Source organism: Peromyscus maniculatus, chromosome 6, assembly GCF_049852395.1.
Source record: "Peromyscus maniculatus bairdii isolate BWxNUB_F1_BW_parent chromosome 6, HU_Pman_BW_mat_3.1, whole genome shotgun sequence".
Classification (NCBI taxonomy): domain Eukaryota; kingdom Metazoa; phylum Chordata; class Mammalia; order Rodentia; family Cricetidae; genus Peromyscus; species Peromyscus maniculatus.
Window position 1 is genome coordinate 4,907,007 of NC_134857.1, and position 144,179 is coordinate 5,051,185.

At 42.0% G+C, this 144,179-nt stretch overlaps 1 long non-coding RNA gene and 1 pseudogene across 1 annotated transcript; one reads left to right on the forward strand and one right to left on the reverse strand.

The window, feature by feature from the left end:
* The first annotated feature begins 21,141 nt into the window (after positions 1–21,141).
* Positions 21,142–54,799, forward strand: LOC143273717 (uncharacterized). The gene is made up of 3 exons (XR_013051903.1): positions 21,142–21,261; positions 49,670–49,743; positions 53,095–54,799. It is a non-coding gene; the product is annotated as an uncharacterized LOC143273717 (long non-coding RNA).
* On the reverse strand, positions 51,689–52,880 carry LOC102910290 (RNA-binding motif protein, X chromosome-like; annotated as a pseudogene).
* Positions 54,800–144,179: the final 89,380 nt, after the last annotated feature.

Below are 144,179 nucleotides of genomic sequence, written 5' to 3' on the forward strand. Positions count from 1 at the left end.
CTGGTGGGCCACTGGGGGTCCCAGGTAGAAAGTGTTTGTAGGTATCAGTGGCTGATAAAAAGGAATGGAGGTAGGCTAGAAGGGCAGGCTGAAAGGGTCCATGGGAAGGAGCAAAGCTAGGTCTACACCAAGGTTGTGGTAGAGTCCCAGGGAACGGTTGGCTTGTTCTTTTTCTTCATTTTTAAGTTGCATTATTAAGTCATTTATTTGTGCTCTTTCTGAATTTTTTTCAATGTAGGCACTTACTTTTATCAATTTCCCTCTTAGGACTGCTCTTAATGTGTCTCAGAGGTTTTGTTGTGTGGTGTTTTTATTTTCATTTAGTTCAAAGAAATTTTAAACTTTTTTCTTGGTTTCTTCTTTGACCCTTCATCATTCAATAATGTGCTGTTTAATCTCAATGAGTTTTTGTTTTTGTTTTTTTTCCTGTTGATTTTAAGCATTATTGTGCTGTGGTTAGGTAGTGTATACAGAGTTATTTCAATTTTTCTGAATTCATTAGGATGTGTCTTAGGTCTTAGTATATTTTAGAGAAGCTCCCATATTTGCCGAGTAGATTGCATGTTCTTCGGTGGAATATTCTGTAGATGTGTATCAAGCCCCATCTGGTGTATAATGTCACTTAGTAGCAGTTTTTCTGTGTGTATTTTCTGTCCTGTTGACTGTCTGTTGGAGAAAGTGGGAAGCTGGAATCACCTACTGTTACTGAGTTGCACTTAATCTGTAAATGTTTTGTAGTGTGCTTTTTATGAACTCAGGCACATCAAGAGTTCGGGACATATATGTTTAGGATTGTGATGTCTTCTTGGTTAATTGTTTCCTCGATTAGAATCAAGTGTCCTTTGTCTCTTCTGATTGATTTTACTTTGAGTTCTATTTTGTCAGACATTAGGATGGTGATACCTGCTTGTTTCCTGGTTCCATTTACTTGGAACTCCTTCCTCCATCTTTTGCTGGAAGGTGGCATTTATCTTTGAAGCTATGATGAATTTCTTGTAGATAACAGAAAGATGGACTTTTTTCTTAATCCACTCATCTAACCAGTGTCTTCTGAGTGAGGAGTTGAAGCCATTAGTATTTAAGCTATTGTTGAAAGAATGTGTGTTGATGGTTATAATTTTTCCCGTTTGCATTCTTACTTTGTATAATAGTAATTCTAACTTTGTTTTCTTCCTGTAGTCTTGTGGCTCGGCTCTCTTCAGTCTGAACTATTGCTTCCATTCTTCTCTGTAGTCCTAGTTTTGTGGACACAAATTCTTTTAGACTGTTCTTATATGGAAGCCTTTTCTTTCTCTCTCAACTATGACAGGCAGTTTTGCTGGGCACACTAGTTGGCATCTGTGATCTTTTAGAACATTGTTCCAGGCTCTTCTGGCTTTTCAAGTTTTCATTGAGAAATCAGCTGTTATTGGGATGGGTTTTCCTTCACATGTGACTTTTGTATTTTTTTCTTGCAGCTATCAATATTCTCTCTTGGCTCCTTGTTAGTGTCTTAATTATAATATGCCATTGGAGATTTCTTTTCTGGTCCTGTCTGTTTGACATCTTGTGGGCTTCTTGTATTTCTTCCCTTATTTTGGGGGAGTTTTATTCCATGATCCTGTTGAAGATCCAATCTATGCCATCGAACTGGAATTCTCTTTCATCTAGGCCTATAATTAGAAGACTTAGTCTTTTCATTATGTCCCATAATTTCTGCATGTTTCTTTTGTGTATTCTTTTAATTCATATTTTTGTTTGAGTGTTACAAGTCTTCTATTTTATATTCAAATCATGATTTTCTATCTTCTACTCAAGCCTTGTAAAGATTTCCCCAGAGTTTTCCAATTAAGTCATTGAGCTTTTCAAATTCCTCTTCATTACAGCCTGAGTTCTCTTCAATGTGTCTGTCTCTCTAATAAATTCAGTTTTCTTCTCTCCCTGCCTCACCCAGTTTCTCAAGACAGGATTCTCTGTGTAGTCCTGGCTGTGCTGGAACTCGCTCTGTAGACCAGGCTGGCCTTGAACTCAGAGATCGGCGTGGTCTGCCTCCTGAGTGCTGGAACTGGGGTGTGTGCTGTCACTGCTGGGACTGAATTCAGTTTTAAATCCAGTTTGTCCTTGTCACTTCCTTCAGTGGTGCGCTTGACCCTCTGCCTGGCATCCAGGAGCTCGCTCTCTCTTCTTTAAGTTCACTGAGATTCTTCTCCTGTCTTAACGCCTTGAAATCTTGGCTCAAGTCAAGATTGTTCTTTTAAATTCTGTGTGCTGGGGTTCTTCTAAGTCAATTCTCATTGAAAAACATTTCTATAGGACTGTGGTGTTTGGAGGGGCACATCCTGTCTTAGAATTTCCTGTTGTCTGTGCTTTAGGATGTGACCTACCCATACAGACTTCTTTCCTTGGTTGTGTGTCTGATGTGGGGTTCTAGCCTCCCTCAGGTTGGGAGAGTACAGCCCAGAGCTGGACCTGGGAATGTGGGGTAGTGCTGGGTTTTCTCATTTCTTTGCCACACCAAAGGTTGCCTACTGGTTTTGAAGGTGGAATTAAGAGGATTTGTGTCATAATAAACCATAAATAATGTTTGGGGTATTTGGTTATAACAGCCACAGAAAAGCAATATGATACAGAGTTTTTTCTTTAGTTCCTGATTTTCTTTGGTCTTTTTGTTGTGTTTTGTTTTATGCACTGACCTTAAATCCTTCAACCATGCTAAATTTACTTGGAGCTTAGGTTCTGAAGTGCTGTGGGATGGTCTGTATGTCAAACCTGTTGCTCTGATTGGTCAATAAATAAAACACTGATTGGCCAGTGGCCAGGCAAGAAGTAGGTGGGATAAAGAGAGAGGATAATTCTGGGAATCAGAAGGCTGAGGCAGAGACACTGCCAGCCGCCGCCATGACAAGCAGCATGTGAAGACTCTGGTAAACCACAAGCCACGTGGCAAGGTATAGATTTATAGAAATGGATTAATTTAAGATATAAGAACAGTTAGCAAGAAGCCTGCCATGGCCATACAGTTTGTAAGCAATATAAGTCTCTGTGTTTACTTGGTTGGGTCTGAGCGGCTGTGGGACTGGCGGATGACAAAGATTTGTCCTGACTGTGGGCAAGGCAGGAAAACTCTAGCTACACTGAAGCCCATTGCAGTGAGGGTGCCCCTTTTTTCTGTTTCTTGCCTTGTGCCGTCATCTCTGGTTCAGAGTTGACTGGGGATAGTGATAGCAAGCATCTTTGTCTTGTTTCTGATCTTTAGGGGAAAATGTTCCACCTCTCACTATTACACAGGCTGGAAACTGTGTGTTCTAGATTGCTGTTGTCCTGGGGAGTAAGCCTTAAGCTTCACACAGGCCAAGCAAGGACTCTACCACTGAGCTGGATTCCCAGTTCATCCTTCTTGTAGATTCTTCTTACCAATTTGGAACTTTCTCTGTTATTTTCAGTTTTCTGAGAGGTTATTTTTCTATCAATAACAGATATTGAGCAGTTTTCAAATTACTTTTTTGGGAGGGCATTTATTGAGATCATCATATGGTCTTTTTTTCTTGTTTTTTTTTTTAAATATGATAAATTATATTAATTGACTTTGAGTGATTAACCAATCCCATATTCATAAACTAAACCCACAACACTTCGCCATGATATGTTATCTCTTCTGTTTACATTTTCCCAATGTGGAAAATGTATGAATAGTTAATTTATCATAATAAGGGGACATTGATCTGTCATTTTGTTATCTCACAACGATTTTGTCAGGTTTCAATAGCAAGCCAATACTAGCCCCTAGAGAATTAGTATGAAAGTATTAACTTCACTTCAATTTTCTAAAGGAGTTTGAATAGAATTGATGTTACTTTTTACTTAAATGACTGGTAGGGTTCACCAGTGTCATCTTATGTGCCTGGAGATGTCAATGTGACATGATTCTAAACAATACATTTAATTTCTTTAATAGAGTCGGACTACTCAGGTTGTCTGTTTCTTAATGAATGAATTTTGACTGTGTTCACTGGGGTATTTTTTCATTTCATGTAATTAATTGAATTCCTTGACATAAAGTTGTTTATAACATTCTATGCCTATCTTCTTATTGTCCATAATGCCACTCGTTGTATCATATTTCACGTAATTTTGAAACAGAACGTAACTATGTATCTCAGGTTGGTCTCAAACATGTGATCATTGACTCTGCCTTACCATGCTGGGATTACAAGTATGTCCAACACTAGTGGTGCTCACTCCTTGTATTGATCATTTGTATCTTGTTTTACTTCCTAATCAGTCTAAGTACAGTGTTCTTCATCTCAACTAGCTTTTAAAAACAGCCACATTTCTGTTTCTTTTATTTTTTCCTGTTTTTAAATGTTTTCAATTAATTTATTTCTGTTATCTTCTTTATTATTTCTCTTATTGGGTTTTTAAAACCTATTGTTTTAATTGTATAAATTTAATTATATAAATTTATGGAACAAAGAGGGATAATTTGATGAATGTGTTCAGCATATAATTATCAAATTATGGTAGGTTACCTGTCCACCACTTAAACATCTGCTTTCTTTAATTTGTTTCTTTTCCCCCTTGTTTTATACATGGTGGTCTCAGTTCGTCTTTGACACATTTCCATTTTTAATTTTAATTTCTGAGATTATAATTAATTACATTTCTCCTTCCCCTTCTTTCCTCCATAGACCTTCCTACTCTCTTTTAAATTCATGGCCTCATTTTTCATTAAATGTTATTGTATGCATATATGTATATACATATATATTCCCAAGGATAACCTGTTTGGCCTGTGTAATGTTACTCAGAAATATGTTTTCAGGGCTGACCATTTTGTAAAACCAATTGGTGTGCTCTTCCTGAGAGAAGATTGTCTGTCCTCCTCCAGCATTTCTTATTGTCTGTAGTTCTTTCTGTGAGATTGAGACCTCATGGGCATTTCCCAGTGCACTTTGGCATCTCTATTGGCACCATCCTTGTTCAGCTAATGTTTAAGCAGTCATGTTGACAGACTTCCTGGGTGTAGCTTCTGATATTACTAGGAGACACATGCTCACAGCAAACCCCCTCATCCTTAGGCTGGTACAGTCTTCCACTCCCTGTTTTGCAATGATCCCTGAGCTTAGGTGCAGAAGTGTTTGTAAATGTGTCCACTGGGACGAAGCTCTACAGCTCTGCATTTTGATCGGCTGTGGTTTTCTGTAGTAGTCTCTGTCTGTTGCAAAGAAATGTTTCCTTGATGGGGCTGAAGATGCACGTACCTGTGGGTACAAGGACAACTGTTTGGATTGTTAGGGATTATGCTGGTTTAGTAAAGTAGTGGTTGTTGCTGTGGGATGTCTTTCTGCATGCTGTGAATATGTGTTGCTCTCATTGGTTGGTAAATAAAGGTGTTTGGCCAATGGCAAGACAGAATAAGGTTAGGTGGTACATTCAAACTGAAGACAGAGATGAAGAAGGGCACAGTTAGAGTGGACACTGCAAAAAGCCCAAGAAGCAAGATGTGAAAGAAGCAGTAAGCCACAGGCCACATGGCAATACATAGATGAATAGAAATGGGTTAATTTAAATGTAACAGCTTGCTAGTAGTAAGCCTGAGCCATCTGCCAAACATTTATAATTAATATAAGCCACTGAGTAATTATTTGGAAACAGCTTCAGGATGGGGCGCGACAGAGAAAAGCCTCTGGTTACAGGTTGTAGGTTCTCCTCCAATAACCATGATGTCACAAGCATTACATAGTTAGCTGGGTTTCTAGAACTAGGCATAGTTTCCTTCCTCTCTAGCAGGTTTTAAGACTGATAGAGCACTTGTTGGTTACCACCAAGGTATTTGTACCTGTACCCTCAGAACTATTGTGCCTTGCTGGTCACATCAGCCTTGTGGTTCATAGGCTTCATAGTTGAGTAGGACTGCTGTTTGCCTCCCTCCTTTGGAAGCTTGTATGGCCCTTTCTGGTACCATGAAAACCAGTCCTCAGGGAGGGGGCTTTCAGTTCAGTTCCAGCTCAGGGGCCTCTGGGCCCTTTCAGGTGTGAAGCGCATGGCGTCTTCAGCAGTGAGAACTCACCTTCCACTACTGGGGAGAGTAGCAGTATGCTGTATGTCTGGGGAGTCTCTTCAACAGCCCTGACCAACAACTCAGAAGAAGGCTTCTCATGTCTGGTATTGGCGGTTTTGTTAGGTGATCTTTGGTTTTCAGAGTGGGCATTGTTAGCACAGATGAGAAAAATTTATTTAGAGTATATATGTATATTTATATAGAGAATTATATATATGATAGGATTTTTTAAAAAATAGTAATAAGATTGCTTATAACTTTTTCAGACACCTTTATTGTTGTTTTATCCTCTTTCTTCTGTATTTACCTTCCTCTCCTCTGCATAAAGAGCCCCTCTATTTCCATATCCCTGATGGGGTCATTTGTACCCTGCTATTCATTTTTACACATTTTCTTTTTAATATGGATGCTCAGCACTGAGAATTCTCCTCTCAGGTGTTCTAGAAACATCTCAGCACGTCTTGACAGCACAGATTTGTTTTCCGTCAGTGTAAAGTCCAGACTTTGCTTTTGATTTTTCTAGCACATGGATTGTTTACAACTGGCTTGTTCTTAGATATTTGTTTTTTTCCCCAGTCACTTTTATGTCGGTTTTTAATTTAGTGCTGTTTTAGTCTGAGAACAGATTCCTACTTGCATGATTTGAAAGTTTAAGGGGTCCTAAGACCTGGTTTATGCCTCAGAATATGGCTTGAAAATTGTTGTGTTTTACTCGAAAAAATACCTTCTGTTGTCATTGGTTGGAATGTTCTACAAATGTTATTTCGTTAAAAACCATTAAAAACTGTGTGGTGTGGTGTGGTGTGGTGTGTGTGTGTGTGTGTGTGTGTGTGTGTGTGTGTGTGTGTGTGTGTTTCTAGGTCAAAGGAGAACTTGTGGGGGTTGGTTCTTTTCTCCCACTACGAATGTCAGACTTAGGTCGTCAGGCTTGGTGGCAAGTACCTTTGCCCATTGAGTGGTCTCACCAACCCCTACAAATGTTATTTAAATCAAGTCAATCATTAGCTTTTATGAACTGAGAAAATCAGATCTGCAGCCTATCCATTTTCACACAATCTGTCTAAACTTGGGCAAGCTGCAGCTTTCTCTAGATCATTTAAGATAATTATTTCAATTTCAACTATACGTTGTGAATTTATTTAAAGAACTAAATTAGTTTTACAATTTATTTAGTTTTTATTTTTTCGTTCTTTCAGTTTTTCTTCATTTGGTTTTAAGGTGTATTAGTTGGATAAATATTTAAGATTTTTATGCCTACGTAGTACATGAACTTAATATTAATGTAATGATTTCTGGTTTCTTTCAATTTATATTAGCATATCATTTTATTTGTACCTTATATGTGTGTTTTATTTTAAATTAGTTTACAGTAGATAATATACTTGGGTTTTATTTTCCCCAAAATTTAATGGGTAGGAACCATTCATGGCTGTGTGTGACTTTGTAGACTTTTTCTTTGCAGTCATTTGGGGGAGTATGTCATTGCCTGAAGCTTTCCTGTGAATATGAGAGAATCAGTTCTTGGCTGAAAACTCAACGGGGACCCTGGAAAGCTGCACACATCCTTCTCTCTTTGGTCCTCTGTAAGACACAACCGCCTCAACCTCACAAACTGTCACGTCTAGGTCCTCAGCGTCTTTGGCTCCAGAAGACTGCAGGGCAGGGCTTCTGTTTTCCTCCATGGAACCTGGGGTTTTCTCTGGACAGTAAGCCACTGTTGGGTTTATCTTGTTTATTCCCTCTATCTTGTACAATATGATCCCTGTGTCTAACATGTATCTTAACTTAGTGCTTTTCATGTTGTTTTCCAGTTGTTTCTTGCAGAGGTTTATTGCAGTCCCTGCTGCTTCACCATTAGAAGGGGAAGTTTCAAGTGTATTTTAATATTCCTTATTTTTAATGACATTAGCATTTATAAAGACATATTTAGGGGCTGACAAGATGGCCCAGCTGGTAAGAGCACTTGCCACCAATGAAAACTTGAGTTTGAGCCCAGGACCTATATGAAGGAAGGAGAGAATAGACATCCTGCAAGTTGTCTTCTGGCCGCCACAGGAACACTGCTATGTGCACTGCCCCGCCCCTGTGCACATGCACACACACACACACACACACACACACACACACACACACACACACAAAATACACGCTACAAAAACATATATTCAGTTTTGTTTTTTTTTTTGTTTTTTTTTTTTTTGGTTTTTCGAGACAGGGTTTCTCTGTGTAGCTTTGCGCCTTTCCTGGAACTCACTTGGTAGCCCAGGCTGGCCTCGAACTCACAAAGATCCGCCTGCCTCTGCCTCCCGAGTGCTGGGATTAAAGGCGTGCGCCACCAACGCCCGGCTCATATATTCAGTTTTTAATATAAATTATCTTTTACTATCTTCCGGTTTTTATTTTAATGTTTTTATAATAGTTTGTAGGAGCACTCAGGAGGCAGGGGCAGACAGATCTCTGAGTTCCAAGACAGCCAGGGCTACAAAGAGAAACCCTGTCCTGAAAAACCAAAATGCAAACAAATAAACAAATGACAGAAAGCCCAGGGGCATGGTCATTAGGAACTGAGAATTAGTTCCCACAGCACATTCAGAAACACCGGGGGATCCATCCTGGGGAAAGGCCGTCAGTCATAATAAATATCACAGGTGGAGACATTGTGAGGTGTGTCACAGGGACTAATAATTTAGCATGTGGGGATAAAACTGCAACATAGAATGACTGTCTTCATAGTCAGTATTGATTTCCAAGGATGAATACATTATGTGATGGTTTGGGGTTTGTTTTTCCAGACTTTCCCACACTCCAGGATCTGATAGCTCTGAGGTCCAGGGCAAACGACAGACTAGAAACTTCCTCCATAGACTTGGTTAAGGAGAAGGATGAGTATGAGAACAAACAGACTATTTCACAGAGAGGAAGGAAATTCACGGAGCAGTGAGAGCGCAGCTGAAGAGCACGGAGGAGGTGAGTGACATGTGACAGGAAAGCCAAAGTGAAGTCCCCTGCGCCGTGAGGCTTCCCAGCAGAGGGGGGAGATGCAGAAGCCTCACCGGCAAGGTCAGCTAGGTGCTCTTGGTGAAGGCAGACCGACAGTCCTCCCCCCAAGACAAGCCCTCATCCTCAAATCCAGCTGCAAATATTGGCGAGACAGTAATTTCTCCCCAGAGCAGCCGCTGCTGGAAAGGAGTCCTGTTTTGTAACTGTGTACCTCAGAGAGCAGTGGCTGCTTATCATGTAGAGGATGATCTTACTCTTTAAACTCAACTATTCTGAGGGCCCAAGAACAGGGAAAGCTTACAATCCAAAGAGCCCAAATTTAACCAGCCATTGCCCCTGGATGAGAGATAGTCCTGGAAGACAACTGTGGAGATTAGGAAGGCTGCTGGCTGGAAGTGCAGGCCAGATGTGGCAGCCGAGTGCATAATCCCATCGCTGGAGGTAGCAGGCCAATCTCATCAACTGAGAATAACCCTGGAGTTTGATAACTCTATGCCTGATGTCAATGGATGGATCAATTGACAGAGCCATTTATGAACTGTGTGCTGCTGTAGAGCCTGAGAATCTGAAGTGCATCCCTCAGGCAGGTGATTAATTTAGAAGATGTGGAAACTATGGAGACAGTTCTTTGCCTGTGCTTATCTCAGTGTTGTGGCTGCTCCCCACACTCTGAACACTTTGAGGAGACAGCCTTCAATGAGAGTGTCAACCGCCCCAGGTGGTATCACCTAAGGAACCTCTGGAGGTGAGAGAACCTGCCCACTCCATACACCAAGAGGCTAAATGTTGCCAGCACAGGCCTCTGGTGTGGAAATAAGGAAAGCCACCAAAGTGAAGACATCTCTGATGGACATTAGACACATGTCCAGCATGTTCAACAGTAGCGTAAACCATAGGAGAGGCAGGAGTCCATAAGGTCAGCTGGCCCCACAAGTACATACAACTGGCAAGCACTAAGTTTCAAAGACCCAAAAAGAGGCAGGTCCGATATTTCAGCCTCCTCTTTCTCCTCCTCCTTCTTTTTCTTTTAAAAAATTATGCCTTATGCAGTATTTCCACTTTTTGTGTTTAAACTTTTTTGATATTGTTTTGTTTTATTTGTGGTTCTGAGGATTGAACCCAGGGCCTTGAGCATATAAGGCAAGACTCCCACCTAGCTATGTACTTGGCACCTATGCTTTAAAAAATGATGATATTAATTCTTCATGAATTTCATGCAATGTATTTTGATCATATTCACTTATGAATATGATCATGTTCACTTGTGAATAACCAGACACTATGCCCCCTCTACAAGCCAGGGCCCTATTATAATATGCCCTGGAAAAATCAATTTAGCTGAATCACAAGACAAGGACTTCAAAGTGCCAGTTATTAATATGTTCAAGGAACTTAAAGAAGAGATGACTAATGCCTCAGTGAAGACCAAGAATACAGAGAACAAACGATTGAATGGAATAATGAAAACAATACAAGATGCAAGAGTAGAATTTAATAAAGAAATAGAATCTCTAAAGAATACCCAAACTGAAGTAAAACTTGAAAAGAAAAAAAATTCAGGAAGTCAAACAGAAACCTCAGGGGTAAGCCTCACCAGTAGACTGAACAAAATAAAAGAGAGAGATTCAGGTCTTAAAGAAAAAGTAGAAGAAATGAATAATTCAGTCAAAGGAAACGTTAAAACAAAAAATCCAGACACAATGCATCCTGGGAAATTGAACACTACAAAAAGACCAAACCTGTGGATAAGGTAGAGAGGTAGGAAAAGAAATCCAGATCAAAGACACAGAAATATTTTTAACAAAATCATTGAAGAAGCTTCCTAATCTAAAGAAAGAGATACCCATTAAGGTGCAAGAGGAATACAGAACACCAATATTAAAGAAATTCTGCATGGCACATAGTAGTCAATTATACAGATGAATGAAGAATGGAAGTTAGAAACTGCAAAGGAAAATGACCAAGTTTCGTATAAAGGCAGCTCATCAGAGTACCACCAGACTTCAGTGAGACACCAATGGCCAGAGGGCCTGGGGAGATGTCTACAGACTGTGTAAGACCATGATGCAGGCCAAATGCTAATAACAACCCATGGAGAAAGACACAAGATTCATGATCAAAACAAATTTAAACAATTCCTGTCCATCAATCCAGTCTCCAGAAGATCCTACAAGGAAAACTTCATTATGAAGAGAACAACAACTCTCCCCAAGAAGATAGGAGAATAAATGTTTCCAGAACAATTAATTAGAAGAGGAAGAAAAATAACAATGAAGTATCAGGAATTAATAAATACTGTTCAATGATAGCTTTTTAGTAAAGACACAGACACAGACTCACAGATTGGATTTGAAGATGGGATCCCTCTTCCTGCCTCATCCAAGAAACACACCTGGACTCATGGGTACATACTCACACTCAAACTTAATAGACATACACATGATTTAAAGTAGTAAAAATAAATATGATGTAGCTTCCTCATTCTTTGGAAATAGCCACTTATGTATTACATATGGCTCAGAAAAATGGCATACATTTATGTGAAATATATGAAGAATAAAAATGAATATAACATTAAAAATTGGTAAATTGAGACAAATGAGAACTTTCACTTTTTTCAACATTGAAGTAAGTGGATTACATTAAAATTAAGTAAATTTAGAGCAAAAACCTAAAAGTGAGACCAAAATAATTAGGAGAAGGGATACAAACATTCAAGGCAGGGAATCAGTTAATAAAATTATAAACACATACACACACACACACACACACACACACACACACAAAAAAAAAAAAAAAAAAAAAAAAAAAAAACACTTGGTAACTTACGGGGACCGGGGATGAAGTGCAATGGCTGAGCACTTGCTTAGCACGAGCAAGGCACACAATACAGACCTTATAATTCAAGTTCTAGAAAATCAAAATACAGTAGTGAGCTGGTGGAGAATGGCCCCATTCTTCTATATCTCTCTATATATTATGAGTTTTTATTGCTTTGCGCATCAGTTTTGTCAATCTCCATGAACCCATGGTGAGTTGACCAGTGATGCTCATTAGATGCTATAGGTTATTCCCAAATAATTTCTATTTCTTTGAACTTTTCTTACTGTTTGGAATTATATATACATACTTATATGTATATATATTATTTAAAAGGCAGTGTATGCTCTAACATATAGGATGGCATTTACATTTTGATTCTCTAAATATAATAATATTAATTTTAATTTGAAGTATTAGCATGCTGAAGTCTCTTCCAGTTCCATAAACAAACTAAAAACCAGCATACAGTGTCTGCACTACACTTCAAGAGTAATGAGTTCAATCGTGTTAAGGTTATAATTTTGTTAGTCTGTTAATTTTTTCCCTCTCAATGCAACTAGAAATTAATTCTTTGTCAGTCTTAACAATTAGTGTTCTTATCTTTTTTTATGAAATAAAGATGACATTACATCAGAATCTTTTCATTTTCCTTCCTTCAAAAAAATTCACAGTAATAGCCTAGTCGTGACAAGCATTTGAAAATATCTGCTTAGAAAAACAGAATTCAGGATTTTGCAACTGTGCCTACCAACCACCTTGTTGGGCACGTGGCTAAGTTAAAAGTTCTCCCTCATGTCAATCCTCAAACTTCTTTTATTTCAATTCCTTGTGTACTTCCACGTGGTTCTTTTACTAATTGTTTTTTCAATCTTGATGAATATGAGATTCACATGAGGTCAGGTAACTTCAGACTATGTGTCCACCTGGGTTGGGTTTGTCTAGTGTGCGTTTATGGTTAGGGTCAGGGCTTTTTCTGGGTGGGGGAGGGGGCAAACAATCCCACGTAGTGTGTCTTCCTTGGTGGACGGAATTCACAGGCAGATGTCTGTTTGTTCAGCACTGGTGACCAGCTTTCCTCAGATGGTTGGTGGAGAGCCCACTAACACTTCCCCTCTCTAATTAGTTAAGTGTATTGACCCGAGCGAGGGATTCTGGGCTTAATATTCTGTGAGTCATCAAAATTTAGCATCCATTTTCTTTGTCTTCTTTCAGTCTTTACCAGTTGGCTTTTACTTCAAAGATATTCAGTCACTATTTGATTACTTATTTTTCCTTACAACATACACTTCCTGTGAAGCTCAGCTCAATTCGGAGCTAGCTTCTGGCTTGTCCTTTACATCATTCCTCTCTACTCTCAGTCTTCTTTGCTCTCCTCAGGTGAGACTGCATGCTGCTCTGCATATACTCCCTAGAGCCGACCGCTGAAGTAGGCAGACAGCCCTCCTTAGTGCGCAGAATATCTACTTCCTGAAGGCCAGAGACGGGCTGTCTCCTGAGACAGAATCACATGTTGCATTGTAGAAACCCTTGCCCATGGCTACTAGGTTAGTTATTACTCACATTTAGTAGAGGTCCCGGGTGTTAAATCAACTTTTGCCCGGAAGTGTTCTTCCTGGAGGGTTCTCAGGGTGGTTTATCTGCTTTAATCTTCTTTGCTTCCAGAATGCTATGCTATTCAATGTCTCCAAACTGTTCTTCCACCATGACCTCTTTTTCTATTTCTTGTTGTTATATGTATATATATATATATACATATATATATATATATCCCTCGGTATAACCTGCTCGGTCTGTAAAAGGTCACTTGTATGTGTGTTTTCAGGGCTGATCTTTGGTATTTGATAACCAACTGGTGTGCTCTTTTCTTGGGAAGACTATTTCTCCTACTCTCAACATTCTTTAGTTGTCTGTAGTCATTTGCATATGGTTGAGGCCTTGTGGGCTGTCCCCCATCCACTTTGGCATGTCTATTGCTATCCTCGTTCAACTCTTGATTAGGCCGTCATGTTGGGGAGACTTTATGGGTGTTGTTTCTGACATAACTGGACACAATTTCAGTGCAAACTCCCTGATCTCTGGCTCTCACAGTCATTTTGCTCCCTCTTCCACAATGCTTCCTGAGCCTTAGGTGCAGGGGTGGTTTGTAGATGTGTCCACTGGGTCTGAGCTTCACAACTCTCTTTGCTTCTGTCTGTTGCAAAGAGAAGTTTCCTTTATGAGGGATGAAGACTATACTTACCTGTGGGTAAAAGAACAACTGTTTATAGACTGTGGTTAGAAATTATACTGCTTTAGTTAATTGGTAGTTGTAGATTCTCCTCCAATAATCACTCATGAGTACTAAGTACTTAGGTTTCCAGTACCGGGCATGGTCTCCTTGTTGTGTGTGTCTTAAGTCCAATTAGAGACCTGTTATTTACCACCAAGGTGCCACTGCTGCACTGTACGGTTATGGTGTCATGCTGGTCATTGATTTAGTTCATAGGCATCACAGCTGGGTAGGGCTGCTGGTTGCCTCCCTCCTGCGGAAGTTTGCATGGTAACTTCTGGTACTATGAAGCTAGTCCTCAAGGAGGGCAGCTTTCCAGTCCATTCCAGTTCGTGAGTCTCTGGGCCCTGTGTCTGAAACTACGATGTCTTCAGTAACAGGGACTTATCTTCCACTTCTGGGCAGGGAGTGGGGAGTGGGAGGTGGGGGGTGACCGAGGGCAACAGTAATAGGCTATATAATTTTAGAATCTCTTGAACAACCCTGGCCAACAACTCAGAAGAGGGCTTCTCATGCCTGATATTAGGGGTTTTGTTAGATCATCTTTAGCTGTCGAGGGGAGCACTGTCAGCCCAGATAGGAAAGGTTCATGAAAACTATGTATATGTAATTATAAATTGAGTTATACAAGCAGTATACATTTTTGGTGAATAGTTAATAGTACAATTCCTTGTGGCTTTTTCAGACATCCTTATTGTCATTTTTATCTAGATCTCTCTTTCTGGTTTTTTAATGTAGGCAGTCAGAGCTATAGATTTCCTTCACCACACTTCTTTTGGTGTCCCAGAGATTTGGTTGTGTTGTGTTTTCATTTTGTTTAGTCCCAGGAAAATTTTATTTCTTTCTTGATTTCTTCTTTGACCATTCTTCATTCAGTAATGAATGAGCTGTTTGCTCTCCAGTAGTTTGTGTATTTACTAAATATTTATTTGCTGTCAATTTTAGATAGTATTTTATTGTGGTCAGATAGGATACAATGTGTGATTTTAAATTTTTGGATTTGTGAAGATTTGTTTTGTGTCCCAGGATGTATTCTATTTTTAAAAAGTTTCCTGCACTGCTGAGTAGAATGTATATTCTTTGGTGTTTAGGTAGAATATTCTGTAGATATTTGTTGTCTATTTGATGTATGATATCAATTAATTCTGATATTTCTATTTTTGTCTAGATGACCTGCCTATTGGAAAAAGTGGGTTACCGAAATAATCTATTATTAATGGATTGTTGTTCATCTATATTTTTAAATCAAATAGAAGGTTTTTTGTTTTGTTTTATGAAATTGGTCATCTTTTAGTTTGTATGGTTAAATGTAATGTTTTTCTTGTTAACTGTTCCCTTGATTAGAATGAAGTGTCCCTCCTTACATCTTTTCAGTAATTTTAGTTTGAAGTATGTTTTGTCAAATATTAAGACAATGATGCCTGTTTGCTGCCTGGTCTCATTTGATTGGAGTACTTTTGTCCATCCTTTTATTCAAAGGCAGTGTCTATATTTAAAACTAAGAAGCGTTTTTTTAGAGAACAGAGAGGTGGATTTTGTTTCTTGATTCATTCAGTTGGCCTTTTCAGTGATCTGTTCACACAGGTCTTTTGACTGGAAAATTGAATGTGTAATTGTGGTCATTGTGTTGTTGATTTTTGGTGTTGTGTTTTCAGTGTGTTTTAATAACTATGGCTTTGTATTTCTTGCCATAGTCTCTCTGCTATGCTGATTCTCTAAGTAATGCTTCCTCTATTTTCTTTGGGTTTGGTTTATTGGATACAATTTTTTAAGGTTATTTATGTTGTAGAAAGTTTTTCTTTCTATTTGAATTATGGCAGATAGTTTAGCTGGATATATTAGTCTAGGCTGGCTGTCATAGTCTTTTAGGGCTTGGAATTCATTATTCTAGGCTCTTCTGGCTATCAAAATCTCCATTGAGTAATCAGCTGTTATTCTGATGGGTTTCCCTTTATATATGACTTGTGTTTTTTCTCTTGGTAGTTTTCAATACACATTCTTTGTTATATACTTAGTGTTTTAACTATGACATGATATAATCTTTTATGGTCTTGTCTATTTGGTGATCTGTGTGCTTCTTGTATTTATATGTGTGTGTGTCTTTCCTTAGTTTGGCAAAATTTTCTTCTATGATATTGCTGAAGACCCAGTCTATACCATTGACTTAGGATTCTTCTCCTTCAACTGTGCCTCTAATTAGGTTTGTTTTTTTCATGAAGTCCCATATTTCTTCTGTGTTCATTTCTTGTGGTTTTAGTTTTTTTTTTATATTTCTTGCCTATTTGACCTAGATCCTTTCCTTTCTCTTTGAGTCCTGACAGTCTGTGTGAGGCTTCCCTTTGTGTTTTTCAGCTTAGTTATTGGGTTTCTCAGTTCCGTCTGCATCACAGCTTGAGTTCTCTTCAGTGTTTCTCTCTCTCCACTGAATTCTAGTCTCCAGTCCTGGGTTGTCTTCATCATTTCCATCATGTAGTTTGTGTTTTCTTGGTTGTCATTCAGGTATTTATTCTCCTTAAGCTCTTTTTCCTGAATTTCAATGAGCTATTTCTTTTTGTCTTCTTTAAAATCTTTGAATTCTTTGATGACGTTTATGGCCGATATGCTTTCTTGACATTGTTTCGGATAACAGAATCTCCTGGTGGGTTAGGAGTATAATATGATCTGGTGGGAATTTCTCTGTCTTTGGAATAAATAAAATTACCCAAAGTACAATAGTAAAAAGTCATGCAACACGACTCAGGATGTGACAAGTGCTTTGGGTGGGCCTGACTGCTCCCATTTCTGTAGCTGTGTTTGTCGTACCTTGACATGCAGGTTCTGAGCAGTGGGGTGACTGCTGATGGCCCAGTGGAAGAACAGATTCTGTAAATCGACTTTGACTATGTCTGGAGAGTAACAGGGAAACATTCAAATTATTTTCTTTCAAAATACTTTAATTGTATGTGTGTGCCCAAGTGTATGTGTGTGCACCATATGTCTGCAGGAGCCCTTGAAGGTTGGAAGAAGTTTTTGATCCATGAAACTGGAGTTATAGATGGGTGTGGGCTGCCATATATGGGTGCTGGGAACCAAACCAGGGCACTATGAGAGAGCAGTGTGCTCTTAGCCACTGAACAATCTCCCTGGCCCCCAGACTACTTTCTATCAGAGTCAAATTAAGAAGAATAAAAATGCTACCACTTGGCGATGGAAAACATTTTTTTTCATCCTCTACTTCATTTAATTAATTTTCAAAGTGTTGAAGAATTTGTATGCTTTGGTGGTAAGTCCCGAAGCTAAATGGACACATATTTTGAAAGCCACATAAATAAATCAAATCTAGCCAGTGGTATCCCACGAACCTCCAACAGTTACTATAATTCAGAAAATCCCCAAAGAAAATTTACTTTTGAATTATGCATAAAGAAAGAATTCACTGAGTAAATGAAGATGAACTGTTTAAAGCAATCAAGGAAACTCCTCCACGTGATTTATAGACATTAGGTTAGTGCAAACAAAAACAATGTTAGTCATACCATTTTTAGATTAATTAATTGATTGATTGATTTTTAATGTAAAGACAAACAAATTGCAGTTTCTGGACTTGGGACTCTCGAAGTAAGGAAAGAACGTCAGACCGAGCCTCCAAATGTGGTGTGGATGAGAGGTCGTGAGAACCCAGAAGAGAGCCTTACTGATCTTAATAGAAAACCAGCATTGATGGAATTCCTTGTAAGTGGCCAGTCATGGAGAGCCTAGCTCAAGAAGGATAGGTCCCAAGGCGGATGGGAAATGCCTTGCCTTAGGATGAGTTGTCCTGTTGACGTTGGCAGTGTGGCGTTAAGCCCTCAGCGGAGCAAGGAAACCCATTGAATTTTTATTCAGAGAGGGGATTTTGCCCTCCCAGCTTTGAAATGTGACAGAAAAAGGACAGAGTGGTGGAGACCTAGGAACAGTTTTTCATCTATATTCTCCAAGAATCAATGTAAAACTCTTTCATTTTTTGTCCTGGATGGGACTAGACTGTGGAGTGCCCGAATGCTCTCACTGGAGCAGCGTGGGGAAATTGGAAGCAAGCATGCCAACACGGACAAATGAGTGGCAGTTTCCTGCTCTGAGCCACCTATCCCGGGCACCAGGGAAAACCACAGAAGGTTAGCACCTAGGGAACTGCCGGGAGTGGAAGAGGACATCTGACTTAATGACAAACTGGACATCAATGCTGGGTGGCAGGACGGCTTGTGAATAGAGGAAAGAAAGCAATGGCTTCACTGTGTCACGCGAGAGATGGGAACTCTTGGTAGCTCAAGAGATAGAACCACACAGTGTCCTCTACACCACCTTGAATTTGCCTGTTTCTCCTTAGGTTTGGTTTGGTTTTTTATTTGGAGACAGGGTCACTATTTATTCCAGGTTGGCTTCAAACTCGAAATATTCCTGCCCCAGTCTCTTGAGTGCTGGAATTACAGGTGACCACCACCGTGCCTGGGTTCTCTTGATCTTAGGGGAAGAAAGATCAAAAGGAGACAGGCCAGCAAGTACATCCATAAACAGTCAAGAAAGTAACTGGGCTGCAAAGAAGCCTAGTGGATGGACCGTTGATGACATTACTGTGCAGTTTTAGGGTCCTGTCTCTCTAACTGTGCCTTATCCTAGTCCAGAGGATCTCAACTGTGGGTTATGACCCCTTTGGAGGTCACATATCAGATATCCTGCATATCAGATGTTTATATTATGATTCCCAATGGTAGCAAAATTGCAGTTATGAAGTAGCAATGAGATAATTTTGTGGTTATGATGAGGAACTGTATTAAAGGGTTGCAGCATTAGGAAGGCTGAGAACTAGTCAGAAACCAACACCAGCTTACTGAGGGTTCTGTGTCAGATACTATGCCCAGGGTTAGAATAATTCTTGCTTATATATGAAGATGCCACTCTAGATACTGTATAAGTAATCTTACTTATTTCTTCATTTTACACAGAGGGAAGGGAGGAGAAAGAACATAATTGTTTGACAGATTGGGCACACAGCTAAGCAAGTTGCCCTGCCCAGGCACAAACATTATTTTAATGCCTTTTCACCGCCTACATTTTTTTCATTAATGATTAGAACAGGAAATGAGTCAACAGGAAGAGAAAATGAACACGGAAGAGCACCTGACATGTACTTAATGACAGAATTAGTATCCAAAATCATTTCCATAGGCTGGAGCAAACGTAATCAGGGAACATTTAGCAGAGAGAATTGTGAAAGCATGTGCTTAGCTCCAAGCATCTGGCCCAGCAGCTTGGAGAGCAGCATATGATTTGACTCAACAGTGAGACACGGTGGTCTGCAAGAGGAGGGAACCAATGTCTCATTTTTAGAAGGCAACTAACTCTGAAGAAGTGGGGCTAGGTTGTTCTGGCGGGGTGCATCTAGAACCCGTGACGAGATCCAGCAGAATGCTCTGGGGGCCCATGCAGAGGAAAAGGAAGATACAAATCCCTATGGTGGAAGTTGGTGTCCTAAGCTCTAGAACATATCCAAGGGAGCTGCTGTGGTATAAGCAGCCAGTGATGCAAAGGAAAAGAAGGACCCAGAATGTTGAGGTCAATTTAAAAAAATGTTTGTTTGTTTGTTTGTTTGTTTGCTTGTTTGTCTTTGAGGACAGGGAGGCTAAGGTGAGCATGAGAACAGGAAATGGACACTGAACTCCGTACTGTGCACTCTTTAGCAGTTTTCCTTCCGTATCAGAACTGATATAAACAAAGAAACGAATAAATGGGAGCCTGAAGACACCTGGACCTTGAGAAGAGAGTCTTGGAGCTGTGGTTCTCAAGGTGATACCTGGTTCCTCTTCAAGACCTCCTAATGTCACCTCTATAGACCTGAGGTTCTGAAATCTGCATTCTTACCAGTAGGAGTTTCTTGACGGCTCTAACATCTAGAAACTATTGATTTAGGGATTTCTAGTTTCCATCAACTGTTTACTGAGCCGTTTTGCATCTCCTTGGGGAGACCAATGAGCAGAGACTTGGTGGATACAGGTTTCTGTGATGTTCTAGGTGAAGCAGCTCAATATTGGCCACCTGAAAATGGGGAGCTGGTTTTGAGGGAAGTAAGCTGTCTTTGGAGGAAACAGTTCCTGAATAACTCTCTTTAGGGGGAATTATTTGGAGGGAACTCAAACACTGTATGATAGGAGAAGTTTCGCAAGGCATGTCTAACCTCCAGAGCCCATCATGTGAAGGACAAGCAGCAAGCCTTTATCCATCTCTAATAGCGAGATGAACGCCGCTTCAGGAGGACTTTGCCCTATTTGTTTGGCTTTGAAAATACAAGAAAAAAAAAAGCTTCTGGTTTGCCAAGTCCCAGAGTTGGTTAGGGTCTCGAGTGACTATGAAATTACATCTATGAATTGAAGACAAAGAAGAGAATTGATGTTTCATTGAGCAATGACAAAAGAAAAGAACTCTTTTCTAATTAAGGGAAAGTGTTATTTCAAAGTCAGCCTGTTTCTACTGCAACGTATCAGGATATCCTGGAAGCTAATTTCCTGGTGGCTTTTAGGTATTATTTTATTATTATTATTAAATTAGGGTAAAAGTACCAAGTCAGAACAGATGCGCTGGAAAATGAGCTCTTCTCAATTATGTGGCACAGTTAGCATAGTGGACTTCATGGCTGGCTGTAACTTCACTACATGCTCAAGAGCTGGGCTGAGAACCTCCTCATTTGTTGAAACATATGCATCATTGTTGCCCTCACCACACAGCTGTGGGGGGAAATGTTTCTCGCCCTACGGTTATAACCCCCTTCTCTAAATTACTGTTTACTGATGCGGGAGAAAAGGACTCCAGGCATAGCCCAATAATTACTTTTGGCACTGCTCAATCATTAATGAAGTGTTCAAGAGACTCCACTAAAGTTTCTGCATCTGTGGCGGAGGGTGCGAAAGTAGAAGAAACTCGGTCATGTGGCCAAGTCCAACACACATCTGCCCTTCCATGTCCTGCCAGGAGCGGGCCCAGCAGGGGCCCAGCACAAGTGAGGGAGGGTGAAGACACAAAGGACACCAAACTCCCAAGCTGTTTCCAGGTTTTTGAGAAGAAGCCCAACGTGGTCAGTTGCTGTTTTCCAGGGCTCTCTCCCCTCTGTGATTTATAGGTAAGTTTTTTAATTTGTGAAAAGAAATGTATGTGCAGAAACTACACTTCTTATCTCTCTACTGGCTGTAACACAGTACTTGTAAAATCAGCAGTTTAAAGTCACTTTGTGACGAGAACAGAAGGACAAATAACTATTGCCACTAGTGTGTGCTCCCTGACGGCATCTCGCCCGGTTCATCAAATATCAAGATTGCTTTTAGAGATACAAAATTAACAAAAGAAGGAATAAATATTATTTTTCCCCCTCAAAAGACTGGTCTGGAAGAAGCCCAAGGATTAACTCTTTGTGACTCAGCCTGATTTCACAGTGTGTCACCTCTCACACTTGTCCTCATCAATCATTGACAGGGGATAGGCCTCAGACAGGCCCGGGGCTTTCCCAGGAACCCCTGCTGTTTGGCTGGAAGTTGCTTCAGGCCAAGGGTTTCTGAAGCTGATTTCAGCTTCAGGCGAGTCTCTCCAGCAAAGGGTGTCTGCTCATGAACAGAGAAAAACACAGGGAGGTTGGGTTGGTCTTGTCCATTCCTCCTTCTTCTCTACCCTCTCCCTACCCCACTGTTGAGGTTCTAGTGAATTTACACTTCCTTGTGGCCAGTTTTCTGTGTGACAGCTAACAGGAGTAGAGAGCAAGGAGGAAACCTTGAGGAATCAAGGCCAGGCTGCCCTATTTTTCCCTCCTTTTTAATATGAAAGTGGTTACAGGCACTTAAAAAAAAAAAAAAAAAAAAAAACAACCTCTCAGCAGGAATCGCAAAGTTTCCTTAGTCATCACCTAGCAACAAAACCCAGCAGAACATTTGCAAAGCAGTTTCTGCAGCAGGGCCCTCACTGAGTGGCAGGCCGGACCTGTGGAAGGCTGAATTTGCCATGGAGGGAATTGAATGCTTTCTTCTTTATTCAAGTAGAGTGCTGAGATGTGCAGTGTGGATCTTGCTGGAGCCAAATTAATGTATATTAAAGAATAAACTATAAGGCTCATTGTGAGGGGGAGGTCAGAAGGATTCCACAGGAGTTGGTGATGGGCCTGGTCTCATTGAAACTATTTAAATTGAACTTTCAAAGTGCTGGCTTTACATAAAGCCCTCTAAGAGTGATACAACTGTACTTTATCTTTCTACATTCGATAAAATGTTCTGGATCTTTGGACCCTAAAAGAAACCTATGTCTGTTGAGAAATAAACTTGAGAATTTGAAGATTACTCCTTCAAAAATAATATTGATAAGAATTCCCTTCAGAAAGAGAGTAAGTCTGATTTGTCTGGCTCTGGCCCCTCCTCTGTTAGCAGTCAGGAATAATGCCTGTCACCATGAAGAAGAAAAGCCAGGCTGGACCTTAGTTACAATGGCCATCTGCGAGTCCCTGCTAGGGTCTTTTCCTTAGGCAGATAAGACCCTTCAATGGGATCCTTTCTCTGCGCCACACACTTGGAAACAAAAGATGAGCTCCAGACACATCTTATTTCTTCTTTGTTTCTGTGGTAAATAGCCATGTGGGAAGATACGTACGTCCAGTCAACTGCCTGATACAAGGATCTTAACTTGTTCAGATAGGGCCTCTTGAGGCCACAGGCCTGTGTCAATAAGGAGAGTTTCCTTAGCTTGGAGCAGGAAGACAGCAAACGCATTTGTTAGGTGTGCAGCATGCCATTCTCCAATAAGATATGGGAGGTCCAACCTATGTCATGCCCGACCTCAGCTCCTGTCTGTCAAGGGACTAGAGCCTCTTGGTTAAAGTAGAGAGGATAAAGGCTTTCCCACGTGTCCCATAGGCTTGGTGTTGATTTGGATGCTGACTTTTGGTTCATAGTCCATATTGCTAATGACAAGATTTTTGCTCCAAACATTTGCCTACCTGTGCTTAAAATGTAGCTTTAAAAAAATTATCAACATATTTTCTCTGTTCAAAATGATGTGTTTCGTTACGACATTTTCACACAGATGTTCTTGGACCATGTGTATGCCCCCACGACTCCCCTTTGGCTGCCTCCCCTGCCCACTGTTGTCTCCCCTCCCAGACAGTCCCCCCTACTTTCGCATCATTTACGGTAGCCTGTAGAGCCCGAGCCCACCTCAGTTAGCTGTGTAGAGGGCTTTGTTTCCTCTCTGTGAGAGGCAGTGAGTGCTGTGTTTGTTAACGATACTGACAGGATGGCTCTGTCATCTTCCATCTCACTATAGTCTGCACCCTCTACCATAGCCAGCGTCTTTCTCAGCAATAGGAGCTATGGTCTAACCTGTGCCACTCCAGTGTGGGCTAGGGACCATCAGCCCCTCACGTCAGCAACCTCAGAAGTGCCACCCAAGGGATTTGTTTTTTCTTTTTAAGATTTATTTTTGTTTTTAATTGTATGCATGTATACATGTTTGTATGGCTTCTTAGCATGTGACTACAGATGCCTTCAGAGGTCTGAGAGATTAGATGCCCCTGGTGCTGGAGTTGCAGGTGGTGAGCCACGTGACCTAGGTGCTGTGAACTGAACTTGGGCCCTCTGGAGTAGTATGAACTCCTAGCCCCTGAGCCAGCCTCACACAGTGAAGTCTGGGGAGCAGAGGTGATTGGCTTCCTGATGGGAACACTTGCTAACAGTGATCGTCCTACTGACTTTGCCTGCAAAATGCCACTCTCTATTCTCCACAGCACTATGGTGACTTGGGACTTGAGTGGAAGAATTATGGAGACCAAAACCTGGTGTTCACAGATGGAATGACCCCATATTCCTCATGACCTGGTGGACTTGTGTTCCGTGTGTCTGGGGGACATTCCATCTTTTGCTGTGTCTTGTCTTATATTTATTTATTCTGCTCGAAGCATTCACATTGATCCCTTCAGATCTGTATCCCAGGACTCTTACCATTACAGGAGCTGGTGATGGCTGGGTTGAATTGGTAGAATTCACCAGTCGATACAATATGTTTAAAAGTCATAACATTGATCTTGGCTAAGATGAGGAGCCTGGCAAGTATATGACATAAAACACCCAGGGAAAGTGACTTGACTATACCATAGAATGTAGAATTTGATTCAGTTAACCCTGCCAGAGTGCAGCTACGAGGCAAGTGGGTCCTGAAGCCTATTATACACTCTTCTGGAGCATCCTTCTTGTTTTAGGAGTCCAAAAGTTAAATATACACCCAAAACAATCCCAAAGAAAGAAGGACCCCTGAAAGTGGAGAACACACAGTTTCAGTGGTTTTCATGAACCTGTGAATGTCTCTGTTGAGAGGAGAGAAACCAAAGTTACCCGGGGAGGAGGAGGGTGTGAGTCCTCTCTGTGGGGCAGGTGAGGTGATGGCCCTTGAGCAATGGATGGCGATTACCCAGTATGAAGACAGCGGAACTGTGGACTGGATAGAGCATCAAGATCCAGCATCCACGTGACTTCTCTCATTTTATGTTGAAGTACTGACATCTGAGATAGCCAATTTATATCCATATCGAGTTTTACAAAGTTTGAGGGCAAGGAGCACCAGAGTCCTCAGTCACACTGCCCCTCCCCCACCTCGCCCCTGCTCTCAGGAAGGTGACAGAAAGCAGGGTATTAGAAAGTTGTTCATATTGACCCGTAGAAACCCAGATCAGGAGAGGAGATGGAACAGGCAACTTAGTTTTACCTCACAGTGAAAAACAAAAGGTAAGGTGTCCTCTAAAGGCACGAATGAATTACCGCATTCATTCGTTAAAAAAATAGTCAATGGCCAGGGGGGATTTTTATCCTTGTTTAATAGAAGTACGAGTTTATTCACGGGAAGAGTTGTGGCTACAAAAGTGATATGGGGAGAAAGGAGTCAGTACTGTGCGAGTTTCAGAAGCATGAAATTTCACTTATAGCTGAAGGCAAATCTGCTGCTTAATTAGTAATTCTGACTCAGGTAAAGGGAGACAGCTGCTTTTCTAGGCGCTTTATGCCTCGCTGGGCCCCGGTGACCAGATGGCATTGTTGTTGCTGATGGATGAAGGAGAGGAGTGGGACTCTCCACCTTACCCACCTCCGCGAAACCACAACCCCAGGTAGGGCTCTCCAAAGGAGTGCGCCTTCTCGTGTATCACCAGACGAGGCTGAAGGGAGGACTGGGAAAGAGCAAATGCCTTTGTCTGCTCCCTGTCCTGGGCTCTTAGAGGAAGCCCTGACCTACGGCAGGAAGTGACCGGCTCTACACTTCAGCCATCTTTTGCTTAGCAAACTCTCAGTGATAGAGTCTTTCCATAACTACACATTTTCACAACTATAAAAAATGTAATTCTAGAGAATCTAGAGTTTTAAATGTCTGTTTTCATCCACCATTTTTCCTGAACACTCAGAATAACTCTGGAGTGGAACAGAATTGAAATTTATCACATTAGGATGATGAGGTCCAGAAAAAGTTGATTGAGTAGATGAGCATCGTCAAAGCTATTATAAGCATAAACCTGGTCCCTGATTTCCATAGTGTTTCCTTGGACACAAACGTAAACGACCAACTAGATGAAATGGTCAGTTTCATCTTCTGGTGGTAGACACGCTCTTAAAATTTCACAGTGTGGGGCTGCAGAGGAGGCACAGTGGTGAAGAACGCTGGCTGCTCCTTCACAGAGCCCAGTTTTGATTCCCAACACCCACATGGTGGCTCACAGCCATCTGTTAACTCAGTTCCAGTGAATCGGATGCTTCTTCTGGGCTCCTTGGCCACCAGGCACACACACAGTGTTCCTAATGGAGGAAGTGGAGGGTTTTGTCTGAATCAGCTTTATCTAAGCTAAGCATCTGGTTCCCTGACTCATGGCTGTATTTGCTCCTGCATGTGTTTATGTATGTGATTCACATGTGTGTGTATGTGTGTTTCATGATTCAGCTTGCACTCAACTGACTGAACCATCTCCCCAGCCCCCTTTTCAAGGGTTTCTTGCCTCTGGGCTACACTTCTGGGCATTGCCTGGCCATTGGAGCCATCCCTGTGCCTTGGCTGGATCTTGGCACGAAGTCTCCACAGACTTCACAGTGGAGTCTTTACATGGTGGTGGCAGCAATGGTGGTGGTGGTGTCCTTATGTGTCTCAGGATCACATGACTTTCTAGAATTCCTCCACCACAGATCTGTATCAACCCAGCTACATGATGTCACGTTGGTTTTTCTAAGCCTATGTTGGTTCTGTGATTTCAGAATGTTCTGGCAACAGCAGAGGTATGTGAAAGCTCATGGGAGGGCAGACCAACTCCCTGGCAGGAAGCTGACAGAAAGTGGGACTTCCTCCCAACCATTCCCTGCTAACTCTGACAACTGCCACCAACAGTCCCCCCACCCCACCTCCCACCGCCACACACACACCAGCCTCCTCTGGAAACCACTGGTGTCCTGTTGTTCAAATTTAAATTAAAGGCGCACGCCTTTAATCTCAGCACTCGGGAGGCAGAGGCAGGTGGATCTCTGTGAGTTCAAGGCCAGCCTGGTCTCCAAAGCGAGTTCCAGGAAAGGCGCAAAGCTACACAGAGAAACCCTGTCTTGAAAAACCAAAAAAAAACCAAACAAACAAACAAACAAAAAACCCTCTAGATTCTCTAGAATTACATTTTTTTATAGTTGTGAACAACTATAAAACAAATCTCTCAGAGCATTGTTTGATCTGAGTAAAGAAGCAGGTGCTCAATGAATTGAAGAGACTCATCCGTGTCCCACTGAGTCCTCAGTGGCGGCACAGTGGCCTTCGGGTACAGACACTCCAGGCCAGTCTGTCAGCCTTCTGACAGCTGCTCTTCTTCCAGGTAGCTCCAAGTAGCCATAGTTTCTCAACATTTTTTCAACAAAAGACAGGAAATGGCATCTCTTAAGACTTTTTAAAAAATGCTATTCTCCGTGTCTGAGTCTTGTGTCTGTTCTTGTGTCTGTGCAACATGTGTGTGCCTGATGACCTCAGACACTGGAGAGGGGCAAGGGACTCCATGGAACTAGCCTTACCGATGGTGTGAGCCACCAGGTATGTGCTGGGAATCAAACCTGGGTCTTTGGAGTGAGCAACAGGTGCTGTTAACTGCTGAGCCATCTCTCCAGCCCGACTCTGGAATCTCTATCCCCCTTGCTTCTTCCCACCATCACACCAGCTGTGATTTCCCTGAATCATCGTATTTGGGTCTTACATCACTCCTCACAGATACGGCACATTTCAGAGTGCTGAGCCAACACTGCTCTCGCCGGTGACTCTGTTCCCACCAGGACTTGATCCTTCCAAAGAGACCACATTATCTTCTATAGTGTTCACATTTTATCTTTTATAAATGTAAATATCAGCATAGGGTATTATTTTCCGTGCATCTCCCAGGCTCGTTGTACAATTCACTTATTAATTACTTTATTTCCAAGATCACCCAGGAAAGACTATAAAGCAAAGTTTAGTTTTCTAATGGTAATTTAATTCTTGAGACAAGGCATGGAAACCTGTAATCATTGTAACCTGTTATTTTGCAATATCTGGACAGCCCTCATTTGGTTCACACTGAGACATGATAATGAGCTAATGATGAACTGTAAAGTCGGGGTGTGGGATGCTTGTCGGTCATTGTTCCATTCCACTGTCCTAGCTTTGGCAAGTAGGACCAACAAGGCTTTAGCTCGACTAACCAAAAGTTACTAATTTTTATCCACATGGAATTATGGGTGACTCATAGACCTCACTGGTTCCTTAGGAGAGCAAATCACCCTTAAATGTCATAAAACTCAATTTGTTACCAATTAGAATAATTAAATCTCTCAGAGCATTGTTTGATCTGTATCATGTGACACCATTGATTGCTAATAGCTTGGCTAACACAGGTTAATCCCTTTAAAATGGGAACACTTAATAACATTAGCTGTACTATAAACATTTTAATGTCATCGTTATCATAGCCACTGCTGTGGTTTACCAAGTGCCATTTGCTTGTGTGAAAAAGACCAAGAATGTCACTGTGTTATGATGGACACAGGACCAGGAAATAGAGGTACAGGCCTTTTCTGCACTGACTCACCACTTGAGAACTCAGGTCCTAATGGAGGAAGTGGAGGGTTTTGTCTGAATCAGCTTTATCTAAGCTAAGCATCTGGTTCCCTGACACCTCAGAAAAGGAACAGTGGGAAACTGAGGACCACTTTTAACATTTTTAGCATTTTAAAAAGTCTAGCTGGGCGGTGGTGGTGCACGCCTTTAATCTCAGCACTCGGGAGGCAGACCCAGGTAGATCTCTGTGAGTTCGAGGCCAGCCTGGACAACCAAGTGAGTTCCAGGAAAGGCGCAAAGCTACACAGAGAAACCCTGTCTCAAAAAACAACAACAACAAAAAAAAGTCTAAACAAACTGTTATAGTTATCAAATGAGCCTCTATAAGTAAATAATGTACCAGCTGATGGTTAGCTATGGCCTTTTTATATCAAATATTATATATTAATAAGGGAAAGAAAAAACAATTACTTAGTAAATATCATAACTTAGTAGCTGAAAATTTTTGTACTTTTGTTTATAAGATATGTGTGTGTGTGTTGAATATATATGTGTGCCTGGGGCACACTCACCAATGTGTGTGTGAACATGGGACCAAGGCCAACTTCAGGTGCCCCTTCCTTTGTAGCTCTCCATCTTAGGGTAGCTTTAGAGCCTATCCTGGAACTCATTCTGTAGACCAGGCTGGCCTTGAACTCACAGAGATCTGCCTGCCTCTGCCTCCCAAGTGCTGGGATTAAAGGCATGTACCACCACCATCCAGCTTCCATCTTAGATTTTGAGACAAAATTTCACTGACCATGGTGTAGCTAGAGTTTTTCTCTCTGGTTCCCAACAAGCCACAGCAGTCTTGTAGCCTACTTATAAAATAAACATACAGATGATTATATTATTTAAACTGCTTGACCATTAGTTCAGGCCTACCATTGTCTAGCTCTTACTTTTATACTCGCCCATTTCTGTTAATCTATATGTTGCCATGTGTTCTGTGGCTTTACCTGCTGCCTTTACATGATGCTTCCTGGATGGCAGGCTGGCGTGTGGTGGTATTGTGTTCCCCAAAATATTGTGCACCCTAATAAACTTATCTTGGGTCAAAGAAAGAACAGCCACTAGATACAAAGCCTAGAAAATGGTGGCACTCACACCTTTAATCCTAGCAGTCCTGAGGTAGAAATCCCTCTGGATCTCTCTGAGTTCAAGGCCACATTGGAAACGGCCAGACATGGTGACACACACCTTTAACCCCAGGGAGTGGTACTAGAAAGCAGAAAGGTATATAAGGTATGAGGACCAGAAACTAGAAGCATTTGGCCTGGTTAAGCTTTCAGGCTTCTAGCAGCACTGTTCAGCTGAGACCCATTCTGGATGAGGACTCAGAGGCCTCCAGTCTGAGTAAACAAGACCAGGTGAGGATCCGGCAAGGTGAGGTAGCTGTGGCTTGTTCTGGTTCTCTGATCTTCCAGTTCACCCCAATACCTGGCTCAAGTTTGTTCTTTATTAATAAGAACTTTTAAGATTCATGCTACACTGGCATCTCCTCCTCTCTGTCTTCCTGTTCTCTCAATTCTCCTCTCTGCTAGTCCCGCCTATACTTCATGCCTGGCTACTGGCAAATCAGTGTTTTATTTATCAATCAATCATCTACAGCACTTCCCCTTTTTCATTCTTTTTTTTCAAGAAGGAAGGTTTTAACTTTAACACAGTAAAATTACATATAACAAAACAATTATCAAGCAAGAATTACAGTTACTATATTAAAGAAGATATCCTATCTATCTTATATTTGTGAGTCTAAGGTTTTATATCTAACTTATCTTTTATCATAACTGAGGAAATTATAACTCTAGTCTTCAACTACATCAAAGACTCCAGAAGAATATACTATTACCTGAGAAACGGGAGAAGGATGCAAGCAACTTTCAGGAGTCTTACAGGGTAGACAGAGACAGCTAGCAGCCTGGACAGTCACCTAATGTTCCTTTGTAAAGTTGGGGCATCTGTCTTCAGCCCACAGGCCTAGAGTCTCTCGGTCATTTTTCTCAGTGTCCTGTAGAATGTCTTGCAGTTTTCTCTGCGAAGCAGGAACCTGAAGGACCATTTCTCCAAGCAGAGTTCAGTGGTCACCTTCCTATGGGTCCTGCATGTCCAGTTGATCAAGCAGTCAAGGCAAGAACAGTTTCTTGCCCAAATGGCTATTTTTGACAAGGTGAAGATAAACTCCATATGGAGTGTCTTAGATGTCCATCCTCCTCTCTGAAGTAAATCAGTGTTGCCGGGAGCAGACATGTCTCATTGTCCAGAAAGTCTAAATTTTTAAAACATTTTAAATGCCATAATCTGTAGGTCTTTGAAGTATTTGAAGATTGCCTACCTAATTGAATTATATCTATGTATACCTAGAAAACAACATGACTATAAGTTTGACTATCATAGAAGACTAATTATTAATCTGTATTTCTTAATTATCAATTACAATTTAAATGAGTTGCATAAACATAATACCTCAACTGAGAATAGAAATATATATATTGTATAACAAAATTAAGTTTAAACTTGTATCAATAAACTAAAATTCATAGGAATGTAAAACATTTTAAACAAGTTGCTCTTTAAAAGTAGATTCAATAATCTACCCTTTCATCCTATCATATCTATATCATATCCCCTTTTCTCCTCTAGAAAGAGAGCACATTTATAATCAACCTGATTTAAATAAAAATATTGTTGTTTTTTTTTCTGTCCCACACCAGAGGGCTCTTCTGATATGGGACAAAAGAATCTCTCAACCTTTTTTTTTTTTTTTTTTTTTTTAAGCAATATGTTTGAGTTTAGAGAAGGAGTGAGCCAATTCCATCTCCAAAGCCAGATTGGTATATTTGGGAATATGGGTGTAGCTTCTCTTACTACTTCCTGCTGGAGGGGGCCACTGTATCTTATGGGGACATAAAGAAAATTTTAGGATTATGGAGTAGTCTGTGAGACTATATTGTCTGAGCCAGTTACCTTGAATCTGTTCTGGATGTTGGATCATGTGGGCCATGGTGTCATCAGAAACCTTTCAGGGGTCTTGGCTGGTCAAACCTGATGTATCTTAATCTGGAACAAATCCATAGCCTCTGGCTTTCTGTGAAAACAAAAGCAGAGCCTCCTTTCCAAAGAAACATATCTTTACATCCAAATTTTGAAGTCAAGATACCTTTAAAATATACATATTGGCTTAACTCAACAGCTTTTATGATCAAATATCTTTCTGCAGTTAAGAATCCCAAAGACAACACATTCCAGAGTCTCTGTGTAATATCCATCTTTATGAGGCTTATTTTTTATACTACCTTTACTGTCTCTTTAAAGACTTTATTTTTAAAAACTATTTCTTTGTATAACTGTATATATTACTTTTTCTCTCTCTTCCAAGCCTATGTGCATTTTTATACACATTTAAAGTTTTGTTCCATCTGAATCTGTCTTATTGTGAATCTATTGCTTTAAACTGCAACATTTGTAAGACTAAAAGGGAGCTGTGACTGCTGGCTCCGCCCACTTCAGCTTCTCAACACCGCGCGGTACCTTTATCACCAGCTCTGAGAGCCATCAACTCTTAGAAACAGTGGGTCTATTCTTTTATCAAAGCAGGGTGTAACCAGAAGCCTCTTTTTTTTTTTTAATTAGCAAAAACTATATCCAACACACAGGATAGTGTGCAGCTAGGAGACACCTCTGTGTAACATAGTGTAGGTCAAACCTGCACACTACTAACCTGCCATAGAGTAGCTCAAACCCGCAGGCTGCCGCTAACTTGAGAGAGACAACTAGGAAGCTGTTTTTAGCACCATTTTAGAATCTTTTCTCAGGTTTTAGATGGAAACTCTTGCCAACCCGTTGGGCACCATTTGTAGCTAGAGTTTTTCTCTCCGGGTCCCACCAAGCCCCAGCAGTCCCATAGCATACTTATAAAATAAACATACAGACGCTTACATTATTTAAACTGCTCGGCCATTAGCTCAGGCCTACCATTGTCTAGCTCTTACTCTTATACTCAGCCCATTTCTGTTAATCTATATGTTGCCACATCTTCTGTGGCTTTACCTGCTGCCTTTACATGATGCTCCCTGGACGGCAGGCTGGTGTCTCCTCCTCCCTGCCTTCCTGTTCTCTCCATTCTCCTCTCTGCTAGTCCCTCCTATACTTCCTGCCTGGCTATTGGCCAATCAGTGTTTTATTTATCAATCAATCATCTGTAGCACCATGGAGCTTGCTATCTTGGCTAGACTAGCAAGGCCTTGGCTATTCTCTACCCCCAGCACTGGACCTAGAGGAGTGTACTACCCCACCTGCCTTTTAAATGCACTCTGGGGACTTGAACATAGGTCCTTACTGACCCATTTCTCTAGCCCCCATATTTTATGTTTTGTGACCACTTTTTAAAACAAACCATATGAAAAATATAAAAAGTAGATCAAGAAAACTAAAAATGAATGGCAAAAGAAAGTATGACACACAATAATACTGTTTAGCCCACACATATGTGCAGTGACATGCACACACACACTTTACACACTTACTATTTAGCCTCTACATGTGTACAGTGGCATGCACACCTAAACCAACATAAATAATAGACAGACAGATAGATAGATCAGTGTAAATGTGTTAAAGAATAAACAAACATTAAACAACAACAAAAAACTACAGGGTGTCTTAGTTAGGGTTTCTATTGCTGTGAAGAGATACCATGATTAGAGCAACACACACACACACACACACACACACACACACACACACACACACACACACCCGGAACCCAGGGCCTTGAGCTTGCTAGTCAAGCACTCTACCACTGAGCTAAATTTCTAACCCTGACCACAGCAACTCTTAAAAAATAAACAGTTTAGAGGTTCAGTCCATTATCATCATGGTAGGACATGGTGACTTGCAGGCAGACATGGTTCTGGAAAAGAAGCTGAGACTTCTACATCTTGATCCCAAGGCAACAGGAAGTGGTCTGAGACACTGTGCATGGCTTGAGCATAAATGAGACTTCAAAGCCCACCCCCACAGTGACACACAAGGCCATACCTAGTCCAACAAAACCACATCTCCTAATAATGCCACTCGCTATGAGCTTATGGGGGCCAGTTATATTCAAACTACAACACAGGGAATATCTTACAGTAGGATCTTCCTAGAGAATCCCAGTATCAGTGTATTTCTACTGCCATGTAAGAATAAGCTGATTAACCAAAAATGCAGTAACACCAGAGAATTTTTAAATGTACCATATCCTCATTTATTAGACATTTCCTCTAATCCTTAGTAAAATATCCTTGCAAACCAATTTCCAAAACTGATACATTCTGAATTAAATCTTGGGACTGTTGCCATCTAATCCTTTCTAGAAGCATTGTGTGGTCTCTGTTCTTCCCTACTAGTATTTCTTGAAGGGTTAAAATTACTTTGCTACCTTGGCAAATGAATACATCCTGGAGGCTTTGGCCAGTGCCCTGGAGTCTTGGTTATAATGAAGTAGGATCATGGTGGTGTGGAATCAGTCAAATGGTATCAAGAATCAACATGGAGTCCTTAGATGTTGAGAGCCCCTGCAACTTCCTCCTTTGAGTTGATAACCTGATTTCTAGTTCACCACAAGTGAGAGATGTGGAATTAGAAACTGTATCTACAATTTCTAGAGGGACATTTCTGAACAAAGAGCCAAGGACGTACATGGAACCTTTCCAGAGGAGCTGGGATTGTGTACTTCAAGCACTTCTGAGTGGCTGGCCTCTGTCACTGCGGTATTAACAAAAGGCAGTGGGATGCCCACACTTGTTGCCATTCCTTTTCTGGGGAAGAAAATCTAAATGGAAAAGACTCAACAGAAGACTCGAAGATGGAAGGAGCCGGACATGAAGGAAACCTCTAGATTTCTTCTTTTGAAATGTTACCCTGGAGCTCAGAACCTATTTTCCCTGGACTTTCTTGGGTAGAGTGCTGCTAATAGCCCTAATTGCCAGGCAAGCCTCACATGCAAATGAGCCTTTTCTGATATTGTATAAATGAAGGGGAATATAAACTCCAATTGACAATGAAATATTATGTGATCTGGTAAAACAAATAAAGCACACATTTTTTGGCAATAGATATGCATGATGAAGGCAGAAATAAAATGAACAGGTCACCTAAGGAGCAAGAGATGAAAGAATATTTTAGAGTTCCTAAGAAGTTTTCCTTGCAAAAAAAGATCAAACAATAGTTGAAAGTGTATTTAAAAGCTTCATTGTGGTAGCTCTTCTATTCTCAAATTCTTCTTTAGCTATTCTATCTGAAAACGCCCGGTAGCTGCCAGGGTAGCATTAAATATGGAAATGTCAAAATGACCATGGTCTCGGTGATAAAAGGAAAAGCAGGAGCTTGTTGTAAAAACAAGTCTTTAACTATGCTTCTGCCTCAGGTTCACTGACCTTGAGGCTCCAGGTTTTTCTTTACAATCATCGTTGGCTCCACCCCCTGGGACAATGAACCCTGTTTGGTTAGGTGTGGGGAGAGTTCTCCTTTGAAGGTATTGTGCTTTATTGTGATGAGGTCTGGTTCTCAGATCTTCCTGGGCATCTTTTAAAAAATGGCTTTCCTGTAGACAACAGTGGTGGAAAAACAACCACAACCAAAACAAACATTCAGAAGAGCTCATTTGGAAGATTTTAGTAGCTACTTATTTTTGCCAAATCATTTAATTGCCTTTCCTTTGCTTCAGAAGCAAGGTGGGGCAATGAACCAACTCCTACTGATTTCAATGGACCAAAAGTTTGTTTCTCTCTGCCACTTCAGGTGGACTGAAAAGTACAAATCGAGAATCTGTATCCTAGGGGAACTACACTTGTATAAGTGACATTTGCTGGAAACTTCCAGGTTTGTAAGTAGCAATGTATTTGGGTTTGAAGTATTCTCTGGATCAGCTCTCAGCCCTCTGACCATGTGTTCAGCATATGATATATAAAAAGCTAACCTTGGCTTCCGTGTGGAACATCTATACATTGAATTAATAAAAGAATTAATGTAGTCTTTATAAGCCCCTTGGTAAGAAGGAATGTGTTTATCTATAACATACTTTGAGTGAGGTTTTAATGGAATGTAGATATTAATATCTTAATATTAAGATATTAATATTATCTTAGCTACACTGTCTAGCTCACGTCTCTCTCTGCCCACTAGTTTGTGTTCACTAACAAATGAAATGGGCTCATTTATCAGTGCTAACAATCCCATTTCTTCTAGCACCACTGTCTAGCTTTTAAAATAGGAAGTAAGAAGAAAAGCAAGGCAAACCGGGTCTGGAGAGGTGGCTTAGTGGACGAGAGGGAGAGGCTTAGGAATGAGACACACTCCTGGTAGGCACACAGACAGATAGGGACATGGGCCTTGGCTAGGTAATAAGATGGCCAGTTTCTTCCTCACCCTCCTGACCTGAGACAAAAGCCTGGCAGCTTAAAACAAAGGTCTTGTAGGCCTTTGTCTCCCACCAGCAGGCTCCTGCCTAAGGAACTGACTCAACCAGTTCTAGGCTGGATCAGGACATGTTACTCAACAGTTCTGGGCCCATCAGCCATCCTGTCTGTCTTTAAACTGACAAGCCCTAAATTAAGAGAAGAAAATTCTCCAGACATTTAAAAAAACAAAAACAAAAACAACCCAGCCCTTGAGAAGAGAGACTGGTATATTTCCGCTTCTGCAGTCGCTTTGTGAAGGGTCTTCCCTGCTTCCTTCCCCACCCCAGCAAACAGCTCACTTCAACTGTGGATTCTGTCTGCTGCGGTCCCAAGTGTTTGGGGTTTCTCTGCTGCTACGTGTGGGGCTCAACAGCTCTTTAATTCTTTAACTGGCAGAAAAAACAATCTGGTCAAGGTCATTTTTCGGGGCATTTGCTGTTCTTCCTGAAGACAGGGGTTCAGTTTCTAGTACCCACATGGCAGCTCACAACCATCTGTAATTCCAGTTTCAGGGCATCTGACGTTCTCTTCTAACCTCCTTGGATACCAAGCATGCTTGTGGTGCATGGACATGGACATAGGCAAAAAAAAAAAAAAAAAAAAAAAAAAAAAAAAAAAAAATTAAAGTTGAAAGAAAAAAAAAACCAGGACAAACAATAAGAAACCCCAACATTTTAAAGTAGTAGTAGTAATTTAATGATTATTTAGATTTGGGGCTTTTTTCTTCTAAAAAGTAAAACTCACCTCCCCACATATCCAGTTGGGACAGGCGGGCCTCCCCGTTCAGCTGTGTTTGCAGAGAGCCACACTGTGTCCACTGTCCCTGCTTCCCCTGACCAGTCCTACTACGCACTCCAAGAGTTCAGTGAGGAGTCAAGAGCTTCCTAGGAATGTGTCACTGCCTGTGAATGTGACAGATATTCTCGGCCATTTTCAAAGGGTGCTTAGTGAGAAGAAGAAAAAGAAATAAAGCGACTCAGAAATAAAAACAAGCACGTAGTGAGTGCTTCTTCTATGCCAGACATTTCATGGGCACATATTTTTATTTAACCTGACTGTGCTGTGTATATTCTCACCTTATTTCAATAGCTCAAGGATCAGAGAGGCACAGGGAGGCTGAGGAAGACCTGGGTGTACTTGACACTGGAGCCCAGGATGCTTCACTGAAACCCTGCTTGTGCGGACTCACGGGAATCAGCCCGCTTCCTATTGGACCTTGGGTTTACAAAACGAATCAGCAAGGAGAGAGTCAGTAATCTGGGTGGATCCACTCAATCATGGAAAGGAATCACTGTATTGGCACCTCAAAATAATCATGCCTACTTTTTTTTTTTAAAAAGACTATAACCATCTTAGGAATGCTCATATTGTCAGTGATTATCTCTGGCCCATAAAAAACAAACTTTCCATTAATTTTTGGATTAGTTGAGAAAATAAGATTGGTGGGCTCACAAATTCACCTTCTGGATTTTTTATTTTTGTTTTTGTTTTTGTTTTTAATTGTAAAACAGCAAGGGGAGAAGAAAGGTGAGCATTTCAGAAATTGCTTCTGAACCCTCCACACTCTCTTACAGTGCACATTGCATATCTTAGCAGGTGCGGAGCGTTAACAAGTTTGGTTTAGAAAGAAGAGTCAAGGGATTACATGAAACAGATGGGGAAGACCAGGCTGTGTAGGGAGAAATGAGGAGAAGTTTGCTGTTGCTATGTCCTTCATCCTGGATTTGGGTCTACCGCCTCTGTGGCTTTCTGGGGGCTTATGGAGTGATCTGATAGGGTACAGATGTTCAGGTAGCCAATCATACTGTATGGCCTCTTTGCTTGCTTCCTCCGTAAAACTTCAGTGACCTGCTCCATCTGAAATATTGTGTTAGACCCTGAAAGCAGAGCAGCCTCCACTTACTGGGTGTGACTTAAAACAGGGAACACATTCTGACTCTGCTTGTCAGCTCCGTCGGTTACTTTCTTTATCGCTATGATAAAATCTCTAACAGAGACAACCTATAGTCCATGAAGGTGGGAAAGACACTGCGTTAGGAGCTCGAGACTGTCAAGAAGCAGAGGGAAGAGCAAAGCTGTTCCCCGTTCCATCTCTCCTCGTCTGTGTTTATTCAGTCCAGATCCTAGCATGCGATGGTGCCACCCACACTCAGGATGCGTTTTCTTTTTTCATTTCAACCTCTCTGGAAACACTTAGACACATCCGGAGGTATGTGTTTTTGGTGGTTCCAAATCCAGTCAAGTTGAAGACAATTAGCCATCATACTATTGAAGGCTTTGTGGGGGACACAAAAAGGACCAAGTATGTTATGACGTTATAACGTTATCTGAACTTAGTAGTTATGAAAGTACAACTGTTAAACAATGGGAGATATGTATGTATCTAGTACCTACGTACGTATGAATTTATCTATCATCTATCTATCTTAGTCATCATCATCTGTCATCTCTCTATCTATTCTGATTAGAGAAAAAGAACCCTGCTTTTTCCTTCTAAAGATTCAGTTAAGAATTGTTGAATCTACTGAGGACTTGTACTCAACTACCTTTAATAGATATGTAAATGCATATCTATTCCTAATGTGCAAGGTGAATGCAAAAGTTTATAAAAAGCGGGCAATAAACTTAATAAGGTGTTATATAATATGCAGAATAAATATTAGTACAGTACACGAACCTAAATGACAGCAACAAATTATAAAGCTTAGCATGCAATTAAAATCACTAATGGAGCAGTGTACAGAGAAAACGGGCTCCTTCTTAGTCACAGAGCGGTGATGTGGTGTCAGAGCCCCACCTGAACTAATGGCACCTCTTCGCTTATTTTTAAACACTCTGCCTGTCATGCATGAGCTATACTTCATGGGTTCTAATGTGCATCTCACATGCTAATAAAATTTACCCTTGAGTCAGAATGATCCTCATAACCAGGAGACCATCTTCAAGTCTGCGCTTTGGAGAAAGTCTTCCGCCATGATACTTAGGAACACATGGCTCACGGTGGACCCGCCATGATCAACTTGCCAACACTGTGGGAGAGTTAAAGCTTAGGGACCAAATTGCTGGCTGCAAAGGTCAATGCTCAATTCTCCTGCTCTAAAAATTGTCATGCCCTAAGTTGGTTCGTGGGGTTTTTCCATTTGTTTTTTGTTTTTTTTTTTTGTTATATTTTTTCATTTAGTATTGAACAAGATTGGGTTTTCTTGGCTCCATGCTTTTGTGCCTAACATGATTTGGCCTGTCTGTATCATTCACTTCATCATCCATGGGTACAGACCTTACTCATATTTCAAGACCTAGGTTAAATGCTATCTGCTCCGTACAACACTCCTCTGATCCTCCTGTCTGGAAATAATCCCTGTTTTCTCTAAAATTTTGCAGCATTTTATTTGTACTTCATTACTGATTTTCACTATGGAAAGCATTACATAATTGCTGTCCATTTTGTATATTTTATAACTACATTCTATAAAGTACACAACGATTTTTAGATATACTTTATCCCTTTCCTTGGGTCAGTAGTGGGGTGAAACCTATCAGAATTCAGTATGGAAACAAAGATATGCCAGCTTTGATTTCAAAACCAGATATAAATATTTACTGAAAGCTTAGTGCTTAAGTGGAAGATATTCGAAAGATGATGGAATGGCTTTGTACTCTTCAATGGCATCGTACATAGAGATGTCCTTTCTATATGTAATTTTAAATGTCAACATCTGTCAACTTTACTGAAGAGAGAAACAGCCCTGTAAGTGGAAGGCTTTCAGTCCATCCCTACAATTGAATGGGAAGAAAGCAATGTCCTCTTCCATCCAAGAAGACAAAGCTCACAGAGTTCATTCAGAAAAAAAGTGGGAAATGTGATGGAAGGGAGTCTGGGTTACTCATCTTAGAAGCAGAAGTTGTTTGGGTTTCTGTGGCCCTTGAGGTGTGCTGCTGAGAGTGTTGTCAAGAGCACATGCTTGTGAGAGTAATTAACACACAGCATCCAGATCCTGCAACTTGGGGGTATCCTCAGCATTGGGTGTTTGCTCTTCTAGGACTGCTCTAAGATTTTTGATATGAAACTTATGAATGGACAATAATAAGAGTGTGCTTACCAGTGAGTGGCTTGGCCGAAATCTCTGAGATTTAAAACCTAGAAGCCAAAGAACTACTTGAAATGTGTGTGTGTATGTGTGGTGTGTGTGTGTGTGTGTGTGTGTGTGTGTGTGTGTGTGTGTGTGTGTGTGTATGAATATATATATATTCCTCTATAAGGCAGCTGGTGCAGAACCAGACCACTTCTGCCCAATACAGAACACTACTGGACATCCTTAGCTCTGGAGTGTTCCTGTCCTGGCTGAAACTTGGTTGAGCTGCCCAGCTGCCCACCCTTTAGTCTACAGCTCTCTCTTCTTGCTTCCCTTCCTTTCTGCTCTTCTTTCACAGTGTCAGAGCAGTTCTGTGATGTGGTCTTTCCATTATTGCTCTCTCTTTTTTTTCTCTTTATAAATATTTAAATTGCTTTGGAAATTTCATACATGAGTGTTATATTTACATAATTTCCCCTCCCCTCTTTTTCCCCTCCACCTCTTCTCGTGTCCTCCAACTCCATCTCAAATTCATGACCTATTTTCTTGAATTATTGCTACACATTTATATATATATATATATATAAATACATATATATATGTATATTTACCTATGTACACATTTATATGTGTACATTATACATACATAGGGGTATGTATAAATACAGCCTGTCTAGTCTTTGGTGTTGCTTCTATGTATATGTGTTTAGAGTTGATTTCTTAGGATTGGATAACCCATGGGGGGCCCAATCCCTGGAGAAGACTGAGTCTCCCTCTTTCAGCAGCCACTAAATGTAGATATGTAAATGTAAATGCATGTAGCTCTTTATCTAAAGAAATCTTATGAGATTTCCCTTATCCACATGAGCAAGTCAGCTGATGATGTCACTGTGCAAGCCTTGTTTATTAAGTACACATACTATTGAGATTTCATGGGCACAGCTCCCCTGCCATCCGTAGAAGAAACAACTCACAATAGACCTCCTGTTCCTCTGGCTCTTATGATCTTTCCACCCCCTCTTCCGTGACACTGTCTGAGACTTAGGAGTTAGAGCTGTGTTGTAGACATATCAGTTGGTTCTGAGCACCCCCCGCCCCCCCCCCGCCCATGGTCGGTTTTTCTCTGTACCTGTTGTGTTTTCGAAATGATCTCTATCTGTTACAAAAAATGAGGGGTGAGAACTATACTTCTCTGTGGGTATAGGGACACAATGCAGTTAGAAATTATACAGTTAGAAATTAGAAAAGGGGCAGTAGGTTCTCCTCTAGGGTCCACGACCTCACCAGCCATGTGTCATTAGCTAGGTCTACACTACCAAGAATTCTCTCTTAAATCCAATCAGATGGATCTTGGTTATGCCCACCATATAAATGTCATTGGTGTGCCCTTGGGGATATCTTGCTGTTCTGGTCATAGGTTTTACAGCTCTTGAGGACTGTTGCTTGCTTACCTCCCTAACTCCCACCTAACTCCTAATACTATGAGAAGTAGCCATCAGGAAGGAATCATCCAGGTCAGTCACAGCTAGATTTCCCCAAATTCTGTCTGAAGTATGTGGTATCTTCAGCAACAAGGTCTTACTTTCCAGTTCTGCAAGGCACCAACAACAATGGCAATATTATTTTGGGAGTTTCTTTGGCTTCCCCAACCAACAACTTAAGAGGTTTTGCATGCCTGGCACTAGGGTTTTTGTTAGATAGTCTATGGTTCTTGGGGTTCACCCCTAAATGATCATATATGAATTGTTCCAAAAGCGGGTTTCCGTGTGATATTTCCATACATGTATGCATGCACTTTGGTCAAAGCACTTCTCAAACCTCGCTTCCCTCTTCCTATTCTGATAGTTAACCCCTTCCCCCCAATGATGCTTCTCCGTCTCTGTCCTTTTATTCTTAATCTTTATTCTGTATATGAGAGCTGTCAGTTTCTCTGAGTCTAGCATATTTTGCTTGGATCTTATGTCTCATTCTGTCTCTGTATCCACCAGAGATAGAATAAGCATGCCAGGACCAGCAGAAGGTACAGCTGGCCATCACATTGACCAAGCATGATGGCAAAGTTATACCAAATGCCCACACCCAGGAGTTCACCCTTCCCATGATTTGTTTGATGACCAGTTTTGCTCACTTCTTTCTGTTCTGGATCGCACAGATATAGGATTAACCATAGCAGAAGAGATGATTGCTTAAACAGAAATTACCTTTGTGAGGATGCTGAATGATTGCTTTTTCATCTTGTGTTATATCCCTGAAGATTGTTCAAGTGAATGTTTCCAAACTCTTAGGAAACTGGCATCTCAAAAGATCTCTTTTAGGACCTTTTCCATTTTTTAAAAAGTTGATTCCTTTCTTCTATCAAGGTTAATTAATAAACATAAATTACAGATGGAAGTAATTCTGGGGGCTGGACCCTCTGAAGTGAACAGGCAAAGCATGTCTTGGACAGCATTATGGAATGCTGACTCATTGCAGCCATGGAATAGAGGGTTGGGAAGAAAGTCAGGGCTCCCGACCCACAGGCAGTGGCAGACAGGGTGCCTCAAAGACGTGGGCTTCCTTCATAATCCAGCAAATTCTGCAGGTGGGAGAAATACTTGATATTATATGTATTTTGGTTAAACTCTGACTTGTTCATCTCGGCATTTATTTTAAGCTGGTCTTTTAAATACAAAACAATTACCAGGTCTCTAGGGGTTGGAAAACTGTGGGCTAGGTCCAGCCACTGCTGAGTTAAGTAAATCCAGTCTTATTGGAGTTTAAGTGCCTACCGACAGGGGCATGTCTGTGTGTTCTTTCCTGCACACCCAAGAATCAAGTCATGATAGATGAGTCTGCTCTGTAAGTCTTAAGATCTTTACTATTAGACATTTTACAGAAAAAAAACAAATGTGTTGACTTGAAAACTAAATATTTTCACTCTGTTGACCTATTTAATGTGAAAAAAAACATGTAAAAATGTATCAAAATAAGCAGCCAGAAACATGTTTGCTACTTATCTAATCACACCTAATTTTTTACTGAACTTGCATACTTGATATATAGTATTCCTTTAACATTTTGAACATGCCCTCAAATAAACCACGCATGCAAAATAGCACAGTTGTCCCCAAATTGTATTTTTGTGATCACACAATTGTCCCACTGGAGTCTAGTGTGACAGACCAGACCTCTCTGCATGGCTTCTAGCACCAGAGCTTGTGCCTTCCCTCATCATCTCTATTTATAGCCTTTCCTTAATTTTCACTTTCCACCTTCCTCAAGATTGCCTTCCTGGTTCTGTAATTAAGAAGAAACTATTTCTGGGTTGTAAGAATCTTCCTAGTTGCAGAAGTATTACCAGACTTGGATGGGGTGGGGGGTGGCTACATAAGGCTGCCGGATCCAAACTTACTTTTTTTAAAAAAAAGCAGGGTCTCACTCTATAGCCTCAGTCCTCCTGCCTCAGTTTCCCACATCCTGAGATTAAATTATGCATACAAACTGGTTCTCGACAAGGAGACCAGAGTGGATTTCAGAACTCATGGGTGAAACCCAGGCTATAATTACAAGGGTGACACCATTTTTTAATGGTTGGGTTTTCAAATCCCAACTGTACCTTCTCAGGATCTGGAAACACCCACCCTCCACCCTGCCTCCAGTGGATATTGTTCTAATATTGTGATCTATTGCTCTTTTCAGCACCAGGCATACACCAAATGGGACATTACTTAGAGATTTGCTGCCCAGATAATTCGAGAGCAAGCTTGCTTGGCCAGTTCTCCTTTGGGGAAGTTTTGTTCTGATTTTTCTCTGTGTGACACTCTGTCAGCTACTCTTTTGAATTTGCTAGTGGGTATGACCTCCAAGGTTGACCAGCTGCTAGATTTGTGTGGCTGTTATTTCTGGGCACCAGTGGTAAGCACTCACTGTAGGTTCTATGACTACCTTTTTTGAGTTTGTACCCTTATTCCTTTGCTTCCTATGTTCACCCTTTTCCATAATCACAGAAAGAGGTGAAGATATATCTGGGCTTTCAAACCATGAATATGCTCATAGGAGTGAGAACAAATATCTATTTCTGGCAACTTCTCACTATCAAACAAACTCGAATGTTATTTTTGTACTGTGTATGTTTACATCAGCTCTCCTCTTTTTGGTGATATAGTGAATCCTTTCTTGCCTAGATTCAGCTATTGCGACCAGCTGTAATTATTATTACTTTTCTTTGCTTTGGATATTTGCATCCTGGTGGCCTGCTTTCAGTCAGACCTATTGTGTTCCCGGCGCATCTCTTGTCATCCTGGAAGGGTTTGGATTTTCTGGACCCCAGTTTGGATCATTGCCAGCCTAATTTTTCATGCCTTTAAGACACAAAGTCAGACACCTTCAAGGCTCCTGGTGCCTTTGAGCATGACTTGAAAGCATCATCTATGATTTATGCGAGCTTGTAAATGCAAAGTGGGCACACAGGGCCAAGGGTTCCATACAGGGCTGGGAAAGGCTGTTTTGTTTGAGCAAGGTCTCACTTATAACCTAGGTGGGTCTCCAACTTGCAATCCTCCTGCTTCAGCCTTCTGAGTACTGAGATTACAGGCGCATAGTACCACAGTGAGGTGAAAAAACTTTCTTAAAAAGAAAAAGTGCTTATAAATGTGTTTCCAAGTTTTTAATTGATAATACTACACTTTTCATGATGTTTGAAAAAACATGAAACAAATTTCACAAATTAGTTTTGCAAACCTGGAATTTCTTTTTCTGTCTGGGATCAATGGTCTCCCTGCTGGTGTGGTAAAATTTGTGGGCTTGTTCACCTGGCCCTCACTCCTTGTTTTCTCTCTGCTATTCCTCTCACACTTCCTGTGAGGATTATTGTCCTCCTTTTGTGTGGTTTTCTGGGTGGTCATACACAGTGCTCCATCTTCTTAGCCATGCTCCTGGGAGGGACTATCCTGCATGCCTAGAACTGAGACAAAGCATTGGAATTTAGCCCTGTGTGAGTAGCTTTATACTGAGAAGACATCACTTGATATAGCAATGAGGTGGGGCCATCTTATTCATAAAGTGTGTGGCCTTTTTTGAGGTGTCCACTTTGGTATTTGTGCTATGTATTTGTGTGGAGTTATTTACTGATATGGGGAAATGGCAGATCATGATGTGATCATTGAACAAAAGGCCTGTGCCCTGACCCTACAGTTCTCTCAAGTTCCTCAAGATGGGTCTTCATAAGACAGTGGTGTACTGGGACAGTTTGATCTTGTTGAAGGTTTTACTTTTTACTGATCAGTGGAGGGCTGTGTTCCGAGGTGACCTTAAATTTTGCTGGGCTAACTTGCTAAATAAACAGTAAACAGTCTTGATGACCATGAGGTCACGTCTAGCTTGAGTGCACTTTGTTCTTCAGCACACTACTGCTGATTCAGACTTGGCTTTTCAAGTGACTTCTGTTTGTTGGGTCTGATGTGCCAGGCACTGTAATAAATGTTTTGTAAAAGATATCTCCAGTTTCCACCAATGCTTTCGGTAGACTTTGTTACCATTTATAGACGAGAGCATATGATCCAAGGCTCAGTGATTCCTGAAAGGTCTTCTTATGTCTTCTGATTATTATCCAGTTGACAGCAATCCCAGTTCCACACATTTTATAGATATATAATATATATATTATATATATAATGATATATATATATACATATATATATATCACATATAAGGTCTATGTGCCTCTAACAATTGGTCTTTGCTGAAATCTCAAAACTGTACTGAGCTGAAGGTAGAACGTATGCATACAGTAGCAGCTAGTTTTCTTTTTCTTCTTTTTTTGGAGGTAGGGGTGGGGGACGGATTTCGAGACAGGGTTTCTCTGTGTAGCTTTGGACCCTGTTCTGGAACTTGCTTTGTAAACCAGGCTGGCCTCTAACTCACAGAGATCCATCTCCCTCTGCCTCCCAAGTGCTGGGATTAAAGGCGTGCACCACCACTGCCAGGCGCAGCTGGTTTTCTTAAGTTCTGCTGCTGTTGGCAACTTCTGACTCCATCACTGTCTCCCAAACAGCCTTCTCTCCATTCTTTATGAATTACATAGAGGGTAACATGAGCAAAGTTTGAGAATTACAGTTCCAAGGCTTGGGTGACAGATCTCTGACCACTTCAACTGAAATTTCTCCACTTCATTTTAGTGAGAAAACGTTAGATTTTAGAGTGTCAGGTTTTCCAGCCCTCGCAGTTTATTTAGTGACTTTGGTCTTACAGCTGGTGAGTGGTGGCTTCCATTCCAAAACGTGAGTTGTTTTTACTTTTATTCTTTCTTGGTCTAGACCTCCTTCACATAGCCATGGTCAGCTTTCCCAAGGGCCAAAGTAAACCAATCCAAATACATAGAATACTGATCACTTCCACAGTGTGACTCAAACAAGAATTTTGTTGTGTGTTTAGCTAAGTGACTGTGCCCCTTCTTAGTGGAGGGCTCCACTGAGCAAACCAAACAAGACCTTGATCAGTAATGGAATAAAGACAAGATATGCCTGCTTAGCCCTCATTCCAATACTTCTCAACCCCCTTGGTTTTTATTATAGTCAATATTATAGTCAACAACCAATATCTTTACTTTAAAACTTTTAAGTGTGTGTGTGTGTGTGTGTGTGTGTGTGTGTGTGTGTGTGTGTGTGTGTGTGTGTGTGTGGTTGTGTACACAGATATGAGCATGGCATACACGTGGAGGTCAGATAACAGCCTTGAGTGTAGGCCCTTACTTTCTACCTTATTTGAGATGGGGTCTTTTTATTGTTGTCCATATGCCCCCCTAGCTGGTCTGAGAGTTTCTGGGGGCTTCTCTTATTTCTGCCTTCCAATTTCCCCAATGGAGTATTGGGATTAGAGATATACCTTACTATGCCTGCATTCCTATGGAGTCTAGGGATTAGAACTCAAGTATTCATGCTTGAATAGCAAGTGATTTACCCACTATCCATCTCTCTAGCCCCTCAGTATTTTTTGTAGGACAAGATGACAGTACCCTTTGCTTTCTTCCCCTTTTTTTCATTTGTTAATAGTCATCCGATCTTGTCAAAAATATTGTGTAAATGTGAGATCCTCTATGCCACTATACCATAGCTTCCTTCACTGAAAGGGTTGCATTCCAGTTGTCTTCCATAGAAGCCCATGATGTAGACTCTGCACATCTAGATCCTCGGAGCCCTTGGCTTTGCTGCTAGAGGGTGCAGAGCAGAGTGAAGTTGGGTGGTCATGATGGCCACAGACCTGGTTGTAGAACATCTCTGAGGGAGAAGGGAGGTTGGCAGTGGCAGTTTTAGTGCCTGACTAAAGCTGCAATGGAACTCTTCCAACCAAGGGTTTGAGATTAAATCATTACATATAAAATGCCCACGGGAGTCATTTATGGACCACTTCAAATATAAAGCTAAAAAAGAGTCCTTTCTTCAACCTAGTGATGAGAGCAGACTTCTACCACAAAGAATTCTCAGCCTGAAAGGAGGCCATAAACTACAGTTATGTCATATCAGAGCAGGCTGAAGGCAGGGGCCATGAGATCCAGAAGTTTCAAAGGTTTCACATCAGTTGATTAAAGCAATTTGTTTCATGTTGTAAAACAATGGACCTCCAGAAGCTCCAGGTACTGCCGCATGAGGATGTTATGCTCATCAGGGTGTGCTGGAGGTGGAGGGGGGGGGGCGGTGAGGACAAGATGGATCTATCAGAAAGTAGGACAAAAGTAGAGTCACTCCTGGGCATTTCTTATCCACTGCTCTTTCACACAGACTTTGAACTCTGGACTCTACAGATAATACATCACAGTGGAGAGACGAGTTGAAAGAACTGTGAGGGGTCAATAATGCATGAGGAGGGAAGAGCAAGACAAGGCCAGAGGTCAGGTAGGGAAGCATATATCTCTGATACCTACACCTGGAAGGCTGAGGCTAGATGATGGATCAGGAGTTCAAGGCCAGTCTACACTATACCGTAGGTTCAAAGACAGCCTGAGCTACATAAGTATACCCTCTTCTCACCCTGTCCTAATTGATTATTTTATCAACTTGATACACACTACAGTCACCTGGGAGGAGGGAACAACAGCTGAGGAACTGCTCCCACCTGACTGGCCTACAGGCAAGTCTGTAGTGCCTTTTCTTGATTAATGACTGAAGTCTGAGGGCCCAGTCCACTCTCAGGGGCACCACCCCTGGACAGGGTCCTGGCTTAAAGAGCAAACATGGGCCACCTTTCCTAGAAAAGTATGGAAACTACCCCTCATGGGAAAAAAAAATAAAAGCCTCTCTTTGCAGCAAGTGGAAACAACTGCGCACAAACACAGAGATCAACAGATTGTGAGGAGCCCAACCCCAACAGAGAAATCTGCATCACAGTTCCTGCGTCTCAGGGACTGAAGAGGAGGCAGAAACATTGTAAGACTCTGAATACCAAGAAGTCTGCTGTGAAAACAGTCTCTCCTAGAAATGGCTGCATAGACAAGATGGGAGCAAGGGCAATCTCAGTGGACAGGTTAACGTGGACGAGGGAAATTTTCAAGGGATCTCACCCCGAGACCAAGAACTATTAGCAACTAGTGACTGCTTAGAGGAGAATGGCCTTTCCCAGAGGTTAGCTCCCTTATTGGCTATTCAATGAAGAGTGCTCAGCCTTGAAAGCACATACATGCTAATAGCAAAAAATAGCAACTCAGCAGGTTGTATATATATATATATATATATATATATACACACACACATATATATAATTGCACATGTGCTTGCACACACACAGGCACACACGCACAAGTAAGGATAATAATTAAAGAAAAAGAGGAAATCAACTTGAGAGTGGGAGAGGGACATGGGAGGCGCCGGAAGGAAGAAAGGGAAAAGGAAATTATGTAATTCTATCTCAATTAAAACCTGTGTAAAAAATTAAAAAGTACTGAGCAAGCCACAGAGAGCCAGGCAATAAACAGCACTCCTCCGTGGTCTCTGCTTCAGGGCCTGCCTCTAGGCTTCTGCTTGAGTTCCTGAGCTGGCTTTCCTAGATGATGGACTGTAATCTGGAAGCCAAATAAACTCTTTCCTCCACAGGTTGCAACAGTGCCACATAACGAGGACACCACCACAAAAAAGCCAATACCCCATAAATAAACAAAAATTAGAAACACACAAATATGAAAGGAGATAAAATCCCTGTAAGCTTGAAGAAGTCAACAACTGTGTGAGGTGGTTGTGTCCTCAACACAATGTTCTGACAGGGCATCTTCACTGAGCTGTATAAAGGCTATCTTTTTATTCATATGGTATCAGTGTCTTCACAGGTTGAGAGTTTATTCAACTACAGACATTCAGGAGCCAAGAGCTTGAGGTCTGAGCATCAGTTCTGCAACTATAGTGATGCTCTTTGCTCATACTCTTTGCTAACTATAGATTTGAAAGTGGTCAGTGCCTTACCCACACAGGTTGGGTCATCCCATTTGGTAGTAAGTAACTCAGGGTAAGCAACAAAATTATAAATAGACAGATCAGATTATATATATTTTAAGATCAAATGAAAGAAGGGCACTTTGTAAGAAAAAGACCATATCAACAAAGACTGAACCAACATGAAAATCCAGAGTGGCTGGGATCCCCAGTGTAGGTGATGGCTTTGGAAAACCACAGTGAGATTATGCTTACCTGGTGTACCAGCTCTTGTGTAATGGACAGGGTCTTGAGGGGAAGGCATTAGCAGTGGCTTCCCTATCAAATAGCACACTTAGCCTGGGAGAGAAACATTATGGGTCTCTCACAGCCAAGAGGAGACAGTGTTTCCTTGAAAACATTCTCACTGCTCACTCACAGGATCCTGATTTCTAAATTGGTTTCAATTAAATATATTTTTCCCTTCGAAGAAGCAACATTCACCTGTAATCTTTCCTAACTATTGGCAGATCTGATGCTACAGCACTCCACACCTTCCCAGTGGCTGCAATTACACACATCAAGTTTCAGAATGGACCACAAGGTAAGAGTCTAGAGGTAAAAGGCTACCACTTATGGTCCCCATTTTGCTCTCAGGTGTCACAGCCTTTTATTGTGGGGAGTTATTTAGAGACACAGTCACTGGCTAACAAAACCATCTGTTAGTTAACAACGACAAAATATGAGGTTGTTTCAGAATGACACGGGGGCATTTCAAGTGAAGAGGCAGGGTTGCCAAGTATCCTTTCCCTCCAGCCTTTCCTTGTTAATGAAGAATGCGCTTGTTATCAAAGCCAGTTTGGCAAATGTGCTTTCACCTCTTACCTATCTAGAAATCAAAGCTGCCTGGGGAGTTATTTGAGGGTATGGTCTTCCTTTGGAGTCCAGCTTGCTCCAGTCGCCCTAACAGAATTGTATATGTGCATCAAGGAAACAATACGGTCTTTATGCGGTTCCACCAACACAGCCTACTCACAACATGGTAGATGTTGGGAAAGCAAAAACAGTCTCACCAGGCAGAGTCGGTGAAATTCTTCACCTTTGTGCTTTCTTGCCCTGCTCTATTATTTTTTCAGAGAGGAGGGGTGGGAGATGAAAAATCTCTGCTCCCCTGCTTTTCCCTCAGCCAGATAGTTTCTCAAATCAGCTAAATATAACTCCATTTATTGTCATGCTAAAACGTTCTATTTAGCTGTGTTTAACTGGATATCATGATTCCATGGGCCGACCTTTCACTCCTGGGAAGTCCTTTTAAATTCAATCCCCAGCAAAGGAAAATCCTTCCAATTCGTTGGCTGTGAAAGGTCACAAGTGGGATGTGTTTTGATGGTATCTGCTTATGGTTCAGTTCTCAGTAAACCCGAGCACTAACGGGGCCTCAATTGTCCTTTGTTGTGGGAGTCTGAGTTTTAAGAAGCCTGGGAGAGCAGAGAGGGAGACCTGGGGCTGGGTTGCTGGCATCAGCCGATGGCGCACAAAGGTACTAGCTGAAAGGTGAGGCGTATGGAGCTAAGTAAGGTCGATGCCGCCTCCCTTCTGAGCTGATGGGGAGTTCAGACGAAAATATATGGTTTCTCTCCATTTCATTTGATCTCTTTAAAAGGGACATTTCCCACTTTCTGGGAGGCAAAGAGGGCTTAGGTGAGGTTAGGAGAGGAACTAGAAGTGTGTGAACCAGTCAAGAGGAAATTGGAGTATCCTGAACATTTATCCATCTCAGGGGTTCAGAGCTTAAATCCAGTGTTTCAAGCTTGAATGTTCCCTTTTCAGGAAGGTTCTCCCTGCTCAGGTCAGTACTACTTCAGTCTGTCTGGGCTTCTGCACATCCATCATACTGATTCTTTTCATGGAAATAAAATATTAATATCCATTAAATTCTGTAAAATGTCTCAATACTTGTAAAAAATCTCATTAAGAAAGTCATGTTTTGTCAAAAAAATGTTCTGAGTTTGATCAAATTTGAAGAGTTTAATGGGTAGGACACTAAAGGTTTTAGGTTATGTGGGATTTTCTTTTGTTGTTGGTTTTGTTTTTTATTCCTATTTCAACTTTCTAGTCACTCTATGGCATAATCTTTCAACCAAAAACTTAAATTTAACTTACTTAAAAAACTTCAATTTAACTTAATAAAACTCATTTTTAACCTACAAGTAGAAAGTAGCTGGTTACATTCTTCAGGACACACACACACACACACACACACACACACACACACACACACACACACACACACCAGAATCCACCCCTCTCCATGTGTGAAGAAGGCAAGCATTCTTCCACAGTACTTTGCTTATGTGTCTGCGGAAGTTTTCACCACAGGGCTACTTTTTTACATTTCTCCTTCTACCAGCTCCCTGAAGGCAGCAGCAGGCCTCCTTTGCTTTCCTGTGGCTCTAAGCTGTAGAATCTTCTCAGAAGGGGAGCTTTTACCTTCCCATCCCAGCCAGATAAGCAGTTAGATTGCTTCCTCCATTAGACGGAGGTGGTCCTTATGTGTGGGCTGCACTGCGTGAGTCACTGGAACTCTCAGGATGATCGGAATGGTCACCATCCAACTGCATCCACCTCCATTGCTGTAGCCTCTTGATGGGTAGCCATCATGTGAACTAGTATGAAGTATAATCTCTTGGCCGTGGTGCATGATCTTTGGTCTCAGCAGAGTTTGGGTAATCTCTTCTTGAATAGCTGTGTTTAGTAGAATATCAGTCATCTCTCGGGGACAAATACATGTCTCTATGAGACAGCAGGAGTTCCTTCGCAGCTACTGTAGCATCTCTTTCACCTGACACAGGGGCGCTTCCTCCCATTCCATTGCTGCTGAAAACTGGTCTTAAAGGTCCTGATCTTTTAGGAGTATGACCTCCACTTTGTGGTGGTACTCTTTTTACTTAGAGAAGTCCCCTCAAAGAATTCATGCTAAAATGTGTGGAAGAGCCACTGTCATCCATGTGTCTTCCAAGTGACTAGAGGCAGCTCCTCTGGTTGGTCCACTTCCTCTCTTCTTCCTCAAAGACCTCTAGGAGGACCTCTACTTTTTGGAGGTGGTCCACATCTACCACATTCAAATGATGGTTTAGTGGCTTGCTCCACCTTGATGGCTTATCATCTAAGGACATTCCATTCATGCCTCTGACAGCATCCTTTGCATCTGCTGGGCTTCCAAAAGTGATAAAAGCAAATCCTCTTGATTATTGGTTTCTTGGTCATTTATCTAAAATACTGGCACCAGTGACAGCTGCCAGGTCTCAGAACTGAACAGAAATGACACTAGGATTACTGTACAAGGGCTTGCAAGAGAGACAGGAACAAAGGCTGAAGAGGTGCACTAACTTCTTTCTAAATTCGAGTCTTCTATGGCTGTTTGATTGACAGGTCCTAGATTTATTTGTGTGTCTTCTCAGCTAAAGAATTGTGGGTCTTCTTGTTTGTCTTCCAGGCAAAAATGTTTCCAAAATATTACACATGTATTTTTTGTTATTCTCATATGACTGTTATAGGGAAAGTTTTTTTTTTTTTTTTTTTTTTTTTTTTTTTTTTTTTTTAAAGGCTAAGCAAATAAGAACAAGCTGGGAATATCAAACTTACACAGCAATGCTAGGGAGGTTTGGTAGAACAACAGGTCGGTGTCATGTAAAATCCTTGAGAGATGGATGAATATAGCTAGTGTGTTTACCTCACCATTTTCATGTAACCTGCACTTTAGTACTGAGGAGCTCTGGTATAGCCATATGGAATTTCTTCTTAAAAAAAAAAACTTTATTCTCTTTTTGTGTCTTTAAATTTACCAGTAGTAAATGGTTTATAACAGCTACTCTTTCTAGTAAAGCATCTGTAGTTATGACATCTTTCTTCTTTGGAAAACAATATTTACTAACATCAGCTTTATTTGTTTCAGACTAGATGTCATGAACTCCAAGCTGACCTCTTTATAGCCAAGATGATGATGTTCAACATTGGCTCCTGTTACATCATCTCTCAAGTGCCAGTACTACAGATGTGAGCCTATCATGCCCAGGATTATTCCAGTGCTGGGGATGTTGCCTTTGGCACACTGGACAATACTCTGCCAGCTGAGCTATATCCTCAGAGAAGCACATTCATTCCTAATGTTGTTTATTCCCTCTCTGTTTCCTTGATTACCACGATGAAAATAATCTCAATCTCTAGTCTTTTCAGTGACTCCACTTGGGGTTTAATTTGTGCATGACTTAATATATATGATTAAATCATTAATTTTCAGCCTTTCTTTTTGCTAACTGTCAGAATTTAAGGCTATAAATGTTTTCATTGTCGCACATCGATTTTCATACATAACTCACTTAAAATGTTGTGCAATAATTTAATTTTGATTATGATGTCTCTCTTTTGCCATTAATTATTAGAACTGTATTTGAAATTTTCCAGGGACATGGCAGTGATTTCATTCTTTCTGAGGTTTATTAGACTGGCTGTTTAATTTTTGTAAAATGTCTTTGTTAATCTGACAAGTAACTGGATACAGTGTTTTAGAATGTTGTTTTTTTGTCAGGCTCATTGCTAGTGTTGTTAAAAATCTATGTCCTCAATGCTCTTCGTTTGCCGGGTCTATCAACGACAGGTTGGGTTATATAAACACACGGGCCTCTCTTACATGCAGCTCTTCTGTACTCACTCACTCTAGAGCTGTAAACACACACACACACACACACACACACACACACACACGAGTGTAACACGGTTGAGTGCCCCCTTGGCAAGTATGCCAGGCTAAGCGTCTGCTGATGGTGTGGGTGTGGGAACACCTTCACAAACACTAATCCCACCAACTGTGCAAGAAATGCATCCCTGCCTCTATGGGAAATGGCATGACTGGCCTGCTCTGTCCACTGCTGTCTCCTCACCGCTATGCCTCCTCAAGCCCAGAGATTCTACAATTTAGACATATTTCTCATGTGGCCCTGTGGCTGGGCTTCCTGATGCAGTATCAGTCTTATTGCTTATACTCTCGGGAGATTTGAAAAAAATTCAATTATTTTAAGAGACAGAAATTTTGCATGAGGGACCAGTGAGGTGGCTTGTGGATAAACATAGCTTCCAAGCCTGATGACCTGAGTTTGATTCCCATATACATGGCAGAAGGAGAGAACCAACTACGATAATTGTCCTCTGACCTCCGTAAGAGTGCCACAGCATATGCATACCCCCATAAAATAAATAAATAAAATAATAAAAGAAATCTGGCATGAAGCATCTATCTGTTAACAAGGAAGATGCCTGAGATAAACGGTTCTGGGGCTAGAAATTACACCTGAAAACAGGGCTGGGGACTTAACCATCTAGCCCTTCTAATGATGTGAAGTTATTCACATTCAGGTAAAAAGCCCCTTTTAGCTAGTGAGAATGGGTTTTGTTGTCTGTAGCTGTGCTAAGACAAACACACCCGTTACACAGAAGAGGAAACTGAGCTGTGCAAATAGGTTGTGCCTTGTGCAAGATGCACAACTACTAGATGAAAGAGTTGGTTTGGGAAGCTAAGCCTTTCCATATCAGGTCAGGGTCCTTTAACAGCAGGACTGGGTTCAACTGCAGGACGGCACCAGTTTCTAGAAACCCCCAGGACTGTCCAGGGACTTTATATGCAGATACAAGGTTTTGGTTCACACTAACACTGATGGTGCTTTCAAATAAAGATGATGTGGCTCCCACAAGACTGGTCAAAGGTGTCAGAGTCTCTCCATCCATCCTGCCCCCCTCTTTGGCAATTGTGCCCCTTCTTCCGTGTTCCTTGCTCGCCTGTATTTCCGTGTTAGTTTTAAGACTCTCTGGGCATTTGCTTATTCATTCATCCAGGATAGCACGACAAAAGACAAAAGGTATGATGGGGACACTTCTGCAATGTCTTTCTCATGAGCAGATAATTAATAGTTTTAAATTTAACGTATGTCTTTTAAATCTAGTATAAATACATCCAGGGTTGATCTGCTGAAGGCAGAGAGGGGAGAAGAGGAGAGAAGCAAAGGAAAAGAGAGCAAGAAGAGAATTTCTACAATGAATTGGTAGAGGTGATGCTGGGGGGGGGGTGAGAAGATGATGATGACTTCTCCATGCCTGCCAGTCATCGACTATGTGTGCAGACATTCTCTGCTGTGTCCCATATGTGTGCTCTCTCTTAACCGGCTTGTTGCCATTGTCTGGCTGAGCAGAGGAGTTCAGAGAAGTTAATAAGTAAGCACCCCAGTCACACACTGTTAGGAAGGAAAGGCAGGAGAGGCTGATTCAATCAAAGCCACAGTGCGTTCACCTGGCAAGGATTGACAGCGCTCCAGAAATGGCATCCCGTGAGCCTCCCATGGTGCATCCGGATTATACACTGCCAGCCTCCAACTCTAGGTGGGACAGTTAGGTATCAGCACTTAATGCATATTTATTTATCTGTTAATTCACACACACAGAGGCACATAGACACACATACCCCACACTTAACCTCCCCAAAGCAAAGAAAATTGGTTAATTTCTGTGTATACTTTGACCAAAGTCTTCTGGAATAAATACCAGAAGGAAGACATAATGGATGACAAATGGGTAACATTCTCAAGTGCCATAATTTTAGGAGTAATGCAAAACCCCTCACTCCAACCTCACCTCCCACATATATTGAATAAACAAAGCCACATAGACCAAAAAAGCATCAGGAACATAACACAAAAAAGTGGAGGGGCCATGAAAATACTTTCTGAAGGTCCATTCCCCTAAGGGCTGAGGTCAGCCATATGGTTCTATTCACCAAGTGCTAGACAAAGGACTTGGCTATTTTATGCCTTGATCATTATTGTTGGTTAAATTAAAGCACGATCAAAAAACGTGTAATGGAATATTAATTTCAGTTACTGTGTCTAATTGAAAACATAGCAAGAGTTGTGACTATGGAAAATGGAGTGAGAACACTCAGATGCACGTCCAAGTCTAGCTTACTCTTTTCAAGTTGGGCAGTAGCATATTTTCAAGGAATGGCAGTTATCCCTAGAGTCGTGCTTAAGTGCATTAGGAGAAAGAGTTAGCCTGGGAAAAAGGAAGAAGAGCTAACAATCAGCTATCAGCAGGTTTCAGAAATGCACATTCAGTTTTAAAACTATCAATTACTAATGTGTGCACGTTACAGGAATATAATCCCCGAAGCCTAGAGCTGAGCATCTTTCATCTTGCTTTCTTCTGTGAAGTCCAGACCCTGGTACTGAGATGATGCTCCCCAATAATTGTTGAGAGATTAAGGGACGATTGTTGGAGACCTCTGCTGTCACAAACAAGAGTGTTTGCTTTCTCAAATGACTGACCGTCTTCAGCAGTGAAAGTGTAGACCAGCAAGAATTGGAGGAGAGAGGTCAGCTGTATAAAGTTCTAAAAGATGATGAATGTAACCAGGAATTTATGTTTAAGATTTATTTACTTTTATTTTATGTATATGAATATTTTGTTTGCATGTGTATATATATATGTACCTCATGCATGCCTGATGTCAGAAGAGGTCATAAGAAGGTATTGGATTCCCTGTAGGTGCTGGAAATTGAATTCAGGTCCACTGCCAGAGCAGAAAGTGCTCTTAACTGCTGATAGTCTCTCCAGTCCTGTAACTAGGAAGTTCTGCCTGTTTTATTTATAGCTATATTCTCAGTACTTAGAATAGTGTCTGGTACATGTTAGGTGCTGCATAAATGCATGTGGAATTGATATAGAGATGCTTGGTATGGGTTGGAAAGAGAGGACAGGCTTTGGAATGCAGAACTTTATGGTGTGGCTTTATGTCTGTGCTGAGGACTGGGTAGAGTTGTATTGTTATTATTATTATTATTTAAGGGAAATAGCAGAACATCTTCCTCAAATTGACATGATTTGCCTTGTAGGATTAACAAAACACAAAGGACTAGGGTAATGCTTCTAAAGGCATCAGAATAGTTGTTCTAGAATGACTAAGACATCTGGAACCTGTGAGAGGCTGTCGGCCATGCCCATGGTAGAGGAGGTTAGCATGTCTTTGTGGAGAATTCATAGTAAGTTGGGGCTCTCTCCTCTCGGTGTCTCCTGCCTGCTAACAGGGGTTGACTTCTCCTAGAAGAGGACTGTATTTGTTTTTAACAATTGTGCTTTACTGATTGGCAAAGGCTAGCCTGTCGGGGGAGATGTGAGTGTCCGTGTTTAAGCACTGCTACTGAAAATGTTCTTGTGAAGAATACCCTCCAGATGTACCCTGACTGTAGCTCCTGACAGCATCAGGGAGGGAAGCGCTGGCAAAACGAGCTGTGTGCACTGTAGCAGGAACCATTTGTGTGGGGTTAGAAACATGTCATCAGTATTCAATGGTTCCCCTATACGCCGCCTGACAGCTCCTGAAGTGACTGTGTGTGGTACTCCGTGCATGTGGGTGGTATTTTTTTTTTTCCCTTCTCACACAAGTATGTATATGCCATTTGTTGTCTTCTCCTTTTGTTATGCTCTTAACCATCAATTTAAAGAGAAGGAATGAGACATGAAACAACATTTATTCTCACTTGGTCAAGTCCTGCATTTTTTAAATCCATTTTGAATTTAGCTCGTGACACAAAATTGGAGAAATTTTGCCTACAATCACAGGTTGAAAAATTTGTCACAAGATTTACTGTTCCTTTATTGTTTCGTTATCATATATGGGAGGCAGAGTTAGGTATTTTTAATGTATCTCTTTTGAATTGTACTCCCAGATGCAGACAGCAGTTTTCACATGGGGCAGGACTACTCCATGAGCTTTTGCATTCTGTCCAATGCCAACATCTGTGTGACTGGAATCCCCTTCTATCACTGAGTGAAACTCTCGGTGCTGGTGCATACAATTTGACTCTCTTTAGCAACCAAGATGAGGGGAAAAGTCACAAGGGCAAACTCTAGACCCAAGGGCACATGTGGTTTACGGATGCGAATCGTACAGTAGTTCTCTAGACAGGGAAAACGTTGACTCTGCAAGCTGAAGCTGGCCGCAGCAATAACTCACTGAAGTGGCATTTATTTGGCCGATAACCAAAGGTCTTGCTGAACTGGTAGTACATCTTGAAGGAAGAATGAATTGTAATAGCAGTGCTTAGGAACGTTATTTGAGTTTTCCACTATTTAGAGTGACCCCCTAGACTTCCCCAAAGCACTGTGGTTCAACTTTCTCCTGTGACTTTGAAACTGACATGGTGCTTTTTTTCTTTTTTACACAGCCCAGAAGACTTTTGTGTAGGTTTGGAATGTGGTTTCCCTACAGCAGGGCAGGTGATAAAAACATCCTGTAAGAGTCTGTTTTGTGATGTAACTGAGCTATAAGGAGACTTAATAGAACCTTCGTGTACTGAGAAGCAGACAAACCACTCCATGTAGCATGCTGGTAACTACTGTCTGATGGAATAGCATAAGGACTGCAACGCTTTTACTGATACTTGGTGTCAGGGAAAATAGAAAGTGGAGTTCTTTGTCAATCCTAGTTTTCACTTCTTTTTATATTCCTCCTAAATTGGGAATATTCACTGGCCTTCAAACATTTTTGTAGCTGAAGTTTAAACTTTATTTATAGTCCAGCTAGAACCTTCACTGTATAGTACAGACGAATGAATATATTGGCTTTTCTGTGAAGGGGAAATTTGTCCTGTCAGACTTAAACTACACAGAACATTTTTTCTTCTAGGATACATGTACTTCTTATACACACTGTGGACTCCTAGAGAAGTAGCTAAGTCATCCTTCAAATCCAAGGATTTGGCACTGGTTGAAAACATAGGGATGAGACCCGGAAGCTGTTTTTGCTCCCCTCCCCTCTTTCCTGGGTGTCCCCTACTGTCACAGCTCCAGTGTGGGGAACTTTACCCCTGAGCCAGACAGAAGAGTGCACGTCTGTGGGGGAGAACTCTCCCTCTGCTCCCCGCCTCCTCAGCCAAAGCTGCCATCCCCCTCCCTTTCTCCTCTGTTCCCGAACTTCTTGAACTTGTCTCAAGTTGCTGTCTTCCACTCACACTGGCTTCTGATGTCTTCAGCCTAGTGTGACCCAGTGTCCACCTCCACTTTGCAAAAGGCTTCCACTTGGGTCAGCGGTGACACAGTGGCAAATCCTGAGAATGGGCTAAAATTCTTCCCATAGGCAAATGCCTGCACCCGGACACTGACTGCCCTCCCATTCTTAAACATCTTGGTTCCGACAATTCCTTCTGACCTCCCTATCACCCTACCTCACAAGCTTTTCTTCCTTTTTATGTTGCTATTCCCCAGTTCCTCCACTCCTTTCTCTTTCCATTCCCTCTTTTCTACATATACAGTCTCAAAGGCTTTCTGCTGAGCCCAGGAGTCAAGCTTCAAACAACCTTGTGGAATTTCCGTGTCCACACACACAGTAGATTAAAAATTCAGCATATCAGTGTTAGTCCTTCCTCTTGTATTTCTGACATGCTCAATACTCCACAGTATGATTGGAATAAGAAGTGTCCCTTGAAGACTCATGTGTTGAAGGCTTGGCCCTCAGATGGTAGGTGCTTCTGAGAAGTGTGTAGTTCTAACACATTGGTGAGTTCATACAGAATGGGCTTTGAGGAGGTGGCCCGGTTGCAGGAAGCCGGCCCCTGGAGTCATGAATCTGAAGTGTCTGTCTTGTGCCAGACCCTCCCCTTCCTTCCCTCTTTACTTCCCGACTTCCGTGAACTAAGCGCTCCTGCTCTGCCGCCCTTCTTTCATGATGGTTCTGCCTTGCCACGGCTCTCACAGACATGGAGCTAGCCAGCTACCGATCAAATCCTCCAAAACTGGGAACCAAATAAATCTCTCCTTTTTAAAGTTCATTTTTTTTCTCAGATATTTGTCACATCAATAAGAAGTTAACTAACATACCCTCCCAAGTGCCTGAACTCCTGTGTCAAAAGTTTGGAAAGCTCCTGTCAATGCCACTCACAGGATTTTCACCAAATTCTCTTGGTTTTGCTTCTTAAATGATCTTCTAGTAGACCTGCCCATTTTCTACTGTAGTTCAGCTACTTGTGTTTTTTGTTTTGTTTTTTTCTGCTTGTTTTGCTCTGACTGCATCTTGATATGTCACCCTGGCTAACTTGGACAACTTATGTCATTTCTTCTGACTCAGTTTCCCAGGACTGGGATCACAGCACATGTTAGGACATAGAGCATAACTGTTCATGATTCTTTAATCCTAACTGATGTTTTTAACTTCTAGCATCCTTCTCCTGATAATTAATTTTACATATTACTACAAGAATTATCAAACTATGTAGCGGCACAGGAGGCCTATAATCCTGATACATGGGAGGAGGATTGCTGTGAGGTTGAGGCCAGCCTGGATTATACAGTGAGATGCCATCTCAAAATGCAAAAACAAACACCTCTTCCTAAATAATTGTCTTTAAAGAACATTACCTTAATTTTTTGTTTATAATTCTTTTATAGGTCTCTATTGTCTAGAAGATAAAGGTTGAAGATATTGTTATGCCCATTGTGTAGTCAGATATTCTTCTAATTGTCTTACATGTGTTAACTTTTTTACCACACAAGGATGGGCTAGTCATCACAAGGGTGGCTAGTATTGCAGGAGTGGGCTTCTGAAAGGTAAATTTGGCTCTCTTTTCTCTCTCTACTCTCTCCCTCTCTCTTCAGTCTTTCACCATGGGGTGGTACAACATGGAAACCCTACCAGATGGGATTTCATGAATCTTGGGCTCCCCAGGGTTCAGGACCAACAGAATGAAATCTCTGGGGGGGGGGATGTTTTTTAAAATCTTACTAAACTCAAACTTCTGCTGGATTAGGGCAGTACAGACTCAAACGGGAGTGTCCAAAGAGCAGACAGAAGATGCTGCTAAGCATGGCAGGTTGGTGAAGGTTAGCTAGGATCAAGCAGCAGTACAGATGAAAGGTGATCTGCTGAGCGAGGGCTGCATGGTGAGGGCGGGGACTGCAAAGCTGCTATTGTGGGAGACAAGGCTGTACAGTCCAAGCCCAGGTCCGACTGGCCGAACGCTAGTACAGCTGGTTCCTGCCGACCTACCTTCTTCAGTGAAGAAGACTGTAAAGTAACATTTTGTGGATGAGGTTAAGTTGAGGAAACTCAAGGGATGGCCCCTGAGGATGAAGGATGTTCAACAGAGATGCCACAGTCCCTGTAAGATTAGCCAACAAGGGACATATAACACCATCTCTGGAGACCAGCAAGAGCCTTGGTGAGGGTAGAAAGCATTGCTTTTTGGTGGCCCAGTTTCCATGGTTTCTCTTATTTATTAATTTAATAAAGTGCTTGGGAGGGAGAGCAGAGAAAATCAATTATTATCTACAATAAGTCTGTGGTAAGGAATAGTAGCCTGGGGTTAGGGATTGCTATAGATTTGTCTCCCAATGTCACATTATTCTAGGAAATTTTATAGAAAAAGGGGATATGGAGTTCAAATTAAGATGTCTTTATGTTCAAAATTATGTACACTGCAATAAGTAAAACGAAGGCTTTATTTTCAAGGATATAACAATGTATATTTAATTTCGACTTTAAAAGGAATGTGAAAGTGGAGAACTTGTTCCAGATACTAGCTCCTATCTAGGAGGCAGGTGCACCGAAAGACCAAGGATGAACAAATAAATAGTAATAGTATAACACGGATTTCAAATTTTCTGAGTGTCACATTAACAATGTGAAGTTTTCCACTGACTGATATTTGAATGTCACACCCCCAACAAACCTGTAATTAAAGTTATTTTGGCATTTTCAAATCAAATCCCTGCTTTTGGGGGGTGGGCGGGTTATAATTCCACTTTCAAAATGAGCTTCCAGCTAAAATTTGACATAAAATACAAAGTCTTATCCTGGTGACAATTCCCCTCCACCTTCCACCAAGAAGCTGAAGTGTTTTAAGTCGTAGCAGCATAGTGCCTACTGGCTTGGGTTGTCTGAGGTACATACAACTGGCACACACAGGGGTCATCGTCATGCCGGAGAGGCAGTTCTAGGGGATTCTTTCCTGAGAGAAGCAATCCTTGCCCGGTGATCCTGCACGCCCCCTTCCCCCCCAAGGGGATTCTGGCAGATCGTGGTGCGATTTAGAAAGTTACAGGAATAAGCGAGAGCATCAAAATCAGAGAACAAGCCAGCCAGCCAGCTGATGAAGCATCAATCATCTCTGGTTTTGTGTGCTGTCTCTTCTTGGAATGTTCTCCGCACAGAAGTTTTGTGTGGAATTCTTGCAGCTTCCTCGCCACTCACACATGGACTTATGCATGTGTCGGTGTCTGTAACAGGAAGGGACAAGGCACTACCAGGATCATCTTCCGCCTCCCCTCCCCCTTCCGCTCAGTATGGCCTCTAACTAGGGAGGAGGGGGCGCTTTAGACATTTCTCAAAGAGGGAGCTAAATTCTCCACTGGCATTTACAAAGTAAAAAGAGAGGATGCGGGAATCCTATGCTGGGGGAGGGGTCATGGAAAGGCCATTCAATTCCTGCAGGAAGGTCACAGGGGCAGTGGGAGGGGTCATGAAAGAATGACATCTTTTAGGTTTTAGGCACATTTTGGGGGAGGAAAATGTCAGTATAGTCTTTCTTTGTGCAAAACTCTAGAAAATGTCTGCCAAGGTACCACACCAGTCTAGAGTGGTGTGGATACAGAAATCATGTATTAACGTCACAGTGATCTTTCCTAAAGCTCCCGACCATTCGGTGCTCCCAAAGTCTTTCCATGGCCTTCACAGGACATCTCCAGTTAATGACTTTTCTCTCTTTCCTCCCCAAACGTAGGTGGGATTTAATTTCCCAAGAAATAACAGCATTCAGTCCTTAAACACACCTTTAAAGCTCCCCTCTCTGATGGCGTCAGCACAGTATATAAATAAGGAAGGAGCGGCATCAGGCACCACCACAGAGTTAAACAGCATAGTCCTTGATAAGCCTTTATAGCAAATTAGAGGGTTCCTGTTGCCCCAGTCAGCTGACCAGAAGATGTTGGGGAAGTGGCTTTGTTTTGTCTCTTCTTCCTTAACACGGGGCCCTTAAAAATTTGTGGCGATGTGTTTTTAATCCTCTCAGTAAACAGCTTCCTCAGGACACAGAGGCCAGTAATGGAAGCTGTTAACGAAGTGTGAAAAGCAACAGGCTGGTAAAGGTTAACCACGAGCTGCCCACTAATGACCCCTACAGCCCTCAGTTTAAACCCAACAGCACTTGTAAAGACCAATCAGGTGAATAATTTCCTGTCTGAGGTAGCCTTTATGGTTCGGAATAAAAGCAGAGCTGATTTTAAATAGAAAGGGCCCTGGCGGGGGCGGAGGTTATTATTATTAAGCTGATCCAAACACCTGGGTTTCCCACTGGACTCGATTACAATTCCTCCATTATGTCTAAATATTTCAATCATTTCTGGGGCGTTGTGGATTAGCATATTACTAAGGTGGATGAGAACGGGGAGACAGGAAAGTTGAGGAGTGGCCAAGACGCCTTCCTCCAGGTAAGGACATCAGGTGCAGAGGCTGTTAGGTATGGGAAGGGTGCCAAGGGTCAGAGCCATCGCTCTGTACCTCTCTGACCCCATCCTACCTCAAGGAAGACCATGTGTAAAGACTTTCAGACTAAGAAAATTGTACTCCTTTAAAGACCCCCTAGAGGAGAGGATTCCATAGCTTTCCCTGGGAACCCGTTCCCTGCTTTCCAGCCTCGTGTCAGCAGTGGTGTTCCCAGATAAAGAACTAGTCGTTTCTGCTTGTGTTGGACCCACTTTCCCTGCTGTCTTTGGGTGCCTGGATTTGCTGATCCTTCCATGTTTTATTACATGCTTCGTTAAACATTACTCTCGGTCAAGTAAAATTCCTCGAGTCTTTGAAGACTTCATCCCCACCTCCAGGTGGCAGATCTGAACAGACTGGGGAGAGGCACAGGCAGGAAGGCTCTTATCAGGAAACAATGGTATGGTTAGGCTCATGGCAGGGGCAGGATTGAAAGGCGGTAATAAGATTTCTAGATTCCAGTTTGGAAGTTACAGTTTAGGTGGTCCTTTGGGGAAGTGGGTCCCTTACTCGGTGGTTCAACTTACCTTGTTAGCATGCATCACTTCCTATCATTTATTAGCTGTATAATTGTCCTTTTCTGAATTGTATTATAAGACATAATATCAAAACCAAAACCAAAAGAACACAACTTTCCCCTTAAGGGGAATAAAAACATTTACTCTGGAGCCAAATTTGAATGACTATGGGAGCACAGATTCGGGGTTCTCCGAGTTCCATGTGCTACCATGGAAAGAGTTTCGTGAGGTTTGATGGCTGTGCAGAACAAAGAAGGCATGGTGCGTCCTCTGGAGAGGTGGTTACAGTCAGCTGGGAGCTTTTCTCTAGGCCTTCGATGTCATCTGATGACATGCTTAGCTTTGGGGCTGGTGGCAACCAGTGGTCTGAGAAATATCAATTCCCAAAGGGTTTTATTGGGCCTAACCAGTCCGTCTCTGCAGACAGGCTTTCTGAGCAGGTGTTCTGGTCCACAGCGCCACGGGGAGCAGCAAGCACAGCAGAAGGTCACGCAGGAAGTGGATGTGGGGTCTCGTGGTTACTTCCTGTGATAACTGAGCTCCCCAGACTTGCTATGTAGCAGAGGCTAGCCTTGAACTTCTGATTCTTCCTTCACTTCCCAAGTGCTGATATTAAATTCAATTTTCTGAAAGCAATGCTCCTTCCTGGAGTGAGGGTGTGGCCGTTCCTGTGCCTGCCAGGCAGTGGGCATCCAGGAGTTGGTTTGGGTCCCTTTCTTCTTGTTGAAGGCACTGAATTCAGCACAAGGACTTGGTTAAGGATTCTCAGGAGGCATTCAGATTTAGCCTAAAGGATCCGCTGTTCCAAGCAGCAGACAACACTTTAACTAACTTAAGCAAGAGAGGGAGGGGTTTTCTGTCTCACTGGGTCAGTCAGTAGCAAAGGCAGACACGTCAGGCTGATCCCAGATCTCATGGATGACCGGAAATGAGGACTCCTGTGGTAGCAGACACACTTCTTTCTTCTCTGCCCCTCTCACAGGTTCCTGGCTTGTGTTTGTGTTGAGGCTTGGTTGCAGGGTGAGTTCCCATTTCCTATCTTTACCGCTAGGAGAGGGCCAATTACCCCTGAGTTCCAGCTGGACTCTGTTAGAGGATCATGCTGGAGGATTTGGAACACGCCAAATAAGTTACATGTGCTTTCCCAAAGCTGACAGATTGGAAGTTGAGAGAAAGGATGTTCATTGCCACTTTTTATTAACGGCAACGGGGATAAAGAGTGGGTACATTCTCCAGGAGCAGGGCCATGTCTATGATGTTCTCCACGATGGCCAATCCTGGTTCTGTCACTCACTTTGGACACAGTAAGCCTGACCTGAGAACAACTACAAAAGCAACAGCAAGTAATACTGAACTCAAACATTGATCCCATCCCTGGGTTTCTTCCAGAGACACAGGACACAGACTCAGATGAAACCACCTCTCCGTGGGCTAGCCTCTACCAGGGCTAACCTCTCCCTGGGCTAGCCTCTTCCAGGCTGCATCTGACTTAGGTCCCTCCATGAATGGAGCCCTGTGACTCAAACTTCTCTTTCCTTTCCAATTTCTCTATCCTACAGGGCCAATTTGTCTTCTATGGGTCCAAAAACCTTATCTGATGGTTACTCTGTCTTAATTTGTCTATAAATTATGTGGTGCATTCCTCAGGATGCTGCTAATATGGTAATGAGACGAAGTGAATAACTAAAGGAAGGGGCTTTGCAACAGCTTCTCAAAGGTGTCATGGCCATCCAGCCCGTCTCCACCTCCACCTCAGATACACGGACCTACAGGCTAACAGTGAGGGCAGTTCCTGGCTGGCTATCAAGAGAGGGAAAGATTTATGGGGAAATGCGTTGAGAGATCAGAGTCATGTGCTCATCGCTGGAAATGAGGCTACGACAGAAGCTTTCCACATTTTAGCGCATGCCTTGACTTCACTCTCCCTGCTCTATGACAAGCTTATATTTGTTCTCTGTGATTGAAGCCCAGGACTCTGTGACAGGAGGTATGCAAAATCATCGAGGAACATGGGGTTTTGTGAATTAAAAAAAAAAATCCCATAGTGTCTTGTTTCATTTTTATTGGCTTTATAGGAGCGGAAACAGAATGGAGTTGAGTGTTTGCTGGAACTGCAGAGCAGAGACATCATCCCAGATCCCGAAGATGTTGCTGGTCCCTGTGTCATGCTGCCTCTGTATGTGCATCTCTGTTACTTGTCTGAGGACTTGTAGCAGGACATCATTCATGTGCCCAATTCCATTAAGTGTTTTTTTAGGTGCCTACTGTGTGGTGGGCACTGTCTTAGAAACCATTGGTTCTGCAATGAATAGGACACTTCTACCATCACCTTCTCATATTCTGGTGAAGTCCACAGATAAGTATATGATCAACAAAACTAACAGTTGCGATGCACTCCTGAAACGAGTCATGTGTCAGAGAGACTGATGGCTATGGCAGGGATCAGAAGTGACACAGGGACCTTCTGTTTGGTGAGATTTGGGGCACACTCCCTGAGTCTTACTCCTCCACACTGCCATGATAGACAATCAGAGCTGCGAGGCAGTAGCTTTTCCCCAAGGACAGGAGCTCCTGGTAAAATCCCCAGGCACGGTCTTATGTCTGTATCTCTGGCTGACCTGGAGCTCACTATAGCCAAGGATGACCTTGAACCTCTGCTTCCCGAGTGCTGGAACCACCGGCCTGTGCCACCTAGGGAGTCTACATTTATAATATCTCAAGGTCCTCCCACCCTTATGACGGGGAGTGCTCTCCACCTCATGGAGGACTGGTCTAAGTTCCTGCCCCAGTAGAGAATGCGAAGTCGGCAGGGGTCATGACGCAGTTGACTATACTTGGCTCTGGAGACTTCTCACAATGCTTGAACTCATTTTCACTCATGGGAGCCCACAGAAACCCTAGCTTGTGTTTTCATTTTGACTCAAGGTCAGAGAGTCTGAGCTTTTTCTCCCCTACAAAGCTGCATAATAGGATGTTTGGGCCAAAGGCACAGCTACCAGGTATATTATACAGAACGCTTTGCCTTAAGGTGTGGTTACCAGATGTCTTGAGTACTAAGGAGGTGTTTCCTCTTGACTGTACTTTGTACCTTGAACTGTGATGTCTTGAAAGGGGAGGTCTTTTTGCCCCCCCCCCTGCTTTTGGGTATATAAAGGCTGTGAGTAATGCACTCAAGCATCTGTGGTATTGACCCAGAGCCCTTCCAAAGCTATCCTGTGCTGCTGCCTTTTTCTTCATCTCTGTCTATATTTCATAGCTATCATTTCCCAGTTCTGCACCCCGCCCCCTTCAGAACTGTTCAACAGGTCGAGGGACTCGACACGCTCCTTTAAACCTTCCATGTGAAAACAAGGAGAATGAAGCTGCAGAGCTGGATCTCACCACTAGTACAGGTAGAGCTGGCTAGGCCTCAGGATGGCTTCCTCAGAGTTGAGCCTTCTTCCCTCCAGAGGAAATGTCAGATTTGGACAGGTGTAAACACCTGTCTCTACTCTTGCCCTGTTCACCATTACCACCGTGAGTCCCGTACTGGATTTAAAAATCTATGGAACATCTCCTGCCACACAATGAGGTAGGCTGGGATATAAGAGGATATCGTCTTCCTGGGCTTAGAAGGGATGGTAAAGACTAACCTTGGATTCTTGCTTAGAAGTTGTTCTAGCAGAAGGAAGAGTAGAATTTGTTCTACAAACCCAACACACTACGCAGAAAGCAGTGATCTGAAATCCGTGTTTTCAAGGAGCAATCAGAGGCGAGGGCCTTGTAGCTGCCTCATGACGAGACCTGGCAGTGATGTAAATGTTACCGTGTGCCCACACAGTCCAGCTTGTTAGCAGACGGATCACAGTGATGCATTGTGAAACATGTGCTGTGAATGGACGTTCTTGTACACTGGAGGTCAACGGCACAAGTCCATAGGTGAGCCCTGGTCTCACCTCCAATGGCTGTGTCCCCAGAAGCTTTCTAACAAGAGCTGCCTTGACCTGGTCCTGGTAGCTCGTCCCAGAGACGGCAGTCTGGCCTTGGTACTCTGCTGAGGAATTCTGTAGTCATCATTCTCTGTGAACAAAAGTCCCTCCGTGTGATTTGAACAACACATGGGGCTCTCAATGTCTAGATCTCAGCATCTTGAGAAAATATGACCCTGTTCTTTTCTTGAGAATGTGGTAGATACTGTTTACAATTTTTTCCCTGAGAAATATATAAAGAAAAGAAATGTATGACAAGTGCAAACTTAATTGGTCTCTCACTGTGACCTGAGGTTAGACCAGAAGTTGGATAGAAGCACTTCACAGAAAAGAAAAAAAAAAATCATATATGAGAAAGCTCTCAAAGAAATGAACCCTCTCAGAAACTCAAACGAAAGTACAAATAAGTTCAAAATATGTAATGTATCACATGTGCTAAAAGGAAGATAAAACAGTGAATGCTGGAAACATGAGGAAACATTACAAACTGGATTAGTGGGAATGTGGTAGCTCCTTACCACTTCCCCCACCCCTGTGTGTATGGGGGGCGGGCGGAGGGTAACTTCTGATGTCTCTCCTCAAACTCTACCCACCTTGGTTTTTTTTTTTTTTTTTGAGACAGGGTCTTCTACTTGCCTGATGCTGGCCAGGCTGGGGGATCCACCTATTTCTGTCTCCCTGGTGTTGGAATTATAAGCATATGCCACCACACCTGGGGTTTCGATGTGCGCTCTAAGAATCAGGTCCTCATGCCTCCTCAGCTCTTGATGATGCTGCCCTTAAGAAACGGCTTCCTAGCTCTCTGATCATTCTTCTCTGACTGGATGGGCACGGCTCTGCCGACATCAATGCTGTCCCCTGCACAATGCTGCACTATCCCCCTCACAAGCTCTCAGTAGGTCCTCTGTGTTGGAGCGGTGCCAGGAATGATCCCACTGAGATCTCCAGGCTGTATTGAGTTGCCCAGTGCAAGGCAGGTGCTCAACAGCTGTGGCATCAATGAGCCTTTGCATCTTCAACCCCATTGGAAAGGTTAAACAATTGTCTTTAAAGAATGATTTCTGAAACATAAGTTCGGGAAGGCCTCATGGCCTATATACCACTTAGTGTCATTATGCTTATCATTTATTAATTACTCTTAGATGCTTTAAAGTAAAATTTATTCAACCTGGTGTGATCTCTGAAGATGGAATCATGTCCAGGAGCACTGAGCAAACCCTGCTTAGAGAAATAATGCCTTTGAAGTTGAGTAAGACTCTGAATTGGTTAGTTCCAGGTGTGTGCGGAACTGTACACAAGACCAGTTTGGAAAGGAGGTGGACTAATGTGGAAAGATTAGGGAAATTTTGCAGTGGGACCATGGAGGACAGACTGCAGCTTGCTCGAGGGTAGCAATGAGGGACCATAGTTTTCTGCTCTCCACCTACCTGAGACAACTCCCTTCTGCTGCCAGAGCTGACTCTGTGTGTGGTCGTGGGGGGTTGGAAGAGCTCAAGCACACCTAGGCAAAGTCCTTCTGGTTCTGAGGTTGTGAACTGCTGGGTGTGTCCTCCTGGAGCTGTGATGACAGGATGGGAAAGGAAAGACACCCCACCCCTTTTCTCTTTGCCACTGTGCACAAAGCGTCTGATCAATCTTGCCTGCTTCTAGCCACCTTGGATTTCTGAACCTGAGCTTGCATCTCTGAGACTGTAATGGCTTGCTTCCCTTCACTCAGAGATGGCTCAAAGGCCCAGAGGCAGCATGCATTTTCCTGCCAGCCTCACTGAGTTGACACTGGGAGTCGGGACTCCTGCCTTCCAACTTAAAGTCTTCCTTATTCCCGTTAGTGAAGATCGCACAGGGAATCTGGCTTCATTCTGCAGTTTCCTGGCAGAGCGGCCTGAGGGGAGCTGTGAAGAGTGCCTGGCCTTTCTTCTCCACAAGACACAAAGTCGGGTAACCCTGCCCTGCTCCCTTAGCAACTCCACTCCAGTTCAGGAAGTGTCCATCTTTGGTTCATATTTTTTACCTGAAACTTGCAAGCTTTTCCAGTGCATGGATTTCACTGGGGCAGGTGGTCTTTGTAGTGTCCCTGGCCTGGATTCCCTTTTGAACTCTATATTTGACCCAAATTCATATGCTTTGGGAAAAGTATAGCTTCTCCCATGCTGCACACTCCCCAATTGTTAAAAACCTCCTTGAAAACAGACAAGTAGGGAGGCATGCTGCTTTTACACGCCCACTCCTGAACTCCTGCCTTCTTTCTGTGCTTCATTTATATTTTCCCTCCCTGAGCAGTGACGGTTTAGTTAATTTTTCTCTCTTACAAATTTGTAAATTTAGCTTTCTTGCTTTGCTAAATGGATTTAAAAAAAAAAAAACCGACCTCAGAGATCCAGGTTGAGAAAAATGCTTGTATTAAAAAACAAAACAACAACAATAAAAACGTTTATTTTATCAGATAGCTGTTTAGAACTTTGTCTGGGAGAGGTAGATAAAAGGCAAGACCATTCAAACTCTTGTTCCTGCCTCCAAATTTCTGTTGGGATTGCTAGGGAGAATAAATTTGAGGAAATAAGGGAAGGGGAGAGGCAAGAAGGGAGACTGGAAGTGGGGGAGAGCGAGGGAGAGAGTGGACGAGAAAGACAAGTGTGTTTCTCTCTGAGCTTTATAAACATCTACACTTTTCAATGGGAATTGTTTCCTTTTTATTATTTTTTTCAAAGCAGAGACCACTATGTCAAGCTTCTCATGAGATCCCTCTGAAAACAGATAAGCTGGGTCTCCTGAACAGATTGGGTCCATCCTTCCCAAAAGCATGGGTGTCTCTTCAGTGTTCACAAAAATACATCTGATAGGTCCTGTGCTCAAAGACCAAAAGGTATCTCCGTGGTGAGATGGCATACATTCACTGTAGAAATAAAACCCTGTTGGTAAAAATGCTTGCTGCATGTGACCTGATGTGAGGCATGGGGTCTTTGTTTTTATTGTATGTCCCTGTGTCTTGTTTTTGTAAACATATAGAGCCTTGATGGCATACTAGAGGAGGTCTGTGTCTATCCGTGCATTTGTGCCAGTTGAAACAGAACAGCAAAACAAAACAAAAACAAAAAAGCACTTCATTTAGAGTCCTCTTATCCTCTGCTTGGTTGAAACCATTTGTAAAGGTGCCTTGCTAAGGGAAGAATACTGGTTCAAAAGCTGTTAGAAAGGAACTGGCCTGCCCTCTCCCATCAGCATAGGTTCACAATCACTTGAGAATGAAGTTTCCGACAAACACCTAATTTTGACCAAAGGGACTTGACTCATTAAAAATCCCCCTGCTTTCTCTTCTCCTGCTCAGATCTGCAAGGTTGTTTAACTGAAGTCCTATTTTGTGGGCGCAGATGTAGGACGAGGTTGAATCATCAGCCCCATTTGGTGTGTTTTCGATGCTGTGTGTACCTCATTACTATTCCCAGAGTGTCCAGTGGACCTTATGCTCCTCCTCAGGAAAACTCAGAAGCATGAAGCAGTCAAAGGGTCCTTTCTTCTCCTCCTGCCCCTCGCCCCCATCCTCGTTGAAACTTTGCCAGTATCAGATCTCACTCTGTCTGTGGTGCATTAAAATGAAGTGTCTCCCTCCCGCTCCGGATCCCCCACCCCCTGCTCCCCTCTCCAACCCCACAGTTTCTTCCTAAGTGGGCAGCCTCTTTTGCTTGCTGTGGATGAAGAGTCGTCCTCCCCCTCCCCCGGCTTTTCCCTCCTCCATTTCTGCCCGGCTCCTTAGTGGTGGTTTTGGATGGGGGGCGGGGGTTGTGAAGGGAAAGAGGGGGAACCCGCCTGAGTGCTGCGGGAGCAGCTGCGGCCACTTACTCGCTGAAGCGCCCGACTCCCCCTCCAGACCAAGGGCGCTTCACATAATCCCCTCCCCGCAATCCACAGGGTCACTGCAGAAACCCCAACCGCTAGGGCTCAACTTCTTATTGTTGTTACAATTATTGGGTTGTTGTTTCCTTCTGATAACAAGATTTTCGGAGCAGGGACCCGAGGGTGAATTATGTTTTTGCAAGTTGAGCTGCATCTCCAGCAACAAGGCTTTTTGCCTTGCTCCCAGCCTGTCCTCCGCGCCCCCCCCCCCCCGGCCCGTCCTCACCCCCTTGAAGGCCACTCAGGAGGTTGTACATGTGGAACTTTTGTGTGGTTCTGCAGCCTTTTATTGTCCTGTGGGCCTCACCCTCTTCTTCAGAAAGAGTCGGGTGGTTAGAGCAAGCGATGAAAATAGTTTTGTTGAACACCAGCTTGTTTTCTCAAGGTTTGCATACGCCTCTGGCAATCACCGAACTGAAGGGTCCTTTTGTTTTCGGTTTCCTTTCGGTTCAGCCGTGAGTGCTGGAGTCTACAGAACAATTACTTCATGGTTTTTAGGAAGAATGGGGCAGGGAGGAAGAGAATGGGCAGATCCTTGTTTTTTAAGTGGCATCAAGAATGCCTAGATGATTAGGGAAAATACTTTTATTGCTGATTTAAAGCAAATCTTGTACTTTGAGGGTCAGAAAATATCCAAATAATTTTGAGGGTCAGAAAACATCCAAATAACTGACATCGATGTCTAATTTGACGTTTTGAGCTGCACATCTTAATTTTTACTTTTTATCGAAGTTTAACTCGTCTGGAGTACTCTCCTGATTTTTATGCTAACTGCACACTGCCTACCCCTCTGGGTCTAAATAGCACATTTGTTCTATAGACTTAGTAATAATTTATTTGCAAGAGAAACTAAAGCTACCAAAATATCACTGCTACAAACGATAAAGTAATTGGTCTCAAAGAGAAAGTCATCGTAAAAAGTAAATAAACTGAAATGTTTGTTAAATTCAGCACTGCAGAGCTGTTCAAGGTGGGCAGAGACTCCTTCCTGCTGTAACTAGAGAGATAGACGGCAGCGTTGCCTTCTTAAACGAGTGGTGCTTACTGCCAAGTCTGAGTGCTGCTGGGTCCTCCTCACCTCCGGCATCAAACCCACCAAGATGCATGGTGCTGCTTAGGGTACCAGTGGCCCAAGTCTGCCATGGACATGGTTCTGGAATGGCTATTTCAGCTGTCTGGTAGGATATATGAAATAAATATTTCTATCAAATGAAAGAAACAGCTACTTTTTCTGGTCTAGAGACTAAGAGTCTTATAGGAGAGTCAAAATTCAAATGTTGGCAAAAAAAAAAAAAAAAAAGTAGAAAATGAGTTCCAAGATCTACATAGCAGGGATGGGAACCAAGAATGATAGAGACCGACGCATGCGGAGTAAGTGTGCTACTGTCAACAGTGGGTTGGGTAGCTGGATATACCTAAGAAAGCGTTGTAGTCAGTGCTGCAATGCAGGTGAATTTCCGTGCCCCCCACCACCACCCGGCCTCACCCACCACCCACCATGCACCCCCCCTCACCCACCACCCACCATGCCCCCACCACCACCTGGCCCCACCCACCACCCACCATGTCCCCCCCCACCACCTGGCCTCACCCACCACCCACCATGCCCCCACCACCACCTGGCCTCACCCACCACCCACCATGCCCCCCCCACCCGGCCTCACCCATCACCCACCATGCCCTACCACCACCTGGCCTCACCCACCACCCACCATGCCCCCCCACCACCCGGCCTCACCCACCACCCACCATGCCCCACCACCACCTGGCCTCACCCACCACCCACCATGCCCCCCTCCCCCCCTCCAGCCACACTGAACCACACTCACCCTTTCTCTTCACCGAGGGGCTCTGGGGGAAGGTTCACATGCTTCCCTAGGTTTCTGTTGGTGTATCCGGTAGATGGTAAAATGGAAGTTCCTAATGCAGTTTGTTCCAATTACAATCCATATGCTTTTTACACGGGACAGTGGAGGTGATCTGACCATTTGTTCTAAGCATGCTGATGACTGCTTAGCAAACATCTACTGAGGACTGCCTATGTGAAAGACTCTGTGTAAGGGGCTAGGAGAAGGGGGCATAGCAGACTGCAGTGGAGTTTGATGAAATCTCCGACGAGGACAAGGATCTTTTAAAAGAGCACAGCATGTGTGTGGTTGCCTAAGCAACTCATGGTTGGGAAAGTTGACAGCCTGTGGCCAAATAGGAACTAGTTAAGTGGAGTGTGAAATGGGGTTTCTAGCAGAGAGAAAGAGTATTCTATGAAAAAAAAAAAGATCCCCCAAAACCATCAGATGGTGAATGTGGTGAGTTTTGAGAATTTAAGTGGTTCAGACTGGCTGGAGGATGGTTAGGGAAGATAGCATGGTGGATGGAGGTAATATGGTGGGTAGAGATAGTGTGGTGTTTGAAGGTAGTATGGTGGGTGGAGGTAGTATGGTGGGTGGAGGTAGTGTGGTGTTTGAAGGTAGTATGGTGGGTGGAGGTAGTATGGTGGGTGGAGGTAGTGTGGTAGGTAGAGATAGCATGGTGGGTAAAGGTAGCATGGTAGGTAGAGATAGTGTGGTAGGTGGAGGTAACATGGTGGATGGAGATAGCATGGTGGGTGGAGGTAGCATGATGGGTGGACGTTGGCAGAGTTGCAGATGTAAAGAAAGACCTTGAAGGAGTTTAACTTGTCGAGTGCACAGGAAAGCTCATGCAGGGTTTCATGAGCCAGGGAAGATAAATGGCGTTGGGTAGAATAAGTGCAGTCGGACTTGGGGTTGTGGATGCCCCAGAGGTGAGAGGAAGCAAGACCACGGCTGAGAGTATGTGAGGTGACAGATGTGTGGCTAGCCAGTGTAGGTACCAAGCTCATAATAGCCACTAGGGCCTGATTCTGAATGTAAGTGACCACCTTCCCAGACGCTCCCAGCCCCCGCCCCTGCCCCCGTGCTGGGGTTACAGGCACACTCTCTTCTAGGGTTCAAACTCAGGTCCTCGTGCTTGTCTAGCAAGTGTTCTTACCCACTGACCGTTCTTCCCTGGCCCTAAAGACAGTAGTTTTCGAAATAGAGTTGGACAACATTAAGCTAAGTGGACTTGGTTATGTGCCTGTTACAATATGTCTTATTCTTTGTGCTTTTATCTTACCTTGACAATTAGCTTACTGTTTTAAAGGAAATAACTATTTCCACCATCAGGTACGGGGAAGGTATTAAGGAGAAGTGACATTAATGAGTCACCCTTGCTGAGTAAGCACAGTGTAGAGCACTTGACCTGAATTTCTTCGTTTAATGTTATCCTCCAAACTCTATGAAGTTTGTATTTTTTAGATGAGATCACTAAGACCCACAAAGAACAAACAAGGCCATAACCAGATGGTAGAAACAGAAGACCATGAAGGAAACCACATTGCTGAAGTTCAGGAGGTAGAGAATGCTTTCAGTACTGAGTTTAGTGATGAACTGTTTAAAAAAAAATTAGGCATTTTAAATAGAAACAACAACAACAAATAAAATTCATTAAAGCCTCTTCAGGCTGGCCAAGCACAGTCCCAGCCCTGTGCCCCGGGGGTAGGTGGTGCTACTACAACAAACAAATATATGATGGAATGGTGGGGTAGAAAAACAGAGGTTCATGCGCTAGGGAGACATGATGGCCGGCCATGACAGGTGAGGTCTACATGCTGTCATTGCCCCAATAGGGTCAGCACCATGGTGTAGAACAGCCTGGAGTTTGTTGCAGTGGAGACTCAGTCCCTGAACCTGCCACCGGGTAGCAGGATCCCTGGCTCTGGGCAGAGACTGAGGTGGAGGTGAGGAAAGGTTTACTTTTAGGACTGGACTTCCTTGAAGGACTACCTTGGTCTGAGATACCACCAGAGGCCATGTTGGTGTCAGTGGTACATGCTGCTGCTCCAGACTGCAACGAAGCCTGAGATCCATGTGGACTGATGCAGCCTGTGCCCCTGTCCAAAACCTTGGTGGTGTCCTCAGGTTTTGCCGCCTCCGGGAGCCATGCTGAGATGAGTGGCATGTGCAGCCTTACCTGAGACCATGTTGAGGCTCGTGGTCTGTGCAGCCACTGAGGGCCATGAGTGGGTCAGTGGTCCTGATACGGCCAAAGGTTGTGTTGATGTCTGCAGCCCGTATTACCACCAAAGCCCATGTAGATGCCAAGGATTGAGGCTGCTGCCTGAAGCCATGTTAGTGTCCCTTGTTGCAGTAGAGCTGGCTCCACCCCTTGGCAGCGGCCGCTTGTGGGCACCGGCAGTGAATATGGGAGAGTTGGCCCTACCCTCGACGGCCCACGGTACTGCGGTGCAGGCGATGGCATCGGCATGGGAGAGCTAGTACCCGCCATTGCAGGGCTCTCCTCATCTGATGGCTTCCGGTGTGGATGCAGGTGGAAAAAGACTCATCCTTCCTTAGGGGCAGGGAGCGGGGGACTGCCCCCTAGGAATTTGACCATGCTCCAGTAAATATGTGGACCTACAAAATGGACTTGTTTTTTGGCGGGGAGGGAGGAAGCCTCGGGGGAGGGGGCAGACATGGGAAGACTGGGTGGTGAGCATGATCAGAGTGCCTGATGTGAGAGTCCCAAATAGTCAACAACAACAACAAAATTAATTAAAAAGGAACTTATTAAAAAGTGTTTTTTCTTTCTTTCTTTCTTTTTTCAACTTTCTCTTGGAATTATGTTTCAAGGAAAATGCTTGCTTAATTAAGATTTATGACTAATTATTTTAAGTTAAACTTGGTTTTACTGAGCAAGCAAAACCAAAAAGAAATACAAGCAGGGCAATGTTTTTTGCATATATTTGATATCAGTAAGCAGTTCCTATTGTTACACTTCACATTTGGAGGCAGCTTGCACAACATACTTATTTTTAAAAATCCAGGGTTTATCTATGTGAATCTTTAGTAGCTATTCTGGTCTCTTGGAAAAACAAAGTTCGTTAGCAGAGTTCCTGCGCCACCCTACTGTTCTAACAGTTACAGGAGTTCAAACTCTTCACTACCCTCATCCTATCCATCAGGAAACCAAGAACCCGAGCAGACAGCAACTTTCTTGTCTGTCGCCGCAGTGTGAGTCTGCATCAGGATTTCAGGATGGAGTCCCCCATCACAGAAGGGAGCTTAGCCCAGGACACAGTGCCTGGAAACCATGGGTTCAGTTACCTGTGCTCTACTAAAGCAGGAACGCATGAAATGCAAAGCTCTAGAAACAATTAATTCATAACTTCAAATCAGTCTCAGGATGGTATATTGTTTTGAGTGTTCCACCCATTTTCTTATTATTGCCACTCCTTTCTGAGCCGAGGTTGCAAGAGGTGTGAGTATGTGGGAAGTGGTAGATGAAAAGTTTGGCACTCTCTAGGGCCCCTAGAATCCCCTAAGCAGGACTGTAAAATGTAATCCATAGATAAGGTGGACAGATCTTGGTCCATCTTCCTGGACTATTAGTTTCACTCTATGGAAACTATGGAAAAGCAACCAAGCAATTTAATTAGAGTATTTAGTGACTGAAATTGCTTTTATATGAAAATGAACATAGTCACAGTGAAGAATAGCAGTTATTAAATAAAACGGAAGAATCCAAAGAAATAGCCTTATGAGGAAAGGACACAGAGATCAAGCCAAGGCTCTGTCTGCCTCGGCCTTCATGACGTGTGTCTGATGCTCACATATGTTCTCTCTTCTTTTTTGAGACACTCAAGGTTCTCTGGGATGGACAGGCATAAAAATTTAATTAATAACGCTGCTTACAATTATTCTGTTAAATGTTGTTGTTCAGTGTAAGAAGCATACTTTTCGTTTTCCATTGATATATAATTTAAAATTGTCTAAACATTTGTTACTAGATGCTGCAATATAATCAATTTTAATGTTTATCTACAACATTCAAGCTTTAAGCCAATTTCAATAAGTAATGTTCTTGATTAGAAGTGAGCCACTCATCTGCCAAGGTGGTCTTTGAAATGATGTTAACAGCCTGTTGTATCCTCATAGTATGGTGAATGCTAACACTTCATTCTTAAATGTGGAGTTGTCATTAGGTACAGAAGCTGATCCAATCTTCTAGAAGGCTGTCCAAACTCTGGGTGGTCTTGGCAACTGTACCATATGAACTGTAATACACAATAGAGGGAGTTAGGATTTTTTTTTTCAGTTTTAATTCTGAATCTTACAACTCCTGTTGGTTGAAATTGAGTAGAACAATAAAAGGCCACATTTATGTGCTGTAGCATAGTTCTCCATGAATTAAAGATTGTAAGTACTTGATAATTTTGTTTTGTTTTTTTACATGTAGGTTGTTGATTTACTTAGGCAAACAAACTCAGACTGCAGCAACATAAACAAGGGATGTACTGGCTGTCTGCATGCCTGTAGAAGAAGATACTGAGAGGACAGCAGCTCTTTATTAGCTGTATTTCTAATTGGACCATCCCTTAATAAGTTTCGGAGGAATAGTACAATGGCCCAGATCATTTGCCGTGGGTGTTAGGATATAACAGTTATAAACCATCCCATTAAAACCAGCACTCTTTAAAAGAGTGTTACATATATTTTAAGCTTATTTATAAAAATAGTTTAAAATGCCCTAAATACAGTAAGCACCCAAGAGCAGCTATGGATTTGAATTTTTATAAGAAACACACTTCCTTAGAAGTCCAGAGTAGAGGAAGGATGTCAAGCTCTCTAACATCTCTGTGTTTTTTTAGTGAAAACTGGTCATATGTGTGCTTTTGGTAGCTCAGGGAGAGAAATCTCCTTAGGAACCATTGTTAATTGTTAAGAAAAGCATTGTTTTTCTTTTTAAAGCTAACTTTGTGTAAATATATTTAAATGATGATGAGATGAGAATGATAATACATTTTCCAATATGTAAGCAGAATGACAGACAAGCTGTCTCTCATCTCTGGTACATGAGTTACAAGTCTATATAGATTTTGGAAATATCCAAATACAAAATCTGCAACCACAAAACAAAGTCCCGACTTCAAATACGCTGCTCTTCTTTCTGGCATGGCTGATTCTCCCACTCCAGGCAGGCCAGCTCCCCTATCCTTACAGTGTAGTCTGAGAAATCCCAAGGAAGCCGCAGCTATTGTCTGGGGAAAAACTACTGAGTTTCCACTGTGAATTTCATTTCTAACTTAAAAGACAATCTTAATTTTTTTTAGAAAAATTTATGTCATTCTTATCCTGTTTCTTTTTGAGATCTTAAATCTTAATCCTTGTTCTTTTCATCTGGGCCTTCTGTCTCCACCTTCCAAGTGCTTGGGTTTTGTGCTAGCTTAGCCTTAATAAATAACATCAAATTGCATCCTCCCCCTTCTCAGTCCCCCTCTCTTCCCACCCCTCTTCCCGTCCCCCTCCTCCTCCGTCTCCCCTGGTCCACACTCCCTGTCCCCGTTGGTAGCCCCTGGGATGACACTGCTCCTTGTTGAGTCTGCTCATTAACACTGCTGCCTTGGCTCGGTGGTGGGGGCCATCCGTCATGAGAAAACTGAAGAATGCGCCCCATTTGCATGCTTCTCTGCCAGAATGCAACTTTTTCTCAGCTGTTCTTTGTGTAATTTCCCCTTGAGCATTCAACTTTCCCATGAAGTCCTAGAAATCATATTATGGCTCTCCAGCCCAGACGAAATGCTCCCCATGTCAGTTTTACATACTTGCTTCCTTCCCCCAACAATTTCAGAGTTAGTTGCAAACAGAACAAATTAGTACATAAAAAACAGGTTTTGTCTCTTATTGTTTTGAAATGTAGGGCACATTAAATGAGCAATGCTGCTTTGAAAGTGCAGGGGTACACATTATAAGTGCAAATATATATATTGCACATGTCCCAAAGAGGCCACCACACTAATAAATGTGAGGCAATCTCCGCCTGCCACTCACTTACGCCTACCAGTGAGCACATTTTGTACCCCACCACAGAGGACTCCCCAGGAGTGGCACAGACCTGCTAGATGTGGCACTGGCTGTTTCTGTTGCTTCAGGAGCAGGAGCTTCCCACAGACTCCGGATCTGCTTTGTAGTTTTCAGAAGAATACAATTTAATAAACGAACACATTAATTCGGAGCAGATAAGCAGCTGCTGATTAAATAGCAAGTCTTACTATATTTTTTTCTTGCATTAAAAAAAATGACCATTTCAACTCTGGGTTTCACAACCTGGTAACAAGATGAACATCTTCCAGAAATTATGATGTACATAATGTGCCTTTTGCACAGGTGACCCCTCACTCCCCCAAAGATAGCACATTCATTGTATTGCATTTGATTAACAATTTATTACACATGCAAATTGTCTTAGTCCTTTCAAAAGATATGTTGCTGTTTTCAATGTCATTATATGCAAATCAAGAGTCTTTATTTCTACAAATTTTATCATCGTTATTCTAAAAGCTGTAGGATTACACTGTTTATTAGATTATCACTGGTCTATTGGTCATATGTACTCCTTTGAGTAAAATGATGACAGCATTTTTTAAAGTGTTTTAGTTACAACTACTTAACATCTTAACTGATGCCATGATCACTTGGAAGAAAAAAATGAATTTAGAATGAGAGAAACATGAAATAACCAACTTAAAGCTCCCTGGGCACCAAAGAGAATTAGAATAACTTAAAGATAAGCCCCTGTACTAACCCCAGGGGGAAATAAATTTCCTAAAATACAAAAAATTCACCGTGGGTTGTTCTCTCACAGGGTGATGAGAGTTACATTGCGGATTTCTTTGGTCATTATTGACTGATTTTCCCGGGGCACACAGCCCAGGTCTCCTGGCCCCTCCACTCTCCCTCCAACGCTGGTTCATCTCTAACTGTTGTCTAACCTTCCCCTTAATCCATCTCTTCTTGAGCTGATGGGAACTGCTTTCGTTCCTCTTGTGGAGGTAATGAAACAATCTTCTTATTCACTTGGTTCCTTGGGGCCAGCGACACTCAGCAACAACAACAGAAAAAGCCAGCACCCTGATTAATGGTTGCTAATTAGCAATGTTAATGACCAGGTGTCCAGGAGCAGGCAGCTCCTCTCAGCATGGAGCAGGCTCAATGAGGACCCCGCAAATCCTTTCCGTGACCCTGCCCCTCAGCTGGCAGCTCACTATTCCCAGGAGAGGCCCAGGAGGGGACCCAGGCCTGGACCCAAGCCTCCACCTCCAGTCAGTGGGTCTGCCATGAATTAAAATGAACGTTTCTTGCCCCCCAAAATGCTCAAAGGTAATGAAGTGAGCGACCCACTCAAATCCTCATTTGTTGGGAGATTATTACTTTCCTTCCCTAAATGGAAGCAGTAGTCACTGTCCACGATTCCTCCTTGCACATCTGTGCCCCATGAGGTATCAGCTCCTATGTATCTTTCCTCTGCATCTTTATTATCCCTATATAACACGTGGAGTGATGGAGTGAAGCTCGCTCTCCTATTCAGCCCAGGTGACTGAGTGGCCACAGCTCACTGCGGCTGGAACCCAGCTCTGAAAAGGCCATCTTGAAAAATCTTTTCCTGCTTAGAACTGCAAGTGCGGTTAGCTTTACTATTGGAGTCAGAGAATTATTTTACCTTTGAAACAAATCAACAGAACAAAACCAAGGGCTTTCTACAAAGACCCCAAAATTATTTTACTAATTAGAGTAGGCTCCTTTTTAAACGCTGACTAGAAGGTTGAAAAGTGACAAGTCTCTGCAGATAATTAACCAGCGCCTGTGTTGCCAATTGGTGACAGACTGATTCTGTCTATGAGTTACACAATTGTTCATTTTCTCTATACTGCAAAATAACCTGTGCTTTCTCCAAGTGGGGGGGGGCGGGGGGGGGGGGGAGAGAGAGAGAGAGAGAGAGAGAGAGAGAGAGAGAGTTGTTTTGAGTGGAAGAAACACACTAAAATGAGATAAAGCATACCACATGACTGTTTTGTTTTGTTTTTTAACATGCTTTTTTTCATATCTATCAAGTTCTTTATCTGTATCTCTCAGGTTAGGATAGCATCTTGGGTGATTTACAAATTGCCTAAATATGTTATTAAAGGAACTTACGTTAGATACTATTATGATCTGTTTCTTTCAATTACTTTTTAAAGAATATATAATTTGCTGAATAGAGCACTGTTATAAAAATTACAAACTATTCATAGATGATGAAATGCAAGCGATACATTGAATCCAGAAGCAGGATTTTCAAAAGAGTATTGAGATATGGTATTGGGAATGGTGGGCATGCCTATAATGCCCCATTGAGGAGGTGGAGGCAAAGATTGCAATTTGAGACTAGCCTGGGCTACATAGTAAGACTGCCAAAACAAACAAAAACCCTGGAGTGGAGATAAAGTTTTTTGGTAAAATATTTGCCTAGCATGTTCAAGACCCTGGGCTTGATTTTCCTGACACAGAACAGCAAGTGTGTGTGTGTGTGTGTGTGTGTGTGTGTGTGTGTGTGTGTGTCACTAGGTCGGTGGCAGCTAACAGGTCCAAGTGAAATTTGGCAAGCATTGTGCCGCAATTTTACTTCCAAGTGTTGACAAGTCCAAACGATATTACCCCATAGGCTACAAAAGGAGGTTTTCATATCTCACCTTTTGTTGCAATAATATAATATTTGGTATAATTTGGAGGGAGGAGAATGCTCACAGTTAGGGAACTCTACAGTTTCCTCTGAGAAGGTGCTGGAAAGCGTCCTCACACATGCTCATGCTCACGGGCACTTCTATGTACAACGTGCTCAGTCCTTGGGGAATTCACCAAATGAGCATGTTGCTGTGTTGCTAGTCATCTTTCTATGTGGGTACATCTCATAATGTTTCAGAAACGGCATTTTACAATGAAGGATCTAGTTCAGTGTGTGAAATGCTCCATAGCAGCATATTATGACAGCCACTGTTGGAGTAATAACTCTTCATTAACCAGGATTGGGTTGAGAGAAACGCCTGCAGTGAACCATTTTATGGGGAGAATTCCCAACACTGAAAGATGGGTACAGGCACCATCTGGGGAGCCCTTCCTCCACAGTGAGCTGAAGTTCTGTTGAGGATTGGGTTATACCCCTCCATCAGTGTCGTACCCTGCTCTGTCCTCTCCATAGACCACAGAACAGATAGAAGGAGTCAAGGGAAGGGGCGCACTGAGAGGCACAGCGCCCAGTTAATTCATCATTAGCAAAGAAAGGGGTGCATACAGGATAGGCTTCACAAGGGCCATGATGTCACCTCACCTGAGCGGGGGACAGTCCCTAGAGCTAGGCCTCGCATATGCAAATGGAAAAGAGACCTGGTTCAGTTTGTTCAGTGAGGACTCTGGAAACCATGAATCTCTCTCCTGCTTTTCATGTACTTACCCTCTGTTTTGTCAAAATAATAGGTCTAAAAGAGAATTTCTTTTCCAAAACATTTTGACTTTAAGACTCTTCCTTTAGACTTAGCTAACATTCATTCTACTTGAAACCCGTCCATTTCAAGATTGAAAATATTTTACTTACTTTCTCACATTTTTAGTTTTATAGCTCAAAATCCACATCTAGATACAAATACACACCGGTGTAAGAACTGAATAAATAAGCTTTCCGTTGCAGGGGAATTAATTAAACTTACTGATAGTCAAAGTTAAGCAGTATGGAGTTTAGGAGAAGAAGTGTTGTTGATTTCACTTTTATTTTTTAGCTTAGGAAGTACAAATTTCTTCTAAAAGGTGAACATAATTAGCAGAAAATAACAACCCTGCCTCAGAAGATGGTTTGCAGCAATTAGCCAAAGAAGAAAGTAGACCCTGTTAGAAATGCCCTTCCATTGTGTGTGCAGAAGCAGCTGTTGCCTGCTCCTTCCTCACCCACCTCTGTTGTTTGTTCAAGGGGCAGGGGCAGAGCAAAGCCACGTGGGTAAATTTAGCCTGTTGTAAGGGCAAATGAAGAAGGCTGTGCAGCGTCCGCCCTTTCCTCCATCTACCCACCCGTTGTATTAATCAACACATTGAAAAGCCTGTTTAAGCATCTCTCTACAGCCCATTGTCCATTGAGTCAAATAACATGGCTTCCACACTTAGAGAAAACAAGATGGAGGCAAAACAGGCAACAGTGAAACACTGAGCAAGTGTGTGAAGTGAAAGGCATGACAGATACTGGTGTCAATCATTTAACAGGTACAGATGGTTTCATGTCCATCTCGGGCTGGGGGTTTCACAAGCAAAGAGACTAAAGATACTTTTAAAAATGTATGTGGTGAGACAGGCCCGGCGGCAGAGACAAGCAGACGCAGGTAGGCCTGCGGCGGGGGCCCGTGGAGGTAGACGGGCCCAGCGGCAGCAGCCGACAGGGATATTCAGACCCAGCGGCAGCCGGCAGAGACATTCAGGCCCAGCGGCGGCCCACAGAAGTAGACGGGCAAAGCGGCGGCCCGCTGAGGTAAACGGGCCCGGCGGCAGTGGCCGACAGGGACATTCAGGCCCGGCAGCAGCCGGCAGAGACATTCAGGCCCAGCGGCGGCCCACAGAGGTAGACAGGCCCGGCGGCAGAGACAAGCAGACGCAGGTAGGCCTGCGGCGGGGGCCCGTGGAGGTAGACGGGCCCAGCGGCGGCAGCCGACAGGGATATTCAGACCCAGCGGCAGCCGGCAGAGACATTCAGGCCCAGCGGCGGTCCACAGAGGTAGACAGGCCCGGTGGCAGAGACAAGCAGACGCAGGTAGGCCTGCGGCGGCGGCCCGCGGAGGTAGACGGGCCCAGCGGCGGCAGCCGACAGAGATATTCAGGCCCGGCGGCAGCCGGCAGAGACATTCAGGCCCAGCGGCGGTCCACAGAGGTAGACAGGCCCGGCGGCGAAGACAAGCAGACGCAGGTAGGCCTGTGGCGGCAGCCTGTGGAGGAAGACGGGCCCAGCGGCAACCCGCTGAGGTAGACGTGCAGCGGCCGACAGGGACATTCAGGCCCGGTGGCGGCCCCCAGAGGCAGACAGACCCAGCGGCAGCTGACAGGGACATACAGGCCCGGCGGCGGACCGCAGAGGTAAACAGGCCCAGGGACGGAGACAAGCAGACACAGCTTGGAACAGGGACGCCCCTAACCCCAACATCTGGGGAAGAAGCTATCTCCGTGGGTCAGAACCAGAACGAATCTGAACACTCCGTCTGAGGACAACCCAGGGCCCAGCTGCTGATCCTGTGAAACCCAACAACTTGGAGGTGTTGGTGAGACTACCCTGCTCAGCTGAAACCCATCTGGGAGAGGATTCAAATGCCTACAGTTTAAAGTCTGAAGAAACAAAATCAGCTGAGGAGTTGACAAATGAACAAAAAGTGACCTGAGAACACAGAAGAAGGCGCTACCCAGACACCAAACCAGATCACCAGAATCATAAGTATATAATTCACCGATCGAAATCAGCTGCCCCTGAAGAAATAGCCCAAAAGCACCAATTTAACCAAGAACCCCTACTAAACCAAGACTAAAAATTAGAACAAGAGAGGCACTCTCAGACACAGACACCACCTGCACCTCACAGAGGAAGAGATGAGTAGGCGCCAGTGCAAAAATACAGGCAACAACATAAAGACCTATATGGCAACATCAGAACCTAGTGATTCTACACCTGCAAGACCTAAACATACCATGACAGAAGAAACAGAAGAAATCAACCCTAAAAATGACATTAAGAAGATGATAGAGGCCCTTAAAGAAGAAATAAAACATTCCCTCAATGAGGAAATAAAAACTTTCCTTAAAGAGGAATTGAAAAACTACCTTAAAGAGGAAATAAAAACTTTCCTTAAAGAGGAAATAAAAAACTCCCTTAAAGAGGAAATAAAAACTTCCCTTAAAGAGGAAATGAAAAACTCCATTAAAGAGGAAATAAAAAACTCCCTTAAAGAAATGGAAGAAAAAAGGAACAAAAAATGGGAAGAAATCAAAGAAAGCCAAGAAAAAGCAATTAAACAGATGAAAGAAACATTCCAAGATCTGAAAAATGAATTTGAGACAATAAAGAAAACACATGCTGAGGGAATGCTGGAAATAGAAATCCTGACAAAACGAACAGGAACTACAGAAACAAGCATAACCAACCGATTGCAAGAGATGGAACAGAGAATCTCTGACACTGAAGACACGATAGAGAAAATAGATTCGTCAGTCAAAGAAAACAATAAAGACAAAAAAGTCCTAACACAAAACGTTCAGGAAATTTGGGACACCATGAAAAGACCAAACCTAAGAATAATAGGGATAGAAGAAGGAGAAGAATACCAACTCAAAGGCACAGAAAATATATTCAGCAAAATCATAGAAGAAAACTTTCCTAACCTAAAGAAAGAAATACCTATGAAGATACAAGAAGCTTACAGAACACCGAATAGGCTGGATCCAAAAAAAAAAGTCCCCTCGCCACATAATAATCAAAACACTAAACACACAGAATAAAGAAAAAATATTAAGAGCTGCAAAGGAAAAGGACCAAGTAACATATAAAGGCAAACCCATCAGAATAACACCAGACTACTCAATAGAGACTATGAAAGATAGAAGATCATGGACAAACCTCATGCAGACACTAAGAGACCATGGATGCCAACCCAGACTATTATACCCAGCAAAACTCTTAATCACCATAGGCGGAGTAAACAAAATATTCCAGGATAAAACCAGATTTAATCAATACCTGTCCACAAACCCAGCCCTACAGAAAGCACTAGAAGGGAAAATTCAACCCAAAGAAGCTAAACACATCCATGAAAAATCAAGCAATAGATAATCCTCCACCAACATACACCACAGAAGGACAACACAACACAACCAAAAAAATAACAGGAATTAACAATCACTGGTCATTAATATCCATCAATATCAATGGTCTCAACTCACCTATAAAAAGACACAGGCTAACAGAATGGATTAGAAAACAGGACCCATCCATATGCTGCATACAAGAAACACACCTTAACTCCAAAGACAGACACTACCTCCGAGTAAAGGGCTGGGAAAAGGTTTTCCAAGCAAATGGACCTAAGAAACAAGCTGGTGTAGCTATCCTAATATCTAATAAAATAGACTTCAAACTAAAATCAATCAAAAGAGACCAGGATGGACATTACATATTCATCACAGGAAAAATCCACCAAGATGAAGTCTCGATTCTAAACATTTATGCTCCAAATACAAAAGCACCCACATTCATAAAAGAAACACTACTAAAGTTTAAAACGCACATCAAACCCCACACATTAGTAGTGGGAGATTTTAACACACCACTCTCACCAAAAGATAGATCTACCAGACTGAAACTTAACAAAGAAATAAAGGACCTAACAGATGTTATGACTCAAATGGACCTAATAGATATCTACAGAATATTCCATCCTAACACAAAAGAATATACCTTCTTCTCAGCACCCCATGGAACCTTCTCAAAAATTGATCACATGCTTGGACACAAAACAAATCTCAACAGATACAAAAAAATTGGAATAACCTCCTGTATTTTATCAGACCACCATGCCTTAAAGTTAGAACTCAATAACAACAAAAATTATAGAAAACCCACAAACTCATGGAAACTGAATAATACCCACCTGAAACATCAATTGGTCAAGGAAGAAATAAAGACAGAAATTAAAGAGTTCCTAGAATTCAATGAAAATGAAAGTACAACATACCCAAACTTATGGGACACTATGAAAGCAGTGCTAAGAGGAAAATTCATAGCTCTAAATGCACACATAAAGAAGATGGAGCAATCCCATACCAATGAATTAATAGCACAACTGAAAGCTCTAGAACAAAAAGAAACAAACTCACCCAGGAGAAATAGACGCCAGGAAATAATCAAATTGAGGGCTGAAATCAACGAAATAGAAAACAAGAGAACAATACAAAAAATCAATGAAACAAAGAGTTGGTTCTTTGAAAAAATCAACAAGATAGACAAACCACTAGCCAAATTAACCAAAAGGCAAAGAGAGAACACCCAAATTCACAAAATCAGAAATGAAAAGGGAGACATAACAACAGACAATGAGGAAATCCAGAGAATCATCAGATCATACTTCAAAAACCTGTACTCCACAAAAATGGAAAACCAGGAAGAAATGGACAATTTTCTGGATAAATACCAAATACAAAAATTAAATCAAGACCAGATAAATCATTTAAATAGACCAATAACCCCTAAAGAAATAGAAACAGTCATCAAAAGTCTCCCAACTAAAAAAAGCCCAGGACCAGATGGTTTCAGTGCAGAATTCTACCTGACTTTCAAAGAAGAACTAACACCAATCCTCTTTAAAGTGTTCCACACAATAGAAACAGAAGGAACACTACCAAACTCTTTTTATGAGGCTACAATTACCCTGATACCCAAACCACACAAAGATGCAACAAAGAAAGAGAACTACAGACCAATCTCCCTCATGAACATTGATGCAAAAATACTCAACAAAATATTGGCAAACCGAATCCAAGAATACATCAAAACAATCATCCATCACGACCAAGTAGGATTCATCCCAGGGATGCAAGGATGGTTCAACATACGGAAATCAGTCAATGTAATACACCATATAAACAAACTGAAAGAAAAAAACCACATGATCATCTCCCTAGATGCTGAAAAAGCCTTTGACAAAATCCAACACCCCTTCATGATAAAGGTCTTAGAAAGAATAGGAATACAAGGAACATTTCTAAACATAATAAAAGCAATTTATAGCAAGCCAACAGCAAACATCAAATTAAATGGAGAGAAACTCAAAGCGATACCACTAAATTCAGGAACAAGACAAGGCTGTCCACTCTCCCCATATTTATTCAATATAGTACTAGAAGTTCTAGCTAGAGCAATAAGACAACAAAAGGAGATCAAAGGGATACAAATTGGCAAGGAAGAAGTCAAACTTTCACTATTTGCAGATGATATGATAGTATACATAAGTGACCCCAAAAACTCTACCAGGGAACTTCTACAGCTGATAAACTCCTTCAGTAAAGTGGCAGGATACAAGATCAACTCAAAAAAATCAGTAGCCCTCCTATACACAAATGATAAAAGGGCTGAGAAAGAAGTCAGAGAAACATCACCCTTTACAATAGCCACAAATAATATAAAATACCTTGGGATAACACTAACTAAACAAGTGAAAGACCTTTTTGATAAGAACTTTAAATCTCTAAAGAAAGAAATTGAAGAAGATATCAGAAAATGGAAGGATCTCCCATGCTCATGGATAGGTAGGATTAACATAGTAAAAATGGCAATCTTACCAAAAGCAATCTACAGATTCAATGCAATCCCCATCAAAATCCCAACACAATTCTTCACAGACTTGGAAAGAAAAATACTCAACTTTATATGGAAAAACAAAAGACCCAGGATAGCTAAAAGAATCCTATACGATAAAGCAACCCTTGGAGGCATCACCATCCCGGACCTCAAACTCTACTATAGAGCTATAGTAATAAAAACAGCTTGGTACTGGTATAAAAACCGACATACGGACCAATGGAATCGAATTGAAGACCCTGACATTAATCCATGCACATATGAACACCTGGTTTTTGACAAAGGAGCCAAAACTATACAATGGAACAAAGAAAGTATCTTCAACAAATGGTGCTGGCATAACTGGATGTCAATATGTAAAAGATTACAAATAGATCCATATCTGTCACCATGCACAAAACTCAAGTCCAAGTGGATCAAAGACCTAAACATAAATCCAGTTACACTAAACTTAATAGAAAAGAAGATAGGAAGCACTCTTGAACGCATTGGCACTGGAGACCATTTCCTAAATAAAACACCGACAGCACAGACCCTGAGCACAACCATTAATAAATGGGACCTCTCAAAACTGAGAAGCTTTTGCAGGGCAAAAGACACAGTCAATAAGACAAAAAGACAGCCAACAGATTGGGAAAAGATCTTCACCAACCCCACATCTGACAGAGGATTGATCTCCACAATATATAAAGAACTCAAGAAACTAGACATCAAAGCACTGAACAGTCCAATTAAAAAATGGGCTAAAGAGCTAAACAGAGAATTCACAAAACAAGAACTACAAATGGCTGAAAGACATTTAAAGAAATGCTCAACATCCTTAATCATCAGAGAAATGCAAATCAAAACGACTCTGAGATACCACCTTACACCTGTTAGAATGGCTAAGATCAAAAACACCAATGACAACCAATGTTGGAGAGGATGTGGAGCAAAGGGAACACTCCTCCACTGTTGGTGGGAATGTAAACTTGTACAACCACTATGGAAATCAGTATGGCGGTTTCTCAGAAAATTAGGAATCGAACTACCTCAAGACCCAGCCATCCCACTCTTGGGCATATACCCAAAGAATGCTGATACATACCATAAAGATACATGCTCAGCTATGTTCATAGCAGCACTATTTGTAATAGCCAGAACCTGGAAACAACCTAGATGCCCATCAACGGAAGAATGGATGAAAAAAATGTGGTACATATACACAATGGAGTACTACTCAGCAGAGAAAAACAATGAAAGCATGAAATTTGCAGGCAAATGGATGGAACTAGAAAAAATCATCCTGAGTGAGGTAACCCAAACCCAGAAAGACAGTTATGGTATGTACTCACTCATTGGTGGATTCTAGATATAAAATGAACAATCAGACCACAACCCATAGAACCATAGAGGCTATATATATAGCATGGAGTTCCCTAGGACGACTGTGGCATATAATAAATTTCAGTTTTACTCAATTAAAAAAAAAATGTATGTGGTGTGTGTGTGTGTGTGTGTGTGTGTGTGTGTGTGTGTGTGTGTGTGTGTGTTTGGTAAATTACAGTTCTACATTGAGAAACGAACATTTTTTTGTTAATTCTGGATTTGGTTGGTGGAAGCAAGTGCACGGAGCCCAAAGCGTACCCCCACTTGCCGCTGCACAGCAGCAATGACTGATTGGCCAGGAGGGTTCCCTCTGCAGTCCTTCCCACTCTGTGTTCACCTCCATCTGCAGTACCGAGGCTGACGCCAAAGTCATTTTTGGAGAATTAGCCAACAGTCAATGGTGTAAGAGTCAGGAGACACACTAGGGAAAAATACAGGGAACAGAGCCCCACCTTCCTGTGTCCTTATGATCTAGAAGTCTCCAAAGCTCCCCAATGGATCTGTAGTTCAGAAGAAGGCAGGAGAGAGAGGGGGGCTGATTTAGCAAAAGGCTAGGGCTCAGTGACAAAGAAATGGTACAGACTAGGCCATGCTACCTAAGGTCTACCTGACGAGGGGTCTCTTCTTCTATTCATGCCTTGGGGTGCAATAAAATTTTTGTTGCCTAAACTTGATTTGATATCTGTAAATATTAAATTCATTTTTTTTTTGATCCAAGGGCCTTGCCTGTGCTAAGCAAATACTCTTCCTCAGTTACAGGCCCAGGTTTTTGTTTTGTTGTTGTATCTTTAGATGGTGCTGGAGATTAAACCTAAGGCCTTTGCACATTCCAAGCAACTGTTTTACCACTGAGCCATATTTCCAACCCTGCTGAGGCTCACTGCTTCTTTGACTGGGCTTTTAAACCTCCTTGGTCAGCCTCCCAATTAGCAGGAATAACAGTTCTGTGCCGCCAGATCTGACTTAGAGCCTACGTTTTAATCACAGTTTTCTGACATTGATATCTTGGCTTAGTATATGATTTTTTGGAAAATTAGATTCAGGTTTTTGAAATCTGAGTAAAACAATAGGTTTTGAAAGTCTGAGTTAAATAAATGAAGTGGGATGATTATAATATTTTGAAATATCTGAGAAGTGAAGAAAATCAATCTTGGCTCTCAACTCTGTGGTGGTTATTATGTCAAGGATTCTACACACTGTAATTAATCTTTATAATTTCAAAAGTAGTATTATTTATGAATTATAGACACAAAGGTTCAAAACGTCAAGTCAATAGACACAAATCCTGAGTCTAGTCACCACGTGATTCAGGGGCCCCCATGACACCAAGCCAGTGTGCTGTGTTGATGCAGATCCCTGCTGTCTGAAAAACTTTAGGAAACTCATCACTGATGTTCTTTTCCTTTAGGGGATATATTAACTCTGAGTTGGGTGAAGCTGATTTTTGTCACCCATGTACTTCCCACCCGCTCAGTTTATGTGCACATGAGTTCTAGTGGTTGGCTATATGCATGGCCATCCACAGTCTTGCATTATAACCATACATTTTTCTCATATAGCTATTGTTGTCTAGAAAGGCAGGCCCTGGTAATGCAGCACTTGATGAAAATCTCTGAAATATCAAAGAGAAGGTTTTGTAATCAGTAGCGATCTTTGCCTTCAAGGTAAACCTGGGAAAGAGTATGGTTGCTCTCAGATTCTTGGAGAGGGTCCTACTGAAGTCAGGTTCTAGTTGGAAGTACTGATACTGCAGTCTTTCTCATGTGTCTCTCACAGTAAGCCTGGCTTGTGATCTCCTCAGAGCAGTTCCAAGCTAATGTCTCTCAGACTCTCAGGATGCTATAACTGAAGCACTTAGAGGACACTGCACTTTTATATCCACAACATGTGACAATTTTTTCCGCCACTCTTTAGGAATAGATGGTGAAGGATTTTCATTATGAAGAGACCCCTAAGAGGTCTCAGATGAGCACTTTGATAGACACTAACACAAAGTGATGGGAACACTGGCTCCTGGTGGTTGCCTTTTGAGAAAGGGGCAACAAGAAGCTGCCTGGACCATGAAGGACCTACCCGAAGAGAACAAAAAAGACTCCGATGACCACGGTTGGCTAGGGACACATTTGTGACTCTTTGTGAGAATCCCAAGGATTCTCTTCCCCCTGAGCTCTTTGAAAGATGCTTCATTTTCATGGTTCAAGTATGAGTGCAGTTGCAAGATCTTCCGCAATGGTAATAGTCAATATTATAACCATTAGTCACAACTCTGTTAATTCAAATCAAATATAGTTACTCAATTGTTTAGTCAAAATGCAATATTTTGAGTGCTCACTAACAGCAGGTAGGTAGTGATCAGTCCACTGGATAGTGTAGGTAAGAAAATGTTTCCATTATCAAAGAAAGTTCCATTGGAGGGAGCCTGACAGTACATATGGAAAGTAATAGCAATAAAGCGAGTCTACTTTACTGGAAAGGATAAAGGTATATAAGACTTGACGTTTGGGACTGGGGATACAGCTCAGTTGGTATAGTGAATAAAGACCTTTTAAGAATGAAGACCTGAGTTTGAGCCCCAGAACCTACAGGAAAAAGTCAGCCATGATACACACACTTGTGATCCCAGTGCTGAGAAGATGGGTCACCACCTAGACTAGTTAGAGGATTCCAGATATGTGAGAGACATGCTCCAAATAATGATGATGATGATGATGATAATGATGATGATGATGATGATGATGATAATGGATGATGGTTGAATGATGTCCCAGGAATGATACTGAAAGTTTCCTTCTTTTCTTGACATGTGTGTGTACTGCACACACAGTAACACATGTATGTTCATACACACACAGAGAAAGAAGGAAAATGACTTCACATTTTGAAGACTTCACTGCCTTGGAAGATCTTTAGCAAAAGAAAGTTTAGTGGCATTTGCACGTTTGAATCCTCAGCAAATCAGTAATAATAATAGTATCTAAATGCCGGTGACTTCAAATGTGATAGGTACTAATCTAATCCCATTAAAAACACAGATTCACCGAAGTGGGTGACATCACATCACTGTTTGAGGGGTGGGGACACGGTATGTGTGAGGTTAACAACTACACACATCTTGATAAGGAAAGTGGATCCCAATAGTGGCTGAGTGTGCTTCACATCTTGGCTGTGTAACCGTTATTCCACACGAGACAATTTTATAGGCTTACTCAGGAGAAACTTTGGAGAGTACGTTACTGATTGGAAATGGAAATATTGAAAGGTTCTTCTTCAAATGCAGAAAGGGCTGAAAATCAAGTGACACTTCCCTTTACATGTTATCTCTGTGTGTGGACATTGATGTCTGTAAAATAGATATACAGTTGCACATCTACACACTGCATACTGTTCACCAGTCACAATTTTCAGTGTGTTTGTATCCATATGCATCCATTTATGACAGCAGCAGTCAGACTCCAAGCCAATGAGACTGAACAGAGGGGCTCCTGTAGCTGAACAAGGACAAGTACTGTATAATTCTGTTGGTAAAACTTCCTGCTTCAACCACAATTAAAGGAGAAACACATTGGTTATGAGTAAAACCCAAATGGGCTAAATGTGATGTTTTTTGAAACTTTTCCAATTTGTAAAGTAGGTTTTAAAGTTCTGCAGATGTTATGAGGAAATTCTGGGGCCAGGACTCATGTTTGACTTAAAGACCAAATCAAATCCTGTTACTTTACCTGTGTATAAAATGTGAGAGTGAAACTAGAAATCCTCTACAGTAGGCTTACTCAATGCTTCTCCAAATGGTGCTTTATTACCCATCCATCTCAGTTAACTTCACAAAGGATGATCACGGCCAACAGTAAAAACCACATCCTTATTGGCGACACTACTATGTCACACCCTGAGCACTGTCTTCTTGGTATCTTCCTGTCTGTGTGGAGACTGAGTTTTCATGAATACACAAGTACTTAGAAGGTGCTAACCCTTATGTTTGCAATTTTTAAATAAAGAGAAAAATTATTAAAAACAATTAAATTTGCATTATTAATGATGTCTTTCAGTTCTCATTCTAAAGTTCAGTTCATTTTCTAATTTCCAATGAGTGATTTTAAAAGGATTAAGTATGAGCTCAAAGTTTTTAAAAATGAAAATACAACTAATATTTTCAGTTTAGTTTAAAATTACTTCCCAGACTATGCTATTAGCCACATTAAATTATTATTATTATTATTATTATTATTATTATTGGGTCTGTTGAAGTGCTACCTTAACAAATTGGCTTGTAATGTATAGCTTATTACTGTAATGACCATATCTGAAATTTCCTCTTAGATCCTCAATAACTATAATTTCCTATACCCATCTTAAACCTTGTATAATGGAAAGTTCCTCAACATGGGTGGGCTGACAGGTCAGAGAAGATTCTCAGTGCTTGGACCAACGTTCATTTTTCTTGAGGGACTGCTGTATTTGGAGTGTGGTTGTTTGCCTTTTTCCCTGCTTGAATTGTCATTTCTAAGTTTGAAACAGCTTCAGAAATCTCAGACATTCTAGATCATAACCTAGGACCCCACGGAACCTGCCAGAACTGGGACTTGAACCACAGGACTCTTTTTTAGGAGTCAGCAATGGTCTAAGCTGTTAATTTGTTTCTTAGCTGCATCCCAGACACACCAAATCTTGGTTAGGTAAAGGTTTAAACCACTTGAGAAGTAGATGGCTACCTCCTTTTGTGTAGGATCCCACTCCTTTCCATGAGCTCCTAAAATTGCCTTAACAAACGCATAGGCACTGTGCTTAACGGAGTACTATGAAACTAGAAAGAAGGACACCTCTGGGATGATTAAGTCCTATGTCCTTGGCTGCCAGGTGGAGAAAGTGAGAAATTAAAGGGCCACATAGCTTAGGGATCCTCTACTCCGGGTGGCCTGATCTCAGGACAACTCTCTTTCTCCTGTTATTTCCAGTGCAGTACACACGTCCCAGGGGACGGTCAGGTGTTCAAACAAGATCCGAATATTGTTGTGACCTATTGACTCTTTTTCTAATTGGTGTATGGGTGGTTGGGACATTGACAAGGCATAAACATTTGCCAAAGAATCACGAGTAAACTCAGCTGGATATCACTTTGATAGGTAAATAATAGAAAATATAGAACATGAAGAAAAGAGTTTCTTTCATTTTCCTTCTTTATAATAATAATTAAAAAAAAAAAAAGCGATAAAGCTGAGGCAAGCCTTGTGAGAAAACAGCTCTTCCCAGCATCTCCTCGCTCTGGGCTACTGCATCGGAAGTGGGACCTTAATAATCCTTGCAAAGAATAATGAGAAGAAAGAAACCTGCTTGCTGACAGCAGCCTCCAGACAAATGGAAACCTGGACTGTGCCCGGCGAGTTTTAGGTAATCCAGGCTCATAATTTGATTTGAGAAGAGCTACTCCAGGCTACTGTGTAATTATGGCAGCATTCAGTGGGCTGGCTTCGGCTCGCCCGGCGAGTTCTACTTCATTGCCCTTTATACCAAAGCTCCTGTTGATGAGAGGGCGGAAGCAGTAAGTGCAAATGAAGCAATTAGCAGGTGGGGAACGCTACCACTGTTTAAGGCTAACATACAGTCTTTATTGGTACTTATTAAGTAGGTGTCTAGAGCTTGGAGACAAAGAGAACTATCCCAAGCCACAAAAAAAAAAAAAAAAAAAAAAAAAAAAAAAAAAAAAAAAGCGTGGAAACAAAAAGAAGGGGAACTTTTAAGAGCAACTTATCTATTTTATATTTTACAAATCTGACCCCAAGGCTACTTTACAAAGTGACATTAAGCCCCCAGATCACTTATATCACAGTCCATGACGGTCTCAAGTATGAGCTGAGTTCTTTCAGCATTCTCTTCCCCTTCTGAGCTACTCTATTATCACGTGAGTTAACTCCAAAAATGTTTTCGCCAGCTGCTGTTTTGAGTTTGGGTTGTAATTAAACCCACCAGCAGGGGGAGTCAGGGAGAAACAGCAAACCTTGGCTGAATCCAGACTCTCTAGGACCCAGCTACAGAGCTGAATGTGCCGGGTAAGGATAAGAAACATAACGGGCAAAGGGAGGGAGGGAAGGAGGGGAGCTCTGAATGGTTTGGAATCCTAGTATATGGTGTTGAAGGTGGACAAAGAGTAGCCCACAGTTTCCACCTTGAAGAGCGATTGTACAGTCGACTCTGCTGTCTGAAAACGGGTAACACGGTCCTGAAAGCGGCCACCCTTGTGCTCAGCACACAGTCTTGCTTTTCTTGCGCTTGCCTTGTTTGGGGTATGTGGGTCCTGAAGCAAGGTGCACAGGCGTGCCATGCTTGGAGCAGGCCCAAGGAGATTCCCTGCCCCTGCTTCTGGCTTAGAGCTTGGTCCTCAAGTGGCCTCCAATTACAGCGCTGGTGGCCATTTCTGCTCCCTTAGCCGGACGTAGTTTCCAAGTGCGTAGCATCAACTCAGTAGATAGAAGCTCGAAAGGTTGCCGAGAGAATTATATGTCTTGGCTTTGCTTTTAGTGAGTGGTGGTGGTGGGGGCTGTGGCTAGGGGGCCACGCATGCTTCTGTTAAGGTAAAGTTTGGGGATGGAGGTGGGGCAATTGCTGCACCATAGAGCGGCTACTGATGTTGCGATACTCTGCCTTCATCCTTGGTAAAATACAGTCTTGTTGACTGCCTAGTTTTAGTGTGCACTGTAGGCTTATTCACACCTCCCCCCCCCTTGTTTATCCTTCTATCTCTTAGTAACCACTTAAGGCCAACCGAGAGAATCAAAAATAAAATGTCATGAGCACTGATTGAAGAAAATGTTTGTTTCACCCTTTGGAAGTAACTGCATGCTTGGACAGGACAGACAGGACAATGTCTCAGGCAGACTGAAGGCTGCATGTGTTGGTGATGAGACCTTGAAGTGTCAACTGGGGAATATAATTCACCTTAGAAAACGGGATGGTAACACCCAAGTGCACATGGTGGCGGTCAGTGCTCTACTACCTTTCAGGAGGGTCAGTAAATATAGGAATATGCACATCATGAAGTGTTTTGAAAAACCATACATTATATGCTCAAAATGGCTTAATTTTAGGGTCAGCTTCACAGTCATGAACTTTCACCATCACCACAGTTCTGCATGTGAGAAACACCAGAATTCTCAAGTAACAAATCATAGACCAGAATTTCATAACATGTGGAATTTTCACCTCTGTTCTCTATCATTGCTGTCATCATCTCCACAATCACCTGCACCTCCTCTGTTAGTCACATGCTTCCCATTTTCAGATTCCTAAATGCAGTTCTTCTCATCAGCCTTGTGGATCTCATGGATGAGCTTGCATCACGATCTTGCAGACAGGGAGACTGGAGGAGTGAGCAGCTGTTCAGGAGCATCCTGGTGTCTAGTCTGTCTTAGTCAGAAGTTGTCTCCACTTGTTACCAGTTTGAAGATACAAATGCAAGAAATTGGAATCTGTTTCGTTAATTATTAAGCTTTTGGGAAATATTAGAATCCCATTAAACATTATTCACACACACCCTGATACTAGAAATCGTGGCACTTTGGAAATATGGCAACTGGCAAAATGGGATATGAAGCCCACAATCCACCCTGTCATTCTCCTTTTTACATGCTTTCCCTGTGGTATTAGGCTGCAAAATAAAGTAATGAGCAACCCTGGATGGACAGACAGCCTGGTGACCCTGATTGCTCAACCTTATAAGGAGGGCTTTGAAAACAGCTCCTCAGGGTACCTCTATAAGACCTCCTCTATAAAACCCTACTTCCTCCAGAGAATAAACATTTGATGGCATTTTAAAGAGGTTCTCAAGAATTTAATACTTTGATGACCCCCAAAGAATGGTCTAGAATGGTACAGCAACTCTGTTCCCAGTTCATTGCCCATCTCAACTCCTAAAACTCTTTTGCTTCCATGTGTAGAATGTAGCTCACAACTGATCAGTGCACTTTGTAGTGATGGTAAGAACTGTTCTAAGATTATAGCCACTGGCAATCAGACTGGCTGGACAAAAATGGGTTTCTCTTAAGCAAGCTCATCAAGTTGCAATACTTATAAGCTGTAGTTGTTGTGCATGGGGGAGGGGTTTTTTTTCCTCTTTACTCATTTGGGGGGTTCTACTACTCAGCTCTGGAATAATCACACACAGTCTTATTCTTACTTATGAATGCCTGGCCTTAGCTTGGCTTGTTTCTAGACAACTTTTCTTAACTTAAATTATCCCCTCTACCTTTTGCCTCTGGGCTTTCCCCTTCCTCTTACTTCTCTAGATCTTACTCTAACTCTATGGCTTTCTGTGTAGCTGGGTGATTGGCCCTGATATCCTCCTCTCCTCCTTTTCTCACTCCTTTCTTCCCAGATTTCTCCTCCCATTTATTCTCTCTGCCTTCCAGCCCTGCCTATCCTTTTTCCTGCCTAGCTATTGGTCATTCAATTCTTTATTAGACCAATCAGGTATTTTAGACAGGCAAAGTAACATAGGTTCACAGAGTTAAACAAATGCAGCATAAAAGAATGCAACACATATTTGCAACATTAAACAAATATTCTACAACATAAACAAATATAACATGTCTACAACAAATATAATATTCTACAACAACAGGCTAAAACAGTAAAAAACAAAAGTAACAATTGCAGGTTTTTCCTAATAAAGGGAAACATCAGTTTTACTTGATTGGAAATGTAACCAAAGATACCCATAATCCTCTTCAAAAATGGTGCCCCTCGTGGGTGCTTTTGATGCTTGCTTCTGATCTTGAAGGCAGCCTTCAGCCTCTTCGGATGTCCCCTGAAAGACACCCAAGTGTCTTTAAGCATTCTCTTCTGTACCCATTCAATAGTAGAGCATAAGTGATCATCGGTGCCTCTCTGCTGCCTGCAGTCATTGCATTTGACACCATCTGAATTGCCTACAAGACATGCTGGGTGTTCTGCTTCCAAACGCCTTCAGAACGCCAGACAAGTCTTCTTGTTCCCCCACAATCAACAACAAAACATACTTCCTGCTGTTTAGGTAAAGACTAAAGAACTTGTTTCAAATTCACAACCCCAGTCTTCTCTAACTGATAGAACTTAGTTTTGATAGTGCACCATTGACATAGTATGGTTCTGTGTAAGCACCCCACACTGACCTATGGAACCAGTGGAACATTTGATGGCCCTATATTTGCTATGAGCATCTGGTGACAAACTAGCCTGATAGGGATAGAAAAACACCTCCCTTCAGAGCAGCTAATCCCCACCAGATATTCAGGTCTATTTCTTACTCAGCAAGTTGCCCTGGTCGATCCTGTAAGGGCAGTTTCAGATGGTGGATGGAGGTCACAGTTTGGGACATGTCTCTGTGCTGTCATTGGCCTCTTAGAGACTCTGGGTTGGAGGTCTATATACATGAGCTCCACCCATCTTTTCTGGAACAGAGGCAAAGTACACACCCAACCGCCTTATAAAAGCAGTACATCTAATCACATAATGCTCCTGTAATGTGGTTTTTTTAATTAAGTGACCCACGGGATATTAATTTGGTGGTAACAACTCCCAAGGGATGTGGCGCTGGCAGACACTTCAAGAGCAGGGAGGGCTGTTATTAGATGTGACGTTCATTTCATCTGAACATATGGAAAGCAAAACAGGCCATGAGAGCTCTGTACATGCTATATTGTTCCTAGACCTGTCATAAATAAGAGTCTCTTAAAAAGTAGCCAATTAATAAATGTGCATTGAATTACAGTGTTTAAATATTCCATAACATGGGGCTCTTCCCTCTGCCTGTATTCCCACTCCTTCGGGGGCCTCCTCGTTATTCAAGTTGTTATAACATTTTCCACTGTGTGGCACATCTCAGTTTTGTTGTTGTTGATTGAGTTATTTGGTTGGTCTGCTGCGTTAAGAAAAAAAAAGAAAGAAAGAAAGAAAGACAGAAATCTGTAAGCTATAAACTGCATCTCCTTTCTTCCTTTGTCTGGGCATTAGAGTCTGGCTTGGCACTAGCACCCCACCCCAAACCTCCCACCAAGAGTCTGTCGTATTTCTATAGGCTCCTACATGCTCGGCTCTACGGCTTCTGAAATTATGCCCAAACCCGGCAATGTTTACATAAGTAAAAGGGAGTTTTACTTTTATGCTCCAGCTTCTGCACGAAGCACAGAGTTTTCCGAGTCGCACCTTGTACTTTGTTCCTAGCTGAACTTCTATTTTTCTAATGTGATGGTTTTATCCAGCTCTGACAACAGATTTCTTTAGGAGATTACACACCCGGAATGAACTTTTTTTTCTGCCAAGAATTATGGCACACCTGGAAGACCTAAATCATTTTTATCTGTGTTTTAGAAGCTTTTCATATTGAAATTGCCTATCTTGAACTGGACCTGTGTCTTGAGGAGAGCTTAAGGATAGCAGTCAGATGTGTGTGTGTGTGTGTGTGTGTGTGTGTGTGTGTGTGTGTGTGTGTGTGTGTCTGTACTGGGGTTGTGAAATACATATATCTAAGGCACATTTCTTTCCCATCAGTCAAGTACTCACTACAGAACACCATCTCCCAGACTGCCTCACTTCTTACAACCCTGCTTCCTGAATAACATCTGGGAATGTGGCTGTGTGCTTTCCACAGACTGCTTACACTGGTTCTCACACTGATCCCTATTAATGTTTGATATGGTTCCCAGCTGGTTTAAGGAGTTATCAGGCACCCTATCTTTTACATGTGTTTGGTAGTATATACACTTTGGCAAGGGAAATGATAAAGTTGTTAAGAGGTTAGGAGCTTTTTTTCCCCCCTCCTGAAGACTTGTTTGATAATTACATGATGTATTTTGAGAGAAGGAAACATTTTCTATGACCGTGAGAGCACCACAACATAGCATCAATTGAGTTTAAAAAAAAATCACTCAAAAAGTTTGCTCTGAAGTTTGAAGTTTGCAGACCAATATATTTCCCGTCAGTTGGCAAACTGTTGGTGAGGCTTGCCAGGCACACCTCAGGAACATAAAGAGAGCTGCATTGTCAGTTGCAGAAGTTGTCACAAATGTGTGTTAACACATGAGATAATGCTGTGCATGTTAGGAATTAGTTAAATGAAATTAAGGAAAAATCCCTTCATGTTGTTCTGTGGCATTGAAGCTCCTGGTTTTGCCAGGAACCCCAAATCTGCTTGTTTTTCTGACAGGAGTCTGGCTGAACAGCCAGCACATGCTCTCTGTCCCTCCCCGTTAGGCTAGTTATACCTAGGTGTGCCAAACTGGTTGTGTTTATTCTTGTTGAACGAGGCTAATTTCTCCTCTTGGTTGTCTCTGCCACCGAGTCAGCATTTTGAAGGCCAAAAGTTCCCATAGTGATAGATGACATGAGCATAAACATTTATTTTGTTTGGACAAAATCCCTGAGAGATTAAGAGAAGGATTAGGAAAATCATGGATAAGTCAGAACATTTATTTCGATGACTTTTAGGCAACCCAAGGATGGTAGTGTGATATTACAAATGATATTTACAGAAAAACAAATGCAAATGCATTAAAATATATTGACTGCTAAATTAACATATAAATCATTTAATTTCCCAAATTACTATTTTCTGTTACAGTGGTTTAATTTTACACACATGTTACTAAGTTCTGTCCCAGGTGTAGATAAAGTCATTCTGTTTCTTTAAGAAGTTCAAATTTCCTGATAAGCAGACGTCAAACCAAGAAACAAGCAGAATTAGTAGACAGTCTAATGAATGACGCGAAAGTTGTATCTGCCTCATCCCTCGTTCCCACACACTCTGGTTACCTCATTACCTGCCCTGGGAATTTGGGGGCCAATTGGGCTGAAGAGCTTGGGTCAGGTGACCAAAACATCAAACTGTGTCTGAAACCCTAGCTGCCAGATGGGGTTTCAGCAGGGCCTCTGGGTAGCTGACTCCTGCAGGGTTGCTGTGCAATTTTCGGATCTGATTTCCCCTTTGCTTTCAGGCTTAGCTTTGGGTTCCACAGACTGACTGCCGCAGCGAACTCGTTGATGTGGGTTTTCTGTGCAGGTGCGTGGCCTAAATTATTTCCTGTACTACATACTGGGCCCCGTTACGCAATAACTAAGAAAACAAACCAAAACAAAAACCCGCTCCTCTGCCACGGACTGCTTTTCATCAGCAGAGGGGGATTCTAACTTGTTCTTGTTCTTTTATCTTGCCTGATTGGTTGTGAATACCTTTGGGGGGTTGATTTTTAGGTTAAATATATATGTATATATGTGTACATACATACACATATATATGTATATAATGTCTAAATTTATGAAACTCCCAACTGAGGTTTGTGGACCCACAGGACACACCTCCCTGGTGTAGGGCTGAGACTCCGTGTTCTGCTCAGAGGGTCGGACTCTGTAACTCTATAGCCTTGCTAAGGTTTCACAGGACAAGGACAGAGATGACAACAACCACTTGTTTTGTGCAGATGGAGAAAGGCACTTTTTTTTAAAAAATATGTGCAGGAAGCCACAGAAAGTCCTGTCTTAAGGGACAGGTGAGTGCGTTGGGTTGCAAGAAATAAAGCAAATCATCCTTAAAGCTGCAGCAGCGTAGACAGAACCCAATCAGGACGTCTCTGTATCTGGTTCATGTTCAGGCTGACATTTGTCTTGATGGTTATGATAAGCGCTGGGAACACTAGTGCTCAGGACTTGTCCCTAGTTCTTTGGACCGTAGACCCCCTCAGAGAGGCGAAGCCCAATGGAAAGCCTCCTTGAAGACTTGTCATGAGGTGCTCAATGATGCCACCAGAAAGCAGTTCTTGAAAGCAGGAGGAGAGTCAGGTGTGAACTGCTTTCATTAAGAACCATGCCGAGGAACACAAACTGGCCTTCTTTGTAGATGGAAGGACTACATGTAAAATACACTCCATCTCTCTCTCTCTCTCTCTCTCTCTCTCTCTCTCTCTCTCTCTCTCTCTCTGTCTCTCTGTCTCTCTCTCTCTCTCTCTCTCTCTCTCTCACACACACACACACACACACACACACACACACACACACACACACACACGTGAGTAGGCACTAATGATTATACTCCAGGGCAGGAGCATAAAGATGATAGTGTTGGTCTGACGGGAGTGTCTCCGTTTATCCAACACTGCATGAGTTGCTCCACCACGTCTGTGCTCATCCTTGTGGACCAGAGAGGACTACCCTATCCTGGCCCATTACAGGTGAACATGCTAAGACTCAGAAAAGTGGAATGATGTGCTCAAGGCCACGGTGATCAGATCCCACCCCCTGTCTGATGGAATCTGTGATCTCTTTTCTCAACAGTCCCCCACTGCTAGCTCGAGATGGAACAAGGGGATCGTTTTTTCCTTGGTCTTTAAAGACTTTGTAAGGCCTGTGCTGGAATCAATTAGATGGAGAAACAGCTGACACTATGCACATTACCATGTCTAAGCAAAGTATTCTTGGAGAGTCAAACCTTCAGGGAAGAAAAGGTTGGGGCTGGAACATTCCCCAGGAGCCTGCGTCTGCTCTAAGGCAGCTCAGAATGAGTGGGAGACGCATGCTCTGTGGTTGATCCCGGCAAGAAATCCTGTGGAAATAACTGATCTCCAGTCTGTAAAATGATCATAGAAAGTGTTGTGTAAGTCAGAGCGAACTCCCATCCCGACGGGGGCCTGCCAAATAGAGTAACTAGGTGCTCACATATTTTCCAGTACAAGTGTTTCATTATTAATTCATGGTCCAGGTCTTCGGCACATGCTGTTACTAATATTAGGTTTCAAAAGAGAATAATGAACGGGAGCACTGGTCTAAATGTCTTAACATTTTTTAAACAATGTTTGCAGTGCTAAATTCTATTTCTGGCCTAATTGGGGTCTTTACATAAACAAGAGGAGAGCTACGGTGTGTTGGGGAGGCATAATTGTCCTACAGCTTAGCGACAGAAAAGGTGCCGGTGGTTCCCGGCTGGGAGCGGGTGCGGTGAATGTAGGTGGGAATTTCTTCCCTTTGGGTCTCAGTGTGTTAGTTTATATCAGACTTGAGAAAGAGAGGTCTCCGGAGTCCAACCAGAAAGCTTTACTCTGAAAGAAGAGAGAGGGAGGCCTTGTCCTGGTGGGGAGACATCCTGTTCCAGTGGCCCCAAAACAGGGCCGCTTCTCTGTTAGGCCCTGCAGGCGCCCGATCCTGGGAAACCCGCGGCGCTTTTAATGTCTTAACTTTAATTCCACTTAAAGCAACACCACTGAATCCATTAATAGTGAGTGTGTGATGTTGAGTGTGGCCTAGTTTACATTTATCTTTGTACCAGTGCAGTTGTAAATAGAAGCTTTAGTTAGGTCTAAAGTGAGGAAAGACAATGAAAACAGTGCCTGGGTTCCTGAACGTTATCCCGGGGTCCTTCTGCAGGAGGCTTTTACCATATGGTCAGGGAGGGATGACTAAACTAGTCGAGAGATTCTACTCTGTCTTTCCTCACTAGTGTTTTCTCTCTGTGGATCTTATTGGTGGTAAATATTTGAGGAAATAAAGAAAAAGGGCAAATTATAGATACTAATATAGGTTAATGTATATACTTACTATTTATTAAACTTAGAGTACCTGTAGCTTCCCATAGTGCTCTGCCTGGCATGGCATTAGCTTTCCTCAATCAGTTGCATTTAGTTACAGTTGAGTCAAAGAAAGAGCACTGACTTTAAAGAATGATGTGTTTGCTATTTACTGAGGGGAGATGCTGCAAGGCAGGGACACAGCAGGAGAGGATGAGTGGACATGCTCCCTCACCTCACAGGGATCTAGAGAAATGCCCAATGGTAAGAAAACGCAGAAATGGGCATTTATATCCAGTAGAGGGCAGGCAAAAGTGAGGCCAAGCACCTCAGATTCCTGCTTTTCATTTAAAAATGTGTCAACTGGGGGCTGGAGTTAAGAGCACTGGCTATTCTTCCAGGACCTGGGTTCAATCTCAGCACCCACGTAGCAGCTTACAATTGCCTATAACTCCACCTCCAGGGAATCCCACACTCTCACACAGACACACAAGCAGGCAAAATATCAATGCACACAAAATAAAAACAAATCATTTTAAAAAAATGTGTCAACTGGGCTGAGCCTATAGACCAGTGTTATAATATGGCCCAACATACAAAAGAACCGGGACTCAACCTTTGGCATCTTACACACATACATACATACAAACACACACACACACACACACACACACACACACACACACACTGTGTCAAGGAGAAGGAGATTTTCCTTCGTGGCATTTAGACACAAGCTGAAGTCATCATAAATGACTGTATATGAAGCTAACTGAGCTGTTTAAAGGCGGGTTAATGATGGAACCCAGTTGACTGTGTTGATTGACATTGGCTTTCTGATTGACATGGACTTTCTGCTGCTGGCGAGCCTCCCAGGGTTCCTGCTCCATTCTGAGAGTCTGCTGATACAACAGTAAATTTTGGTAGAGTCTTTGCAATGTGAGGTTTAATAAACCTTGGGCTCGGATCCCTTAGCATCTCATGCCCGCACTTCACAGCGACATGTGGGCCTTGCCTGGTCTTCACACAGCAGCTGCGGCTGTGCTTACTGCTGTTTTGAGAGGGGTCACTTCCCAGAGGGACAGACACTGAACAGTTCCACAATAAACAAGGTGGCAGGTTTCTGAAAGTACCATCCCAGAGAATATCTTTTGGTTGTTTTTGTGCCGGCAACCCAAACTTTCCTGGCATCCTATCTTATATTGGCCAAATCATTATACCTTCCCCAGCCAGGATACCAGTTTGTGTACTCAAGCTTGACCAATCAGAATCTCTGTTCTGGAGTTTTGTGGGATTGGGTGTTAATTCCACAGGCATGGGACCAGATCTGAAATGAAGACAGCTTTTATAGTCCATTAGAGCCATGGACAGTCACGGTGGGCTAGATCTTGTATGAAGGATGACTTCTGTGTTAGTCTGCCATTGACAAAGTCATTAAATCATATTGATTCTAAATTTCCTTCACCAGTTACTTTCTTTTTGGAATCAATAGGGATCATTAAGAATAATTTCAATATAGCTATATGAAAAAGCTGGTGAGTTGCACAGATTGGAGGCCAGGTCCAGCCCTTTCATCAGGCCCTCCAGGTAACCACTGCAAGACTGAAATCTCACAGGACACCTGCCTAAAAATGCCACCCTTTTCCTTACCTCATTCTCTGCTGCCTTCCTCCCCACCCACTGTTCTCTTCAGTTAGGAAGTTGCCAGACTGGCTACAAGTATTAAGATACGGTCCAAAACCGCGCTCTAGTGACTGGATCAAGGAAAACAGAGTCAGAAGGCCATTGAGTGACTCTGCAGATCAAGGAGACGTGGACCGGAAATCCACCAGCTGCCGCAGCCCGTGGCTCATGAACTCTGCATGGCAGGAGCTGTTCTCCTGCAGCACATCTGTGAGGGCCACATCACCAGGCTTGCAGAACGAAGGATTAATTTTATTGTGCTTTCGGCTCAGCAGATCTGGTGACATAATATCACGCCACGAAGGAGGATTACTCACCAGTTTCTGGAAGCTTCGATTTTAGAAATGAACTCCACTTAACGCTAAGTGCTGGAACTAACAACTTCCCTCTCGCTCACTCCCACCCTCCAATCACCGAGTCAACAAATATTCCTTAATGCAAAAGCTGCCGCTCTTGGGACCAGATGGATATAATTTGCCTTTAGGATGAAACTTTGGTTTACCAAAGTAAAGGTTTTATTGTACTTCTTTGATTATTAAAAACAGATGTGTCATGTTTATGATATGGCTTCAAGAACCCCCCCCCCACACACACACACATGGATTTATGGAAAGCAATTTGTGTAGGGTAAAATAATATAGCATTTGTGAGTCATTTCTGAAGGAAAAAGAAGTAAAAACCAAACAGACAGGAAAGTGCCATAGTCTGCAAGATAGCAGGAAACAAGAACTTTAGAAGTATCTTTTCACCTGTGCTGTTCTGCAGGAGGAGGAACAAAGGCCAGGCTGTTGCTAAGGGTAACCGTGTCTGATGTGGTAAGATCTCAAACGGCCACCACCTAGTACCACTTTTCCATATCATCCAGTGTGTCTCATGAGTGGTCCCTGACCCTCCTCACCCTCCTACTTAGTAGCATACCCTCAAACCACTCCTTCCTTCCTGTAGAGCGCATCCTTTGTCCCTTCTGTCATTTCCATGTGCTGCTGGTGAGGCCACCGCTGGCCTCCAGTCACTTGCTGGCTTAAAGCCTGTGAAGTGTGCAGTGTGGGGTAAGGTCGGCCCCAGGAACAGGCATGAACACGCAGTCAGTGTGTGCTGTTGACTGAGTGCGAGGCCATGCCGTACACTGGATTTGGAGTTTGTCGTGTGTAATCGCTGTGATAACTGTGTAGGAAAGGGGTTCGGAGACACCTCCATTTGAACCCTTCTGTGGTGCTAGGGAGGTGGCTCAGTCAGGAAAGTGCTTCCCTTGTAGCATGAAGACACCAGTTCAAGCCGAAGACCGCCCCCCCTCCCCCACCACACACAGAGAACGCTGGGTATCATGGAATACCCTGTAATTCCACAGCAGGAGAGGTGGAGACAGGTAAACCTGTGGGCTTGCTGGCCAGCCAGGCTAGCTGGTTGGCAAATTCCAGGCCAGTGAGAGACTTACCTCAAAAAAAGCAGCTGGTAACTGAGGAGCAGCACCCGAGGTTGTCCTTGGGTCTCCACAGAAATGCTCCCAACACACAAAAATGAATTTAAAAAACAACAACAACTAAAAAAACCTCTTTTACCATTTATATTCAGAAGGATATAGCCATTATTCGTATTTTATGACCTATTCCCTATTATATATTATAGAGTTCCAAAGCCCTGCTCTTTATCACCTGCATATCTAAAGAAAAGTGTTTTTAAACAATTATTTTAAGTAGTATCTTAGCAGGACATGGTAGGGTGTGACTATAAGCTCAAAATGAGGATGCAGGATTATTTAAAGTTCAAGGCCAGCCTGAACCACAGAGTGAGACCCTATTTTAAATTAAAAAAAGGAAGAAAGAAAGAAAGAAAAGAAGGAAAAAGAAATGTGTTATCTCCATATTCTTTAGATCCAGAGCTTTCCTGTGTAGGACAGAGATAGCCCATGTCCATTTTTAATAGCTCAGCGTAATAAGGAAGTGATCCAAATGAAGTAAACTGCTCTGGTTTAGTCTGCACAGGCAGCAGACAGTAAAACATAATGGTCTCCTTATTCTGCTGTGATTGACAGCCAGACCCTGGAGTCATTTGCATCTCATCAGATAGCAGGTTTTCTCCCACAGCCTTAAGGTCCAAGCCGCTCTGCCCTTTATTGTGACATCATTTTCCCTTTGACCCTTTGGAAAAACTGAAGCTCACATCATCTTAAAGTCTCTCCTTGGTCCTCCACGGATGTATACAATAAGTAATTGTCTCTATGACATGACCACATGGCAGCAGAGCTCATTTGTGCAAAACTTATCCTAATTGAAATTGTAATCAAATGTTACTGGAATGTTCTAGAAACTAACCTAGAGACCTGGACTTGTCTTTTGAAGTTTGGGTAAGATGGCCGTCCTTTTCCTTATGCTAGCATTTCCTTACTTTATGAAGAGGGAGGGAGGGAGGGAGGGAGACAGGCCCACTGAGAGCTAAGACACACTCTTGCACAGCCCTCGCTGCCTTCTTTTCCTGGAGCAGAAAGTGACAGGGCAGCTTGGCTGGTTCATGGGGTTGTGCTCAGAAAGTCCTTTTCACCCGCGCTCTTTAAAGTGGAAAGAAAAGTGCAGTTGAAAACACACCCTGAGGGAAACTGTCTCCCCCGGATCAGGCTGCCTCTTTTCATCTCCACCTGAAGGTGGCCTGGGCCCAATTTAAAGTATCGTTTAGTTCACCATTAGTGGAAAAAGCCTCCCCAGGCTGGCTCACAACGGCCATAGGGCTCCACAAAAAGGGTAGAGAGGGGCAGGTAGCAGTTCTCACTTCCCTGTTTAGAAGCCCTTCTTAAGGTAAATGGCACACATGGACCTGGAGCAAATGGCGAGGTTGACGAGGACAAGCTTTAAATGATAGAGAGGTGCTTTCATGAGAGCCTTTGGATGTTGTCGCCCAGGAGATGGGGGAGAGCTGGGTACGGAGAGATGTGTAGGAAGGAAACAAGGCTCGTGTGAGGAAGGAAGATGGTCTACAACCTGCTGTACCAGGGCTTTTGGCACCATATCAGCTAATCATCACAGGCCATAGGTATTTTCATTATTCTGTCCCAGAGGCAAACAGTAGCAAACAGACACACCCAGGGGGTGGGGTATTCTCCAAACAAGCTCACCGGTAGCAGAGCCAGGTTATTGGTCCTAGTCTCTCTACCCTTTCATGTAGATGTAGATCAGTATTGATTCTAGTGTCTTCTACTAAAGAAGGCTTACGTTTAGCTCTTGGAGGTCTCTGCGTCCTCCACCAGAATGCGGCCAAGTAATTTCCTTGGGGCTTCTTAGAGAGGCCATTTTCACCCTCCAGAGGGGAAGGACAGGCGCAGTGTGGCTGGCTACAGGGCTGCTGTGCTTATAGTCTGTATTATAGGTGTATCTGGCAACCACAGTATTGGGTCTATAATTCACAGCCAATCAGTTGTCAGGCTTATGGTGGCCTCTGTCCCTGTCTCTACAAAGCAATGCTTAGAGATTTTTTTTTTTCAGTTGTGAAACTGATGGCTGCGTGCACTGGGCATGTTCAGTCTTGATTAGCGTAAATCACTATGGAATTGCATTCAGTAACGTGATTGGCCGTCCATGGGTCTCCTTTCAACTGATAATCCTATCTAATGTCTGCGTGATTCACCCAGGAAGATGCAATCTGATGTTTTCTACAATACTGCATGTGTGGTGAAGCATGTTCTACCCCCAGTTACAGAGTCTTGAACACAATATTAGAAAGTTCTTTTGTGGTTTGTCACTCAAGCAAAATATCGACAAAACCAACCGTGGTGGTGGGATGCTAATATCAGAGTAAAGCTTCTGGGTAACTGTAGTTCTAATTATCTTTCCTCTTCTACCATACCTTCTTAATGGTGGGTCACAACCCCACAGGAGGTCCGATGAGTTAGTGTGGGTCTCTGTGTGAAAGAAAATGTTGGCAACAGTAAGAGGTTTCGGAGCATAGCAACCAAAAAGTAATGAAAACCAAACATAGAACGAACCTGAGGCGTTTCTGCCAGTGCTTGCCCGTGTTTTGTCATGTGACCTCGCTGCAGCCTTGGTTCTAAGCACACCCATGTTCCAGTGCTCACACTGCCAACCCTGAGAGACCAACAAAAGCTGACTGGGGCTCAGGTTAGTGTGTGTAAGGAAGGGCAGAGATGCACGGCACAGAGAGTTTTCTGCTCTTACACCAACACGGAAGCCATGCTGCTTTTGTGAGATGGGGACTCGCTGCGTGGCCCTGGCTGGTCCACAACTCCTTTGTAGTCCAGGCCGGCCTCAAAGCCACAGAGATCCGCCTGCCTCTCCCTCCCGAATGCCAGGATTAAAGGTGTATGTATGCCACCATGCCTGTCATAAAAGACACACTTATACTTTCCTAACAGCATCCCTCAGCACGCAAATAGCAAAGTAGGACATCCTTGAATTACCTTAGAATGTTTGATTTGAAAAAGAAAAAATGCTGTTTAAGTTGGTTTCTTGCATTTCATAAAAGAAAAAAGAAAAAGTTAAGTGAAGGCCGGTGAGATGGCTCAGCCTGATGACCTGAGTCTGCTGCAGGACACACATAGTAGAAGGGGAAACCAATTCCCACAAATGGTTTTCTGACTTCCACGTGTGCACTGTAGTGTGTACATGTGTGCACACTCAGGTGCACACACACATGATAAATAAATAAATGTTCTAAAAATTTTGAATTAATTTTGACTTGGGATTAGGACAAAATTTCCAACAGTTTCTGAAAAATCTCTATACATATTTCTTCCATTTGTTCACATTTATGTGAAGTGGCATTCTCAGCCTTGACGTTATAAAGCCAAACTATCAACCAACTATGAAAAGTATGGAAGCTGCTCTGTATCACGTAGATTCAAATATTCAGCTAAGATTTAACTGTTTATGTAAAAATAAACAAGCATACCCACCTCACTAGTATTGGACTGTGCTTTTTGTCTTAAAAATGATAAAATCGTGTGTAAATCAAATAATTGTTTTAAAGTAAATTTATTTAATTTCTGTTCTAGTTTGATTTCTGTTGCTAGGATAAAATATATTCAGACCAAAAGCAATATGGGGAGGAAAGGGTTTATTTGACTTACACTTCCAGATCACAGTTTATCATTGAGAAAGTCAGAGTAGGAACTCAAGGCAGGAACCATGGAGGAATGACTCACTGCCTTACTCCTGGTTTGCCTATAGGCTCATCCCAGGACCTCCTGCCGAGGGATGGTGCCACCCACAGTGTGCTGTGCCCTCCTTCATCAATTAATCAAGACAGTCCACCACAGACCTGCCCACAGGCCAATCTGATCCAAACAATTCCTCAGCTGAATCTTTCCTCTCACATGCCTCTAGGTTGTGCAAGTTTACAAGGCTAACTTGAACAGATTTATTATTAATAATTGATTTGTGCACCTATTTTATATACCTGCATATACGTGAGCTTTTATAAAATTTCCTCGACAAAAATAGTCACTGATGCAAAAATTGTAAAAGCCCCAATTTAAGCCAGAAATTCAAGAATTCTGAGGTACCTGATGTTGGTTACATACCAACTCTATCACTTATTTGCTGCACATTCCTAGGCAAGTTGCCTCTGTTTTGTAGATTTGGTATTTTTCATCTAATTACATTATACATTTGACATATAATATATAATAATACAGTATTCTATAATTAATAACACCTTCTATGTTGTTTGTGGGACATGAAGATTAAAGGTAAAAGAGTGACTGGTATGTGGACCTGGGGAGTGTGGGCCACATACTACAGATTCTCATTACATTTAATTTATTCTTATTAATCTGAAGAACAGAGGGCTTTTTTTTTTTAAGGGTTTGATTAGCTGGAATTTGTTGATGTTATTCCGAACTTAAAACTCTCACAAGCAATAATAATATAGAAATAGTTTTAATTATTTGAACAAGTAGATGTATAAATCAACCAAACTCCTAGTTAGATCACTAATGGAAGAGGGAATATGTGAAAATTCTTATCAAATTTCTAATTTGGGCAAGCAATTGTGTACAGTGTAGAGGTTATGAGGGGTCAGCACTGACATGGAGGTGCCCTGTGTTTGAACTAATAAGAAGTAATAAAGTCATGATTGGTTCAAGTAGAACAAGATGCACAATAGTGTAATTCTCTTCTTCTTCTTTTTTTTTTTTCTTTTTGAGACAGGGTTTCTCTGTGTAGTTTTGGAGCCTATCCTGGAACTCACTCTGTAGCCCAGGCTGGCCTCGAACTCACAGAGATCCGCCTGGCTCTGCCTCCCCAGTGCTGGGATTAAAGGTGTGCACCACCACTGCCTGGCCGTAATTCTCTTATTAATTTCCAAAATAATGTGTATACATCACTTGTATTTAAATAACTCTTTTTCTCAAACTTGTGACAGACATAACATAAAATCTTTATGCTGTTTTTAAAAACCAGACAAAGTTATAGAGCATGGGAAGTACTTCAGAAAAGAAATGACTTTTCTCTTGGTACAGGAATGAGCCAGCTTCACACAATAGCCCATGACATCTCAGCATAGGTTTGCTCTCCAAGGATTTTATCTAAGCCTTTTATGTCTTTAGATAATGAACTCTTTTCTAAAACATATTTCTGTTGGTTGTCCAACACCAACAAGTAACATTATACAGAAGGAGCAGGTTGTACTAAGAAATATGTGTGTACACACATATATGGATGTAACAACAATAAATGAAAAAAGAGGCCAGGACTTAGAGAGAAAGGATGGGTATACAGCCGGGTTTAGAGGGAGGAAAGGTGAAATTGCGTAATTATATTTTAATCTCAAAAATAAAAGAAAAAATTATGAAAAACAAAATTTTGCTTTGTAAGAGGAGTTATTGTTACCTCTAGCTCTACTTCTCTCAGGGGCCAAGAAGAAAGCAAAAATCCTCACTCCTGCTCAAGTCATCTCTAATCCTGTTAATAACCATCTGTTTGGAAGTGCCATGCATTTTAAGGATGTCTCCTCCTCCCCTTACTGGCTCTAAAGAACTTTGTCCCATAGAATTTACTCTTTGTCACATGGCTCGAGATTGGTAGTAAAATAAGCTATGCCATGTAGTCAACAGAAACACTTCATCACATTTAATCTTACAGATCAGAGTGGGAATTTATAAGATGGGAATGCTCCACAGGAAAACAAGAAATGTTGCTAAAGATGCTGGTTGGAGACATTCTATCTGTCACTTCCCCTTGGTTTTTCTTTCTTTCTTCTCATTTGGTGGGACTAGAGATTGAACTGAGGGCCTCCTGCATGCAAAGCAAGGTTCCACCACTGAGTTACAACCCACACCCTGGGTTTTCTAAAGGATTCTATTGATTTTTTTCCCTACTGTTCAGTGTTGTCTAGGTTACCAAGATCAAGAATGAGACATTTAAAAAAAAAAAAAGCAAGCTGAAAATACAATGTGCAAGTCATTTACATTACACGTTTGCACAGTGCTAACAGCAGACGCTTGTGCTGGTCCAGGACTTTGATGATCTGTGACAGCAGAATCTCTGCTCTGAAGGTCCAGAGTATGGAAGAACTTTGTGCCAGCAAGCAGATTCAGACTCCGCTGGAGATAGGCTTCTCCAACGGGAGTCCTGGCTAGGCATGTTGTCTTAGTGAAGAGAAAACGGACCTCTCTCTCCCTCAGCCTTACTCTTTCCCGCCTGGGTTTTGTTCTTTCCTGACCCCTTCTGTTCACCTATGAAATGTAAGTGGACTCAGGGCAGATGTAATCAAAGGCTATTTGTCAATATAATTATGACAAAGAGACTAAAGCTGGGCAAAATGAAATAGAGTTTGGGTCTAAAGTAAACATGTAGATACATTTAAAAGAAAATTCATAAACACTTTTTCTACTATAATAATCTAGTAGGCAGAATAATGTTCTCTGTTCCATCCACAAAGATGCCCATATCCTTGTGGGAGACCAGCTGGGAGACAGGCTTCCACATTTTACCCCAGGGTACTCTTGTTTTTGTTTTTTTTTATCTTTTTTTTTTTTTTTTTTTTTTAGATTTATTTATTATGCATACAATGTTCTGCCTGCATATGTCCCTGCAGGCCAGAAGAGGGCACCAGATCTCATTACAGATGGCTGTGAGCCACCATGTGGTTGCTGGGAATTGAACTCAGGACCTCTAGAAGAGCAACCAGTGCTCTTAACCTCTGAGCCATCTCTCCAGCCCCCCAGGGTACTCTTGAGGATTGAGGGATAAGAGATTTAGATAGGATAGAGGGGAGAGGAACAGATAGAGACACAGGATAGCCTTGGGAGGGCCTGGATCCTTATCCACCAGCCCCTTCTGTCTCTTCTAAAGGGCATTTTATAAGAATGCCAAGGGGTGGAGCCAAAGACCTCCCCCCAGCACAGCCAAGTGCAGAACCGTTCTAATCATCTGGTAACCATGCACATGGCCAAGCAATCCTCTAATGCAGCTCTGCTGGGTAAAGCAAGCTCAGATTTCACTAGGAAATCTTTGTGGGCCTCCACACATCCTAATCCTTAGAACCTATGAATGTGTAAAGGCATATGGCAAAGGGAACAAAAGTTACAGCTAGAATTAAAGTTGATAGCAGAGTGAAATTATCCTTGATTATCTACCTGGGCCCATGTAATCACAAGTTTGTGTGTGTGTGTGTGTGTGTGTGTGTGTGTGTGTGTGTGTGTGTGTGTACACAGATGGATAAGTATATGTAGAGACCATTGGAATGTGTCATCCCTCAGCAATCAATCATTCACCTAGTTTTTTGCCACAGGGTATCTGAATTAACAGGAATTCTGGGGACTCTTGGTGAAAATAGGAAGCACTCAAAATCAGAAGGGTAAAATGGAGAAACAAGACTTGGAATAATTGGTAGATAGCCTGCAGGAAGCTGTCAGGGGACTTTAGGAGGTGAGAAGTGGCCCTCAGAGTAGTCTATGATTACATACTTACTCTTGGCAGGAAAAGAACTTTCATTGGCTTGCCAGTAAAAAAGGAAACTTAGTGTTTATAAAATTCAAACCTACAGTGCTAAGAAACAGAAACAAAACCATTAATGTTTTAAGCCTTTGTAGTTTATTTAAGAGGATTTGGCCTTTTAAAGTAAATGTCAGAATTATGATTCAGATTTTAAATGTGCCATCAACTGACTGTTTTAAGATGATTATTTTTAAATTAAAAGTTTAATTTATCAAATTGGAAAGTTTGGGTAACCTTTGTACTTGCAGGGAGTTGAAAAATAATGAATTTATATAACTATCATGAATAATATTTTAAGGTTTTAATTAATTGCATCTATAAATTTGACCAAATATGAATCCATGGCTTTTTAGAACTGATTTTTAAAATATGATAGGCTTACATGGCATATGTTGCTAATTTAAAAGCTTAAAGAAGTTATAATACTTTTTATTGAGACAAGGTGTCACTACACAGCACAGGCTATCCCAGAACTCTGTAGCCCATGCTGGCCTCAAATTATCTGTCATCTTGACTCAGCCTTTTGAGTGCTGATGATTATAGATATGAATCAGTATACTTCACTGAAGCTTTCAGTGTTTTAACTATGATGAATTAAATTTAAAATTATTAAGCAAATTAAACCACCAATATTCTTATTTGTGCACAAAAGCTTACCCCATGAAAAATTGCACCCTTAATGTTATTGATCCTTACAGCAGGAGATTCTAATAATGGACATCTACCTATCAGTGGGCTGGTTCCCAGACATTTTAAAATTTTTACAGCACCAGAACAGGTTCAGTCAACAGGCCCATACTGTTTGGGCATTAGACATCATCAGATTGTTCTCTTATGATATTTTGATCCTTGATAATTCCCTGTGTGCGGGATATTTCATGTCAATTTGACACAAGCTAACATCATCTAAGAGGAGGGAACCTCAATTGAGAAAGTGCCTCTATAAGATCAGGCTGCAGGCGCATATGTAGGTCATATTCTTAATTAGTGATTAATGGGGCTGGGCCCAGCCCATTGTGGGTGGTATTAAACCCGGGCTGGTGGTACTGTGTTCTCTAAGAAAGCAGGCTGAGCAAGCCAAGAGGAGCAAACCAGTAAGCAGCTCCCTTCCATGGCCTCTACATCAGCTCCTGTCTCTGGGTTTCTACCCTGCTTGAGTTCCTGTCTTGACTTCCTTAAGTAATGAACTATGATGTGGAAGTATAAACCAAATATACCCTTTCCTCCTCGACTTGCTTCTAAGTCATGGTGATTTATCATAGCAATAGTAAGCCTAAGCAAGACACTGTGGATGATGAACCTTTCCCAGATTTTAAATTTCATGTGTTCATCTGCTTCTGAAGACAGAGAAAGAAGCAATATGCATTTAACAAGTATCTGAATGAGAAAACAAAGCCTGGAAGAGTTTTGGCTGAAAGAATGTAAAAAAAAAAAACAAAAAAAAAAACTTGACGACAAGATGAGAATTATAATAAAAGTCTGTATGTTAACTACAGTGTTCACTAAAAAAAAACCATTACAGAAACATGGGTTGGTTTGCAGATCCTTTTCCCCCCTCCACCTACCGCCGCACAAAAGATTAAAAAAGACAGGAGGAAGGGAAGTCAGTGAGACCATCCCGTGATCACACAGCCTAAACAGTAGACTTCAAAGCCTCTTGAGAAGCCGCTGTTGTAATCCACAGCTTAGCTTCCACTAAGCACCAACTGGCAAGATGGGTTCAATGACTTAAATATTTATTAGGATGTTCACCAGGAAATAAGCGGAAGATGCATGAACAGTGGCACAGACTGGTAGAGCTCTTATATCCTTCTTTGTTTTAGTTTAACAAGTCGTAAGGTCAGTGAGGACCTGCTACTTCTTTTGTGGGTTTTGCAAATGTCATCTTTCCTTGTATTTACTCATTCTTCATCTGGCAGGTAGCCATAGCCTCTACTCTGTGCAAGATTCTGCCTGGAGTTTTAGGGGCAGCATTCAATTAGTGGTGCTAGAGTCTGAGCTGGAAAGATTCAGTGGACTGGCTTCTCCCCCAACATCCTTCATGACAGCCTTGGTCTTACCTGCTTAAATAGATCTTGTTGTTTGTTTTTGCTCTTTTGGGGGGCCCACCACCCAGGTCCCAAATAAATCATACATGGAGGATTATTCTTAATTATAAATGCTTGGGCTTAGCTTGGCTTGTTGCTAGCCAGCTTTTCTTAAATTTAAATTACTTTTTTACCTTTTGCCTCTGGGCTTTTTCCTTTTCTTCCTTCTGTAATTTTACTTTCACTCTCATTCTGTGGCTGGATGGGTGGCTGGGTGGCTGGTCTCGATGTCCTCCTCCTCCTCTGGCTACTTCTTTCTTCTTTTAACTCCTCCATTTCTCTTCTTCTTTTCTTCCTCCCAGATTCTATGTATCCTTTCTGCCTGCCAGCCCCACCTATCCTTTCTCCTGCCTTGCTATTGGTCGTTCAGCTCTTTATTAGACCATCAGATGTTTTACACAGGCACAGTAACACAGCTTCACAAAGTTAAACAAATGTAACATGAACAAAGGCAACACACTTTAAAATAATATTCTACAATATTTCCCCATTTTTGTCTAAATAAAAAGAAAGATTTTTACTTTAACATAGTATAACTATACACAACAAAAACAATTATCAAGTAAGAATTAATTTACAATATTCAGTACATTTGTAGTTGGCAAATTCAGAAAAAATAATGTATCCTATCTTAGTGAATCCAAAGTTTTATACCTAACTTACTTTCTATCATACCTAAGAAAAATGCAACTATAACTATCTAGTCTTCAACTCCATCAAAGACCTAGAAGGATATAATATTATCTAACAGAGACATTTGGCTGCCTGGACAGTTACCCAAAGTTCCTCTGCAACACTGGGGCAGCCATATTCAGCCTACCAGCCTAGAGTATCTGGCAGACTTTTCTATGAAGCAGGAATTTTGAAAGGCTGTCCTGCCTTGTTTTGGCAAAGTTCAACAGTCACTTTCCTCTGTGTCCTGCATGTCCACTCTGCAGAGCACATTGTCAGCAGTCAAAGACAACAAGTTTCTAGGCCCAGTGGCTAAACTTTCCACAATGAAAGCAAACTCCATAAGGAATTTTTTCAATGCCCATCATCTCTAAAGTAAATTGGTGCTTCTAGGAAAAGATGTGTCTCATTGTTATGAAAAATTTTAAATTAACAAAATATTTTAAATGCCATATTCTATAGGTCTTTGAAATATTTGAAGACCATCTATCTAAAATATATCTCCTCAACCCTGAAAACATACCTAACATATCTATATATTTGATTGTTATAAATGACTAACTACTGACCCATATTTCTTGATGGTCCTATATAGTTTATTATAATAGCTTTCAAAAACTAGAACTTTACCTTACATTTTTAAATGGACTGTATGGGTACAATATCTTAAACAAGAGCAAAAATATATGTACAATATGTAGTAACAAAAATAACCTTAAATGTTTATAAATATACAAAAATTCCTTTAAACAAGAGTAGAAACTTGTTTACAGTGTAACAAAAATAAATTTAAATTTGTATCAATATACTATATTCTCCTAAATGATAACAAACATCCATAACCCAAAAAAGAACCAAAAGCCTCCCACAACCCAACTCTTGGAAATGTGGACATTGTGTTCTCCAAACTGCTTCCTGCTGTCTATGGATGAAGCATCTTGAGGGTCCCAGAGAAAAAATTTGAGATAATGACCAAGTCCTGGGAAGACCAGCTATAATTTTTGCTGATAGATATCACTTGTCAAGGTTCAGGAGGTCTCACCTGATCAAACCTGATCCATATTAACCTGGAATGAATCCACAGCATCCTATATCCTGTGGAAAAAAACTCAAAATAATTTTTGATTTCCAGTGGAAAAATATAATTGGCTTCTTTTTTAAAGTTAAGATAGTCCCAAAGTTATCTAGATTGGTCCAATTTTGCAGTCCCATTCACAATCCCATGCCTCTCAGCAGCTGTCTTTTGCTTCTCAACAACAACAAAAAACGAAAAGAAAAAAAAATTCAACATCAACACAATACTATACAGAATACAGACTCCTTGTGCATTTCCCATCTTATGTGGCTTATTCCTTTTTCTATTACTTTACTTCTCTCTTTATTTTTAAACTATTTTTTCTATGACTTACCCTTTTCCTTAAGTCTATGCACATTGTTAAATGCACTGTAATCTGTTTAGAGTATCTCACCCCCAAATCTGGACCTCTTTTATTGTGGATCTTTTAGCCTTTTTGACTGCATGAACAAACTTTAAACTGATAAGTGGTGTGCATCTCTGCCTGAGTCTTTAGTTGAGAAAGCGAAGCCGAAAGCTCGTGAGTCTGGTTAGAGGTTAGTGCTGCAAACTCTGCTTAACCTTCCTAGAGTTCTAGAATGCCAATGTTTGTGCTGTGGCAGGTGTTTTCACTTAGTTTTTTGTTCCTACTTAGTGTACCAGCTGCTCAAAGGCTCGATGTCCAGCAGAAACTGTCTGGCAGAAACTCTTAAAGGAACTGTATTTTTTTTTTTTTCAAAGCTTTCTCAGGCCCTATGGAAATATTCCTCATGTTGGGCACCAAAATGTTCTTATTTGTTTTTTCTCTTTAGGCAGGCCCACAAAAAAATTATAAAAACAAATAACAACAAAATCTTAACAAGGATCGGGGGAGTTTGGGAGCTAAGGGCATGCTGTAGGACAGGAGTCTGGATCAAAGATGTCTTTGCTCTCTGCTTGTGTGCCTAGAGCTGTATGAGCAGTGAGGAGTTCCCCTCTGGTTGGAGCCTCAGCCTGCCACTCCAAGGCCCACTTTTGTGGTGAATTGCTCCCAGCATCTTTCTGCTGGTCCCTCTCTGGTTTATTTTGTCTCTAGAAGGTGTTTGATAATTTGCTGAGGAAATAGAGAAGCTCTGCATACTTGAGGCTAGAGCCAGCTGAGTATAGGCTGATATACTTCCTAGAGCTGTTGCTCAGCCAAGACCTCAGCAGCACTCTGGAGTATAGAAAAGATGGAATAAAAGGGTGGATTGTTGAGTCTACTTTTGAATAACCACTAGTCTCAATTTTTTTTACAGTGGTATGGATTTTTGTATATTGATACAAATTTAAGATTTTTTTGTTATATTGTATATACATTTAAGGTATTGTACCTATGCAGCTCATTTAAAAATGTAAAGTTCTAGTCCTTAAAAGCTATTATTAAAAACCATTTAACATAATTAAGAAATAGGTTAGTAGTCCTCTATTACAATCAAACTTATAGTCATGTGAAGTATATTTTCAAAATCAAACAGATATGTTTGAAATAGTCTTCAAATACAAATGGAATTTTAAATATTTTAATAACATAAGGCTTTTCACGACAGTAAGACATGTCTGCTCCTGGCAGCACCAACTTACTTCAAAAAAAGGATGATAGGCATCAAAGAACCTCCATATGGAATTTGCTTTCATTTTGGCAAAGCTAGCCATTTGGGCAAGAAGCTGCCCTTGCCTCAACTACTGACAGTATGCTGCCCACACTGGACAACCAGGACACAAAAAAGGTAACTGCCAAACCTTGCCAAGACAAGGTAAGACAGTCTTTCAAAATTCCTGCTTTACAGAAGTCTGTCAGATATGCTAGGTCTGTAAGCCTAAGACAGATGCCCAACATTACAGAGGAACCTGGGGTGACTGTCCAGGCAGCCAGCTGTTGCTGTCATTTCTATAGTTTTAAAAGTTGCTTGTTCTGCACTTCCTGTTTACTCAGGTAATAGTATATAATTCTCAGGTCTCTGATGGAGTTGAAGACTAGATACAGTTACAGTTTTCCTGGTTACCAAATTCAGAAAAGAAACTCACAAAAGAGGTATAAAGTGTATAAGGTTGAAAGACAAAAGCTTAAATTTTTTATCTAAGGAAGTGTTTTGAGGTCTAGAAAGATAGTTTTAGGATGGTGATACAAGTTATGTTAGAAAACAGTTTAGATATATGTTTAAATGTTAAAGTCATTAAGGTAAGATAGATGATAGAGAATTTTCCCCAAATATGACAAATACAAATGGATTGGACATTGTGAATTTAAGTCTTAAATGATAATTTTTCTTATTGTACATAATTTTACTATGTTAGAGTAGAAACCTTTTCATTTTTATTTAGACAAAAAGGGGGAAATGTTGTGGGGAATTTGTAAACTGTGTGAACATGTATTTGCTGTGATTGGTGCAATAAAAAGCTGAATGACCAATAGCTAGGCATAAGGTATAGGCAGGATTTCTGGAGAAAGAAAGGAAGAGGAGGAGGAATGGAGATGCACAGGAGACATGGAGAGGAAACAGGAGGTACAAGATGGAAGAGAGGCAATGCCACATAACAGAATGCAGATTAATATAAATAGGTTAATTTAAGTTATAAGAGGTAGTTAGAAACAAGCCTAAGCTAAAAGCCAAATTTTCATAATTAATAAGAAGTCTTCGTATCATTATTTGGGAGCTAGCTGGCAGGACAGAGAAAGATTTGTTACACTCTGGATCCTGTTGCCAGTCAGGATCACAGGCAGTCATGCCCAATGCTATAAAATGCCATTTCACCCCCATAAAGCTATGTCATCCAGACCTCATTCCTTTCCTCAGGTCACAATACTGATAGTTTTTCCTCACTTAGATATTATGATAGGCTACTTAAATAATAATACTTACTTTAAAAAAATATTCAAATGATAAATGATTTTTATTGAAAATAAATATTTTTATCACTCAGTATACTCTGATCATGGTTTTCCCTTCCCCATCTCCTCCCAGATCCTCTCCATATCTGCACTCACCCAACCCTCTCTCTTTAAAAAACCAGAATTTAAAAACAAAAACAAAGAAAAAGCACAAGAACCATTCTCTCTCTCTCTCTCTCTCTCTCTCTCTCTCTCTCTCTCTCTCTCTCACACACACACACACACACACACACACACACACTCATACACACTATATATATATATGTATATAAAATATGTAATTATATATACATACACACACAGAGACACATATATATGTATATATACTAAAGAAAAAGGATGAATCTTCATTCTTTATGAAAGGAAACTCCTTGGAAAATACCAGAACTTTAGAAAAAAGCTTCCTCAACCTTCCTGGCTTTGAAATTGACTCCCCTGGGTGACGAGGGAATGAAGCAAAGACAAACCCAAACACAGAAAAGCTGGGATCAGTTGGGCCATGCTGTCGGATGGACCCCTGAAGCATGGTGCTTTTATTTCACACATCTGAATCGAGGAGGCAAGTCTGTTGTGTACAACTGAGCAAGGAGGAAGGTTTAGCCAGTTTTGGTTTCCAGGGAGCAGTCTCAGACTGTAATCACCCAGGAGGAGGACGCTGTCGTTGATACTTTCTACACAGTGTTGAAATCTACACAAAGACTAGGGGAAGGCTTCTCCATTTTTATGTCATTTGAGGTCCCTGATGTGGTTGTGCTCCTGACATCACATTCACTCAGGAATTCAACCACACACACCCCAAAAGAAATAATACAGGATTTTGCATATTATTATTAGCATATTTAATGTTTATTTGGCTAAAAAAATACCCCCAAAACAAGTACACTCTCATGGCCACACACAGCACAAAACATTAGCCATGTATTGTTAATATATAAAGAATACCCCAGCTAATCACAGAAACTATAGAGACCACATTCTCAGATCACAAAACAATAAAATAAGATAAAACAAAAAAACAGTACCTTTCTTCCCATCTGCCCACTTAGGAAGTACACATTATTCCTCAAAATTAATTGAAAGAAAAAAACATAGGAAAAACCTAACATTGCTTGGGATTGTAAGACTGGCTTCCTTACACCAGTGAGCTGTGGAGTGGGAAGGTGGAAGGTCTGTTCACGCAAGCTGTGCTTAAACAGTCAGTCTCAAGCCTTCCTGTGGCTGTCTGCCTTCATTTCAATACAGCTAATGTGAGGTGGCATGTGGGCACTGTCAGAGCACAGAGCACTGAGAAGTCTTTCACATTTGGAGCAATTGAAGCCAAACGTGTCAAAGTTAAATTGATGACATAATGAAAAGTTTAAAAACATGAGATAGAGAAGCTGGGCATGATGGTGTATGCTTTGTAATCTCAGTACTGGGGAAGTAGAGGCAGGAGGATTAGGAGTTCAAAGTCACCCTTCGTTGTACATGGAGTTTGAGGCCAACCTGGACTAAAACTAAGTTTAAAACAAACTAAGCAAATAAATAAAGCCACAGATGTACCAATATATCTATTTTATATTTGGAGGGATTAAGAGCTAAAAAAATGTTTATTCTTATATACTACAAAACATATGCCCATCTTAGAAGGTAATCTGAATGAAAGAGAAGACTGTGTAGATGACCAAAATTCATCGTGTCTTCGCCCTGAGAGATAGCAATGCTGCCTGAACTAGTCAGGGCTCTCTAGAGACACAGAACTGATAAAATGAATCTATCTATCTATCTATCTATCTATCTATCTATCTATCTATCTATCTATCTATCTATCTATCTATCTATCTAATCAATCATCTATCTGCTGTCTACATAACAGTATTTATTAGGGTGGCATAAAGACTGTGATTTGGATATTCCAAAGATGGCTGTCTCTCAATGGAAAGTCCAATAATCCAATCGTTGTTGGGGTCACAAGGCTGGATGTCACAGGTGATCTTCACGATTCCAACGTATACTGAAGATAGTGCTAATACCAGCGAGAGAATGAACTTGCCAATGAGAGTGAGGGCAAGCAGGCAAAGAGCAAAGACTTCCTTCCTCCATGTCCTTTATACAGGCTGCTACCAGAAGGTATGGTCCGGATTTAAGGGGGTCTTCTCACCTCAGATGATTCAGTGAAGAAAATCCCTCACAGGTGTGCCTAGCTGCTTGGCTTTCAGTTAATTCCAGATGCAGTCAAGATGGCAACCAAGAACAGCCATCACACTATCTAACTGGAATGTTCTTTAGACTTGTTGAAACAGGGATTGAGTCCAGCAATTGAATGTGGTTCAGTGTCAAGACTGTAGGTGAAAGGCACTCCTGGATGCTGGGTAAGGTATACATCCTGGGTTGCCATGTGTTTTAGGGTCTTAGATAAGGAAGAGATCAAAAGCACATTACCAACCCACAGTGACTGAACCAAAATGTGAGTATTTTCTGTCTTACCAGAATATCTTCTTCTTAGCCCGTCCTTTAATTGTTTTTTTATTCTGAACTCCAAACAGCAAATGAGTCAAGGATCCTTTAATAAAATACTCTAAGAGGTTTTATTGCCTATAGATAGACATCTTTAAAAGTCAACCAGAAAACAAACTGCCTCTCTTATGTACTTTCCAAACCCTGAGAGCAGGGATGGTTGTACAATTGGCACCGTTCCCTGAGTTCAACAGTCAGGGCCAATTAAGGGGATTTGTTCGTGTTAATTTCTTCAGCAAGGCTGCCTTTTACTCAGCCTGAGACAGCCCCGGGCTGGGATGTGATGTTGGGATCTTCTTCATCGGATTACAAAGTCTGATAAAGAAGGGGAGTGTCTTAATGGGGCGGGGGGGGGGGGGACACTTCAACCCTTCTCGAGAAGGAGCTGGTCACATAACAGCTGTCAATAGTTGCACATATGGGCTTCTTTTAATTAAAAGAAATTTAGTTCATTATCTTCTCTGTGAAGTACCAAGGCTGCATCACAGGGCAAGAAGAAGATGCGTACATGGAGATAGGTAGATTTTAACTTTGTCGTGTATTTCAGCCCTGCATTGATGCTGGGTGTAAGAAATTAACTTAAGATCCACCTCCATTATCAACGTCAATGCACCTGCTTCCCTCTGAGGGCTTCTCACCATATCCTCTGTGGGATAGCACAGGACATTAAAGGAGAATTATTGAGCATTGTTTTTATATCCAAAAATATCATTAGTTCTGAAGCTAATGGGAAAATGAACGTCTGCAGCTTTTTAAAAAAATACTTATAAAAATTGAATGGCTTTGCATAAATTGTTCTACAAAAGAGAATTCCTTTGCACTAGGCATTCTTGGCTTTCGACCTTATTGCACCATAAACCCCAATGAAATTCTCTGTAACTTACTGTATGTACTTTAGAATATAATCTAGAGACTTTTTAAATTATGATATCAAGCTGCAAATAACTGAGCTCTCATAGGCAGGAAAGCATGGTACCTCTAGTTGTCCTCTTCCCTAAACGGTGCACCACTGTTAGCAAATAGCTCTTTTTACATGACTTCCAAAGGGGATCGCCTCGAGTCGGCTTCTACAGAGGTAGAGAGAGCCACAGGAAGGTAAGATTTATAGGTAAGCTGCATTTGTAGAATAAAGTGTAACAGTAGAGATAAAAGATGTAGGAGGAGGTTGTGGCCTTTTCTCAGATCATGTTGCTGACCATAGGCTCCCTCAGGCCAACACAGGGTCATGTGACGTCAGCTCTGAAGGCTGAAGACAACATGTTGGGGAGTGAGTCACCTCAAAGTTGGCACCACATTTAATTTACCTATCCCCATTTTGATTGTTGCCGGTCAACTCTTCTATATTTTGAAGGGATTGTCAGAGAAAATACATTTAGCTCACTTTTCCTCTTACACCATATAATATATATGGTAGAGTAATACAGTGATGTGGCCTAACATCCAATGAGTGACTTTCTGGGAGGTTCTGTGTGTCTCTCTTTTGCCTTTCTTTTCCCTTCCCCTATTATTATTATTTTTTCTTTCTTGAGATAAGACCTCACTTGGAGGCCAGGCTCCTGCCTCAACTCCTAAGCTGCTGGAATTAAAGTGTGAGCATCACACCTAGTTCTGTTTTCTAATCTCCTCCTCTTGCTCTTTGCTCCCGACGCCCTTGGCTACAGCCAAGCAGGTCCTGCTGCTGTGGCTCAGGACACGTACACTGGCTGTGCCCACCGCTCTTTCTGTCTTCATGATCCCATACAAGACTCTCTCCTTGCAGCTCAAGTTTGGAGGTCTTCCCTGTCACTTTTGTGCTCTGGGTCATTTCTTGTATTGTCCTTTTCTCTACACAACTGTCACCAGGTTGGGAGGAAAATGCCACTCATTTATTTGGTTTTATTTATTTGTTTTGTTTTGATGGTTATCTTTCTTCTTTAGCTAGAAGTTTTGCTGGGCCAGAAACAGCTTTGTTTACATAGTTGGTCTTCAGTAAACGTTCGTTGAACGAACAATTAGATGACTGAACAAATAAATGGGCATAGGAGAGGTTTCCCAATGCTTCATCTTACATCCTCCATCAAGCCAGTGCCCTTAATACAACCCCAGGCCAGCTGTGACTCTTCTGCACCCCACACCTTTTCCTGGTACTCTTTTCACATCTGTTTTCCATTATATTATAAAGTCGTTGGGATACTGTTGTTGTTTTTTACGCTTTGACTCTTTTGGGGGGCCACCACCAAGCTCCCAAATAAAGCACATGGAGTCTTATTATTACTTATAAATGCCTGGCCTTAGCTTGGCTTGTTTCTAGCTAGCTTTTCTTAAATTATCCCATCTATCTTTGCCTCTGGGATTTATCTTTCTCTATCTCTATATCTTTTTTTTTATTTCTTTCTCTCTGACTTGCTGTGTAGCTGGGTGGCTGGCTCCTGTCTTCCTCTCCTCCTCTTTTTGCTCCTAAATCTCTCCTCCCATTTATTCTCTGTCTGCCAGCCCTGCCTACCCTTTCTCCTGCCAAGCTATTGGCCATTCAGCTCTTTATTAGACCAATCAGATGTTTTAGACAGGCAAAGTAACACAACTTCACAGAGTTAAACAAATGCAACATAAAATAATGCAACACATCTTTGCATCTTTAAAATGAATGCTCCACAGCACAAACAAATGCAACACATCTTAAACTAATATTTCACAACAGGATATGGTGACAGAGTTTGTTTCTCTGGCATTCTGAGTGCTAAGTTTGGTTTCTACTATAGGCATAATTTTATCACACAGAACGAACAGACTCTGTGCACCTTGCCTGTGATCTAAATCAAGGACTGTGCTATTCAGTTTGGTTTGATTGGTTTGGTTGTGCTGCTTACACATATATCTCAAGCTTTACCTGTCACAGATATACAAGGCAGTGTACATTGCACGTATTATAGCTTTTTCAAGAATTAAAACATCCAGTTGAAAGCATTGACTTGTATTTCTTGTTCATAGTGATATCTCAATGACATTTGATTTTGTAAATCTGGCTCTTCAGTCCTGGGAACTGAAAAACTAGCAGAAAAGCTACTGAGTTGCATCAGCAATAAAACCTGATGGGGTCTGGGCTTAGCTTTCTCTATTGGGCAATTCTGTGTGAGGAAATGAATTTCTGATTAGCCTTTCTTAGCCTCTCTCTCTAGTGAGATTCCTAGGAAGTATTGTAATAGTCCATTCATTTATGTAAATGAAAAAAAAACACTAGTTTTTTCACAGAATCAAAATGACTTTCCCGGATCAAAGATTTGCTTGAAAATCATTCTTTCATTAATAGTGAAATATAGATTTTGTTATGATTAAATTTTAAGAATCCCTTGAAAAAAATTAATACATGCATTTAAGAATCAGTACTGTGGCTGAGCGGTGGTGGCGCACACCTTTAATCCCAACACTCGGGAGGCAGAGCCAGGCGGATCTCTGTGAGTTTGAGGCCAGCTTGGTCTACAGAGCAAGATTCAGGACAGGCACCAAAACTACACAGAGAAACCCTATCTCAAAAAACCAAACGGGGAAAAAAAAGAATCAGTACTGTGTATCCTATGCAAAGATGTTCTGGGTTCCTGCCTCTATGTCTTCAGTATTTGAGGCTGTTTTCCAAGCACACTATTGAAGCCACATGTGGGATGTGGTAGCTGAATATATAGGCTTTGGTCATACTAGAGAAGAGATAAATGTTTGAATTTTATGGCTAAAAGCTGGGTGCATATGTGGAAGGTGTTAGGAAAATAGCTCTTGCTCATGTGGAATACACCAGACATCAGTGTGTCCAGGGCTTACCTCTAGTTTAGTTGCTTCCTGGTTATTTCTTTAATTATTCTCACTGGATCTCATCTCTTCAGAGAAAGTATTTTAAAATGTCAATTTCCTAAACATTAAACAGCCTTAGTGTTTGTGGTCCTGATTCTTCACTCCAATTTTTTATAAGCCTGACCCAGAAGATTAATTGATCATTTTATAATGATCAAACTAATTGCCTTAGAAGTTTGCATAGATGTCTCTAGTTAACATGTAAACCTATCAAAAGTGACTATTTTTTTTTTTCATGCTAAAAAAATGCCTACATGGGACTGAGAATGACAGAGAGAAAGGCATCAAGGTGTTAACCCTATTCCTGGCTTGGATAACTGCACACAGTTTGGTTTCAGATTCCTGACTTATCTGGACCATTAGAGGTCATTATCTGTACCTTAGAGATTTGCTGAGAGGAAGGGGAGATGCCAGCTGTCACCCAAAGACCAGCAAGATGCCACCAGACGGGTAACACCATGGCCATGTGGCAGCTTATAGATTAATACAATTGGGTTAAGTTATAAGAGCTAGCTAGCAAGAATCTTGAGCCATAGACCATCCAGTTCATAATTAATATAAGCCTCTAAGTGATTATTTTATAAGTGGCTACAGGACTGTGGCACTGGGCAGGACCAGAGAAGCCTTTAGGCTACCCTGTGGTGTTATTCTTGCTGCTCACCCTGGAATTGTGAGTATACCAAAGTAATTATACTAACATTGCTGGGTTAGTGAGATAAAGTAATCAGTTTGGTTCTGTGAAAAAGCTAGTGTGCTACACATTTGCAGATGTGAACAGAACATTAAAGCTCCTCCTAGGAGTCTCACCAGAGAAGGTGCCAACACCCTCTGGTTTAGTGTTTACCTTGTAAGCATGGGGACCTGAGTTCTAGCCGCAGAACCTACACTAGGTTGGTGGCATGCTCTTATAAGCCCAGTGCCTGGGGGGTAGAGACAGGTGGTTCCTCCAGGCTTGCTGGCTAGCCAGCTTAGCCTACTTAACAATGCTGGGTCACTGAAAGATCTTGTCTCAAGGGGGAAAAAAGATGATTAGTGCTTGAGGAGCCCACCCTACCCAACTGAAGTTAACCTCTGGCCTCTTCATGCATGTGCACACAAGTACACATTCAATGCGCGCGCGCGCGCGCGCGCGCACACACACACACACACACACACACACACACACACACGCACACACAAGAATGACTAAATAACCTAACCACAAGAATAACTGAACCAAAGAGTGACTGTAATATGGCCTCTTCCTGCTGCCCAAAGTCAACATGCCTATGTCTGCCTTCACTGTGCTGCCCAGCATCAATGAGTGATAAAATATTTGTATTCCTTTGCTATCGCCAGCAATATCTGTTGTTGACTGAAACAGCGGGATTAGCCATGACCTTCGGGGAAGTTATCTACAGTGCTGACAATTCTGACATCTGTTCTCGATTATTTGTAACTTGAAAGAGAATGATTAAGTTAGAGCACATTATTTTTCACCTGGGTTTTATTTCTTATGGTCAAGTGATCTTACACTTGAATCTGCAGCCATCAGAGGCCACCTGTGCATAAAACAATTTAATGAATTGAACTTTCCGAGAGGCAGGTACAGTGTGAGGTGTATACCATATCTTAAGGTAAAATTGATCAGTTTATCTCACTAACTCAGCAATGTTGGTATAATCAATCACTTTGGTGAGATTGACACCACAGTATCTCAGCAAATCTGATTAACACCCTGACAACTTTTTCTCCTTCATCCTCATAGCCCCCTGCTCCCACTGACTTTATCTCACGTCCACTAAATTGATGATCTTGATGACATCTATAACTGCATCTCTTTGGTCTTTATCTTGTCTGGACTTTTAGTAGATGCCTCACGTCTGATATCTTAGTCTCCCTATCCTTCAAACTAACGAAACCAGGACCAAACTTTGTGAAGTTGAGACCTCCCTAAGAAGGCTTCTGTTGCCATCGTGTAACTAGCAAAAGATGGTGTTTACTCACATTGCTTACATGAAAGAAAGAACAAATCCTTCAAAACAGTGGTTCTCAACCTGTAGGATGTGACCCCTTTGGTAACAGCCATTCACAGGGGTTACCTAAGACCATTGAAAACACAAATATTTTCACTATATTTCATAACAGTAGCAAAACTTCAGTTATTAAGTAGCAACAAAAATAATTTTATAGTTGGGTTAATCACAACACGAGGAGCTGTATTAAAAGGTCACAATGTTAGGAAGGTTGAGGACCACTGCTTTAAGAGAAATCCATGCAAGCAAAGTTGAGGAAGTATTTTACTAAAAAAAAATGTATTTTCTCCAGTGATTATATATTTTTATCAATTGCTACTGGTAATTGGGAAAGTTACTGATTTTGCATATATAACAATGACATGGACTATGTCTACAAAATGAACACATTAGGAGATGGCGCCAAGTGCTTTCAAGGAAAGACTGTGAAGCAAACCCGGCGGAGGTAGGATGGCACCAAGGGCAGCACTCGGGAAGCAGCAGGCTCACCCCGAGAGTCGTCTGCATATTCACTCATCTCTCCTGTTTCTTCCATGATGTTAACATTTGGTAAAAGTAACCTGTTTCAAGGACGACTAAAGCCAAGTTCATTTTGGATCTATCTCAGAGAAGGACCTGGCTAAATGCTAATTGTGAGAATAATATTTAGACAAAACTGCCATATCGATAGATATTGTCTGCAACACCCAGCCTCTGAAGATTGCATTGAGTATACAGACATGAATTCTGAAAATTGGTTCAAAAGTGGTGTTTTAAGCAATATTTTTATAATATCAGGAGGTTTCAGAGCAAAGCATGAAAAAATCAGTCCCTTATTTGACCAATCAGTCTTTTGAACCAAATGGTAGAAATCTGGACTCACAGGCTTCATAAGTTTAATAAAACAAAAGCTTCCTCCTTTGGTCTGTATTACTATGAGTCATGCTTGCTTGGCGTTTTTGAATAAAGATGTTGTCTCCTGAAATAATTACTCTAAACTCTGCAAGTTGGATTAAAAAGAAAGCACTGAATTCTACAATTTAGAAAAGGAAAGTGCAAGGCACATTTGAAACACTTTTATTTGTGGACAAATGCTCTGTTTCGTATTTACATGGACCCATGGAGGAAAGAGTCGAAGGGCCACGGTGGTGTCCGATCCTGACAGTCAGTGAAAGTGAGCAGGGAAGTGGAGCCAGTGGTGGGTTTAATGGCTGACTGGAGAGGTCTAGAATCTCAGCTACTTTCCAATGCTCAGCTAAGAGGGCATCCCTTCAGGGGCCTCTTCTCTTTCCTCTCTGTTCCCGAAGTTCCAGGGCCTGAACTGTCCCTTCCCTAACGGGACAGTGTGATTTGTTTGCATGATTACATGATATGAACAAAGGTGAGTATGTTTTGAGCTGCGACTGTTTCCTTCTGCAAGCAGGTGTTTACTGCATGTTAGGGACGAGTGTTATGTGGAGGACACACAGGCGGTGGCAGCCCTTCAGGGTCCCTCAACCTCAGGGGCTGAATTTGTAAACACTGGAGTAAGAGAGGCTTAGGTGTTAAAGAAAGCCCTACCATGCACATTTGTCAATAGGTGCTAGGAGGAAGCCAGATGTTATTTAAAAGTAGTCTTTTAAAAAAGAAAAGGCTTCAGGTAACGCGAGAGCGCAGTTCGCTCTTGGATATGTTAGGGAAAATGCCCGTAGGAAGGTTTCATAGGGCTCTGTGCTGACATTTAAAATTAAGTTTCCATTAAGAATTTTAGATGATGTTCTCTACTGTATCCCTGAAGCTGGTGCCAGGTCCCCAAAGGCGCTCTGGAGAAGTTGCAGGGACATGCCTGTCTGAAGTCCTGCTAAGAGTGACTCCCGGGGTGGGGAGAGAGCTGCCTGTTTTACCCAGGCCTGTTCAGCAGCTGCCCACGGCTTTCTTGGTTTACACTGCTTTTCCATCTGTTTTACCTGTCTCTTCCTCTGAATAATTTATTTTTCCATCTGCATAAATAGAACACCTGTCCGAAGGCTAACTCCTTCACTTAAATAATTCAGAGAAAATAAACCCTTTCATCTTTATTGAAATAATGTAATGGCTTTCCAGAACAAAGCCCTTGAATAAATAATCCTTGGGGACATTTATAGTATTTAAGTATTACACTAAGAGTCTGAAACATTAATATCAATCTATTTTTTTATTAAAATGCTATTCCCCAGGTTTTCATTAAGATTGTGGGCTTTAGAAACTGTGTTGTCTTTTAACTTTCTTGCTAGTGAACCTCTCCACTCAGGAGAACTGTTACCTTTGGGGGTTCTAACACTATAGATGTTGACTAGTGTGTTTGTGAGAACCTTTGCTCAGCTTTTGCCTGGCTATGAGAAATGGTGACCTGTCCACGGGCCTTTTGGTGACAGCTATTCCAATAACCACTGCTTCTGCCATCAGCTGAGCGGCGTGGCAGGCTGGGGGCGGATGAGACGCTCTCCACAGAGGTTGTCTTGCCAAAGGAACTACTTCGCATTCCTTTTGACTGTGGAGGAGATGCTACTGGGGTCCAGATTTGGGAACCGACACTTCACATATGAACTTCTACAGATCAACTTGTTTATTTATTTGAATACATTTGTAAGTGTGTTTGTGCTCTCAAGTGTGCTGTTTGTGTGTGTGTGTGGGGGGGGGGATCAGAAGTCGACTTCAAGTATCTTCCTCTATTGAGCTCCACCTAATTTTTTGAGATTTTTATTAAATATTAATTGTTTTATAATTAAATGTATAATATAAAATTAAATACATGTATAACATAAATAGAACAATAATTATTAATTAATTATCAAATATTTTTTGAGTTTCTTACTGAACAGAGTTCATGACCTCAGCTAGACTGGCAGTCAGCAATTCTCAGGTACCTCTCCAGTCGTGGGATCATGGGCTCTCACTGCCCCTGTTCCCTCCTCCCCTTTTATACTGTGAATCTGAACCTGTTCCTCCTGCTTCTCTCAGCCCTATGGACCAAGTTATTAATAATCGTATGAACTCTTAACGAAGACAAGACTAGAAAGTGTCTCACATCAAACCTCTGACCGGCAGCTGACTACCTAAGTGACCCTGGGTGATTTTATTTCATCTTTATGAACACTGGCTTCTTCATCCTGAGCAGAGGTGAGGGCAGAGTCTGTTCTGTGAGGCAGGGGTGATAGTGAGACTTCTGTGGGCTCCAGCGTGGCTGGAGTGCGGCATTTGGCTCCAGTGCCCTGACGTGGTGGTCATATCAACTGTTAATGAATTGACAGCTCTGGGAAGGCAGGAGAGACAGCTCAGTGTCAAAACACTTGCTGCTCTTCCAGAGGACCCGACTTCAGCTCCCAGCACTCACTTGTGAGCTCACAACTGCCTCTAGCTCCAGGGAATCTGACACCCTCTTCTGGCCTCTGTAGATACCTGCACACATGTGGCCTTCACTTAGACACACAGACACACATAAATAAAAATAGTAAAAATAAATCCTAAAGAAGAATTGGCAGCTCTGATGAGCAAAGTTTAAAACAGCTTTTAAAATTAATAAATTTTACATAAATTCTAAATGTTTTACCTGATTCTTTTTCTTTTCATACAGAGGATATGGAGCATAATTTTATTTGCCTAGTGTAGTCTCTAATGTTATCAGTGACAGCTAGTGTGTACAGTACATACGGGGAACTACTGTGTAGGATAACCTAGCAGTGCTTGCCAGCAGTCAGTGTGATTTCTGCTAACTGGCCCTGGACTGTTGCTGTGTTGACACTTTAGACCTGCTTTGCTTGGTTTCACATCTTTCCCTGGCTTTCAGCTGCCACTCCTTGACTTGTGTGCAGGCTCAAGCACATCAGTTTGCCCATCGGTGTCAGTTTCTACTTACAGTTCTAACAGACGTGTTTCCTGGGAGTGTACTTTAGTGTGAGCATATGGAGACATTTGGTTTTTCATTGGCCAGTGACTCAAACTGTGCAAGATCACTGGTTTCTGCAGATCGAAAAGACTGACTGTATTGGCTTGTAAATCAGATATCTTACAGATGCAATTAAGTACTTCATATGTTTTACTGCTCATCATTTCAACTAGGGAAGGAGCACAATAAATTCTTACACATCAACAATTTGAGCACTTGCAATTGAACTCACTAGCATAAGACAAAAATCACAAGTCAAGAAAGCAAGCTTGGGCCATGACTGATACACATTTTAGTTTGGTCTGGATTATGTTCAAGGGACTGAGGAAAGATTCACCTTCATTATGGAATCCCTACTATAAGCCCGAGTGTGTGTGACGTGACATAAATATCACATGGATAAAAGGTGCTTCGCATCTGTAGAGGTTAGACTGTTGGAAGGAGAAATTAGAGACTTAAATAGACACAATGAGGTGCAGTAGAGCTCCGATACAAGAGTGCTCAGAATAAAATCAGGGTCACAGAAGCGGGGTGATCTGTTCTATACCCTGGACCCAAGGAAAGCAGAACAAAGATGAGAGACAGGCTGTACCTGAGCAATGAACTAACATTCTAGAGTCAGATCCTGTTGTAAATGACATCATTTAGAGGCTAAACGGGGGTTTGGGCAATTGCTCAGGAAGCAAAGAGAGCTCAGAGTCCCATGGCTGGGGGACAGTGTGCACTTTGGGCTGGGAGAGCACAGAAATTGGACTATAGGGAAGACTGGTCATGAAATAATGTTGGTTCTGTGCCTAGAGCTCTGGATCAGAGTGGGGGGGGGTCATGGAAAGACTGTGTGCAGAGCATTCAGGAGGGTTCCCATCTGCATTTCCGCAAGGCTCATTTGATGGTAGCGTGGTGAGTGGCTGCAGGAGGAGTAGAGACACAGTAACACATGATGGGGTTGTGGCAACGACCCATGATGGCAGCTGTCAATCCCGAGCTCAGGAAGTGGGATATGTAGCTGGGCCAGGGATCAATGAGACTGGGGGAGCGACTGAGTGTCAGATGGGAACTGGGTATGAAACCTCTGAGAGGCCTTGGTGTAGGAGACTCGGGCAAGTCCAGGTTCACAGTCAAGTGACGGGTTGACTAGCTGTGCTGGTCATGGTGGAAAGCAGTGGAGCAAAACTTAGGGGACAGTACGTTTAGTGTGGGATATGTTGACTATGAAGCACTCCTGGCCTGACTTAGTGACTTCTGTAGTATGTAGCTGGAGCAATGAATTAGCGAGTACATATTATACTGTAGAAATTCAGTGCTATTTAGTTGTTAACCAATAGCAAGATTCATCTGTTATGGTTAGAAGCAAATAATTCTGAGTTAATGCACCTTCCAGGAATAAGGTTTGAAGTAAACAAGGAAAGGGACAATAGAGCTCTGCCATGCGAGAAAGTTCCAGAAAATTTATTCTTAGAGTGGTTCAACTCCAATCCCTGCTGCCCGAGGCTGGCATAGAGACCAGCGATGTGCTACATTCTCCCTGAGCTGGACTTCTCTGGGCTCCCTCTCTGTCACAATGTCCACTAGTTAAATCATCCAGCATCATGGCTTTCAGGTCTTTTCCATCACTTCTAATCTTCTTAGGGCAAATCACTCCATTCTTTGTAGTACTGTAGTTCTCTACCAAAATTCTCTTCTATCTGTACTTACTCATTTTCCATCTTTCAAATTCATAAAATTTCTGATAAGAACATCATTTTGTTTTTAAAAATTATGTACCTTGATGATGAAAATTGGACCTTGTTTTTATGGATATAAGCTGCATATATGTCATTATGTATTTTATGCTTGTACCACATAGTAGTACTTATGCTACTGATTATGTAAACAGGTACTTTGTAAAACATAAGATATAATTGTTTCTGATATATTTGTAATTTAGTATTTATTAAATGGATCAAACAAAAGGTATGGTTAAATGTACTGTCTCTATCTGTTTGGCACATGCATTTTCCATCCTGCTGTTTGAGTACCCAGAGTGAGACGGTTGGGTACCAGGTGCCTGGTAGGGCATTGCAACCTTCTCTGTTGTTGAACAAGTACTGGAGCCTTCAATACCGGAGAAGTTCTTTTTTCCTTCCCGGTGGCGGACAAGGCTGTTTGCCTGCTCTTGCTCGTGTGTTGGTGGTTTCAGGAGTTCCATTGGCAGAGATGGTCTAGGAGGCTTGCCTCTCACATATCGACAGCATCATTTGGAATAGGTCCAATGACTGGTAGTTGGCGTCTCTCGTCATGTGATCATTCATTCAGATTCTTCAGAGCTGCAGGGCTCCAAGAGAAAGATAAGAGGATTCATAAGGCTTCTGAGAGGCTTGGAAGCCTTCAGAGGCACCTCTGTGGCATCGAGTTGGTTAAAGCCAATTGTTTGGGCAACCCAGAAGCAAACAGAAGGGAAAGAGGTGGGACAGGAAGAGGAAAAGTCAAATTAAGAAGAGAGCGGGAGGTCGTCATCAATGGTGTACGCTTGTTGTGTCCCTCAACGGCTCCTGTATTTACCTGGTCCCCAGCTGGCGGTACCATTTGTGGAAGGAGGGGGAAACTTTAGGAGACAGAGTCTTGCTGGAGGCTGTGTGTCACTGGGGGTCGCTTTGGGAATTCTAGACTGGAAGCAGCCTGTGCTTCCTCCTGGAAGTCACTTTCTCTTCATCCAGTAAGCTGTAACCTGGCTGCCAGGCCTTCTCCACCGGGAGGGACTGGAGCCCCTTAAACTGTGAGCAAAGCCAATCTTTATCCCTTAAATTGCTTCTTGACATGCTGAGCTCGGAGTTGAATTTGACCACAGTAACAATAAAGAGGAGAAAAGAGAAAGGCATGAATGCGTGCACGCTAAGAAGATTGGGGGTGTTCGTGTGGGATGTGTGATAAGAAGGGTTGACACAGAGCACAGACTGATGCTGATGCTGCAACTATAATTTCATACATTTGTACATATGCCACGTGTACTCATGCACATGCATCTACACAACACTCACATACACATGATTATACATATATATGTGTTCGTGTGTATACACACATATACACACTTACACATGTATATACATACATGTGCAATACACCTAAATACATATTCATATACACATGCATAGATACTATATATTCACATATGAATATATATGCACATATTCACATATATACACATGCACACACACATAAATACATTCATGTATACATACACATCATACACACCTATACTTGTGCACATATACACGCACACAGACATCCAGGTACTGCGCACATCTACATACTCTTCTGCCATCCATGAAAAACAGCAGCCTTTAGGGCCGCTTGATAGATGGGCTGGAGTGATACATTCACGTGAAAGTGGAGAATATGTCACCTTCGGAAGTCAAAAGCCCCAAATGCACTGCTTCCCTTCCTTGCCTGTAGGAGGGAACTGATGAAGTGTCCTTCATTTTAGAAGGGTTGCTTCCATGAGTCTTACAGCACTAGACTCCTAGAAATTTCACTAAAGTAGAAGTCCCTGAATTTCAGATAGATCTATAGAGCACAGTATCTTCTCAGTGAATCTCAAGTAGTTGCTGTGTCTGCTCCTTGGGTCCAGCATAATGTCTTCAGTTTAATGGACAGATGTGGTATTTTATGAAGAGGAAAGGAGATCAGGATGCCTGCACACTGGCTTAAGACCTGGGTTTGCTGAAAAACTGTTAGATTCCTCAGGCAGAGCTCTGGAGGAGTTGCTGGCCAACTGAATTTGACAGTGGTGATAATGAAGAAGAGAAAAAAATACTGAGACAAAGTGACAAATTAAAAGGATACTTTTTACTGGCTCTATAGCAAGATGAAACCACAGAGAGTACAAGGAAAGCCTCATTCCGCAGCCAAGATGGCGCTTCCTACTGAAGATGAAGGGTGGAAGAAGATGACCAGACAGGTGATCGCTACATGCACGTGTCTCTACATGCACGTGTCTCTACATGCACGTGTCTCTACGTGCACGTGTCTCTATGTGCACGTGTCTCTACATGCACGTGTCTCTACATGCACGTGTCTCTACATGCACGTGTCTCTACATGCACGTGTCTCTATGTGCACGTGTCTCTACGCGTCTCTGAGCGTGTGGAGCACACATTCCTGCCATGCTGCCTTCTCCTTGCTAAGGGCAACTTTTTCATCCTCAGAGGACTCATCAAGTCCAAGAAAGGGTCCAAGGAAGATCCTTTCTCTGACACAAAGGAAACATGTCTCTTCCCCCGACCTTGCCAATGCTCTGGCTCTATCCCAAGGAAAGTGAAGCTACCCTGGGTAGAGCAGGTTTCTCTTCCAGCGGCGGCCCAGCTTCCTAGGTGAGCCAGCAAGGGATATCCAAGAATGCAAGATGGCAGAAGATGACTGGAAGTTTTTCTTTGGCTTGTCTAGGCTGGCCCTGCAGCAATACTGTGCTTCAAGGCTGAGAATAAAGTCCAGAAGGGAGGGGAGAGGGAGGAAGGCACATCAATTCCCTTCATAAATTTTCCAATGATTGTAACCTCCTACTGTGGGTGACAGCCATGCTCCTCTTTGTGATATGGGAAGAGATTGACTAGATAGCTAAATCCTCCAAATTACATTGCAATTAAATCAATAATTGGAAATTAAACTTGTGATATGATTGATGGTCACTACAAGATAGAAATCTTCTGGTTGATGACATTTCTCTGATATTTATCACTACTGTACAATACAATCACAAATTCTTCATTAGATACATGGACTGCACCTATAAATGGTCATTTCTAAAGATATCTATATATCTTTATTCCCTATAAAATTTAAACTTATGCCACAGGCCTGAAGGTGTAACCCAGTGGCAGAGTGTGTTTCTAGCATGTGCAAGGCCCTGGGGCTTAGCCTCTGCCTCCCCCAGTAACTATTTACAAATGCTTATTATGTGAGTAGGTGAATGAAAGATGAATAAAGCCTTCTCAGATTAGTGATAGCAGATAATCTTGGTGGTCTCTTTGATATTCACAATTATATTAAAATCATTTCTATGTTTTTGTAACTTCAGTGATTCCCTTGATGGCCCACATCACAGACACAACAATGGAAAGATGTAGTATTACTCTCTCTGTTAATATGTAGCTTAATCTTTCAAATTCTTAAAGGGAATATTCCAGTTCTTTTACAAATCCACCTAATTCTAAAAGAAAAGCACATCCTTCCAAGGAATGCAAGCCTGTTTTCTTCAGGCCTGTTTTCTCAGCCATACACCATGTTTGTTCCCTCCTGAGACTACCGGGCACATTCTCCTTTTCTTCTGTGTTTAAAAACTTGGGGTCAGGGATTTCCAAAGCGACACTTAGCTGCAATTGCAAAGCAGGAGAAAGCACAGTGAGGAGACTAAAGCCCAGGTGGTTTCTGGCTCCCTGCCTTCCTCTGCATTTACAATGGGGGAGAACTCAGGGGAGACACTACTCCCTTCAGGAGTCTGTTTCCTGTGGTCTGTCTCCAGCCAGGAGAGAGACTGACAGAGCGATAACACCCGATGCCAGGCTCCCTTGCCCACTCAAAGACCCTTCCTCAGGTGTCAGTTGCTTGGCTGAGCTTTGAGGTCAACTAGACACCTCCCTTGAGGCTTACCTGGCCTGAGGGACACAGTTAGCAGAGGACCCTCTCAGAGACTGCAGCTGTTATCCGAGCTTGGATCAAAGGCCCCCTCTGTACTCCAGAAAAATATCTTCCAAACTGGCTCTCTTTCTCCATGATTTGAATGAATGTTGAATGAGTCCCCAGGGACACCAGTTGCTCTGCTCAGGGACAGACTTAGAAATGAAAAGTCACCTCCCTTTAAGGGCCGTCTGTTTGAGCATTTCAGTTCATTGGAGGCCCATCAGAAATGAACCAGGAAACGAGGCAACAAAGAAACATGAGGATTAATATTTTTTGACAGTCTTCATTTGTGTGTTAGGTTTTGTCTCTTTTTTTTTTCTCCTGACATACCACATTGTGGTAACTTTCACAATGTCCATGAAAGACACAGAGAGCATTAAAAACCTATTATTCAACTATTTGGGTTTGAACATGAAAGCATTAAGAATAAACATTAACTTTCCTGAATTGGGGTTGCAAAGTGATAGCATCTCTCTAGACTTAGAACAAGTCTTTCAGAGCAGTGCACAGTGGTGACCTTAAACTAGCTGATCTGATTGTTCCTCAGGTAAGGCTAGGAGTCCAAAGGTTCAGACCACAGTCTCCCATTCACGGAGAGACCTGGTCTATCCCCCAGTGATTTACAACCACAGAACCAATCAAATGAATTAAAGGTAAACAAATGATAGGCACAGAAGGCGTACTTGAGTGAATGCAGCATCTGAAAGTATACTTTTCTGATGAGGCCTTTTGAATATTTTCATTCTTGTCAGTCAGAATGTATTTTGCTGACACTGTGGTACAGCCAGTTTTATTCCACAGAGTTCAGGTTTTCTAGTTAAGATTTCTGTGATTGGTAGCGTTGCCAGTGGTAGGTGAGGGGTCAGATATTTTAGTCATGGCTCACACTATTGTACAGACATCTGTTATATTGAATGGATTATTTTGTTTATCAAGTTTCTTTGAATAGCAATTTCAGTTTTGTATCTTATTTCCTTCTTTGATGAGGGTATTGCTGGCAGATGCAGGCTACATATTGGCTTGTTTCTTGTAATTCTCTGGCTTTTTTAAGTTTTCTTTTTCCTCTTAGCATTTTTCTTCTCAACAACTTTATCTTTCTAGAGAAATTAAGTATTTCAACACAATGTCATAAAATGAAGAGCCCACAATTCTCTTCTTAAGAAATGTTTCTTATCTCCTCAAGATCATTACTAATACCTCAGCTTCCTGTTCTTTCCTTTTTTTTTTTTTTTTTTGACTTTTTTGCCCAATTTGTTTGTCCCAGGCACCTAGTTCCTCTTGAACAATGAACACTATCTGAGAGAAGAGTTTGTGCTCTGTTCGGTTACTCATGAACAGTTGTTCTCTTGATCAAGTCTCTTCAACCCTCTGGATGTGCATTTGTACCCCAGTTTGGAATTGGAAGGGTCAATGTCAGATGTTTAATCTGAATAATCTGAAGGTCAGATGATGTAAGCATGTGCTATGATGTAAGTATGTGTTACGGTGAACTTCTGGATGGTATCTTAGGGAACCAAGAGCCTACTTTCAGAAAAACCAGTTGGATGACAATGATGGTGGTAATAGTGGTGATGATTTTGGTAGTTAGCACACACTCAAAATTTAATGCCAATTATTACTTGAATCATCTCCCTGTCACCTATCATTTATCTATTATCTATTTATCATCTGTCTATAACCAATTACCTATCTGTCATCTATTAATCATTTATGTCTCCATCTTTCCAACTATCTATCATGTGTTATCTATCTTCCTTCTCTGTGTCTCTTTCTCATAGTGACCTATTATCTGCCTCTCTTCTTATACAAATCTCACAGCAAACCAGTTTAGTGTTTTCATTTTCACATCACACCTAAGAAGATGCAGAAACAATAACACTAATTCCAGTCCCTAGGTTCAAAGTGATGACTAGTGAACATAGATATGTGCTTGGTAAGTGATGGATGATGGATAGAAAGATGATTGACAGATGTACAGAGCTAGGATTCAAACCTATGCAGCTGGGGGACAAAGCTGTGTCCTTACAGCTCTCTGTCACTCATAGCTACATAACAGGAATGTGACAGCTGGCTATTTCCAGATGTTGCACTGGGTTGAGGGAGGGAGAGCCAACATGTCTTGGCTTTAAGAGGTTTATGGTAATCTGGGGATGCAAGTGAAGCCACATTAGCTCACACAGGAGAGGATGGATGTGTGGAGATGAAGAAGGTTGAGGAAAGATCTATGTAGACCTGAGTCAACCTGATCAAAAACTCTGAAGGAATTAAGGCAGTTAATGAAGAAGATGCAAAGATTATAGAAGGTAAAGAAAAGTATGGTCAAGGCAGAAGGATTAGATGTTCTCACGTGGCTATGAGTAGAGTCCCTTCCTGCAGCATTACTGGAATGCAAATGGCAATCTTAGGGACAGGAGATGAATACAGAGAAAGGCAGGCTTCCTGGGCAGCCTTTCCTAATAGATTGTCCCGGAGGCCTGCTCTCTGCAACATGAAAGCCAGAAAGCTGTCAGCGCCTGATTCTCCATCTCATCAGCCCTCCCAGAGGAGCGGGGGCTGTCCCGGCATGTGGGGCTTGTGACCAGAGGCTCACTAACCTTTCCCTTGTTCTCCTGTAGCACATGGCCTTAATCTGAAGTGTGTGGTAGGAAAGGGCAATTGATTCCTGGACTTGGTAACTCTATAACGTCTCTTGACTTGGGGCTGCATTGCTATCCTGGAGCAGGAATGGGGGGCAGCATGTTGGTAATTCTCCCTGTTTGATGACACTGTGCCTGCCTTCCTCCCTTCTCCAGCCCCTTGCTCTTGAAGGGTCACAGTGATTTTGTTGATGACTGTAGCTGGAAGTTTTTCTGTGTCCTGCCAGACCTGCACCCTGAACAAATCTCTCCCACCTGCATACCAAAGCTGCTTAGTCCCAAGCAAACACCTAGAAGCTTATATTATAACTGCTCGGCCATTAGCTCAGGCTTATTACTGGCTAGCTCTTACATTTAATTTGACCCATAATTCTTATTTATGTTTAGTCATATGGCTTGGTACCTTTTCTCAGTTTCTGCCTTGTCATCTTGCTTCCTCTGGGTCTGGCTGGCAACTCTTAACCTAGCCCTTCCTCTTCCCAGAATTCTCCTTGTCTGCTCACCCCACCTATACTTCCTGCCTGGCTACTGGTCAATCGGCATTTTTATTTATCAACCAATCAGAGCAACACATATTTACAGCATACAGAACAACATCCCACAGCAGATGACCATCTGTACATTGGCGTAACAATTTGGGAAAACTGGAAAGTCATCTAATTAGCAATCTTAAGAAAAAAATCAGAAGGCCACTGTCTTAGTCAGGGTTTCTATTGCTGTGAAGAGACACCATGACCAAGGCAACTCTTATAAAGGAAAACATTTAACTGGGCCTGGTTTACAGTTCAGAGGTTCAGTTTATCATTGTCATGGCAGGAAGCATGGCAGCACACAGACAGACATGGTGCTGGAGAGGTAGCTGAGAGTTCTACAGCAGGAAGTGAACTGTGTGCCATACTGGCATAGTGAGCATAGGAGACCTCAAAGCCCGCCCGCACAGTGACTCACTTCCTCCAACAAGGCCACACCCACTCCAACACAGCCATAGTTCCTAATAATGCCACTCCCTGTGGAGGCATTTTCTTCCAAACCACCACAGCTACCAAATATACAGGAGGGAGGGGTTTAAAGGACTTTCTAATGTGAAGTGATGGC